Raw genomic sequence first — 133,347 nt, forward strand, 5'->3', positions numbered from 1 at the left:
CTCTTGAATTCAAAAGTCTCTGAGTGAGGTGTCAGATGACCAGAGAAGGTAATTTCCACTGCAAAACTGCTTCTGAAAGAAAAGTACCACCTCCAGGAAGACTCTGCACCAGAAGAACCAAAGAAAGTCTGAGCCTCAGTAAGGCCGATGAAGAGACCTGGACCTGGTGAACTAACACTGACTAGGACATCTGGATGGGGTGAGTTGATGCTGACCAGGAGACCTGGATCTGATGAGTTGACACTGGTGAGCTGACCCTGACCAGGACATCTGGACCTGGTGAGACACTCTGACCAGGAGATCTGGATCTGGTGAGCTGATTAGCAGATACACTGAGGTAAATAAAATACATCTGTTCCAGGGTGGGTGCAATGAACCAAAGAGAGAAAAGTTGACATCTTGTTAGAGTCAGCCCCCCACTAAAACTGAGCTTGGGTCATTTTGAATCCAATTCCAAAGATCCTTAGTAAAGGAGGAGGGTTTAGACACAGGGTCACATGTAAAATATGGATAAACATAACTCATCCTTCCAAACTCACAGGTTTTCCCCAATTGATAAATGGTCAAAGGATATGAATAGGCAATTTTCAGAGGAAGAAATTAAAGATATCTATAATCATAAAAAATGCTCTAAATCACTTTTGATTAGAGAGATGCGAATCAAAACAACTCTGAGGTACCACATCACACCTATAAAACTGGCAAACATGACAGAATAGGAAAATGACAAATGTTGGAGAGGAGGTGGGAGAGTTGGAACACTAATTCATTGTTGGTGGAGCTGTAAGCTCATTCAGCCATTCTGGAGAGCAGTTTGGAACTATGCCCAAAGGGCTGCAAAAATGTGCATACCCTTTGACCCAGCAATATCGCTACTAGGAATGTAACCCCAAGAGATCATAAAAATGGGAAAGGGTCCCACATGTACAAAACTATTTATAGGAGCACTCTTTGTAGTGGCCAAAAACTGGAAATCAAGGAGACGCCCATCAATTGGGGAATGGCTGAATAAGTTGTGGTATATGAATGTAATGGAGTACTATTGCGCCATAAGAAATGATGAACAAGAAGACTTCAGAGAGGCCTGGAAGGACTTATATGACCTGATGCTGAGTGAAAGGAGCAGAACCAGGAGAACTTTGTGCACAGCAACGACTACAGTGTGCGAGATTTTTTTCTGGTAGACTTGGAACTTCGTAATAATGCAAGAACTTAAAAAAAAAATAATTCCCAATGGTTTTCTAAGATAAAATGCCTTCCACACTCAGAGAAAGAACTATGGAATTCATCTGCAGAATGTAGCAGATCGTGTTTGTATATGTGTGTGTGTATTATGTTTTGATTTGTTATATGATTTCTTCCATTTATTCGTCTACACAGCATGACTACAGTGAAAACGTATTCAGTAGAAAAGTATATGTAGATCCTATATAGAATTGTATGGTGTCTAGGGGAGGGAGGGGGGTGGTGGGGGGTAGGTGGGAGGGTAAAAACCTAAGTTTTTGGGTAGTGATTGTAGAACATTAAAAAAATTAATTAATTAATTAATTAAAATAAAAAAATAAACAAACTCACAGGTTTGTTGTTAGGAAATAGTTTTGTAAACCTGCAAGAGCTATAAAAATTGCAAGATATCATATTTGTTATGTTTATTCTATGAATGGGTTCCTCCCTCTCCCTCCCAGTGAATTCAGAACCTAGCATGTAAGTGCTATAAACTTTCTCACTTCCTCTTATCTAAGAGGAGATAACCTCCCCTTGGTGCTGAAAGTGTAAAAATGTTTTGAAAAATAGACCTCAGTACAATTTACTGCAGATGCCCTTCAAGCCTCTTCCAGTGGAATCATTTATCAAATGTGCAAAAAAAAAGTGTCAGGGAGTGAGGGCTCCTGAGCCTGAGCCTAAATTGCATTTTATATATGAATTAATGAACAGCATGATAAATCAGGAAAAGACTGCCACTTGGCTTGGATTGCTCATCTGGGGCAAGTCCTTTTCCTGGGCAATCCTTCCAAGGCGGGTGGGGAGAGCCTGCAAAGGAAGAGGGGGTACATTTCAGGAGAAATTAACCAAGTCTCCAGGTATGCTTGCCCAGTCAGGGTAGGGAGGGGTTTCCAAAGCATCCACAGTCTCCTATAATGTGGAGACAATGCAAGGCCCTCCACCTCTCCACCTCATTTCCTGCTCTAACAACTGAGGACCTCAAAATTCAAAAAAGATAAAATGAACTCAACATAGAGAAAAGAATAGAGAGAGTAGTGAGAGTAAAAAGTTGAAAACCAGATTCTAGCATGTAGAGCTAATAATAATTGCTAGCATTTGTGTGGTGTTTTAATACTTAGAAAGCACTGTACATCTTCTCATTTGATCCTCACAACAAACCCAGGGAGGTAGGTGTCATTATTATACATATTTTATGGATGGGGAAATTGAGGCTGAAAACAGAGAATTTGCTCCTAGTCACACAGCTAAATAAGTCTGAAGTGAGATTTTAATCCAATTCCAACATTCTTACCCACTGCACCACCTAACTGCAATCTAGCATAGTGGGAGGTGGCAGGGGGAAAGGAATGATGCATTGAGATACATGAGGAATTTTGGGTAAGTTTCCTACCTCTAACAGTATCTCAGCTATGGTGACTATGAGCTGTCCCCCATATGTAGAATATACGCCTTCCTCTCCTGCCTCTTAGAACACCTAGCTAAAAAGGGAAAGGGCCTATTTGTAGCAAAATATTTATAGCAGCTCTTTTTGTGGTGATATAGAATTGGAAATGGAGGGGATACCCATTAATTGGAGAATGGCTGAACAAGTTGTGGTATATGATTGTAATGGAGTACTACTGTGCTATAAGAAATGATGAGCAGAATGGTTTTAGAAAAACCTGCAAAGTTCTATACAAACTGATGCAAAGTGAAATTAGAAGAATAAGGAGAACATTGTACAAACTAACCGCAATACTATACAATGATCAACTGCAAAAGACTTCGATCAAGACAACGATCCAAGACAATTCCAAAGAACTCTTGATGAAAAAATGCTGTTGACCTCTAGAGACAACTGATGAACTCTGAGTACAGACTGAAGCATAATTTTTTGACTTTATTTTTCTTGCTTCTCAGTGTTTTTTTCTTTTGCAACATGGCTAATACAGAAATATGTTTTGTATGACATCACATGTATAACTGATATCTTATTTGCCTTCTCAGTGGGTGGGGGAAGAGCAAGAGGGAGGGAGAGAACTTGAAACTCAATTTTTTTTTTAAATAATGTGAAAATTTTTGATGTAACTGGGAAATATTTAACAAAATATTTTTTTTTAATTTTTAAAAAGAACACCTAGTGCCCTTTCAAACACATTTTAAATAGTTCTTACATAAGGCCTTCCCTGATCTCACAGCTCTACTGACTATACTCCAAAATTATCATAAATATATATACATACACATACACACATATGTATGTATATGTACATTTGGTATATAGAGGGTATTCAAAAAGTCTTAGGATAACCTTAAGCTTTAATAGCTATTAAATTATAATATATTATATTAATAGTATATCATATTATTAACAATATGTTATAGCTTTTAAAGGTTAGACTGCGCTAAGACTTTTGGTACACCCCATATTTACATGTACACATTTTGATTCCCCTGACAGAATTTAAGATTCTTGATGGAAGCAACTATGTCATCTTTATCTTTGTATGAACAGCACCAGGTACCTAGTAGGCACTTAATAAGTGCTTTCTGATTTATTGCAATGAGAGGGTCTACAACTAACACAGTCATCCTTAAGGTGTTGCAAAAGGAACGTCCTTTGTAAGACTACTTGCTCCCACTTTCCAGTGAGAGAAGAGATGCCTAGATAAAGCCTTTAAGGTGCTTCCCAGCTCTAACATTCTTTGATTCCATGACAACAGGCTAATGTGATAAATGAATCCATGTTATCGTGTTAACTAGCCTATGCTCTATCATTAATACCTTTGGTTTAGGGCATCGTCTCTGGAAGAACTCTGCTCAAATATAAATGTTTTGCAAGGATGATAATATCTCAACCCAAAGGAGTGACTAACATAAGAATTTCAAGCATCAGGGCAACCTAATGAGAAAGATATCGAACCAGATGGCTTTTAGGGACCCTGAATCACACTCTAGGCCTTGTCTGCCTACCTACTGAGGTAGCTATCTTAACAAGGAATACAGTCAAATTGACAGGCAAGGAGGGGAAAAAACTCACAAGCTAGCTCTTTTGCCTAGACCTGTCTCTGCCTTCTGAAACCCCTTCCCCCAAAGCATTAAAGTGGGATCTGGCTCAGGTACAAAGCTTCTGACTGCCTATCTGTCTGTCTGTGACTAGGTTCAGATACCTTTCCAACAGCAATGGGGGAAAGAGGGAGACTCTCTAGTCTCCTCGAAGCATTGTTTACCTTCTACTTTACACTAACCAAACCCTTTCCAATTCAGATCAATATTTCTTAGATACCTACTAGGTGTGCGTTCGTCCTTCGTTGCCAAAGAAGACCATGCCATCAGAGAAATGATGACATGACCTGCACCTGACTTTGTTTTGAGTGAGGGAGCACTGTGCAGGTCACCAGGCTCACTTCTCCTCCAGAGCCATCTGAATCCTGTGACCAGATATTCATCAGGATGACTGGAGATGACCCAGGATGAGGCAGTTGGGGTTAAGTGACTTGCCCAAGGTCACACAGCTAGTGAGTGTCAAGTGTCTGAGGTGAGATTTGAACTCAGGTCCTCCTGACTCCTGCACCACCTAGCTGCCCCTACCTACTAGGTGAAGATTCAATTAATGAGGAAGAAAGTAAGACAGATCCCATGGGTTTATGGAGCTCACACATTACCTCTAGCATAAAAGATGGTCCTCTGAGAAAGACCACAAACAACTGAAGAAACGGAAGGTGCCACAGAAGAATGGAAATGATACTGACTTGTACATGGGTTCAAATTCTGGCTTTTCCACTGCCATATGAGTGACCCTGGGCAACTTATTGCCCTCCTCTGGACCTCATTGCTCCCTTTCCTAATGTGGCTATACCTAGAGGAGCAATGTGATGTAGATTGTGAGAGGTTCCAAACTCCAGCCTGAGAGTTCTCCTGTGAGGGGTTTGCTTCTCTAGCAATTCAAGTCTAAGTATTACAGAAGTCAGTCTTCTATAAAACAAGAGGAACTCCCTTAGTTAGCACCATTCTCATGACGAGAAAAAAATCAAGCACATGGCCCCCAAGCTGGAAATGCAGGAAGGAACTAATGTCACAGTTTGGAAGACTTAGCAATCTAATATTATCATGACCTCTTCAGATGGCATGAGTCTGAGTGAATGGAATGGAACAGCCTCTTTCGCAACCCCATATGAGTTTTGCTTCACAGAGTAGAACCATAAAACTGAATGGTTCCATGCATGAGTGTCTGGAATGAAGGTAGGACTCATTGGAGGGTTAGGAGGTTGTCTTTTAAAAGAAGAACAAACTCAGGGTGACATTATGAGTCTGGGGGACCTTAGGACCCTAGGGACAATGGGAATTAAGAGGAAAGAAAGTTTTCCTTTGATTGTTTTGGGCTATTATGAATCAATTATGTGTATTCTACATTTGTGAATGAAGCTCCTAGAATCCATTTTGATTTCTACATTTTTTCCACAGGAAGAAAAAATAAGGCTGCCCTTTACCTAGCATATGCCTTTCTTACCCTGAGTGCTTATACAGGATTTGAGAACCTTTGCCCACATCTGCAGAGATACCCAGACATATATTCAAGGATTTTCCTGCTGTAAACTTAGGTGGGGACATAACAAGCTAATAATGAAGTGATTTGGGGAGATCAAGACCCAAACTTGAACTCTATCCACAAAACCCCAGAGTCTGGGTCATCAGGTCACAGGTTACCCATGTATGTGGTAACCTGATCTCTTAATCTTTCAGAAATGGGAAGGAAAGAGAGCCCAGAGAATCTAGGCTATTTAATACCTCTTCATAATTAACTCCCAAACATGGTTGCTAGCTTGAATTCTCCAGGCATCTCCAAGATCACAGTGGTTTCAGTTTTCCTTCTCTGAGGGAAGAGAGGGCATTCATTGAAGTCTCAGTGGCAGAACACAGTGTGATGTTGTGATAGGGAAGCCTGCAGGACCATGACTCTTAATTGGCTATTAGAATCACTGCAGTGGAAGTGTTCTGTTATCTCCAACTCTCGCAGTGTGTCACACACACACACAGACACACACCAGCAGTTTGTTGTTTTGCTTTCTTTCTTTTTTTTTAAGTAAGTCTGCTGTTTCTGCTGCTCTCTATTTGACCTTTCTTAAGAATTCATTGTCAGATCTCTCAGGCAAAAATGGAACTGATCAGCAGAGCAGAGGAACCTGGATAAGACAAGCCATGTGGTACTCACATATGAGGCAGCCTCCTGGTTTCATCTTTATAGCACCTATGCAGTGATAGGTGCTGGGGGCAAAGGAGGAAGAAGAAATAGTTGCATCATTTAAGGGGAGGAGGAGGTAAACATTCTAGTCATTTAAATGAAGGAGGAAGACAGAAAAGAGATCTGCCTGGAATACCAAACAGAGCAGCTCAGCTCAGCTTCCCCACTCCTGTTATGAGAATGAGAATTACAGAATTTTGGTGCCAGAAAAGAACATAAGAAATGATCTAATTCAACCTCATCCTTCATGCAGGAATCTCCTCAACAGCACCTCCATTTGAACACCTCCAATTCTGGACAGTTTGCCATCCATTTTTTGGACAGCTCAATGACTCATGCTCCCACCTAAGGTTGTCCCTGGGAATGTCATTTCTCTCTCCACCACCACCACCACCACCAAAGATGAATTCTGGGGTCATCAGAATTAGGTTCATGTCTATAGAGACCAAGCAAGCACCCACGCTAACAAAACATTAGGTATGAGACAAGTTTTATTTAATCCACCAACAACAAACAGAAACGACTCATGCCTGAACCCCAAAATGGTAAGATAACTCTCTGTTCCTCTCTAGTGTGCCTGCACCTTCCCCAAGGACCTGTTTAACCCTTCAGACTGATGGCACTACAATGGCTGGGAACCCTGACAAATGGAGAAAAAAAATTTAGGGTTTCTAGGCAGTTCAACTCCTACCTTGGTGAGCTCCATCTTCTCCAGAATAATGGATGAGCTTAAATGTCTATTATGTGCTAGGCTCTGGGTTAAGTGCTTCAGATACAAATACAAGAAAGTAAGACAGTCCCTGCCTTCAAGGAATTTACATAGGGGAAAACCAAACATTATGGGGAAAACCAGAGTTGGAAAGAAGGGGAGGTGCAGTGATGATACAGTGATATGGTTTAGAGAGGGCAGAGAAGTAGTCTGGTGGACTGAGATGAGGGAAGGTGAAAACTCAGCCTTCAGAGCCCAGGGTTCCCCAGGCAGGAGCCTGAGCTCTAGTGGGAGGGCCAGAGTACAGGTGGCATGGTTTGAGGTGGTCAGAATATCACTCTGGTCCTCTGGATTTATAGTATTACCCTGGGTAAGTAAGCACTGAACCAGGTGAAACTAATTTGAGTAATCTAGTCTTAGCTCACTTAGGGCAAACTCCAATTCAACTACATGGAAGCAGGTGCTTTGAAACAATAGTTCCACCTTATTATCCCCATAGGAGATTTAATGGCAAGAGAAAAGGAACAATTAAGCTTTACTCAGGTCCCTGATCCAATTCAGGGGAAGAGAACACGCCTTTATTAAGTACTTACTACGTGCCCAGCACAATCATAAGTGATTTATAAATATAATTTCATTTGATCCTCTCAACAACCCTAGGAGGCAGGAGCTATTATTAGCCCCATTTTAAAGATGAGAAAGCTAAGAGAGTCTGGGAAACCTGTGATGGGTCACACAGCTAGTGAATATTGGAGGCAGAATTTGAGCTTGGGACTTCCCAACCCCCAGATCCAGCTCTCTATCCACTGCAACCCTCCACACATCTGTCTCTGAACAGGAGGCTGAAAATCAGGGATATGACTCAAATTCTAAATGCAGCTCTGCCACTTATTTGCTGGGTAATCTCAAATAAGTCCTTTCACCTTCCCTGGGCCTCAGTTTCCCCACCAGTATGATGAGGGGTTTGGATGGTTCTAGAGGACTTACAATAAAACATACTATCCACATCCAGATAGAGAGGATTTATTTTTTGGTGGGTATGGCTAATGAAAGAATTTATTTTGTTCCTGTTTTCATATGTGTTATGGTTTTATTTTTCCTGATTTCTCACTGATTGGGGAAAGGGCAAATAGGAAGGGATGTAAAAATAAAATAAAATGATTTTTTAATGAGGGAGATTACATAATGTCTAAGATCCCTTCTACCTCTCATATCCTGCGATCCTGATTTTTAAAAGTGATAAATTTAGATTTTTCACTTTTTTTTCCTCCCTTCAAAACACTTGAGCCCTCCCATGAAACTCCAGATTGGCTATCCTTTACCCTCATCCCACATCCAGGTTCTCTTGTCTAGATTTAAAATGACCCACTCAGAGTGACTCCTTAGAAATTTTCTGTAGCCCCTAGAAGAAGTATCAGGAAGGGGAAGAAGAGGGATCCAGTGTCTCCTCTCCACAGACTGTGACAGATGAATGGGTTGACTTCCCCAAAACAGTACCACTTCTTTCATAAAGAAAGGGCTTAGCCATGTGTACTTTCCAAAGGCCATTGCTGTCTATACAGAATCAGATGTTTCCTCAAACTGGATTTAAATGTCTTGAGAATAGGATCTGGTTTTCCTATGTTTTTGAATATCCAATGCCTAGTAACAAGCAGTGCCTTGTATACTATAGGCACTTAATAAACTGTCAATCAGCATTTATGAAGTGCCTACAATGTTCCAGGAACCTCTTATTGGGTTAAATGGAATTGGATCAAGTACAGAGAATGAAAGAAGGTGGAAGGTCTCCAGGACGAGACCAAAGCAAAATGGTGAAGGATATTTTGAAGTTGGCCTTCCTTCCTCCCCTTTGACCCAGGGCTCTCCATTCTATCTCCACCACTTGATTCCTGTAGCAAAATGAATTTATCTGATGCTTTCCTCTATCAGTAGTCTATCAAGGATTTGTGAGTATTTGTATTTTAAAAGAAAGACCGGCAGGGAAAGGAATTAATTTCTAATGGTTGAGTTTCAGGCATCTTAGAAAGTTATTAAGGAAGATATTTGGAGCAAGGGGACTGGCATCCACATGCCCCTTAAGTCAGGTAAAAGATCCAGGACCCTGAGAGCAAGTTAGTCACATACCCATCACACACACACACACACACACACACACACACACACACACACACACACACACACACACACAGATTTCCCTATAAATTCACATGGAGCTACTGCCAATAGGTTTGATGGTCCAGTGCAGACAGCCATACCAAACCAATCCCACAAGGTAGTTGTTAACTGAGAAGGCTTTGACAAAATGCAAGTAATGAATCAACCTGTGCCAAGGCTGGCCTTGGGCCTGTCAATGAACCTGCACCTTCTCTTAGTGTCAACTCCCTCTCCCCACCCTCACATTGCAATCATCACCACCTCCTCAGGTTGATTGTGTCTGAGGATTATGTACAGCTGTATATTATTACCTCCTACTGTCAATTCCCCTGGAGTTTAAAAGTCAAGGGCATCCTTGAGACATTTCCCTATCCCAATAGTCATTCCTCTCAGATACTTCTAACCACCAAGCTACAGGACTCTCCTGTAGAAGGATTAGAAAGGAAGGCAGCTGCACTGATGGAGAAATCGAACTAGTCATAGAATCATAAAGCTAGAAAGACCCTTAGTCACCATCTAATCCAAACCATTCATATAGATTTTTTTTATTAAAAAACTAGGGGTAAAGTAATTTGTCCAAAGTCAGTTGGCACAATATCAGCAGGGCCAAAATAGAAACGTAGGCCATTGCTCCTTCCATTGCATTAGTGGTGTCCAACTCAAATAGAAAAGAGACCACTCATCAATTTATAAGAATCCCTAGAGTCACATATTGACTTGATTTTGAAACATAATGTTGTCTATATTTTATTGTATTTTTATTGATTTTGTTAAATGTTTCCCAATTACATGTTAATCTGGTTCAGCCCACAGCAGGCAGGAGATAGACCCATAACACGCCACTCTACCATTTCTTCTTGCTTTTAGGGATACCAAACTCCATGGTCAAGCTCAAGACCTACTTTCCTTGACCATGCTAACCTCACTTTTTGAAACTCACTTTGAAAAGAGTTTATGAATCACTTAGAAAACAATACGACAGTATATAGTTAAGTGCTCAGTTATGTAGTCCAGAAAATGTATGTTAGTTTTGTCTTCCCCAATTATACCGTGAGATCCTTAAGTCAACAATGCCATCTTCTACTTTTTCCATGATCCAAAATACCTGGCATAGAGGAGCAAAGCAGAAGTCAATGAAGACTCATTTGGAGTATGTGATTTTTCCTAGAGGACCTTTGTTCCTCAAAATATTCCTCTCTAGCTCATATTAAAGTGGGTTTTAATTCTCTGAGTACATACTTGCTGACTAGAAGAGTGGGCCTGAGAACAGGGACTCCTACCAGCCCAAGGTTAAACATCAACCACAGAAGGTCTACATGCAGGTCATTGAGTGGGATGTCCTGGAAAGTGACCTCATCACAACAGCCTCTGCTGGAGAAATTCAGCTGGTCCAGAAATAGCCTGCACATGCAAAATACATTCAGGAAACAGATGTACTAGATTAGAGTAGAGATAGAGGATTCAAATAGGGGAAAAGCCGAAACAGAGATGTGTACAGCCTTGAATGCCATCCTAAGGAATTCACCACAAAGAATTTTGAAATAAGAAGTAATGCATTCAAGTCAATATAATTTGAGGATCATTTGCTAAGCACTTTGTGTGCACTATGGTGGGATGGGGGAGATACCAAAACCAAATGCAGAATAGCCTCTGCCCTTACATTCTACATCTAAAAATATGCATATAAATGAAAACTGAAGGAGCAAGAGGTAGAGAAAGAGGAGGAAGATGAGGAGTAGAAAAGAAAGGATTGGGAGGAGGAGAAAGGAGAAAGTAATAAGGGGATCAAGAAAGGCAATGGGGTGGCACAATGGTTAGAGGGCTCACTTGAAGTTAGGAAGACTTGAATTTGAATTCTGCTTCAGACACTTAATAAGCTGTGTGACTTAACCTCTCAGTCTCAGTTTCCTTATTTGTAAAATGGGGAATAACTCTACCTACCTGACAGGGTTGTGGTGAAGACACAGTGACATAACATAGGTAAAGTTCTCTACACATTAACTATAATTTTTATTCCTGAAGGAGATGGTCCAGGAGCTTGAAGGGAGTAAGGGATTCTGAGAAGTCAAAGGAAGGCAAGGACTGTGTCCCAGGCAGGTGAGAATCACTATGCCTGATCCACAGAGGCAGGAGCAAGGCTACCAGGTTAGGGAAAATACAAGCAGGCTAGTTTGGACAGAACAAAGAGGGAGATGAGGAGGAGCAATGGGAAATGAGCCTGGAAAGGTAGGCTGGAACCAGACCAGCAAAGGCTTTAAATGAGAAGTTGAGTTTACCTTTCAACCTTCTCAATGGCTTCTCATTTCACCCTTTCAAAGAGAAGCAATGACATCACCGGGGCCATCTTTTGGATCCTAGACGCAATAGAAATGACTAAAAATTGAAAGCATTTTTTTTCAGTTCCAAATTCTCACATCTCTCCACCCATTGAACAAGGTAGAAATACCCTCTATAGAGATGAAGTCATGCAAAACATATTTAGGAAAAGTATTTTGGCAGCTGTATGGAAAATTAATTGGGAAAGGAAGAGATCTGAAACTGAGAGATCAACGAGGAAGCTATTGTAGTGGTCTAATGAAAATAAAGACCCACTTCCTTATGAGTGGGAAGAGAGGAGAGATATGGAAAATGTGATGGAAAAAAAGATTTGGCAACTAATTTAATATGGGAACAGAGGAAAGAGCAGAGATGACTGAGGCTTTGAACTTCACTGCCTTGATGTCTGTGGTACCCTAAACAGAAAGAGAGAAGAAATAGGGATCAAAGCAAAAACAATGGTTTAAGATTATTCTGACCACAATAAAGATAATGGGTTGGTGAGTAAAGTGCCTAGTTAGCACCAAGGTATGTCAGAGAATTATAGAGCTGTAAAAGACTTTGGATCATCTAGTCTAATTTTCATTTTTTAGTTGGGAAATCTGAACTTGGAAGTAAAGTAGTAACCACCATCTTACAGATGGTGAGTGGTAGAGCTAGGACTGAGACTTGGATCCTCTGACTACAAATCTCATTCTCAACACTTCACCATGTTGCTTCCCATAGTGATAAGGCATGAACTAGGGCCACATTAAGGAAGGAAGAAATGTATGAGATTTTTGTGATGGAAGAATCAACAGGACTTAGTGACTATTCCCTCTTTCTGGTCACCATCTACACACATACACACATCCAATCAAAGATACTAAGATTTGGAGCCTGGGTGACTGGCAGAACGGCAGCACCATTGCCAGAAATGAAGACAACGGGAGGTGAACTTGGCTCAGGGAATCCTATAATGAATTCAATTGTAGTCTCAATGAAGAAGTCCAGGTGGAGCTGTCCAAAAGGCAGCTGGAAATGCAAAATAATAGGTTGGGAAGAGAAGGTGAGAATGAGAGATACAGCTGATCTAAGTGTATAGAGATAAGAAGTAAAGCTATAGGCATAAAGACAATCTCTATGGTGTGTGGGGGGAGGGGGGTATATTATAGGAGAGATAGTCAGGCTTTCCCACTGCCCTCAAAATCATCATCTAGGCAGTCATTTACTTTGACCCTGCATAAAGCTGACCTTGGGAGTGGACTCTTTCTCCGCTAGTGCAGGAATGATGAAATCTCTTCATCTCCCCTCACTACTTCCCAATAAGGTAGAACTTAAGTCAGTCTTAATTACCAAACAAAAAATAATCAGATGATCCTCTCACTGTATGTCTTTATTTATACTGTCATCTGCTCCAGCATTTTAATATCCAACTTTCAGTTAGAAGACAGATGCCTGGTTCTTAACACCCTGTTTTAATGGCTTAATACCCTAGGTACTGGAAGGGGGAGGGGAGCTGCAAGAAAGAAGGGGGAGGGAAGAAAGAGCCACATTGAACACAACTTTTGAGCAAATGGGTTTGAATATTCATTAAACAACATTTAATTTAAACACCAAAACTCTGAAAGCAGCAACATATGGCATGTTTTATTTTACATAAACTGAATAGGAGGTTGGGCCATTAGCTTCTCTAGACATAATGTTCATTACAAATGAAGTATGCTCTCCTTTAGGGACAGCCCACTGTCATCCCTGGTCCCTGCCGCCTGGCTGGTCTGTCCCCACAGGCTGGGCCATACTTCAAACCAAAAGTACTTTGGACCACATTCTCAGAAATGTAAACTGAATTCCCATCAATCACTGAGGGACAGGGAGAAGTGAATTAAGTCTTTATTAAAGGATAGACAAGGACACTGGAGCTCTTCTGTTGATGTTTGATTGGAGCAATTGGGATGGAATTCTATTTTCCTCTGTGTGTTTTCTCCTTTTTCACTTGGGTGCTTCCTAAGCACATAGGATACATATAGGACTTTATACTCCTCTGCTGGCTTGGTGGCTGCCTTGCAAAAACTGTGCCAGGCTTGACTGGCACTCCCTCAGCCTGCTAAGGGATTCCAGTGTGTGCCCAGGTTTGCACATCATTCCATGTATGGGTAACTATCCTGCAGAAGGATATAGGTATGTACGTATAGCTGTGTACATAGTCATAACTAGCCAGTGGTGAATGGGGTTTTGCCCTAGGGCACAGATATTAATCAACCAAAAAGTATTTATTGAGCACTTACTATGTGCTAGGCACTTTGTGAAATAATTGGGGGATGGGGGACAGGGTATGCTTCCTTCCCAGGGCTCACATCCAGGCCTCCTCCCTATAAAGAATGCTGACCCTACCTCACAAAGACAGAGTTCTCTCTAGCTATGCAATTACATTCAGGATGGGATGGTCTTTTTTATACCATGCTGCTGCCCCATACTACAAATGAATTATCTCCAGTTGCAGTTTATATTAGTTCAAGCACTGACTGCGTGTTTGAGGATGAAGGTATGTAGGTATGTTTTGAGGGTCAATGTAGCTCTGAATCAGGAGCAAAAAAAGTGCATATATACTACATTTCTGGAAAGAGTAGTCAAGCTTCATTCCCTGTACTTCTTCACCAACCATTCTCACCTCAATCTTTTGCATTCTTGCTTCTTTTCTTATCACTACTAAAATTACTCCCTCTAAGGTCACCAATGACTTTTTTTATAGACAAATGTAATGACCCCCTTTTCTCACTCCTCATTCTTCTTGGTCTCTCAGACCTATTTGACTGTTGCTCATGCCTTCCTTCAGGATACTCTCCTGGCTTCTGGGACCCCTGTTCCCTCTTGTTTCTCTTCCTACCAGAGTAGGAAAGAATCTGACCACTCCTGAAACACCTTCCCAGTTTCATCTTTCTCCTCTTACCCACTAAGTGTGTGTCCCCTAAAACTTTGGACTTTGGTCCTTTGCTTACCCCTTCTACACTCTGCTTAGAAATCTCATCCTTTTCCATGATTTCTATCATCATCTCTATGATCTTGAGACTTCCTAATCTTTCCTCTGTGCTTAATTCCCCTGGAGGGTAACTCATCCCACGAATGTCTCACAAGCACCATAAACTCAACATTTCCAAAAGTGCACTCATTATCCACCTCTCCCCATTCCAGCTAAATCTGATCCTCCGCCCAACTTCTCTCTTTTTGTTGGGTTATCATGTTCCCAGTCATGAAGGCTCAAAATATCAGTGATCTTTTTCTCTTCCATCCATCTCACCTTGCAAATGCAATTACATAGCATGCTCCATCAATTCTAGCTCCCTAGCATCTCTGGATACCATCCCCTTCTCTCCACAAATATCATCATCATCCTAACTCAGCCTCTTATCACATTCTTGCCTGGGTTGTCACATCTTGTATTAATTTGGCTCTCTCCTCTCTAATCCACACTTCACACAGCTGCCCCAAAAAAATCTTTCTAAGATAAAAAACTGAGCATATCACTCTTCTGCTTTAAAAAAGAAAGAAAAGAAAAAACTTTTAGTAGTTCCCTATTGTCTATAGAATAAAATATAAATTCCTTTGACTAGCATTTAAGGTCCTCCACAAGTCAATGCCAATCATAATTTCCAACTTTATTTCACACTACTTCTCACATTATACGTTCAGCAAAACTAGACTACTTTCCTATTTCCAGGCTCATCTTGGAATCTTCCATTTCCCTATATTCTTACTGGTTTGTAATCTACACCTTCTTCAGCTCTATCTGTTGAAAGCCTTCTCTTTCTTCAAAGTCCGACGCAAGATTCACTTCCACCATTTACTTCCACTGGGGGAAAAAATGATAATGCAGCTACTATGTGAAGAATATTATGCAAAACATTGCAAAAGATACATAGTTTTGATAAGTGACAGTCACTGTCTACAGGGAGTTTACACACACTCTCTGCTGCAGGGATGAGACAACACAAATAATTATCATTCTTAATACTGTGCAACCAAGAGTGCAGTTTTGCTTTGCTTATAGCATCTTGCTCCCAGCTAATGCCCTGTGTCACAGGTCAACTCTACACACAGAGCTTCTCAAGGTGAATAATGAATGCAGTACAGCAGGGAATGAATGGGAGACCTTTGGAATATTGAGAAGGGAGCCACAGGGACTACAGTCTCCACAGGGAGGAATTTTGTGATAGGGAAAGAGTTAAAGAACCTGGGGTGGTCAGAATGTGGGTTTGTTTAAGGAGAAGACAGAAAAATGACAAGCCATTTGAGGAATCTCTTCCCACACTAAAACTGCCCTGGAAGCTTGATCCACTGAATAGTACAAGAAGAGTGAGCAAGAATCAAACAGCAAATAGAGTCTCTATGACCCAGCCAGTAAGGCAGCTGGTTGAGGAAGCAGCCAGAGGGCAAAATCATATGCTCTTGCTTAGCCACAAAGGAGAAGAGGAGAAGGAGAAAGAGAGGAAGAGGGAGAAGGAGAAAGAGAGGAAGGAGGAAGAGGACAGGGAGAAGGAGAAAGAGAGGGAGAGGGAAAGGAGGAGAGAAGGAGGATAGGGGTAGGTTGAGATGTCTTCTCTTATCTCTTCATTTGAGTCCTGCTTTACCTTTTCAATTTTGTTAATTCACTTTTGTTTGGGGGGGGGGCGCCGTTTGGTGTGTAGTTGTTTTTTCCATATGCATTGTCATATGTACTGAATATATTGTTTTCTTGATTCTGCTTACTTCACTATGCATCAGTTCACCTAGATCTTTTCATGCTTCTCTGTATTTATCCCATACATCATTTCACACAGTACAGTAATATTCCATTACTTTCATACACCACAATTTATTTTAGCCATTCCCAAATCAATGGGCATCTACTTTATTTCCTATTCCTAGATATCACAAGTGATTTTGGAGTATATGGGTACTATTTTCTTATCAATGGCTTCCTTGGGGTATGAGCTCAGTGGAGTCTCTGGTTCAAAGGGTATGGGCATTTTAGTCACTTTATTTGCCTAATTTCAAATTGCTTTCCAAAATGGTTGTACTATTTCACAGCTCCACTAACAATGTATTAGTGTACCTATCTTTCCATAATCCCTCAAACGTTAACTGTTAACTGACATGTTTTGTCATTTTTGCCAATTTGCAGAGGATGAAGTAAAACTTCAGGGCTATTTTAATTTGCATTTCTCTTATTATTTGTGATTTGGAACATTTTTTTTGTGGTTCTGAGTACCTAGCAGTTCTTTTGTAAACTGTTCATATCTCTTGACACATGTATTGAGGAAAGCCTCTCTCTCTCTCTCTCTCTCTCTCTCTCTCTCTTTCACACACACACACACACACACACACACACACACACACACTTGTTTGTTTATTGTTTATATATCTTGAATACCAAGTTCTTATCGGAAAATTTGATATTTTTTCTTGTTTGACTTCCATCCTTGTTTTAAATGCATTGATGTTGTCTCTGCAGAAGGTTTTAAATTTCAAATTATCTCTTCTGCTGTGAACACAGTATTATATTCCTTTGGTTACTTTTCTTTAGTCTTTTTTTTAAAGTGGCCCTATTACTACTGGTTCTTTTCCACTCACACTTTATCATCTCTTTTAATTTATCATCTCTTTTTAATTTAATCATCTCCCCTTCTCTTCTTCAGTTAGTCCTGTTCCTTAGGGTTTTTTATTTCATATTTTGTGCCCCTTTCCAAAAATGATTTCTCTCCCCCTCTTTATTACCCATCTTCTCTCTCTGTTTACTCTACCTCATCATTCTCTGATTCATGATCCCTGTAATTTTGTGGTATCTCTCTTTTCTTTGTATTCTTCATGCAATCAAAGCTTCCAAGTGGTTCATTGACTCTCAGTGCTTTCTGCCACTGCCTTGTAGGGCTTGCCCCCACGGATCTCCCTTTTCCACTGTGCTTCATTTATGGAACAATGACAGTTATTGCAGGTGTCAGAAAGGATACTGCCCCACGGTAAGGTCCCTTCTCTACCTTTGATTATGTAGCACATCACTGATATATACCATCTCTTGTTGACCTTTTTCCCACTTCTCCAGGTGCCAGTTGCCACAGAGATTTCAACTCCCCTTCCCCAGGACAAGTAGGTTTTTTCAAGCACCAGATTCCCCCAGACTTCATCCAATGCAAGTCCCTCATCTGCCTTCACTGACCATCTCTCTTCACTCATTGGCATTCATCAATGGAACCTCCTCTTACCTCCCAAATAAAACCTCCTTCCTTTTCTCCTCTTTTCACTCTTTCTCCCTTGCCTCTTTACCCACTCCTCAGTAGATTCTTCTCTTTCTGAGTCAACAGAAGTCAACCTACCCTAATTACTAGCCTTTGATTTGATCCCAGTGCATCACTCACTCTTCTCTTTCCCCCTGCTCCCTTTTGCACCATTATGTACCCTCTCACATTGTAATGTAGTCCGAAAAAAGAAGACTCCACCTGTAGGCAGTGTCACCAGATTCTGTCCATAATGCCCCTTCCTACTTCTTCATTGTTACCTCCACCAGATTTTCATCATCACCTTCATCTCTTTGTGCACATTTAGAAGAAGTCTCCTATTGGCACTCTGTTGCTGTTGCTGTCCTTGTCTACTGCATTGATGCACTCCTCCTGCTTTTCTGTTGTTTGGAGTAGCAAATAATCTCTCCCATTCTGGTTTTTTTCCTTAAGATGTTTCAAACTCTTCTTTATCATTGAACATCTATCTTTGTGCTATACAATTAAGCTCACATTTGCAGAATGGATCACCCTGGGCTCCATCCTGAGTTCCAATATATCATTCCATTCCCACCTCCTTTTTCTAGTGGATGCAGAATATGGTTATGTTATTCTAATGTCTTTTCCTTTGTATTTGAATGTCTTTCTCCTTCCAATGGCTTACAACACTTGAATTGAATTGAAATGTTAAATGTAGGGCAAAGCCAAGATGGCAGAGTAGAAGGACAGACCTGCTGTAGCTCCCCTCCCCCCATAGCCCATAAAATACCTTAAAAAATGACTCTAAACAAATTCTAGAGTAGCCAGTCACAAAATGACAGAGTGAATGACTGGAGTGAAAGACGCCAGCCCAAGGTAGCCTAGAAGGCCTACCGGAAAAGTCTATCGCACTGGGCTCAGGGCAGAGTGCAGCCCAGTCTTGGTCACCTGTGGCAGGGACAGGTATGGAGCAGGCTTCAGGGTGTGGAATCACAGGCAGCAGCTCTGGTTCCCAGATTTCTCAACCCACCCATGCCAAAGACAGCTTCAAAAATCAGTGAGGAAGCTCTTTCACCTGCATGAGAAGAAAGCAGGGTCTGGCCCTAACCTTGGCCCCAGGGCAGCAGCAGTCACTACAGCAGCATACCCTTTTGGAGCCCTCAGCCTTAAGACCCTGGGGGAATCACACAGCTGATCTGGGTCACAGATCAGCTGTCCTGGGGTGAGGAAGAATACTGGTATGGTAGAGCTGGTGGAGGCTCTAGAGAGGGAACCCTACTCACAGATCCTGGGCAGAAAAGCTTGTGGTTGCTTCCAGACCAGAACACAGGCCAGGAAAGGGGTAAACCCCTCTCCCTTGATTGTGCGGCCTGGAGGAACTGAGAACTTACAGGTCCCAAGAGTATACCCCCCTCTTGACAAAGGACTCAAAAGTCAAATAATAGGCTGGGGAAAATGCCCAAAAAGAGGAAAAAAATAAGACTATAGAAGGTTAGTTTCTTGATGAACAGGTATTTTCTTCCATCCTTTTGGATGAGGATGAACAATGCTTACCATCAGAGGAAGACATAAAAGTCAAGGCTTCTGTATCCAAAACCTCCAAAATAAATATGCAATGGTCTCAGGCCATGAAAGAACTCAAAAAGGATTTTGAAAATCAAGTAAGAGAGGTGGAGGAAAAATTGGGAAGATAAATGAGAGCAATGCAAGAAAATTATGAAAAGCAAGTCAACAGCTTGCTAAAGGAGACCCCAAAAAATGCTGAAGAAAATAACACATTTAAAAATAGACTAACCCAAATGTCAAAAGAGGTTCAGAAAGCCAATGATGAGAAGAATGCTTTAAAAAACAGAATTAGCCAAATGCAAAAGGAGATTCAAAAGCTCACTGAAGAAAATTGCTCTTTAAAAATTAGAACTGAGCAGCTGGAAGTTAATGACTTTATGAGAAACGAAGAAATTACAAAACAAAGACAAAAGAATGAAAAAATAGAAGACAATGTGAAATATCTCATTGGAAAAACAAATGACCTAGAAAATAGATCCAGGAGAGACAATTTAAAAATTATGGGACCACCTGAAAGCCCTGATCAAAGAAAGAGCCTAGACATCATCTTTCATGAAATTATCAAGGAAAACTGCTCTGATATTCTAGAACCAAAGGGCAAAATAAATATTGAAAGAATCCACCAATCACCTCCTGAAAGAGATCCAGAAAGAAAAACTCCTAGGAATATTGTAGCCAAGTTCCAGAGTTCCTAGGTCAAAGAGAAAATACTGCAAGCAGCCAGAAAGAAACAATTTGAGTATTGTAGAAAAACAATCAGGATAACATAAGATCTAGCAGCCTCTACATTAAGGGATTGAAGGGCTTGGAATATGATATTCCAGATGTCAAAGGATCTAGGATTAAAACCAAGAATCAGCTATCCAGTAAAACTGAGTATTATTAAGGGGGAAAAAATAATTATTCAACGAAAAAGAGGACTTCCAAGCATTATTGATGAAAAGACCAGAGCTGAATAGAAAATCTGAGTATCAAACACAAGAATCAAGAGAAGTATGAAAAGGTAAACAGGAAAGAGAAATCACAAAGGGCTTACTAAAGTTGAACTGTTTATATTCCTACATGGAAAGATAATATTTGTAACTCTTGAAACTTTTTCTCAGTATTTGGGTAGTTGGAGAGATTATATACATGTATAGAGACAGAGGACACAGGGTGAGTTGAATAGGAAGGGATGATATCTAAATATATATATATAATTAAGGGGTTAGAGAAGAATATATTGGGAGGGAAAAGGGAGAAATGGAATGGGGCAAATTATCTCTCATAAAAGAGGCAAGAAAAAGCTTTTTCAATGGGGGGGAAAGGGGGGAAGTGAGAGGAAAAAAGTGAAGTTTACTCTCATCACATTTGGGTTAAGGAGGGAATAACACGCACATTCAATTTGGTATTAAAATCTATCTTACACTACAGGAAAATAGGGGAGAAGGGGATAAGTGGGGTATGGGGGGATGATAGAAGGGAGAGCAAATGGGAGGAGGGAGTAATTAGAAGTGAATATTTTTGGGGAGGGACAAGGTCAAAAGAAAGAATAGAATAAATGGGGGGCAGGATAGGATGGAGGGAAATATAGTTAGTCTTTCACAACATGACTATTATGGAAGTCTTTTGCATAACTACACATGTATAGCCTATATTGAATTGCTTGCCTTCTCAGTGGGGATGGGTGGGGAGGGAGGAAGGGAAAGAAGTTGGAACTCAAAGTTTTGGGAACGAACGTCGAAAATTGTTTTTGCATGTAACTGGGAAATAAGAAATACAGGTAATGGGGTATAGAAATCTATCTTGTCCTACAAGAAAAGAGAGAAGATAGGGATAAGGGAAGGGAGAGATGTGATAGAAGGGAGGGCAGATTGAGGGAAGGGATAATCAGAATGCAAGGTGTCTTGGAGTGGAGGGAGGAGAGAGATGAGGAGAAAATTTGGGACTCAAAGTTTTGTAGAAATGAATGTTGAAAACTAAAAATAAATAAATAAAATTTTTAAAAAAGAAAAGAAATGTTAAATGTAACTGCCTATTCAATGAATGAGTGTTACCTCACCTTAAGTGAGTACCTGAATAGACCTTGGCCCATTTAGGCCATTGCATCCTGGGCCATCTCCTGGTCACTGGATTCAGATGGCTCTGGAGGAGAAGTGAGAGTGGTGACCTTGCACAGCCCTCCCTCACTCAAAACAAAGTCAAGTGCAAGTCATGTCTTCATTTCTCTGATGGCCTGGTCTTCTTTGGCAACAAAGGATGAACACAACAACAACAGCAATAAATGTAACGATTATGTGTCTTAGAGTTTGATGCCTAGGGTTTGTTTCCAGAGGTGATCTATGAATTCTTTCTATTAGAATTTCATTTTCTAGAAGTTCTGGGCTGTTCTTTTCTATTATTTCCTTCATTATGGTCTTGAAGGTTTTTGTCCTTCTGTGTTCCTTTGGGAGACCTATGATTCTGAGGTTGTCTCATTTTCTTTTCGTGCTCTTTTTTTTTACTTCTCTTCTTCTAGGTTGTCCTTCACTTCTATGTACTTGCATCCCCATTCTATTGTTCTCTCTTTGGGTTCTTTAGTGACACTTGCCATTACATATTCGAGTTTTTTTATTCTGTTCATTATTTTTGCTGTGGGACAAAAATTCTGCTCTCATAATTCTTGTTTCTCTTTTAAATCACTCAGCAACAGCATATTGTGGTTCATTTTCTCAAATTCTAAGGACTTTCTGTCTCATAAGGTGTTAGGTCATTTTTCTTTATTTTGCAGTATTTATTCTTAGATGCCTGAACTCCTTTACTAGATCTGGAGATCACATTTCCTATGTTTTTCCTGTTGATTTGTCTGTTTATGTTCAAGGTCTTTGAGTTTTCTTCTTCCGGGCATATTCAGTCTTTTTCTCTTTATTTTCTTTATCATTCACTTCCTGATTGCCTCCCTTCTGGTTGTGGTTTTCTTCTGGGGCTGGATCTCAAAAGTTTCTCAGACTCCTCCCACCCTGAGCATTCACAATTCATTTTGTAGTGGACAGAATTGGGCCCAAATGGATACTGTGCTCTTTCTACCAAGCTTGGTAGAGTTCTACACAGTCATACACACACACACACACACACACACACACACACACACACACACACACACACACACACATACACATTGTCCTGTCTTGATGACCTGTCCCACTCCCTCTGTTCCTCAGTTGTCTGGCCCAACACTGCTAGTTCAGAACCTGTTTTCCCCAGCACCCACAGTTCATACCTTTGCAGTGCTGATGCTTCTGGGTTGCCACCCCGAAAGGCTTTTGCACCAGAAGGGCTATGACCAAAATGGCTGAGGCCAAAACAAACTTCTGCAGCCTGGATCCAAGCTCCAGGATAGCTCCATAGTACCGGAAAGAGGGAAGTGGGACCAGGGTGTAGGGGTGGGTTTTGTTGTTAGCTTGTGTCATGTCCTTGGGACTGCTGGTGTAGCTTCACTGACAGTAGTGGGAAATGTGGGGGAGGGGTATTGAGTCACCTCTCAGGGCCAATGACCTCCAGTTCCTGGGTTCTGTTTGTTTTCCTTTGACGTTTCTTTTGGATTCTGGGTATTCTAGACCATGGAGACCCCTGAGGTTGCTTTATCTTTGGTGCATAATTTCTGTTTTGGAGATGTTTGAGAGCTTATAGGGATAGGAGAAAATGTCTGGTCTGACCTCTTGTTGCTCATATGGCCTGGAAGACTGAACTATGTCTTTTAAACTTCAAGGTTTCTTTTGGACTTCTCTGCAAGTAGGGAGATTTGAATCTTAGCACTAAACTATATTTCTGACCTTTTGGATTGACTTGTCTGAAGCCCACAAAGGTTCTGGGCTGCCGGGGATGGGGATAAACCACGGCCATCTAGCCTGTGTGGTAACTTTCAATGCATTTGATTTATTCCTTGTGCTTCTATAGTTATAAGTTTTAAAACTGCAATTAAGCCACTTTGTAATTGTTTTAGCCCATATTTATATAGCTTGCAAAGTGCTTTTTATACATTACTTCCTTTGGTCTACAAACCAATCTTGTGAGATTGACTTCATTAAATCATGCTTAGGAGATTGAAATACATTGAAATGCAACCAGGAAGGGAAGAAGGCATTAGATTTCTTTGTTTTTTGTTTTACAAGGATTACCACCATTCCCTAGGGCAGTTAGGTGGTACAAGAGCAGTTAGGTAATACAATAGATAATAGAGTGGTGGGCCTGGAGTCAGGAAGATGCCCCTTCTTAAATTCAAATCCAGCCCCAGACCCTTACTGTGTGACCCTGGGAAAGTCACATAACCCTGTTTGCCTCAGTTTCCTCATCTGTAAAATATACTAGAAAAGAAAATGGCAAACCACTCCAGTATCCTTGACAAGAAAACCCCAAATGGGTCACAGGGAGTTGAACATGACTGAAAAATAACCAATCACCCACTGCCCTAGTATCAGCATGAACCACAAAAGTCAAATTGAATAAAATCTACACATACCCCACCCCATAAACTGATGAGACAAGCATGACTCCTCAAAAAAAGAAATAGCACTGACAAACGGGTCTCAGAAAGTGGTTCAGACAATTTACTGGTTAATTCTTGAGTTCCTTCTTGTATTGTATAGAACAAATAACTGTTGGAATGAATGTGGGATTGCCAACCCTTAACCCTCATTAACAAATAGGATCCAGAGTTTGGCCAATAATGCCTGCTGGTGGTTAAAAAATGCCATTCACATCCAGAGAAAGAACTATGAGTCAGAACAGAGAATGAAGCAGACTATTTTCTCTTTTGTTATGTTTTGTTTTGTTTTTCTCATGGTTTCTCCTATTTGTTTTAATTCTTCTATGCAACATGACTAATGTGAAAATCTATTTAATAGGAATGTAAGTGTAGAGCCCATATAAAATTACATGCCATATTGGGGGCGGAGAAAATTTGGAATTTATGGAAGTGATTGTTGAAAACTGAAAAAAAAATTAATAAATTTGGGGGGATTATATGTGTTCCTTAGAGAGATGCAAAACAAGAGCTATCTAAAAAGATGAAAATCATCACCAACTCAGAGGATCAAGGAAAGCACATTGGAACTGGACAGAAATTCAACAATGGAATGGGGAAGTGTGGACAATCAAAAATGGGCATCCTGAACAGAATCATAAAGGTATGAAAGTACAGAAACAGGGAGGCAGAATTTTAAATGTAAATAAAGGCAAAATGCTAGGAATTGTGAGTAGTCCAGTTTGGCTAGAGGACAGAGTACACAAAGGGATGGGATAATAGGAAAATGGTAGAAAGTTCAGATGATGTCAGATTGTGGAGAGCCTTGAGTTTTATTTTACTCTATACTCAGTAGAAGTCATTGAAGAATTTTAAGAAGAGTGATATGATCATTTATACTCAATTGAAAGACACCTCTGTCAATAATATAATGGGTGGATTGGAAGGTAAAGAGAGTAGAGTGGGGGGGGCAGAACTATTGAGCGTTTGTTATTGCAATGTAGCAGGTAGGTGGTTGACGCTCTTGATCATTCCCTTCTTCCTAGGCTTTTGGGACACTATTCTCTCCTGGTTTTCATTCTCCTCTACTGGATCCTCAACCAGATCATGCCCTGTAACTGTAAGGATGCCACAGGGTTCTGTCCTGTTCACTTCTCCCTTTATACTACTTCATTTGGTGATCACATCAGCTCCCATAGATTTGTTTACTATCTCTATGCTGATCTTTCTCAGATCTACCTTTCCTGCTCTCTCTTCTGACCTCCAATCTCATATCTCCAACTGCCTTTCAAATATCTCGAATTGGATGTCCAATATACACCTTAAACTCAGTATGTCAAAAACAGATCTCATTATCTTTCCCTCTAAACCCTTTTCTACCTACTAATTTCTATGTTACTATTAAGGGCAACACCATTTTCCCAATCCTTCAGGCTCCCAACCTAGGTATCATCCTCCACTCCTCATTATTTCTCTCTTCCCATTTTCAATCCATTACCAAAGGTCATTGCTATCATCTTTCCAATACTTCTTGTATATTCCCCCTTCTTTCTCCTCTAATAATGCCACCACTGTAAGCACACATCCTCATCACCTCATGCCTAATGATGGATCTACCTGCCTCAAAGCTCTCCACACTCCAATCCATCCTCCATTTGGCCACTAAAATGCAGATCTGATCATGTCAACTACTACCTCCATCACCATGCCTCACTCGGTAAACCCTGATGGTTCCCTATTGCCTCCAGGAGCAAATACAAAATGTTCTTTCAAAGTCTTTCATAATCTAACCTTCTGTGTTTCTGGTGTTCTTATATCTTATTCCCTTATTCTTACACGTCATTCTTTATTCCAGTGACACTGACCTCCTTACTGTTTCACAAACAAGACACTCCATCTCTTGGTTCTCAACATTTTCTCCACCCGTCCCCCATGCTTGGAAATACTCTCCCTCTTCATCTCTTCATCCTGGCTTCCCTGTCTTCTTTCAAGTCTCAACCAAAATTTCATCTTCTACAGGAAATCTTTCCCAACCCCTCTTCAATCTAATGCTATTTCTCTTTAAACTATTGCCTGTTTCACCCTTAACAATTAGTGAGGACTTCAAGAGAGCTTCTGTTTACATGAGTTGTGTCTATCAATAGTTACCATATCAGAATTTAAAACTGATACAATTTTTAAATAGTTGTTAATTCATTTTAAAATAACAATAATAAACCCATTACATCTTAACATAAATAACATATTTTTATAAATAATTACTATATTTTCCAAAACAAAAAAATTAGTAAAAAGAGTGACAATGTTTTACATATTTTGCTTATTTCTTTAATGTCTGACTTAATAGAAGACAGCTGGATTCTTAGATAGACTTCTGCATTCAGTCTGTTGCGATGTGCTGTTTTGGTTGAAATATGTAAAAAAAAAAAAACCCAGCCTCATGCAGATATGTAGTTGAAAAAGGGAAAAGTATTTTAACAGGCAAATAATATCTTAGCATTATGAAAATGAGAACTGCTACTCTAAGCAAGCAACTCTCTGAGACTTTAAGTTGCAGAGAAGATGCTCACCTGTACTGGTAGAGGAAGTTTCCTCACCTGGGATTCCCTGTATCCATGAATTCACAGGTTCAGTCCCCATCCTCTAGAGCAGAGATCTCTATTTGAATTTTAAGTCATTGGCCTAGAGCAGTTTATAGGGGACAAACACCTATGACAAAACAATCTTGTGAGGTAATTAGGCCAGATATTCTTGCTCCCACTTTATAGATAAGGAAATAGAAGATTAGAGACATAAGTAACTTGCATAAGGTCACACAGCTGGAAAGTGATCAAGTCAAGACCTAAATTCAAGTCTCCTAACTCCAAAACCAGTCCTCTTTCATCTACAACACACATAAAAAGAAAAAAGAAACAAAAAGAAATCCAGTTTTCTTTATCCAACTCTCAGCTTGTTCATGGCCCTGACCTCTCTTATCATTAGTGTCTCAGTAGTGCAGCTGGACCAATTTCTACAGGATAGAGTAGAACAAGGAACCAGGTGGGCTGGCCATGCATTAATGGATTTCCATCCTCCATGCAAAGCAGTAAAACTTGCTTCCAACTTATATCAAGGCCTTTAAATTAGCCATCTGTCTTCCTCCCAAATTTCCTATCCGGCAGTGATGCTGTGACCCATCATCAGCAGGGCATGAGCTTGAGATGTTTTCTCCAACAGTCGAGATGGATTTGCATTGACCCATCCATGCCCTCCTCCTCTGGCTCCCCTTTATGACCAAGAGCATGCCTTTACTGGACAGCTGGATAGGGTTAGAGGTATAGAGGATGACTGGGAATCCAGATAAGGTACGTATAAGCAGTAAACCCATGACTTCATTAATGTCAAGCTCTCAACCACTGAGATGACCCTGGAGAGTTAACCTTCTATCATTCAGGCTTCATGTAGAACACAAAGAGATCGACTGTAACTACAGCACATATGCATAGACGAGACATAGAGAACTTTGAGTCTTGGAGCTGGGAAACCTTTAGCATCTTCTCTTTTCCCATATAAATAAAGGTCCAAGGCTCCTAGTTCTGACCTCTAGTGCCAATCCGAGATGATGAGGGGTGATCAAAAGTCCTGGGTTGGAAATCAAAGGATCCGGATTCAAAGTCTGCTTCTGACATTTATTAGTCATGTAACACTGGGCAAATCATTTTTCTGGACCTTGATTTTCTCATCTGTCATATAGGAAGAATGGAATAGATGACTAAGGCATCTAGATGGTAGAGTATGTAGAGCAATGGATGAACCTATAATCAGGGACACCTGAGTTAAATTCCATCTCAGTCAGTTATTAGATGTATGACCCTGGAACGAGTCACTTAACATTTCTATGCATGTTTGCTCCTCTGTAAAATGAAGGGGTTAAGCATCATAGCTTCCAAGTTCCCTTCCAGGATCTAAAACTAGGATTGGCAAAAATTTTACTTACCACTTAATCTCAGAATTAGAAGTGACATCAAAGTCCAGCTAGAAAGATCATCTTATACTCCAGGAGGAATTTCCTCAATGGCATTCCTGACAAGAAGTCCTTCAGTTTTGGCACCTGTGTTAGGGCACCCTACTTCTTATCTCCCAAATCAATCCATTCTATTTTGGATCATCTCTAACCATTAGTAAGTGCTCACATACATCCAGCCTAATCCGCTTTTTTCCTACAATTTCCCTTCTAGTGCCAAGTAAAACAAGCCTAATCTTTCTTCTACAGGCCAGCCCCTCAAATCCTTGAAAACAACTATCATAACACCAAATCTAAATAAATATATTTCCTTCTTGAAACCTATAAATTTAAATAACAATATTATGTAAAATTTGTAAAATTTTGTAAAATTCACATTAAAAATATGCAAAATTATTATAATTTTTTTCCTCCTTAGATCCTGATTCTCCTACCCCAAGTCATTTCCACAGAAAGTTGTTGTGGTTTGTCCTTCATTCTCAAAGAGGACCATGACATCAGAAAGTTGATGCCATGACATGGGATTTAAGTGAGGGAAGACAGTGCAAATTCACCAGCCTCACTTTCTCCTCTGGAGCCATCTGGGCCATCAGTGGTGAGATAGAGATCAGAACAATTGGAGACATCAAATCTGAGTAAATATCTTTCCTTCTTAAAACCTATAAATTTACAAAAATGACCTTTTTTTCCTCCATAGATCCTGCTTCTAGTAGACCCTATTCACTTCCAAGGAAAACTGCTACTGAGAGTGGAGGGATTCTCAGGAGAAGACAAGAGAATGGACTAAAACTCTGAAACTGCCCATAAGCAACAGAGGAAAGCAGAGAAAGCCCAGGCTTGTGGGCTTATGTTGGTAGTCTGGCCCTCTTACTATAGTCAAGCTGTGTGTTTTGGAAGAAATGAGAACAAGAGAATCAGGCTGAGAACTCTTTCTGACAGAGCCAAGATGCTGCTAGTAACCTGGATATCTTCCAATTTCCCAGACTGAATAAATCCCTAAGGAAAGTCTTGTGCTCTGGGCTGTGATGTTGGTCTGAGCTTGTGGTCTTAGGTAGAAAATACACCAAACAACCAGTGAAGATGATTCTCTGTCACAACACCAGTGACACCCGCCTACCTCCATGATACCAACAGAATCCTTTGCTGTTCTCTCAGATACACTGTATCCAAGATCTCAGAAGCCTGATATTCTCATTTTTCGTGATTTTATTAAATATTACAGTTTTCTCAAGAAGAATCCTGTTTTTTCACAGTTGGACTTCTGAACATGTGATTGTTACACCAGCTTCAAGTGGAGGCTGATGGTAAATCAAATCCCAGTGAAATTGCACATCCCAACTTTCTTTCGTGGTCTTACTAATGACAAGACCAATAAGACACAGCATAAATCCTCTAGGACCAACTTTAAAAGAAGGTTCAGGGAGAATGAGAGGGAAAACCCAAAGGGAGGTAGCCAAGCATCACACAGATAAAAGATTAAAGAGGAGTGAGTGCTGGTGGGAATGAGGAAGCAGCTAGGAGCCTGCCTTAGCTTTACCATCGACCTGCTTTGCTGAAAGGGATTTCTCTAAGAAGCAGGTCAACTATCTATCTGTCCAATGATTTGGTGCAAAATGTAATTTTAAAGGGAACGAAACAGCCCCAACTTGCTATCCTGGTAACTCTGCCTAGGGGCCTGATCCTCCCAGTTTGCCCAGAAACGTACTTTCACCTTCAGGATGAAGAAACAGGTCCAAAGAGGTTCCTCCCTCCCTCCTTCTCCAGCCACACAGAGGCCATTGTGAGAATTAATGGGATAACAGATGAAATGCCTCAGAGAAAATGGGTTACATAAATCCAAAGTGTTGTTATTAAATTCCAAATTTAGCTCTTGGGATCAGTGAGACATGACAGATCTGGGCTTATAGGACTAGTTTCTATCATCACTGCTTTGAGCAGGGACCCTCTATTAGACAGAGGCTTCATAGCAGGACTCCATAACTACCATTTCAGAATCCAGGACATAGTCCCCAGTCCGGGCTTACCTTGTATGTGCATGACGACTCTATTAGGAGCATCTCTGTGTGAAACCTCAGGAAGGAAGGGTTCAGGGAATTCAGCTATACCTCCTCCCCATTCTAGGCTTTCACTTCTCAAGGATCACAAAATTTCTCTCCAGAAGGAACCTGAGAGCTCATCTTGTCTAACCCCTCATTTTACAGATATGATAGAAAGAACACAGGACTTGGAGTCACAAAACCTGGGTTTGACTGGCACCAGCTGTTTGACTACAGGCAAGTTCTAACCTCTCTGAGCCTCTGTTTGCTCACATATCAATCACAAATAGTGATACCTATCATACCTGCCTCACAAGGTTACTGTGAGGCTCAGATGAGATATTGTATGTGAGAGCTTTACCAACCTTAATGCCAACAAGCAGAAGTGTGCTGGGGCCAGTTCCTGTAGAGAACTGATTGTTCAATTTTTAGTATAAGCATTTATGCTTCAGAAACCAGCAAATGCTACCCATCAGGACTTGATTTATTGTTTGGTTGATTGTCTAGACTTCAGAAAGTGATGGAGAAAGTGTTCATAGTTCAGTGTGTTGGATCTACATTTTTTTTTCTGGAAAGCTGGTTGTTAAACATTTATCAACATACTCATATATGTGTTGGCAATGATGAAGGTGGTAATGATGGTGGTGATGATGTAAAATGCTTTATAAAAGTTCAAACAGCAGATAAATACCCACTTTTGCTAACTCCACAGTTGACACTGTCCATTACACTATCCTGCTTTCTATCCACCCAAGCTCTATCTGCTTTTTCTGGGACCTTGAGCCAAAAGAAGGAAAAATCCAAGTGAGCAAGAAAGCTGAATAGGTTTGATTCCTCCTTCTCAAGAGTTTTCATAAACAGTGAGCAGAAGTAAAGTCTAGTACCTCTCAGGAAAGCTACAAGTACAGGCATCCTATAACCAAAGGCTGAAAAGTAGGAGAACACAGCAGAGGTAAGAAATGTCGCCATCAACACTTCATTAGCCAAACCAGTCTGGGTTTCCTCTTTTTTGGGGGGGCGGGGGGGAGACAAGTAGGCTTTTGAAAATGCCTTTTGTTTTTACATCATAGTTATTTCTAGATATTTTTTCACACACCAGAACTGAACCCTCCCTTGTAACAAAGAAATATAGTTAAGCAGAAACAACTGGAAACAGATAGAGCAACCCCTTCTGGCAATGCATATAACATTCTGCATCTGTCCATTATCATCACCTCTATGCTAAAAGGAGAGATGTAAGACTCATTATCTCTTTTCTGGGACCAAAAATGGTTAATAATTGGAAATTTAGTTTCCTTTGGGTTTTCTTTTCATTTATATTAGCATAATCATAATTTATACTATCTATCTACCATCTCCTACACTCTTAAACAGTACATACAAGTACTCCCCATATCTCTCTGAACTCCTCATTTTCATCATTTTTTGCTGCACAATAATATTTCGTCACATTCTTGTACCACAATTTGTTGAGCCATAAGAACCTAGCCCACCCAGCCCAATCAAGGCACACCCACCCTTTTTCCAGTCCTTGGCTACTAGAGTCACTTGCAAACAATAATAAAAGTTGTGGGGGGGGTTTATATTGCTTAAAAGATTTACAAAGCACTTTACTTTCTTTGACTCATATGACCCTCACAATGACTTTGGGAGGTAGATGCTGTTGTTTGCCCCATGTTATAGGTGAGGAAAATGAAGCCCAGAGAATTTCAGTGACTTGCTCAGGGTCAAGTGTTTGAGGCAGGATTCAAATTCAGGTCTTCTGGAGGCCAAGTCTTGGTATTGGAGTCACTGAATCATGGAACTGTCTCTATGAGAATATAGATGAGTTTATAGGGCACAAATGGCTTATCCCATTTCCATTTCATTTTCTTTCCCTTTAAATGAGGTTGGAAGCTTTCACAAGGAACCATTTTCTCAAATGAATGAGAGATAGATAGACAGATAGACAGATAGACAGATAGATAGACAGATAGACAGACAGACAGACAGACAGACAGACAGACAGATAGATAGATAGATAGATAGATAGATAGATAGATAGATAGATAGACAGATAGATAGATATAGACAGATAGATAAGTAGATAAGGTAGCTAGGTAGGTAGACAGATGGATGGATAGATTAAGTGAACAAATCAGTGAATGAGCTTTTCAACATCTGAATCAGGAAAACTAGGGAGAGATGGTGTCCTCAAAGGACACATTCAGTGGTAGCAGCAACTGTCCCAGTTCAGGATACAAGGAAAAAATAAGCAGAAAGGGAGAAGGAATGAAGCTTGAGAGGAGTCAAGGACAGTGAACTACTCCTTCCCTTCCTGGGACATTTTCTTTTGGAACCCCAGGAAACATTGGACCAAAGCTAGATGACACCCTGGGAATTATGACGTAGTTTCATCACAACCTTCATGAGAAACTTGAGACTTAGTCATTTCTGATGTCAGCTCTTGGTTTGTTTCTCAGAATCCAGTGTCAGCCAGTGTGAATTGCTGGGTCAGCCATGAAGGGAGGTAGAGGAGCATTCTCCCTCATCTGCCTTGAGAGCACAAACAAATAACAACGTAATTCAATGCAGCAAAAGCTTATTAAGTGCCAGTCATGAGCAAGTCACTAGAGGAGACACAAAAATGAAAAGTGACACAATCTCTTCCCCCAAGGAACCTGTGATCTACCGGTGCTTGTATAAAGTAGAAGGCAATGGGGCCAAGAGAGCAATCCAGACAAGGCTCTCTAGGGACATTTGAGGAAGAAGAGGGGTTTTTGGGGTGGGGACTTCAAGATAAAAATTGTCAGAGAAGCTTAATGAGATGCCAGAATTGCACTATACTCTTATCAGTGAGTCAGTAAGGCAGGACCTGGGCTTAGAGCCAGAAAGACCAAAGATTCTTCAGTAGCTCCAACACCCCGGACAAGTCACCGAACCAGGCACAATACCTGACACATAGTAGTGCTTGATAAGTGTTGGTTAGGACTCATGATGAAAAATATTATGCCCCTTCCTTGAAAGAACTGATGAACTCTGAGTACAGATTGAAGACTATTTTTTCACTTTATTTTTCTTGCTTTTTTTGGCAACATGACTAATATGGAGATATGTTTTGTGTGACTTCACATGTATAATATAGTATTCCTTGTCTTCTCAATGTGTGGAGGAGGGGCTAAAGGGAAGGAGAAATTTTGGAACTCAAATTTTTTTTTAAATAACTGATGTTAAAAGTATCTCTGATACAGGCCTTATTTCTCAAATATATAGAGAACTGTCAAATTTATAAAAATATAAGTCATTCCCCAATTGATAAATGGTCAAAAGATATGAACAGGTAGTTTTCAAACAAAGTAATTAAACCTATCTATAGTCATATGAAAAATGCTCTAAATCACTATTGACCAGAGAAATGTAAATTAAAACAACTCTGAGGTACCACCTCACACCTATCAGATTGACTAATATGGCAAAAAAGAGAAATGTTAGATGGGGGTATGTGGGAAAACTGGGACACAAATGCATTATTGGTGGAGTAGTGAACTGATCCAGACTATTCAAAAAAGCAATGTGGAACTATGCCCAAAAGGCTATAAAACTGTGCATAGGCAATACCACTGCTAGATCTATATCTCAAAGACATCCAAAAAAGGGGGGAAAGACCTATTTGTCAAATACATGTAAATATGATATATATACATATTATATATATATATACATATAGATATAGATAAATTAGCAGCTCTTTTTGTGGTGGCTAAGAATTTGAAACCAAAGGGATGCCCATCAGTTGGGGAATGGCTAAACAAGCTATGATATATGATTAAAATGGAATATTATTGTGCTATAAGAAATGATGAGCAGGATGATTTTTGAAAAACCTGGAAAGACTTACATGAACTGATGTAAAGTGAAGTGTTCAGAACCAGGAGAACATTATATATAGTAACAGCAACACTGTGAGATGAAGAACTATGAATGACTTCACTGTTCTCAACAATACAAAGATCTAAGACAATCCCAAAGGACTAATGATAAAGCATTCTATCCACATCCAGAGAAAGAACTGATATTGATTAAACACAGAAGGAAGCATGCTATTTTTCACTTTCTTTCATTTTTTTCTTTTTTTCTGTGTCTTCTTATACAAAATGATCAATATGGAAATGTTTTACATAATTATATATGTATAACCTATATTTGATTGCTTACCATCTAAGGTTGGGAGGAGAAAAGGGAGGAATAGAATCTGGAACTTGAAATTTAAATAAAAATGTGGGAAAAAATTTTAAAAAACAAATGTTAAAAAAAATTTTAAATGTTCATTGACAACCTCTCTGTGCCCGTTTTCTCATCTATAAAATGGAGATAACAGCATCTACCTCACAGTTGTTTTGAAGCTCAAATAAGTTAACATATGTAGTGTTTTGCAAACTTAAAGCATCATAAAAATGTTAGCTAATATCATTATTAATTTTTAAATAAACCTTAAAGCAGTATATACATGAGTTGTTTAATGGGTTGCTAGCTAAAAAATTAACTACAAGTCAACTTAAATGTGACGTAGCACCAGCAGCACCAGCAGTAGCAGTAATAGTCACAACAAAATGTTGATACTGGAGACAATTATTTTTATTTCATGTAAAAAAAGTAACGGACCAGGTGGCAGGAAGTCAGGGTTCTCATTCTTTCTTCATCATTCACTACTTATGTGACCTTGGACAAGACACTCAACTTCTCAAGCTCTTTAGACCCAGTGACCTTTTTGTCAACAGGATTTCAGCCACCCATTGGCTTAGACCTTTATAACATTAGGTGAGCCACTTATCTCCTCTGGGCCTCAGTTTCCATATCTGTAAAATAAGGGTTTTAACTAACTGGTTTGGCGGTTCCTTCCAGCGATAGATCTATGACACTATGATTTCAAAGAATTGTATCTCCAAATTTCTGAATTTCAAAATCTATTCTCTCATCACAATCTCCTCTCCCTCTTTCTCTTTCAAACTCAACCTTCAAGTTCCCCTGAGTATAATCTCTAATCCCTTAACCTCCTTCTTATTCTTCCAATTTCCATCCCCCACTCTGGCATCACTTCCCCTAACACCCAACCCTGACCCCAAACTCAGCAACCTAAACTAATTGACTTTATAAGCCAATACTATAGTATCCCTATCAATACCTTACTCTCTGTTACTTTAATAATTGACTTCATAAGCCAATATCCTAGTAGCCGTTCTCTAAGCTGCTATTGAAGTTTAAAACTTACTAAGATCTTTGGGACTTCCTTTTATAACAAGTAACTCCAATCATCCTGTTCCCAGGCTATGGAACATTGATGGAATCACTGGGGATGGGGAGGAAGACCCAAATTAATCTGGTTTCCAATATCTTCCAATGGCTTCATGGTCTCAGTCTTGTGCTCCCTTCAATGATTCAAATCAAAACCCAACTAAGCCCATCCATTCTGCAGCTCTTCCTCCATAGCTTCCCATGGATCTGCCACAGGGGGTTCAGCCAATATCAAAGGGATATTGTGCTAGTTCTCTTGACATCATATAGATTCCGAAGGAACATGCAGCCTGTCCATCAGTTATCCCTCGTTTTCTCTGAATGACTAGCCCATATTTGTTTCCAGTTATACTTTTCCCTGATGATATGCTTTATATTTGTAGCACTCAGAATTGAACAAAGGGTACACTGAGGCAATTCTCCAGGCAAGATATTCTTTATTAGCAAGGACATGCAGCCTAGTAACAAAGGGATCTTATGGTTAGCCTCCATTTGTGCCAAAGATCCAGATTGTAGGCTGACAGCACCTTTTATACCTAGGTGTGTTTTCCTTCTGATGGGCCTGAAAGTACATCATTTGGACATGCCCTAGTAAATGCAAGGCAACCCTGATTGGTGGACATTTTCTTGAGAAGTTGGGTTAATAGTTCTGAGCTCCTCTCTGTTACTTTATCATTAGCGGGTAGAACTCATTCTCAGTATCAATCTCCAGGTAGGAAAGGGAGCTGGCTTTCAGATGTCGCTGATCACTCCCCTTTCTAATATCCAAGGAATGCCAGTTGCTCCATGAGAGAAGGCTGCCTCCTGCAGACTTGGTTAGAAAAACAAGCCATCTCAACCAGGTTTTTACTGGTTTGGTCTTCCTTTTTTTAGACCAAGTCACCTCAAATTTTGATGAGGAGAAAAGCAAGGACAAAGGAAGATGTCCTTGGGGGAGAATCTCAGGATGGTTTCTGTTTCTTTTTGTTATTTGTCTTTTGTTTTCAAAGAGGATCATGACATCACAAGGTAATGTCTTGACTCCTGGGTGAAGTGGAATTAAATGAGGCAGAGTAACACAAATTCATCAGCCTCACTCTCTCTTCCAGAGTCATTCAAGGCCAGTGGCAAAACAAAAGTCAGGACGATTGATGATGGCCAGGGATGCAGTGGATGACCCTGGATTCTTTGATATTTGACCAAGCTCTAAGCACTCCACTCTGCCTACTTCATGGCCATTGAAATAAATTGTTCTCATCTACCAATTCTACCAGAGGAAGTCTTCACATGCTTGGGCTGGACAATCCCTTAACTCACCAATGGGTTTGTGGCCCCTGGGTTACCTTTAACCTGATTTAGCCCTGCTGCCACTGCTCATGCTGCAGTTTCTTGGAGCCACATGGGTGACAGGTGAGTGCCAGGTAGACACAAAAAGTGAATGGGAACCCTGAAAAGGGTTCAACAAACCCTCACACTGGAAGTACCAATCCTCTTTGAACACCCATACACCCCCATTTCTGTTTACACGGTAAACAAAAGTGAGGGTTCCTGTCCAGGAAATAACAGTGCTTGGTACTAATTTTCTTACTCAGACACTGCCTGACCTCCAGAAATTAGGGGTGTGAAGAAATGGATGGATTCACATAGAAATATTGGTAATAAATAATACAGTCCAACATTAATTTTCCTCACATAACTCCTTCTGCAGCAATGGGAGCAAATACTTAAAAACAGTGAGCTGGATTCTGAACCCAACAGTAGGTAGAGAGTGGGTTGGACTGCCTTTGGGAGATTGCAGAGTGCTTTAATGACCTCCAAGTTTTTGCCTGAAGCAAAAGTTCAGCTTTTTAACACCATCATTCTTCCAGTGAAATTCTATGTCTTCAAGCTGAGGAACTCTGTAGAGTGGAAGCTGAGCGTAAACCAAAGGATAATGAAAAGTTTCATGGTGGATGTGAGCAGCCTGCAGCCCATTACAAATAAGAGTACTGATATGACTCATAGATTGATGGCACAAAAAAATAAAAAAATAAATTGATGGCACATGAGTACATCTAGGCACCCAATGCCCTCAACAATCCTACTCTCCTCTGTTTGGTTCTCTAATTCCTTCACAATAACTTAACTCTGTCGCATATAAATACACACACTGTAAGATGACTTAGTCTTTGCCTTCTCAGTAACATAGACCTATATGGCAAAAGTAAAGTAGACCTGCTGTATGATAGAAATCTCCTCAACTCACATTCCTCAAAGTTTTTCAGTATCATGAAAAAGACTCTCCTCTTTCCCTCCTGTCTTAAAGGACTAAGAGTATCTATTCCTCACTAGGGCTAATAATCCCTCTTCCCATATGCTTGGTCCAACTTCCTTTGTCTTCTTCCAAAGACCTTACTCCAACAATCTTTCCCTTTCTGCCTCTCTCCCTCTCTCTTGGCATCTTCCCAACTACCCACTCAAAGGACACCTTCCCTTCCCACCTATTTGCCAATGTACCCTTCCCTTTTTCTCCTCCCAGCCGAACACTGACCACCAACCCCACCTTCTCAGGAAGAAATCCAGAGCCTACATTGCACTCTGACTCAAGCCTACTCTTCTCCTGCCAAAGGCCATGGACCAGGCCCTTACTCTCCCTCTGCCCTTACTAGAGCTGCTTCCACATAGAGCTGTTTACATTGCTTTGCTTAGCAGCCAGTCATCAACTACAATCCTTCTGATAAAATGAGAGACCACCAAACCTTACCATATTCTCCACCACTACACCCTTCAGACCCCAAAGCATCACTGCTGATGGACCCTAAGGACAAGCAGGCCTTTCCATCTGCCCTACAGTGGAATCAGAGATCAAAGATCTAGAGTTGGAAGGGACTTCAGAATCCATTTGGTTCAATCTTTCATTTTCCAGACAAAAACTGAGGCCTAGGTAAATGAAAGCACTTGCCTGAAATCAGAGAGATAATAAGTGTCAAACTTGGAATTTGAACCAAGCTCCACTGACTCCAAAAACAGAACTCTTTCTACCATATGTGTTGTCTTCTATAATTAGAGCAAGATTCATGAGAGCAGGAACTCTCACTTTTCTATTTAGTAATATAGCTAGCATCTATATAATACTTCAGAGTTCACAGAGCTCTGTACAAATATTGTCATTCTATGCTCACAACCCTATGATGCAGGTGCTATCATTATGTCCATTTTGCAGTTGGGGAAATCAAGGCAAATAGAAGTTTAATGACTTCCCCAGGGTCATACTGCTAGTAAATATCTAAGGCCAGTTTGAATTCAGTTCTCCCTAACTCCAGGCCCAGCACCCTGGGTCACCTTGATGCCTCATATGTGCATCCCTTACACTTAGTTCAGTGCTTGGCACATAGTCAATGCCTAATAAATAAATGCTCCTTCATTCATCCATTCATTTGTGTCTTGAGATACATTCATCTAAACAAACCTAAAAAAAAATCCTTCCCTTGACCTTTCTACTCTATCCAGTTTTTGTCCCATGTCCTTTCTCCCAATCCCAAATTTCTTAAAAAGTTGTCTACCCCACCTGCCTCCATTTTCCCCCATCATCTGCTTTTACCTACACCCCTTTCAATCTGGCTTCCATCCCTGACAATCTAATGAATTTGCTACTTCAGAGGTCACCAGTGACCTCTTAATCTCTGAATCCAGTGATCCTTTTTGAGTCCTCATTTTAGAACCTCTCCTAGGTTCAGAAACACAGCTCTCCTCTGTTTCTCCTCCTACATCTCTAAAGGCTCCTTTTCTTCTTTACTTCTTCCTGGATCCTCATCTCAGTCTTCAGGTATTTGTCCAGATTGGCTCCTTGGACTTCTTGTCTCCTCATCCTACATAAACTGCCTTGAGGACCTCTTTCTTCATCAATTTTCACTCCAGTATAGAGGACTTCATGGCAAGGATGTCTCCAGCTCGATATCCTACCACCATCTCAAATTCACACCATCCTTTTGTCCTCCACCCAGTTTCCCATATCCAAAACTTAGAATCAGAGTCACAGAGCTGGAGAGTTGGAAAGGAACTCAACTAGAGAATTCAATGTGTACACAAAATGATTTTCCAGTAGAATATCCCTGACAGGTGATGTCTCTGCTTAAAGCCCTCCAAGAAAGGGGAACCTGCCAGTTCCCAAGGTAGCTCATTCCACTTTTCCACAGCTCAAATTAATTACTGGAAATTCTTGCTCAATATGTCTCTTTGCACCTTCCACCCACTGCTGCTGCTTGTGCCTTCTGGAGCCAAAGAGAACAAGTCTTATCTCTTTTCTACATAAGATTTCTAACATTCAAACACTTACACAGCCATTATGTTCCCCTTGAGTCTTCTTTTCTCTGAGGTAATTATGCCAACTCCTTCACCTAATCCTCATGTCATGAACTCAAGGCCTGTCACCATCCTGGCTGCCTTCCTCTAGACATTCTCTAGCTTACCAATGTCCTTCTTAAACCACTGTGCCTAGAGCTGAACATAGCACTCCAGCCAAGCTTTGGACAAGAGTAGAGGACAGTGGGATCATCATCTCCTTATTACTGGAAACCAGGCTTCTCCTAATGTAGCCAAGGTCACTCTAGTCCTTTTGGCTGTCCTATGACAAATGCTGACTCATTTTGAGTTTGCAGTTCACTAAAACTATCAAATCTTTAAAAATAAATAAATAAATAACCCATCTATCCAAGCCTCCTCCTTTTGGTATCGGAGTTGATTTTCTTCTACTTAAATGTAAGACATTACATTTATTGCTGTTGAATATCATCTTATTAGATTCAGACCAAAGCTTTAGCATGGAGAAAGGGGTCCTGGGGGAAGACAATAAATATCTGCTAAAGTGCCTTCTGTGTGCCAGGTACTGTTCTAATCATTTTACAAATATTATTTCACTCGCTCTTTACAACCCTGTGAGTGTTAGTATTATCCCCATTTTACAGTTGAGGAAAATGAGGCAAACAAAGGTTAAATGACTTACCCAGGGTCACACAGCTAGTAAGTTTCTAAGGCCAGATTTGAACTCAGGTCTTCCTGACTCCAGACTCAACTTTCTGCCCACTGTACTATGAGCTTCCTGTCACATACCTTTTGGGTTCTGACGTTGTTATCTTTTGTTTCTTCTTCCTCCCCCACAGTTATACCCAAGCAGAGACCATGTTCTGTCAATTCTACTTCTACAATAACATGTGTATCTTTTCCTCTTCCTCCCTGATCCCATCGCCACTACCCACAAACAAGTCGTCATTACCATCCACTTGAAGCTGAAATGATCAAGACTGATTCTACATCATTTTCTTATTGATCCTATTTAGAGTTGATTGATTTTTTTCCTGTAACTGCTTTTGTCCTGTAATTGTTTTAAGTCATGGTTCTCTCTGAACTTGGTGCACAATTCAGTTGGTATGTAATAAGTTAAGTTCAGAAATCCTGTTTTCTTGCTAATCACTGGTCCATTCTTGCCTGAAGGAATTTTGCTCACCTTGGGGGATGTGTGGATACCGAGTAGTCTGGTCTAATATCTTTATACACCAAGTAATCCCACATGGCTGTCTAATTTGCCATCCAAAAAATCTGGACCACTGCCTTACAGATAGATTCAAACAACACTACTTAGCCACAGGAGAAAGGAAAATATCTTACTAGCTGGTCATTACCAAACTTTCAACCAATGATATTGCTCCGCATGCCTCAGCTGTGTTACCAATCATGTTGTCTTCAAGACCATGATGTCACCTACCCTATTCTGTTCTTTGTTCTGTATTCCCTTAAACCTATAAAAAAAAAAATATTCCCCTCATTTGGGGACTGGGGAAGCTGACATCCCATTTATTGGTAGATTCACATTTTACCAATAAACTGATCATGCTCAAAAAATTTTTGCCTCATTTTACCTTATCTTTAACTGTAACAAAGCTCTGCAATAACATCAATCAATTAAGAAACATTTATTAAGCATCTACCATCTACATAGCACTATGCTAGGTCTTGTGGGTACGATGGCAGAGAGTAAAACCATTCCATCTCTCAAGAAACTTATAGCTGGGGGACAAGGTGGAGAGAGGGAGAGAGATGTGGACAGACATACATACATACACACACACAAGACAAAGTAAATGGAGATGGGAAAGAGCAGTTGAGAGACTTCAGGACAGGTAGTGCTCAAGTTATATATATATATGAGGAGGGAGTACATTCCAGTCATTTTGGGATGGCCAGTGAAAAAGCATGAAGACAAGAAGTGGATGCCACATGTGAGGAACAAGGGGAAGTCAAGTCAAGCTGGGTTATGGGAAGAGAAGTAATGTTGAATGTCATCACAGAGAAGATGGGGCCAGGTTTTGAAAGGCTTTCAGAACCAGAGGGGTTTCTATTTTATCCTAGAGACAATAAGGAGTTACTGGGTAGGGGAGTGACATGATAAGGTCTGCATGCAAGGGGAATCACCTTAGCAGCTGTGCGAAGGTTGGATCGCAGGAGGAGTGACTTCAGGTAATGAGAACAATTGGGAGGTTATTGCAATAGCCTGAGAGAGCTGATGATAGACACAAACCTTAATGGCTGTTCCTCTCTTTATTCTTTCCCTTCTCCAGACACCTTTGTGGTACTGCCAGGCTTAGTTTTCTTAATTCAAAAGTCAGGTCATGTCCTTTCTCTGCTCAAAAATCCAGTGGCTCCCTACTTTCCATCAAATGAAGTTCAGACTCTTCTGTCAGGTGTTTAAGGCATTCCAGAATCCAACCTCACACTTCCTTTCTAGCCTTCTCTCATACTACTCCCCTTCCTCTGCCTTAACTTGACGACTTGCTATTCCCCATGCAGAGTCTGCATTTTCCTCTCTCTGTTCACGATTTCCCTGTGTCTTAAAACCCTTTCTCTCAGCCTCCACCTGTGTAATTCCTGCCCATCCTTTCAGGCCCAACTCAAATTCTACCTCCCTCAGCATAAGTAGGCAGCTAAAAAAAAAAAAATGCTCAAATCCCACAAATCTCTGCCACTTACTGAGTTACCTTGGACAAGTCACTTAACCTGCTGGAGCCTGTTTTCTCACCTATATAATAAGGGAGCTAGACTAAGTGGCTTCTAAAATCACTTTTAACTTCTATATCATCAATGGTCATTTCTAATCCTTTCCCTTCCCTTCATACTCCATTACCCATATGCCTCTCTCCACCTATGTCCTTTCCCAATAGACACCTCATTTAGCATGATTTAAGCATTTATTTAGAATGTATCGCTGTCTTGTATTTATTTATATATGTATCATATTCCCCCTACTAAACTGGAAAGCATCATGAGATCAGATACCCTGCCTTGTCTAAACTGTACTTCATCCAGTGCCTAACACAGTGTTCTGAACAGATTATTTAATACTTATTGATTTGAACTGAATTAAATCTTTGAGAACTTGATTTCCACAGGGCAGTAGAATTAAAGACATATTACACATGCAGTGTGGTCCCAGGAGCTGGGGAGCAGTTGCAGAGAGGCTGGGGGCACCAATTCTCGGATGAATGAGCACATACCACCTTTCTCTAAGGCAGTCCCAGGAGGAGGAAAAAAAAATCCAGCAGCAAAGAGAAGACAAGGAGGATGTAAATCTTTCTCTCTTCTTGGCAATGCAGAGTACAAATCCATAGATGTAAATCCTGGGCAGCTAAATAGCTGGATGTCACGTTTAATGCTGTTGGAAAGGTTCCACCTTCCCTGCTGCCTTTGCACCGGGTCCCTTGGAAACGCCTCCTTAAAAGAATCTATGAGATTGATGTCATGCAGCACAGCTCAGGCTCCTCCTGCATCCTGAGTACTTTTCAAAAGAAACACAAAAGGCTCTTCTGCCGTCCTGTGGTTAGCTCATGTCAAAGGCTTTGCAAGAAGAGAAACACAGGTGGGATGCTTTTTTTGTGCTTCCTTCCAAGATAGATAAGCCAAAAAGAACAAGGCAGTGTGGTCGAGTGAAATTAATCCTAGACAGAGGCAAGGTTCTAGTCTTAGCTTCATCCCTGATTGGCTACAGGATGGTCTTTCCCATCTTATACAGCACTTTCCAGTCCCACCATGGTGGCCTTCTCATTGTTCTTCACATACACCATGCAATATCTCCCCCCTCTCTAGCTTTGCCTTGGCTGTCCCTCATGTCTTTAATGCTCACCCTCCTTATCTTTACCTCATGGAATCAATCTCATCTCCTTCAAAATTATACTCACTATCCTGAGCCCTCAATTAGAGTGCCTTCCCTCTCAAAATACCTTGTTATTTAACTTTGTACATATTTGTATTTATTTTACATTTATGCTGCGCATATTGATAAAAAATACATTATGCATAATATATTTCTTGTCTATATATGTAGAGAAATACATTGTATATATGCGTATACACATGTGTATACACACAATGTATTTCATATATATGTATAAATACACACTGTATTTCTTGTCTATAGAGACAAGAATCACATACGTGCGTAGTGTGTAGTATATACACGTATATACAATGTATTTGTCACGCACACACACACACACACTGTATTTCTTGTCTATAGAGACAAGAATCACGTACGTGTGTAGTGTGTAGTATATACATGTATGTATTTGTCACACACACACACATACTGTATTTCTTGTCTCCCACATTAGGAATGTTAGTTCTTTACAAGTAGGGATCATTTCATTCTTTGTACTTGCAACCTCACTGCCTGGCAAATAGCTGACAATTAAAAATCCTTGATAATCAACTGATTAAATAAATATACGTAAGTATAACACAAGGAAAACTGAGATGAGAGCAGTAACAGTTGAGGAAGGAGTTAGAAAGGGAGGAAGTCGGGGAAGGCTTCATGGAGGAGACTGAACCTCATTCAAGCCTTGAAGGACCCCAAGGATTATGATATGCAGGGATGAAACACTTTCCAGGCCTGGAGATGGTCTGTAAGAATGAAGGTCAGGAAGGATCACATTGGGAGAACAGCTTATAGCCCAGTTTTGCTAGAACACGGGGCTGGAAAAGGAGGTGTCAGACAAAAAACACCAGGCTAGAAAGAAGAAAGTCACTGAAGGCATCTGAGCAAGGGAGTTAAGGGGAGTATATTCAATCACTTGGGGGAGGTGCTACTCTGGGCATCAATAAAAGCAAAGGCAAAGGATAGGGGCCATGGGGCAAGTCCAAGAAGTATAAAGGGAATATAAAATAATCTAATGAGGTTGGAATTTAGAGTACATAAAGGGGAATAGTATGGATCAGGACTGAGAAGACATAGAGAAGGTACAGAAAAAATAATCTGCATGTGGTATGATCTACAGTGATTTCAAAAGGTACAGTTAGGCATGTTTACCCCTGCCCAAAATATTCCTGGAAGTGGTCCTTATAACCATGTACACAGATTTTCTTAGCGAGATGAGCCCTTGTAAACAAACCACCAGAACCTGGCTAAATCTTTAGAAGAAAGGACAGTCTACTCAAATGTTGGCATCAGCCTCCCTCACATATCCATGATGGCAGGGCCTGAACAATCCTGTAGCTTTCCTTCATTTCTTTGTTCATACTACCCCCTAGTGATAGCTCTAGTTTTTAATAAAAAAAAAAAAAAAACCTTTTGCATTTTCTTTTCCTGGTGAATCACAAATTTCCATTTGCAGACCAAGATGCTAAGGGGATGCAACATTATGCCTTTACCTATAGCCATACATGTCTATTCATTATTCTTAGGATATGAATTGTATTTTGCTACCTCCAGAGTGTGGATCAATAGACATTTATTAAGCACCTAATATGTTACAGAAAGGCATAAAATAGTCCACATTCATATCACTGCTCCATTGCAATGCCCTCCCTCTTGCCCAAAGTCTTCTCCCTGTCATTCAAGGACCAGATCAAGTCCCATATATCCACAAAGGTATTAACACCTCAGCCCTGTTAAGTCTATTGTGGAATAATCATTCCCTCCACCGAACACTTACAGCTTGTCCACTCATTGCGAACTTTGCTGTGATGATGCTTAAACCGTAATTCTTCCAGGGTCCCTGGTTTCTACAGAGTGAGAACTTCCTTCAATTGTAGATCACAATCTACAATTTAGTAGATAAAGCCAAAGCTTAGAGAGGGTAAATGAACTTGCCCTTTGCTACAGGGTTTAACTCAGAAGGAGAATTTTTCTTGACACCAAACCCCACCTGATAAACTAGCCATACCAACTATAATAACATTTCCTTATAATAACGTTTATTTTCTTTAATTTCTTATAGTAATAGTTCTTTTGTATCCCTCATAGGCTTGGTCATTATTTTTAAAAATGCATTCTCAAATCAAACCTTAAACTGCTATATAAAGGTGAATTATCAGGTGAACTCATGATTTGTGTTTTGAAAGTTCAAGGTGATAAGACTGGTCTGTGTACTTTTAAAGGCAATATGTCCTAATTAACAAAGTAGAAAGAAAGTTAGATTTTGAATCAAAGGACCAAAATGTGAACCACAGTTTTGCCACTTAATGCTGTATAACCTTGGACAAGTCACTTCCACTTCTCTGGGCCTCAGTTTCCACATCTGTAAAATGAGAGTTATTCTGTGATCCCATGTTGCTACCTGAAATATATAAATGAAATGAAATCTCTCTTCCCAGGAGTATATTTGCTAGAAGATGGGATGCCCAGGTATAAGTTATGGAGTGACTGGTATTTTGATGTGGTACACAGGTTGCTTTAAGAAGGGTCAGAATTATCACCTGCCTACATAACATGCCTTCTCCCCCTATAGCTCAAATAGATTTCCTATTCCAGATAACTGTGATATCTACTTCCATTCTAATCCCTTTGTTGGATCATACTATGCACGTTGTCACCTCCCAGCTTTCTTATACAGTTTTCCTTACCTGAAATGCCCCTTCCCCAATACCAATCCCACCTATCCAGTGTGTACTATGGACTAAGAGTAGCAGCCTGTCCTCAACAAGGTTCTAACCACTATTTTGACCAGCACTTTTAGACCATAAGGAAGCAATAAGATAAGGAAGCTAAGGAAACTAACAGAAGCCAGATGAAGTTCACCTCAGAGTTAAGATTAAAACAACACACTGTATCTAATGCTGATTCAAAATTTCTTTTAAACACCTCTGCATCCTTGATGAAGGTCTTGGGCCTTCCCCAATGCCACCAAAACTATTTCAGGGATTCTGAAAAAAAAATTCTAGAAAATATAGGTGATATACAAACAATAGATCTCATCCTCTCCCCCAAAAAAGTGTAACAATAAACTTTGTTGAATTATTCAATAAATACTCAATTAAGACTTGATGTCTTTAATGGATTTATAATTTTTTTCAATATTGTAAACATTCCAACCCACTGATAGTGGTTTCATTACCCTTCAGAAGATCTACTTTAATAGTCGTAAGTTCACAGGTAGAAGACACCTCCTACTGTCAACTACTTCAACCCCTTCATTTTATAGATGAGGAAACTGAGGCTGAGAGATAACAAAACTTGCCCAAGACTGCCCAACCATCAAGTGGCTGGAGAGTCAGGATTTAAAAGATTCCCCCTTCTTTTCACTGTACCCTATTCTCTCCATTCCACTTACCAGCTGGAGCACTCAACCCATCACCTTTTCTGATCAAACATATTCTCAATGTTATGCCATGGTACTATGCTGTTGGCTATAAATGCCTACCATAACAGATCAAACAGATACTTTTAATTAAAGTACAATTTTACAGATGAGGCCAGCTGCATTCTTCATGGCTTAATATACTGAGGCAGTGCCATGTTCTTAGTAGCTGCTTAATAAAGGTTCAAGTGTAATTGAAACGTTTATCTGAAAATCCATAATTTTGCAAGCCCAGCTTTCCATGTCTTCACCCAAAATCATCTCCAGTTTTGCTGTTTTTTTCAAAAGCAGATCAAATCTGGAGTAACATTCACCCTAGGCCTCAAAGTTCTCATTCACTTGTCATTTGTCAACTATCAAGGGTTTTGTCAGCACACTTTATTCCTTATTTCCCAGTTTATAATCACAATCCCTTTAGTGTTCATTATAGTAAGAGGTCAAGGTTTCTTACCTATGAAAAAGGTGCCAAGAGATTTCATTTCCCAAGGTTAACAATGGCTTTTTAAGGGCATGTTTTATTCTTAATTAGGAGGGAGCATGCATTACCTTGTGCATGGTTCAATGTTCTGATGACTCAAATTTATTGATAAACTTCCTAAAATGTGGTGACTGGGACTGAACACAAAACTATAGACTTTCAGTAACTTAGCTTATTAAAACTGTAAAATATGTAGATGCATACAACCTGTTACATTAGTAACTGGTTTTTGCCTGCTTTTCCTTCATATTCCAGATGAAAATCAGGTTTTTTGGTAGAAAAATAAAAACTAGGAGGTCTAACATTTTTTACACTTTTCTAATAGTTTGTGAATGCATGGATCTTTGAAAGGTAGTTTCCCCTGCCTAGAATGTCTTTTCCTCACTACGTATCCAACCTTTTCTATGACCAAGAGATGTCAGCCAACACAGGCAAGCGCTGTCTAATCACAACTGCTAACGCTTACACTAACTCCAGCCCATAAGAAACCTATGAAGCATCACTTGGCCAAGGGAAAACTATAATAACAAAAGCGGCTAACATACTCCAAGCTTAAATTAAAGTAATGCTTTTTTACCATGTCTAGTGTTGATTCAAAGTCCATGGTCCCAAACAAATACCTGACTGAAGGTTAGGAAATCCTAACTTTTGCTACAACGTTGCCTTGTACATTTCTGAATCTTTAAAAAGTCCCACAAAAAAACTGTGTATTGTGTATAATTGGTATTACAGGTGAGGAAAACTTGAAGTCATTACCTAACAGAGGAAGGGCGTAATGAAAATAACATTGGTCAAAGGATTCTGGGTTCTGCTACTCATACTTCCTGTAAATTGCCCGACCCTATTTTTCTTTCTTGTAATATTTATAAATTTGTATCCTCCAGTGAATTTTTTAAAGTTTCAGTCTCAACTCTGGCAAACTCATGGTAGTTTCTTGTTTTGTAAGCCAAAATTATCAAACGTCTTTATGTGCTTTTTTTTAAGTCAACATATTTACGAAGGACTAGGTATTAAACACTGTTGGAAAAACATAGAAGCATGATATCCCCTATCTTCCAGAATTTTACATTCTAATGGAGGAAGACAAGAGAGGAAGAAAGGGAAGAGTAACAGCATTTTAAAGAAATAGTCAAGAATACTTAAAGATCTGCTCCTCATCAACCTCAACAAACATCTCAATTAAACTGTGACAATAAAGAATGCTGGAATGCCACATGTGACTTTGGGCAACACTATTTCATTACCAGATGATACTAGAAGACCTTGAAATCGAATCTTACGATCTTGTAAGCATTTTTCTCACAGGATGGTAGTTTTATTAGATGGAGCCAGAACCCAAGATCCCAAAAGACCTTCCTTATTTTGTGCAAACTATTTTATCTCAAGTCATAGGGAAATCCAAGCTTAAAATAAGGATGCTGTGATTGATGAAGATAATTTTTAGAGGAGGAAAACTTGTTTCCATACAAGAAAATTTTCCATAAAGCTAAATCATTTTACAACACAAGATTCCTTATGTATTTTGAAAACAAAAAGCAGAATACTAAACACAATGTAACCTCTGAAATATGGCCCTCATAAAATATAAGCTTCTTAAGGGCAAGTACTATTTTTATCTTTTAATCAGTTTTATGTTATTTACACACAGCACACAGCAGCCACTTATATTTTCTGACCATCCACTGTTTACACTGCCCCCACCACAGGGTAGGGACCAAGTATTGTTAACTTCTTCCCTTTAAAGAATCTAAGCACATAACATATTCAGTGAGTATTACAAATGGCTAAACACTTCTTTATAATAAAAGATCTGTCCCAATTATACCTAACTTAGGCTAATATATTATAAATTTCTACCACACTGTAAAGGAAGCTAGGGAAAGACTATTATTTAGAAGACTTGAAAAGCCAACGGATGTTCAAATAAATTAGATGTTTTCCCAATTAAAAATTAGGCTAGAATAGAAATTCACAATTAAGTACCTATTTCAAAGGCAGGAAAACTAGGTTCTGAGAAAAAAAAATCAATGAGCAAACATGATGTTAACAATAGCACTAAAAAACAGTATTTTCTCCCCAGATCATGCTTAGCTCAAGTTAAAAGAAAATGTCCCTCCTGCTACTTACAGAGGTATTTGCAATTGCCAACCACCTGCAGCATACCTGCTTCCCTATCTGGGCCCCCTTCTAGACCATTTCAGGACACCCACACAATATGCAGTTTCCTACCTTCACTCCCTCCTCCTTCAGCCACCTGCTAAACCACCTTCCCTTTTCCTTACTCCTTCAGTTTTACAACTATCTTATCAACTGTCATGTTCTCGGAATGGGATATGATCCCATCTCTTCTCCTTAACAGTACCATTCATCATCCCTATAATTTTCTGGACCACAGTGATTCTCTCCCCTGATGATCAGTCATGTGTGTTTTGTCTCCATTAGAACGTAAGCTCTTTATTATGAGACTTTGTAGTTGAAACTCCTGGTAGCTAGGAGGCACTTAAAATGCTTAGTTTACATTTGTATCTCTGGTGCTTGGGACACGGTAAGTCCTTGATCAATAAAAATGCAATTAAACATTAGTATTGTACTACCATCTTGTGAGAACAAACTGAAAAAAATCACTGGTTTTAGTATTCTAATAGCTGATATCAATTGTTTTATCTCTAAAAATACACCATTCTAGACATAAACCAAAAGTAATGACTACTTTTATAGACATGTCACTTGCTGAATATGGAGAGGGTAGGGGAGCACCTTCTAAATCAATTCATGAGATATTCCAAAAGTCAATAGTTGAGTTGATATATATACACACACATATATTTGTTAGTATATCAAAATTTGTGTTCAATAGTTAACAGATTCTGCCTTGTTGCTGAGTCATTTCAATTGTGTCCAACTCTTCATCACCGCTTTGTGGGGGGGGGGGGTTTCTTGGCTAAGATACTGGAATGGGGTTTGCCATTTCCTTCTCCAGCTCATCTTACAGATGAGGAAACTGAGGCCAACAGAATTAAGTGGATTGCCCAGAGTCACATAGCTACTAAGTGTCTGAGGATGTTGGGGATGGAAGCTCAATTCCATGTGGACAGTCTCAGGCAGGTAAAGGTGGGAACTTCTAAATCTTAGAGTTCTCATGAAGCCCCCCATGAAACACAAGGGAATCGAGGAGTGAGACCGAGCTATCTCGTGTATTTCCGCCTCTTCCCGGGAGAAACGTGATGGGAGGAGCATCCCCGCCCTCGAGACTGTCCCGGATCTGGGCACACCTATTGTTATCTAACAGGCACGGTATTCAGGTGCAAACTACACGGCCGGAGAGCTTAATTAGGGTCAGGAAAGCCTGAAGGCGCTCTTAGCGCGGAGGGGCCCTGACAGGACAGAAGGCTCCATTTTTCCTCTCTTCGCTCTCCGCTCTCCCCTCCCCCTCTCTCCCCACTTCCACTTCTGCTTCCAATCTCTTACTGTAAGATCTTTGCCTCCTTGGGAGATTTCTCTCTCCCTCCTAAGGAAGAGCTCCCCCTGCACATGTAACCAGGACCCTGAATAAAGCCTAACCCTTGTTCGACTCCGGAAAGTCTCTTCTCTCATACGTTTATCCAGTTTGGCCAACCGAAGACCTGGGACAGGTAAGGTAAGACTCGGGTAGCCCTCAGGCCTCTAGGCCTGGCATGAGGACAGATATGAACTCAGGAAATTAAGTCCTGCTAATTCCAAGCCCAATGCTGTTCACTGCATCACCTAACTACCACCCCAGATTCTACTTAATTTCAAAGTTTTTTATATACAAAATCCACTGAAGACTTTTGAAGTTTTTACAGTTTATTTATGCTCTGATGAAAAATTATCTTCACAGATAAACAAGATCCATAGTGCCTTTTATTCCTTCTGTAAATAAAAAATAAAATATACTTAAGTCAGTTACTAAGATTCTAAGTTGGCAATTAACAAATCAAATATCCATGCAAAAACATGTATTATGCATATGTAGAGCCTATATCAGATTGCACACCATCTTGTGCAAGGGGAGGGGGAGAAAATTTAGAACTTAAAATCTTATGGAAGTGAAACTAAAAAATAAATTAAAAAAAAGGAAAGCATTATTAGTAAATCAAAAACCTGGTTATTTTGGTCAATGTACAATATAACAGTAAAACAAGAGTTAAATGAATGTTAATTTTAGTAAGTTCCGACTACTATTAAAGGTTTAGTTTTGGATATTAAGATGCTATCAGGGCTCTTTATAGAACATTTCTACATCTACTTCCTAATGTACATGCTTCTCTAAACTGGTATATCAGTAACTAAAAAGACTACTCATCTAAACAAAAATCTTGAATTACACTACCTGTTATGAAATCTCCAGCTCACTGAATCAGTGGCAGCAGGAGGGAGAAAGATAAAGGAAAGAAAAGTGTCATTAATAGTTACTTTCAAACTTCAAAGGTAAAATGCATGTAAGTGCATGCAATCAAATACCTCACAGTTTTCTTTAGCTTTTCACAGAGTAGCACTCAAGTCAGTTAAGTACTTATTTCTAGACAGTGATTTTAATCTTACCACTTGTGGGAAGATAGTCCCAATCACTACTGGATTCAAAGAAAACAGGGTGACTAGTGACTGGTAATCTCAAAATTAAAAGCTCATTCATTATACCTAGGTACTGTGACAAACCAGACTACTAAATCCACTCGTGGTGTAGATAAACCAAGTCCAAGTACTCAAAACAACCTTCTATGATCAACTATATAAACTGACTCAAGGACCAGCATGATAAATTATGGAACTGCACTTGGAGTTAAGTTTAAATTTTCATGCAATCAATTTTCTTTCAAAGGATTTTAACTGACATACTTAAAGGAAGAAAACAGAAAAACAGAATTTAGCTGAAGCTAAAACTTGCAACTACTTTTGACAATTGGCTGAAAAGAACAATTGATATAGGTGCTTCCAACAGTCTTTTATGCTAAGTTCCCATAGAACTGTTAACATTACTAATTGTACCTGATCTTAGAATTGATCATTATGACTTTTCAGACAAATGGACAATATGACACTGACAGCACACATAGAGGCTATCACTTAACATTATGTACTCTCTGACAAAATATCAGCAATTAAGACTCGAAAGCTAGAAATCTGAATGGGAAAAAGAAATCAATGTGTTAAATATCTTTCAATCTCATCTCAAAGATAAATTGTGACAATCTTTTTTCATTCCTGGACCCTGCTGGGCCAACTTTTGAAAGTTTTGAAGAAGCAAATGACACACTGAGAACCAATCATTCAAAATGCTTATTCTTAGTGGTGTCACTAAGAAAATAATCACAGGATTTTTAATTTTATCAATGCCCAAGGCTGCAAAAAATATTGGTTAAACTCCAATTTATATTGGAGTCAGAACATTTCTGATCAACTAAAAAAAACTTATCTACTATAGTTCTTTTCACAAGACACTAGAAATTAACTAAAAAAAGATGAGAGACTGGTGTTAATGCAAAAAAACAAGTTTCCGTTTGGAAAGCAACTAGCACAAAATGGTCACTGTACATTTCCTTTGTGGTGGATCACTTAAAACTTTTACAAATAATTAAATGGCCATTTTTTTCCTGGACACATTTTCCCAACTGCAAGGTAAACAACTTTCTTATTCTGAGACACCACCCCTATGGGTAATCCACAACATAACATGCATTTCAGAAACGAAGCTAATCAGTTTCCACTTCTTTGGTCTTTAACTGTCCTTGTTCTAAAGCATGATATTCTGTACTACAGAATACCATACCAAAGTCCAAAGCAGACATGCAAAGCAGAAACAAAATGTGAGTGTGATGCAGTCTCTACAATCATCACGCTGTGTTCAAACTCAGTACCTGCTAGACACTTCATTTCTGATGAACAAGAAATCCAAGAAAGTATGGAAGAAAGGCAAAAGAAAAGGTTACGACTAAATGTGGCAGAAGAACTTGTTTAACCATTTAACAACCCACCATCTTAATGTCATTCAGACTCTAAACTGCTTAGCACAACATTTTATAAAGCTATCAGCAAGAGACATGATTCATGGGGAGCTGGAAAGTAACACAGCAAACTTAATACAAGAACTACTTCTCCAGCCCACTAGGGAGGTATGCATCACGCTGATTCAAATATATTGTTCCTTGGGTAGGCAGCAGTTTTAAAGACCTGATTAAGTCCTAGAGAACATGTGCTGCCTGCCCATGATGATGAATGAACAGAACCTAAACGAAAGGAGGCTTTTCCATTCCAATTTCCAGAAGCTAGGATCAGTATAAATGAACCAACGCAGAACCCAAACTACCAAGTTATAAAGTGGCAAAGCTAAACTACCAAAAAGCATTCTACTGTATAGCTTCTTAAAAATATTACCTTCTGTTATCCAGAAAAAGTAGGGGAAAAACATTAAGAAAGGTTATTCAATGAAAAGCCCTTCCCTTCTATAAAATCAATTTTATACTGCATTTATTTACATTGAGGTTCTTCCCTCAATACTCTACCTTTTTGCCAGCACCAACATTTGCCTTTGCAGTACCCCTGACTTTCTTCATTCTGTTCTTGCGTTCCTTTCGCTGCTTTCTTGATGTCTTTTTCTTCTCATACAAGCCATGCTAAATGGGGGAAAGATTAAATACTCAAATGAACATGCTGTCCAATAATGCCAATACTCCTCCCTATCTACTAGTGGACACCAAGCTCCTTAAAGGTGCTCTGATCCCATCCCACCCACAGCTAGGGTCCAGCCCCAGGCCCACTGGGCCTTGAACACTCTAGTGCATTGATTCCATTCTTTGTGGAAGGAATGTACGAACATCCTGTAAGTCAGTCATTCCATTAAAACCAGAAAGGAGCTGACAACCCTGGAAGCAAAAGGGAAACATAATCCCAGCATTCTATGCAAAGGCATGAAATTTTGCTTGAAAACCTCATCATCTACCTTGAGAGACTAAACCTATTCTCATTTCACCATCTACCATTTCATTCAACTCAAGAGTATCTTCATAATATCTACTGACTGGCAAAATTCTGAGAGGATCGGACTCAAGTCAAAAAGCAGTAATCCAGGTACTGTGAAAAGGCAGGCCTTGCCTCTGCAACCCAGCAGAGGGGAAAGACAACATGAAAACTATATGCACACAAAACATGCAGAGGGTAAAGAGGCAACCTTAGACATTGGCATTAAGGGGCTTCTTGCAGAAGGCAGGATTTTAATTGAGTGAGACATCAAGACCAGAAGACACAAATGAGGAATTCCAGGCACAGGAGATGAGTGAAAATGCAGCTGGGAGAAAAGAACTTTGAACAGAACAGTTTCAGTTGAAAAGCTGTGGAGAGCCAGCCTATAGGACTGAAAGTGAGAGGAAAGGAAGAAGCGCTGATTATAACTGTGGACAGCCTTCTCAAGTTCAGCCACAAGAAGGGAAAGTATAGGAAGATAGTAAGATGGGTCAAAGGTGGGTGGGGGGGTTGTGAGGGTAGGGGAGAAATAGGCATATTTGTGGGCATAAAAGAAGCAGCCAATAGACAGGGAGAAATAGAAGATTTGCAAGTAGTAATCAGAGATGACAGAAGGGACAATCTACTGCAGAAGACAAGATAGAATGGGATTGCCTTTACCAGAAAGGCCCTTTCTTTATGTACTTCAAATTTTTATGTGCTGCTCCATTACATTAATAATCAATTACAAGGTACCTACCCTTGCAAGTCTGTGCTTTGGTTCATTTTTCTTTGCATAGTCAAGAGAATCATAAATCATGCCAAAGCCTGTTGTTTTGCCACCACCAAAATGGGTTCTGAATCCAAAGACAAAAATGACGTCTGGAGTTGTCTTGTACATCTTTGCTAGTTTTTCTCGAATTTCAGTCTTGGGCACTGTGGCCTTTCCAGGATGAAGAACATCTATAACCTAAAAAAAGTGCAGTGCATTTATTATTTTGTATTCCTTTAATAAAGCACAGCATAAGAAATTAAGGTTTAAAAAGTAAACCTGACTGATCTTACCATCTGTTTACGCTGAAGAAGTCTGTTTGTCATGAACTTCCTGGTTCTGATGGTTACTGTGTCATTCTGCAAATGTAAAAGAAATGAAGAAAAATTAAGGAAGGCAGTCTAGTGTAATAAAGATGGTTTCAAAGTCAAGAAGACCTGAGTTCAAATGCAGCCTGACACACATACACACTAGCTATGTAATGCAGATTAAGTCAGCTAGCCTCTCAGGGTTTCAGACAACTCCCTAGGACTAACTATAAGGTAAGATCTACATGGACATAGTCAGATTCCCCACTGCTCGTTTCCAAACAGCAAAATCACAGACCAAACTAAAATAACTCAATCAGATTTTGGTCATGGGGCCCAGCCCACAGCATTTTCCATTCATACTACAGTTTAAGTTCTTATTCTAAATGGAAACTGTCTTAAAAGTATCGTTACAAAGGCATCATCAGGAAAGCTACTTCTGTGTGGTCCATCTCAAGAGTTTAATTCAAGCTGCCATATCATCTTGGGTCCTACTTTCCACACAGGGCCTTTGCAATAGTGCTTCATGATGACATTTAAGATTCTGGGGAAATCTATCAAATTCAGTATCATCCTAAGTCATTAATCTGTCAGGTTTTTTTCATTCTTTTACAAGGGCCAGCTGTCTAGGAAGGAGAGAAAGAGGGATATGCAGAAGAAAATGTAACATTAAAAAAAAAGATAGTAAAAATTGACAAAAAGGAGAAAAATCCCCTAAAATCAGTACAGTAGCAGAACCAAATCAAAGTAGTCTGGTTTAGTCAGATTTCTAGACATTGACTCCCAAATGCTATTCTAAACAGCAGCACAATTTAAAATAAGTGCAAAATGTCTAGCCACCAGAATACGTGGCTTAGGGTAACTTACCTCCGTGGCTCTATGCTAGGCACTAGGGATACAAAAGTGAAAAATGTTTACAGTCTAAGAAGAGTTATAATAAACAGCATAACGAAATAAGAATTTATTTCACTTCAAGTCGGTTTGAGCTCCTGTGTCTCCTGGGGTGCCTTCCAACTTTTAAATTCTGTGATTCTGGTAAATCCCTAACTTGGGACAAACCTCCCTCATCCTGCATTTCCTCATTTGGGGTAAAAAAATTTTAAAAAAAACCAAAAAACCCTACCTGGGATTGTACACCAAACCTTTTAACAGCCTCGGGCTGGGGACCACCACCTCCCGTGGCTGAGGAAGATTCTCTACGTTTTCCCTACAACTTAATCCCTTTCTACAACCACAGGAAGCAGAGGGAAACGAGGCCCTGCACGTTATCTCGCAATTTAGAAAAAGAGGGGAAATCTAATGACGGAACAGTCAGTGCCCAGAACACCTGGACACGACACGCGTCAATCCACTGCGGGCTTCCCATTAAAGCGTTTAGGGTCAAAGCAGCTCGGAATTAGGGCCACGCCAGGCCCCGGCACCCGCGGGGGGACGGGGGGGTCCCTCTCTCATTAGAACCGACTCGTTTCTATTTGGTAGTTTAGACAACGAAGGATCAGCAAGGCGGCAGGGAACCGTCCACAGACTAGGCCGCAGCCCCAGCCTCCCTTGCCCGCCCATCCCTCCCCCTCCCGCTCCCGAGGCCCCAAACCAGCCCAGCCCGGCCCCGTGCCCCTTCTGCCCACAACTCGCCGCTCGTGGAGCGCGGTTCCCGGCTAGTTTCAACATCGGAGCGGACAAGAGGCCTCCAGGAGACGGGCTGAGAGAAGAGTCGAGATCCGAGCCGAAGGATGGCGCAGATGCGAGACGGATGGCGTCTAGAACCCAGGAAGACTCACCATGGTGGCGACCGGCTCCTCTTGCAGCAGGAGAGGAAAAGGGCCGCGACAGGCAAGAGCCAATCATATCAGAGCTTGCCCAAGGACCCCAGCGGAAGGGGAGGGCCTTAGACTTTGGGAGCTACCGTGAAGATTGCCTGATTGAAAAAGACCAAAGGTCTCCCTCCATCTCCTTTCTTGAACCCCAGTAAGGGCACCTTCCTTTCTGGTTCTGTGGCCAAGCTAAGGAAACACTTCCTACCTTTATGGAGTCACAGGAAGGCGACGGTCCCAGGTGCCGAAGCTGCCCAGGACATAGCCTGACTGAAAATGCCAAAGCTACGCCTCCTTTATCTCCATGAGCCCAGGTTTCTTTGTACCTAACCACGTGACCTTCTCCAGCTCATGCATATTTGTATTATTTGTGGGTCCTTTACATGATGAATAGGGACTGAACTGGGGATTGATGTGCATAAGATAGGGCACTCCCAGATGAAGAAATCCCTCCAGCAATGCACAAAGTCCAGTTTAAATAAAACTACAGGTAGAGAGGGACTAATGTACAATGAGTCTGAAAAGGTAGGAGGGAGTCTATGCCAGTCATTCAAAAGTCAAAAAGCATTTATTGAGTTTATTATTTTAAGAAAAAGGTTGCTACGTGCCAGACACTGTGCTATATATATATATGTACATATATACATATATGTATATATGTGTGTATGTGTGTGATATATATGTATATGTATATATCCCAGGAATTCAAAGAAAGGAAAATAACTGGCTACATCCAATATTTATTTATATAAGAGATGATAGGTAATTTCAGAAAGCAGCTGGGGGGGCCAGGGCAAGACTTCAACAGAGGGGGAATTCAAGATGGTTCTTGGCTCAGGAAGACTAAGACACAGAGTGAAAGGGAGAGAGCATTCCAGGCATGGCATTTATTTTGAGTGAGGGAGGGCCGTGCAGGTCACCAGTCTCACTTCTCCTCCAGAGCCATCTGAATCCAGTGGCCTGATATTCATCAGGATGACTGGAGATGACCCAGGATGAGGCAATTGGGGTTAAGTGACTTGCCCAAGGTCTCACAGCTAGTGAGTGTCAAGTGTCTGAGGTGAGATTTGAGCTCAGGTCCTCCTGACTCCTTCACTGGTGCTCTAGCCACTGCACCACCTAGCTGCCCCAGGCATGGGATACAGCCAATGCAAAGACACAGAGATGGGAAATGAAGTGTTCAAGTAAGCTACTGTAGCTGTATTTTAAAGGGTGTGGAAGGGAGCAAAGCATGAGAATGTCAGAGAAATTCTCATTTGATCCTGGAAGTAATAGGAAGCCATTTGTTTACTGAGCAGAGAAATGGCATGTTCAGAACTGGGCTTTGGGAATATCACTTTGGCAGCTTTGTGTGGAGGATGGATTGGAAAGGAGAGAAACTTGAGAGAGAAAGGCCAATTAGGAGTCTATTTCAATAGGTGAAGAGGTCCTGAACTGAAATGGAGACCATCAGAGTGAATAGAGGGGTATGGATGCTAAAGGTGACATGAAGGTGGAAGGAATGTCTTGGCCACTCATTGGATAGGTAGGATACAGGAGAGAGAAGAGTCAAGAATGAATGAGATAGAAGACTTCAGTAACTAGAAGAATGGTAGTGCATTCAACAGAAAAAGTTGGTTTCAACAGAAAAAGAACAGAAGGTTCAGTTCTGTTTTTAGAGGAAGATAATTAGTTCTGTTTTAGATGTGTAAATCAAATTTTAAAACAGCAGGAGCCTTACATAGATATAGACAATATGGGAATTTGTTTTGCTTAACTGTACATATTTGTTATAAGGATTTTTCTCTTTTTTCTTTTAAATTAAAAGGAGAAAATAAATTCTTGTTCATTAAAAAACAAAGTAAAATGAAACATAGAAGGCAACATGAATATGGAGGAATGAGGGTGGAGTTGGAATTGATGAAATTGGTACCTAAAGAAAAGGGGACCAAAAAAGGTTTGAAACAGACACTGTAGAAAAAGGAAAAGGATGCACAAAAATACTTATAGCAACTCTTTTTGTAGTAGCAAAGAACTGAAATTGAGGGGATGCCCATCAACAGAGGAATAGTTGAACAAGTTGTGGTATGTGATTTTGATGGAATACTACTGTGCAGCAAGAAAAGATGAACAGGATGGTTTCAGATAAACCTGGGAAGACTTATATGAACTGATACAAAGTAAAATGAGCAGAACCAGGAGAACACTGGTCACAGTAACAGAAATATTGTAACAATAATCAATTGTGAAAGAAGTAGCTACTCTGATCAGTATGATGATCCCAGACAGTTCCAAAGGAGCCATGATGAAAAATGTTATCCACCTCCAGAGAAAGAACTAATGATGAACTCTGAGTACAGATTGAAACATACTTTTTTCACTTTATTTTTCTTGCTTTTTTATATGGCATTTTGAGGTTTACAATGCACTTTCCTCCAAATAGTCCTAAGAAGTGGGAGTTGCTGGTAACATGGGTGAATGGAGTTGTGAGATACAGGACCCAGAGAGGTAACTTAATTTGCCTAAGGTAGTAAGTAGCAGACTTGAAACTTGAACTCTAGTCTTCTGACTCTAATCCAGTAGTAGTCCATTAGAGCCATTAGGATTGCAAGATTTAGAGCAGTTTAGGAATTACTTAGACCAACATTTGTGCTTTGTTTTGCCCCCATGAATATCAACGTGATTAGAGATGGTGTGAGATGATGTGCTGGATATGATGAGGGTTGGAAAGGGGGAGGGGGGTAAGACACACCCCCCCCCCTCCAAATGCCAGAGTACAGGAGCAGGTCTCCTGGAATGAATTCTCTGACTTGAGCATTCTTGAAGTCAAGGTGATAAAGATTTATTACACTTTTCAGAGAGCAAGAGTTCTTAGGGAACCTGCAACCTTAGAGGGGTACAGCTGAAGTTTATATAGCATATTCTATAGTAAGACATGTGCCAAATATATTAAGTAGATGATTCAGGGTGGGATTAGGGAGTGGTTGAGAAGTGGTTAGTTCTTAAAGGAATGTGCACTTTTAGTATCCACTAAACAGGTATTTTACCCAGAGTTCATTGGGAAATAGCCCAAGGGCTGGTGGAGGTGTGGTTTTACGCCTGAATGGTCACTAAATCAATTAATGGTCAGACCAATCAGGCTGCTCTCATCAATGTCTTGTTAGACAAGATAAATGTAAGGTAGTATACATATATCTAAGTCTAGGACACATATGATTGGTAAGTGAGTAGTAAATATCTTTATGACCCAGTACACAGCCAGTTCAGCCAGTTCACAGCTGAGTCAAACTAATAAATTCTATAGGTTCAGCTGGCTCCTGTATCAGGAAGAGAGACCTAGGGCAGGCTGTCTTTCGGCTAGGGAGACACTGCCAGGGATAGTGTTTTGAAGCTAGGGAGAAATGTGATTTTGGAGAGACATGATTTTAAAATTGGGGTCCAAGCACATGTACCCAAGCACCCCCTCAGATAGAGCACTTCAATGGCTGTGGGCAAGTCACTTAACTTCTGTCTGTCTCAATTTCCTCATCTGTAAAATGGGAATAACAGCATCTACCTCAGGGATCAAATGAGATCATTTGTAATGTACTTTGCAAACCTTAAAGCACTTATATAAATGCTAATTACTCTTATTATTATTATGCACCCCCCCCTTTTACTTTTACTGATTAGGAAATCAAGGCCTAGGAAAAATAAAATAACAAGCATAATTAGAATGTTTACTGAGGACATTTATTAAGACAGTCGATGCCCTCAAGGATCCTCATCCTAGTGGGACAACACACACAGGGGAAACATGGACCTCTCTGACCTTCAGTTTCCTCATCTGTAAAATAGAAATCATATTTCCTCTGAATTGATGTGAGACTCAAATGATATAATGTAAGGTGATTTTTAAATACAAAAACACTATATAAATGTTATTATTATTGATTCTTCATCATAGGTCACATTTCATAGTTCTTTTACTTAAAAAAAACTTGTGAGGATTATTTTCCCCATTTTACAGATAAGGAAACTGAGGCTTAGAAAGATTGAAGAACTCTGGGACCACTCTCTTAAAATTACTTTGTATTTACTGATAATCATTTAATATAAATTTTTGGACTTTAATAAGAACCAGAGCTTGAATTAAGAAAAGCCTGGACCTAACAGTCTCATTGTTCTCTGAAGTAAACTCAGAGAATACCTCTTCCTATGTCAACAAAGCCAGATGGGGCTGACTTAGCATTCCTTAGGAGACCACACTATCTTAAATAATGGGATGTTTTCCATTTCCTATGGCATGTTAATGGCAAAAAACCACAGATATCCTGGGTCACAATTTCACTGAAGCTTTGTCAACTCTGTTAAAAATACCTTTTCCTATATCAGCAAATTCAAAGACCTGCTTATGATAGGATGCCTACAACCAGAGTGGTGGGATTTTTCTCCTTATCTTGTGTCACAGAGATATATGCTATTTACACATCCTGGGATCATAAATTCCAACTGACACTGCTTTGTTAATTGTCTTGTCTCACTAAATTTAGAATCTGTTCAGCTAAGAGTTCCTTTCTCATGGTAAAATGTATTTAAGCCTGACCATTCTTGTACTGAGCAGTCAGAAATTTTCATTTCTGGCTCCATGATCATGTATGGTTAGCTTAAAGGAATAAAAAAAGCATGCATTTAGTCTGTTGCCTTTTCTTTAACCAAACTTTCAGGTCCACATTACTTATCTATGTTCCCATTACAACTCAGTGTAGTTAGAAACACATTACACTCCTTGAGAACAAGGACTGTCCTTTGCCTCTTTTTGTATTCACAGTGCTTAGTACAGTACCTGGCACAGAGCAGCCCTTAATAAATTTTGATTGGATTGGATTGGGTTGTGTTAACTCTTTGAGGGTAGAAACTGTTTCATTTTTTGATCTTACATCTCCAGACCTATCTTTATTGAATAAATTGAACTGAATTCAATTATATGTAACAGCTCCCAGTTCTGACCTCTCTCCTCTTGGTTACCTTGCTCCCTCCGTTCAGCACAGGTGGGTGACCATCACTCTAGCCATGATTCTGTCCTCAAAACTAACATAGACCTGGGGTGAGAAGGGATAGTTTAAGAAACAATAACAAGCTAACCAAAAAGAGGGTCTTTAAAATCCTTTAAAATTCACTTTGTAAATCTTTCCTAGTTGGTTGTACATGAACCATCACACATTCCCTCATGAACCTCTCTGGGACTCAGACAATCAAGACATTAGTTGAAAAGCTATCCAGAAACCCTTCATTTGCACGATGTAGATGCTAATGAAGGTTTTTCCTTCTAATTCAGATTCTAGCCTCCCTGAATCCTGATTTATCCTAATGGAGTTTGGTCTTCATGTTTTTTGTCTTCTTAAAAACATATTCCAGACAATAATATGCCACAGGAAGACAAAGATATGGTGGAAAGAGGGTTGGGACTTGGCATTTGGAAAATCTAGGTCTGAATCCCACCTCAGCCTTTTCCTGGGTTGCTACAGGCTACCAACAAATCTCCTCTCTAATCTGTTTTATCAACATGATCAATCAGTTAGTAAATTGTTTGGTCCACAACCATCAAAGAGATAAGGTGCAAAATGTTTAATCAGCCTTGTTGAGCCTGTTATCTGGGAAATGGCATAATATCTATTACTACCACAGCAAAGATAAAGTACTTTGTAAAATTAATATACAGATTAGATTAGTTGAAAGCATTTATTTAGCCTTGTGGAGGGCCAGGCATTATCAGTGGCCATCAAATACACAAACGAATATTTGAAAGGGCAAACTTCTGTTATTTACAGTTTGTTAAACAAACAAACAAACAAACAAGATCAGGAGGACTTGATTCCAAATCCAGTTACCTCCAAGGAGGGGGAAGTTATTGACTTTGGAAAGATGTAATACCTAATATTTATATATGGTACGTTAAGATTTACAAAGCATTTTACATATGTTATCTTATATTTACATATATACAACATATTTACATAAATAAAATATATTATATATTGTATATATGTATCATTGCCATACACACAAATCATGTTTGCTTTTTGTATTTTCTTCTGAATTATTTTTATATTTTCCCAGATTTTTGTTTATTTTTATTATTCCCTAGCAGGTCGAGATTCTGTTATTCTACAGTTTCTGTTCCTTCACTTCAAGAGTCTTCCCCAGGGACTTTTCGATCTTTCCCATTTTCCCTTTCTTAGGATGAATTAAGCGGGAGACGAGTTCAAATCCTCCCTGCGAAAGCAGCCGCACGAGCGTGGGTCTGGACCACTGACCCTCCGAAGTGACATCTAACCAAGGGCCACCCGCAGGCACAGGAGCCCTCCGCACCGTCGGTCCTGCTCCCGGACCAGCCCTCGGAGACATCCTGGGGGGAGGAAACTCTCGGGGAAGGGGTCCTCCATTCATTCCCTCCCCCTCTCCCCGCCCCTCCCCGTCCCCTCCCCCCGCCCCTCCCCTCCCCCGCCCCCGCCCCTCCCCGCCCCCGCCCCTCCCCCTCTCCCCGCCCCCTCCCCTTCCCCTCCCCCCGCCCCTCCCCGCCCCCTCCCCTCCCCCTCTCCCCGCCCCTCCCCTCCCCCTCCCCCCGCCCCTCCCCTCCCCCTCTCCCCGCCCCTCCCCGCCCCCTCCCCTCCCCCTCTCCCCGCCCATTCCCCGCCCTCTCCCCCTCCAAGAGCAGGGACTGGAATCTCCCCGGTCTGGGGTCGCCCAGGGCTTTGCATACAGGTGGTGCTTAATAACGACCCATTTCTGTATTCATTGATTCGTTCCTGGCACACGTGGCGGTCTCCCGTGACCTCCCGGGGTCACATGTGCCCATCCTGCCCCTGATGTCTGCGTGTCCGAGCTCGCACCAGCGATGGCCGGGCTTCGGTTCCCCGCCAGAGGCCCCTCCAGGTCCGCCTGCGCTCCCCTGCTCCATCACACGTGTAAGCTCCCCGCGGGCAGTGGCTTCCATCTTTATCAGTTGTGTCCTCAGCCTGAGCACAGGGCCCGGCACACGGCAGGCGTTTGATCAGCGTCTCCTGGCCTGGGTTGGCCTGGCTGGCCTCCACTTCCAGGCTCTGGCCCCTCTTAGCGCGGTCTCCCTCTTCCACCTGCTGCCGCAGGAGGAGCCGGCGGAGAGGTTTTCCAGCGCTGTGACTGCACTTCCCGGGAGCGCACCCAGGGGGCGGTGGAGAGCGACTGCGGTGCGCCCCGCTCCAGCGCCTCTCCTCTTGTCCGGAAGCCGGAACAGGAAGTGGCCGTCGGGCTATCGCTACGGAAGCCGAGTTGGGTCTGCGGCGGCTGCGGCGGCGAGAGGGAGGCCGAGCCCGTCCCCGCGTGTACCCGACCCGCCTTCTCTCAGCGTCCCGGGCCGCGGCCCCAGGAGCCTCCAGAAGCAGCCGCCACCATGGTGAAGGAACAGTTCCGCGAGACCGATGTGGCCAAGAAAATGTGAGGAGACGGGGGATCAGAGGTCACGGGAGGGGGGGCGGGGGCGCCCCGTTTGCTGTGGCGCTTTCGGGGCTGTGAATCGCTTTCCTCCCGCATCCCCAGCGAGCCAGACGGCCGGGGGGGTAGCTTCGTGCCCATTGGACAGACTGGGAAAACTGAGGCCCGGAGGAAGCGCTCCCTGGCGGGGGCGTGTTATCACTCGGCCCTCCCCCTTGGCCCTGGAACTGTGGTCCGGTCCGCTGAGGGGGGGTAATGGTGACGAGATGGAAAACCTGAGTTCGAATCCGGCCCCAGACCCGCCCTGGCTGCAGAGACTCACTGCCCTGTGCCTCAGTTTCCTCGACTGTCAAATGGGCTCGCGGGTAATACGGGCGCGATCTGCATTTATCAGGCGCCTGCCGTGGTGGGCGGATCCTGGGACGCGTACTTGTGAAGCGCCCCGGGAAAGGCCGGTGGTGTTTCCGCGTCCGCACTGCTGAGCCTGGCTTCAGGTGCCTGGAATACCCAGGACAGAACACGGGGGAGCCGGGGGCCCAGAGTTGGGGTGAGAAACAGGCAAGTCAGCGAGCATTTATTAAGCGCCAAGTGTGTCCGGGGTGCATCGGGAGACAAAAGAGGGGCCCTGGAAAATAACGAGCGGGTGAGGTCCCGGTGAGGGGGGAGGGTAAGGGAGGCCGGGCCGGCCCAGAGCCTCAGACCCAGCGGACGCTTCCTACATGCTTGTGAGTGACTTCGTTGTCGGAGGCTGAGCCCCGGGGACGGAGGGGCATCTCTTGAGCGCCTGATGTATTTAAGGCCCCGCGCTGGGCACCGGGGTAGGAGGGTGAAAAGCCGGGGGGAGCCAGGGCTGGGGCTGTGAAATGAGGGGCAGTTGGATGCTTTCCCAGGCTGCCTCCAGATCTTCTGACCCTTTGATCCCAGGACAGGTTCCGGCTCCCGGAACCTTACGGTTTAGGAGCAGGTGGTCCGTGTCTACACCGCTAAGCCACATAGGGGTTAGCATGTAAGAGCTCAGGAGAGATGCCGTGGAGATAGCCAAGACTGGGGAGCAGGGGGAGCGCCTTAGCTCCTCCATCCTGGAGGAACTGAAGGTGGGGAGGCGTGAAGGCAGGGCCGGCAAGGCACTAGAAGGTCCTGCCGTGACTACTGGAACCCAGAACCGGGAGGCAGGGAATGAATGGTAAATGCTGGGGCCTCGGACCTGCATCAGAGGAAAGATCCGCTCATTAGCCCATCTCACAGCTTGAGCGCAGCTCTTGGCACCTGGCCCTCAGGGCTAAATGTTTGTGGGAATCTGCTTTCATGATCAAGATGATTAACATGATCTAAGGTATTAGGAAACGTTGTTTGTTTGTTCAGTAAGACAGCTGCCAGCATCATGAACTGTTGTAGATTGTAGTATTGAACTAAGGTTTTCATAAAGTCTCATCATCTTGCTGTTTATAGACAAACATATCCGTTTCCAAGGATTCACTGGGGCTTGCTTTAACAACATTGAAGTCAGTTGCCTTGATCAAGGAGCATTTTTGAGTAACATTTGTCTCTTGTGAGAGAATTATGTAGGAATGTGTTTTTACTAGTGTCTATCACATTGAAAATATAATTGTCATTTCACTTTTTAAAAAAAATCTTCTGAACCCAAGGGAATTTGAATGTTCAATCCCAACAAAACATGGTTAGGTTTTTTTGGCAACTAATAGAATTTCTCACCTCCTTTCTACTTTAGAAGCCACATCTGTTTTGGAATGAAGTCACCTGAAGAAATGCGCCAGCAGGCTCACATCCAGGTTGTTAGTAAGAACTTGTACAGTCAGGACAATCACCACTCTCCCTTGCTTTATGGAGTTCTGGATCATAGGATGGTAAGATACTCTCACCCCCTTCTCCTCAGCACTCTCAAACGCAAGTGCTGCTGTGAGCGCACATGCAAACACATGCATATACACACATGTACCCTTGCTTGTCCTCTGAGACTGAATTTGCTTGTGAAAAATGGTCAGTGTTCAGTGTCCCTTCTGAGAGTGACAGTTGTGATGTGAACTTCTGTCCTTTCAGTTTGTGGTTGAGAACTCCACTGTCAGACCATCCTCTGGGAATTTCCCATCACCTTGCTTCACAGTTGGAGTGTTGGTCCCACCGGTTCATTAATAAGACCTTATTGGTTTGTCTCAGCTAACTGCTCTCCTTCAACCTTTGATGGATTCCCTTTTTGAAATTGTGCTATATTATGTCCCTACCACCTGTTCCTATCAGCGTAAACTTCCCCTCATCATATTTTAAATTTGAGCTCATTTTGGAGCTGTTCTTGTTGACTGATGATCTCTAAGTCCTAAATGAACCTCCGTCTGAGATTCAGTGACCACCATTGCTGATTTTCCTGAGCATGCTTCCTTCCTTTTCCTCTCTGAGATAAAAATCAGACTTTCTCAAACAGCAGTTCTCCCTCCTTTTCTTCATCTCCAAATCCCACATACACCAATTTTACTTAATATGCAGGAGGACCCTCAAGATCCCCATGGGGCCATCACAGTGCAAAAATGTAGAAATTGTACGTAAACTTATGCTCATACAGACTGAGGTGAAGATATCACCATGTGACTGACTACCATCATCTCCATAACTCCCGTTAAATAGAGCTAGAGCAGACATCAAAGACCTTGGGCTGTGAATGATTAGAAATCATGTTTCCTTTAGGCTTTGCACAGTTCCAAGCACTAAGTAAATGTGAATAATATTTTGATATTCTGTGCTTGTTCTTGCTGGTGCGTACTGTGTCTCTCATAACACCTAGCATAGCACTGAATACATGAATTGAGTGAATGAAAAAGTATTTATTAAATCCTGTATCCTGTATTCCAAGCACTTTCTCTGCATGCATAGAAAGAAGTCAATCTCTGTTCTTAAAGAGTTCACATTCTAATAAGAAAAGACAACTCAAAAAGAAAAGTTTGGAAGGTAATGGTATGACAAAAGGCAAATGGCAGGGCCCAGGAGTCCTTAAGGTCAAGGGGGTATCTGCCTCATGGGCTGTGGAGCCTGAGGGAACCAGCCTGCCTCACTGAAGAGGGAGGAGTAGGTCTAAGGGGCAGAGCAGAGATTCTGGGTTCCCTTGGGCAAGGGAGGATGGAGTGTGGGAATATCCAGCCAGGATTGGAAAAGGAAAATGGGTGTGTTTGATTAAAACATCAACTGACGTGAGATCTGTACCATATTTATTTTTTACTCGTCACCATTGGTTCATGTGTATCTGCTTTTATTCAAAGGGTACAAGTGAGAAGGATCGTCCTTGTGAAACCTGTGGGAAGAATTTAGCAGAATGTTTGGGACATTATGGATACATTGACTTGGAGTTGCCATGTTTTCATGTGGGATATTTCAAAGCTGTCATAGGTGTTCTGCAGGTGAATTGATGAACATTATTTTCTGTGGCAAAGGTCTCTGGGATCTAAATTCTAGAAGTATTCTAGAATGAAAAAGTATTTCCTCAAGAGGATGATTAGATAAGTTTTGAACTATGTATTACATATTTTTGTTTTATACTAATATGATTTGATAGAAATTATTATATAAAGATAATATTATCTTTGTTGAAAATACATTTTTCTTTAAATAAATGTTAATTTTTAATTTATTTTAATTTTTAATAATTTAATTAATATTCCTAAAACAATAAATTTAATAATTTAATATTTAATTTTTTGAAGATGATCTGTAAAACTTGCTGCCACATTATGCTGTCCCAGGAGGAAAGGAAACAATTTTTAGATTACCTAAAAAGGCCTGGTCTCACTTATCTACAGAAAAGAGGTCTCAAAAAGAAAATCTCTGACAAATGCAAGAAAAAAAACACTTGTCATCATTGTGGAGCTTTTAATGGTAAGTGCTCTGTATTAGTTACCATTTACACCCCCTCTTACTTAGAATCATAACATTTTATATTTAAGGATTGCTTGTTTTAGATAAAAACCAAGCCTTCATTTCAAGAAACCAAATCCTGATTGAGACCTTCATTGGAACATAGAGGAGATAGCAGAATTTTCCACCATTTTCCTGAGGAAGACCCACTTTTAACTTTCTCCAAGTCTCATGATTACTCCCAGAGAATGGTGGGGTGCTGAAAGTGCAGGTTGCTGACTGAGTTGGCAGGTGGGGAAGAGAAGGGGTGCTGCCATCAAATTATCCCTTCTGTCAGGTATTCCTAAGGTCTATAGGGAGGGGAACATGGCCCTAGCAGCTGAGTTAGAGATGGAACGGGGAAAGTTTCAGTATCAGCTGATAAAATAGCACAAGAGAATATCACAAACAGTGTCCTAGGATCTCAGAGTTTGCAGATCTTCATCCGCATTTGGTCCAGGCCAGATCTACAAGAGTCCTCACTGCAGTATGTTGGAGAAATGGTCATTCTGTCCTTTAAAGGCCTCTGACGAAGGGAATTCCCTCACACTTTGAATGCCTCTGACTCGTCACCATTCTGGTTGGCCTCTAGGACAGCCTACACTTTGTCTTAGTCTTTCTTTGGCTGGGACCCAGAACTGATCCTCATACTCCCAGTGTTCTTTGACCAGGCCAGCATAGAGAGGAGATGTTACCTTCTTATTCTGGGAAGCTGCACTTCTCTTAATGTACCCCAGAATCACAGGAAGGTTTTAGACTGCTGTAGCACACTGTTCATTGACCATGAGCTTGCAGTTCACCAAACAAACTTCTTTCTAATATGCCTCCTTCAGCTTTCTCCCTTAATTTGTGAAGTAGAGTTTTTGAACCCAAGTTTGAGACTTAGCATTTATCCTTATTTCATTTCCTGTTGCTACCTTCAGCCCTGGGCTCTAGCCTATGAAGATCTTTTCTTAACAGGCAGCTATACTTTTATGATTTCTAGATTGGTACAGATATGTGGGTGCTGTTCTTCCATTCCTTTCCTTTTTTTCAGTTAACTAAAACTTTTCCTCCTACTTCCTCAATTAAAAAAGAAAAAGAAAATTTTGTAACAAGTATGATAGTTAAGCAGAACAAATTTTCACATTGGCCAAGTCCAAAAAATATGACTTTATCCATGCCCTTAGTCTGTCACCTCTGTGTAAGGAAGTGGATAGTATCTTTCATCCTCTAGAATTGTGGTTGTGTTGCATCGATCAGAGTTCTTCAGTCTTTCAGAGTTGTTAGTCTTTTACAGTATTACTGTTTTTGTATATACATTGTTCTTCTGGTTTCCTCACCTCACTGCATCAATTCATCTGAGTCTTCTCAATTTTCTCTGAAACTGGCCCCTTCTTCATTTCTTAAAAGACAATAGTATTTCATGAACAAATGCCATGTCGTCATTCTGCAACTTGTTCAGCCATTCCCTAATTGATGGGTACCTTCTCAGTTTCCAGTTCTTTGCTATCACAAAAAAAAAAAATGCTATAAATTTTGTTGCACTTATAGGTCCTTTTCTTTCTTTGATCTCTTGGAGACAGACCTAGTAGTAGTATTGCCAAGTCAAAGGCTAAGCACAGTGTGATAGATTTGGGGCATCGTTCCAGAATCCTCTCTACAATGGCTGGCCCAGGTCACAGCTCCACGGGCAGGCCCCTCCACTATCTGTCATTTTCCTTGTTTGTCATGTTTGCCTATCTGATGAGTGCCAACTGGATCCCTTGGTTGCTGTAATTTGCATTTCTCTAAGTATTAGTGATTTGAAGCTTTGTTTTATTCATTTGGCTGTAGAGAACTTGGGCATCTTTAGAAAAACATCTGTTCATATCCTCTGACCATTTATCAATTGACGAATGATTTTTTAGAAATTTGTATCAACTACTTACATATCTTAGAATGAGAACTTCATTGGACAGACTTGCTGTACTTATCTCCCAAGTTAATTTTCCCATGTAACTTTAGCTGCTTTGGTTGAAATTTTGTCAGGATTTTTAAATTTTATGTAATTAAAATTGTTGATTGTATCTTTTATGATCCTCTCTGTCCCTTTTTTAGTCATGAACTTTTCCTGTCCAAAAATCTAAAAGGCCTTCCCTTTCTTGTGCCTCTAACTAGTTTAAAATCTACTACCATCACCACCATCCCCTCCCCACCCCAAATCATTTCTCCAATTGGATCCATTTTTTTGGTAGAAGGTATGACATGTTGGTCTATACCTTGTTTCTGTTGAACTGATTTCAAATTCTCCCCAGAGTTTTTGGTCAAATAGTGATTTCTTACACTAGTAGTTTGTCTTTTTATCAAATAGTAATCTATTGTGTTCATTTATTTCCATATGTTGCATACCGAATCTTTTCCCCTGGTCAACCATATTTCTTAATCAGTACCAAATTTTTTTTCATTATTACTGCTTTGTAGTTTGGTTTGAGATCTGGAACTGCAGGCCCCCATCCTCCCATTTTTTTTTCATTATTTCCCTTGAGATTCTTGACCTTTTGTTCCTTCAGATGAATTTTATATTTTTTTCTAGCTCTATAATGTACTCCTTTGGTAGTTTGATTGGTTTGGCTCTGAACAAGTAAATTACTTTAGGTTGTATTATCATTTTTGTTATATTGGCTCAGCCAATATAATAATTAATATTGAATTATTTTGGTCTGTCTTCCTATAAAGAATGTTCTGTTGTTGTATTTTTTTAGTTTCTGTGTGTCCTGGCAGATAGAATCTCAAGTATTTTATACATTCTGTAATTATTTTAAGTGGAGTTTCTCTTTCTATCTCTTCCTGGGTTTTGTTGGTAACATACAAAAAAAGGACAAATTTTATATCTCCAACTTTCCTGAAAATAGTCATTGTTTCAATTAATTCCTCTTTCCTTCATGACCCTGGCCAATATGTCTTTACCAGTCCTTGTTATGTCCCTGGCTCAAGAGTTTGTTATTACTCTTTTAAGTTGTTACCCTGAAATCAGGCTTCTGCTCTTAAGGGGCCGTCTTCACCAAATGTTTGCTTCCTGGATCTGCTTTTCTCCTGTTTATCCCTTGCCTTCATGAAACCACCACCAATGCCTCTTTTGGCCCAAGCCTCATCTTTGACTGTGCCCTCTAGATTTCTTTCAGCAGTATCAGAAGGGAAGCAATAGTTGCCCAAGTGGACGGACCTCGGGCAGTCCTCTACTCTTCCCTGGAGAGACAATCAGCAGTTGCCTCAGTGCCCCTCAACAGAGGTGACCTCTCCTGAGCGATCTCTCAGCTGCCTGACCCTTCTGTTCAGGGGATCCCGCTTCCTCTCTATATCTGAAGGGCCTTCCTCTTCAGGAATAAACTGAGGTATATTTGGAGTTTCAGGTATGCTGATGACCTTCCATTCTTCTCTTGGTGACCCTGAGTGATGTTTCCACACTGCCTTTAAAGGTGCCTCTTCTGTCTCTCCCTCCCCTTCCCTCCCAAAGCATGGCCTCTCCTTGTGCTCGTGGCCTCAGATGGGGAGAGATGCTCTTCACATCCCTTTAGCTTCTCTTCAGGAAGGGCAGTTGTCAGAGAGTCCTGGCAGAAATGTCAGTGCTGCACACTCATGCCTCATCATTTCAGGATCCTTCCTAGGCTGTTTTGTCACTGTCAGAGAATCCCAGACTACTCAGGAGTGATGCCCATGGGTGCCTTCACCATGAGAGAAGCATCTTCTTGTCTCACCTACCTTGGTCTGCCATCAATGACTTTCTTCTGGAGTCCCCCCTCTCCTTTGGGGCTAGCCCTCCTGATCCTTTCCCCTTAACTCCAGTCATTTCCTTCCCTCCCTATACAAGCTCTGAGCCCTCTAGATCACCTGAAGAATTTCCTCACTGTCATTTCAGCCCATGTCCTGTTTTCTGGCCCCATCAGACATGTAGCCTTCTTCAGAAATAGAACATTGATGATGATGGTGGTGATGGTGGTGAAGTCATTAATGGCTAGCTAGTATTTATGTAGCACTTAAAGGTTTGCCAGGCTTTTTACATGTGTTAGCTCATCTGATCCTCACAATAGCCTTGGGAGGTAGGTACTGTTATTATCCCCTTTTTCAGATGAGAAAACTGAGGCACAAAGCAGTTAAGTGACTTGCCCAAGGTCATCCAGCTAGGAAGTGTCTGAGGTGGGATTTGAACCCAGCTCTTCCTGCCTCCAGGCCTGGTCCTCTGCTTCCTGGGCGCAGTGGACTGGGCTGCTTGCTGAGAAAGTAGAACTTTTAGCTTAGATCCTAAAAAATTTACCACTGAGGAGGGGGTTATCACTAATAGGCAGCTATAGTACTCTGTTACATTGTGAGTACTTTCATTATGAAGGAGGTACTGGGTAAAGTTTCAAGAACCAGCATCTTTCTCCACCTGGGGGGAACACTTTGCCAGGTTGGATTTTTTTTAATAACATAGATGGGCAGGAGGAGGAGGGAGAACATTCCAGGCTTGGGGGTCAGACAGGAAACAAAGGCAGGAGACTGTGATTCCTACTTGGGTGGGCAGAGGAGTATCCAGTGTGGCAGAACATTGCCCCTTCTTCCTCTAGACCCCCAGTGACTGGAATCAGCCATGTATGCTCTCAGGCATGGAGATAATTTTTCTTTTGGTGAAGACTGGGTTTCAAACAACTCTGAAAGACTTTAAAACTGACCAGTTGTGTCGCCAGAGAATTCATTATGAAGCATGTAATGCTCCCGACAGAGAAGAAATAAACGACTAACAGTGGAAAAAGAGACATAGATTTTTGGACACAACCATTGGGTGGATTAGTTTTGCTTGAGAATGCTTATTTGTCAGGCTTTTTAATTGGGGGGTTGTGGGAGGGGGAAAGATTAGTAGTAATGATGCCAAAAAAAAGGGGCCGTTGAAATAACCTCTGAAAATGCCGAGGGGAGAGGCAGAGGGAGTTCAGAGGGAAGCACAGACAAGCTGGAATTTGGAAAGCAGTGTGTGGAATTTTACATTTATCTACACATACTGACATATACACATATCTTTCTTAATAAAGCAAGTGATAGGAAATCATGCCTTTATATACAATCATTTTGTGTTCTGTGTATGTGGAAATGCTCCTTTTTGGTTCAAGTTCAAAATAAAAAAATCATCTTAAAAGACTTCATTTCAGTCATATATTTGACAAAAATTTCTCATGATGTTGAGAAATTTGGGTTGTTAATAGTGCAGTTGGATGGGTTTGAGCCAGTTGAATTACCATATCAAGGATGTTAATAAATGGATCCAAAAGTATAATGTCCCATGGCGGGGGGGGGTAGTGCTAAGAGTCCCACTGTTCTTTGTCTTGTCAGGACATGAGTCCTGAGTTGAATTTTAAAATGCCCAGGATGATGTCATATGAATAACATTAGAACTGAATAGGGATGTTTGTTTAACCTGAAGGTTGATATTGGAGTGGGGGGAGGAGGGGAGGTACATGTCCTCAAATATTTGAAAGGGGTATTATCCACAAGAGGGATTAGACTTATTCTGTGGGGATCTGGTAAGACCCACAAGTAAAAGTTGCCAGAAAGTAGATTTTGGCTGAATGAAAGGAAGAACTTTTCCTGATTAGAGCTGTCTGAAAGTGGAATAGACTTAGCCTTGATGGTGACAGCTTCAATATAGGTGTTTCCAAGCTGAGGCTGGCTGCCCACTGAGAGGGGCAGAGGCAGAAGAGACCAGCAGGGTTCAGGGATGGTCTCCGAGTTACTTGAGAACTCCAGGATCCTATTATGTCCACACTGGCTATCTTTGCAGTTGCTAGCTTTAGAGTTGGGAGTTTTTAAGCTTCCCAAGCTTTCTGGTTACCTGGTTTTCTATTAATGACTAATTTGGATGAAGAATGAGAGAACAGAAAGCAAACCTGTACATGAATACAGGTGCTAAATGTGTTTTCCTGAAGGTTCCCTTTTAATTAGTTTACTTTTTGCCACCTGTGGTGAAATTGTGTTGTCTGAATTAGTATGTCATTCAGTTGTTTCAGTTGTGTCAACTCTTTATGATCCCATTTAGGGTTTTCTTGGCAAAGACACTAGAGTGGTTTGCCGTTTTCTTCTCCAGCTCATTTTACAGATGAGGAGCTGAGGCAAACAGGGTAAACTGACTCACTGAGGGTCACACAGCTATTAAGTGTCTACGGTCAGGTTTGAATTCCAGAAGATGAGTCTTCCTGACTCCAGGCCTAGTGCTCTATCTTGCACTGCACCACCTTGCTGCCCCTGAGTCCGTATGATAACCACTCAGATTCATAACTTATCATTGAAGGTTTCTCTATTTTAAAGTATAGCCTTTAGTATAATTGGATCTTTGATATTTTTATATTTTCACTTTTATTATTTATGTTGTCAGCCAGAAAAGCATGACTGAATTGAGTTTTAAAAACCAAAATTCATCTTGTAGGCACTGTGAAGAAATGTGGCTTGTTGAAGATAATTCACGAGAAGTACAAGACCAATAAAAAAGTAGTGGATCCTGTTGTGTCTAATTTCCTTCAGTCATTTGAAACTGCCATTGAATATAACAAAGAAGTAGAGCCCCTCCTAGGGAGAGCCCAGGTGAGCCTGAGAATGCATGTGGCACCATCCTTTTGGTTGTGATCATGTAGAACTTGTATGTGGTCCCAGAGTCCTACTTGCTGACACCCAGGCGGTGAGTAAGGACTCCAGAATGAGTTTGTTCTATAACCCATGTAGTATAATTCAGTAGAGGATGGGGTGCTGTGGAGGATAGAAACTAGACCTTGGAATCAGGAGGCCTTCAGTCCTGCCTGAGATTCAGTCTCTGTGACCCTTGGAGAGTCCCATCACCTCTCAGTGCCCAGGGCAGAGTTTTTGAAGACTCTGAGTTGCTGATCATATCACAGGAGGAACTTCCTACATGGGGAATTCCCAAACAGTTGTAATCCCATCTGGACCTTCTTTTGAACTATTCTTTCATGTGCTTCTGCTTTCCATTATTTCCTATTCCTTTTTGGTGTGAATGCTGAATAAGATGGCTGTAACTCACCAATGTTGGGTCACATAATTTGCTAGTTTTGACAGTAAAAAATAAGGTTCCCTCATATATAGAGATCTTTACTCTAGAGCAGGAAAGTGCTTTGTTGTTGCTTCATACTGGCCCTGAGAGGGAGGGTGTAAGTATTACCTTCATCCCTATGTAAAGATTTGGACTGTGGGCTAAATTTTTTATTACAAGCCTTTAGAGCTGGAAGGGGCATTAGAGAACATCTAGCCCATTCTTCTCATTTTTCGTATGAAGATGTTATGACCCAGAGAAACAGAGGAACTTTTCCTAAATTACCTCATGTCTGCCAGGTCCCAGAAAGGGTAAACAGCAGGCCTAGGAGCCGAACCCACATTCCATTGTCGCTTCCAAGAGCATCTCAGGGCTCACTTCTTTGCTGGTCCAATTAATTTTCCAAAAACAAACTGCTGATTTTGTGACTCCTGTACTTAAGCAGGAACAGTGGTTTCTATTGCCTAATGTAGCAAGTCGGAACCCCTGCCCTCTCAAGATCCTCCATAAGCTAGCCCTCCCCTCATTCCCTTATGTCCTTTTACTCTGAACACAGACCCTCCTTTCCAGTCAAACTAGCCTCCTCACAGTCTCTTTCACTTGCCATACCAATTCTCCTTTTTTCTGTTCTTGCTTGAACAAAGACTCATGCCTTCCATCCTGGAATGCCTGCTTTCCATCCTGGAATGCCTGCTTTCCTTCCCTTTGACAGGCAGATTCCCACCTGTCCTGTAATCATGCCTTTTTGATCAGATCGAAAGTTCTTGGAAGTCATAGAGTGTCTTCCCTTCTTCCTTCCAGCAGCTGGCACAACCCCAGTTATGTACCAGGGACTGCATAAACATAGATAGATTTGAGCACTCCTTGATTTGTCTTGCCCCTCACTTCAAGAATTCAGTGGGAGCGGGATTGTTTCACCACAGGTTTGTGATTGGTATGATTGTAGATAATTTTGAGCAATAGTACTTCTCAAGTTCATTAACTTCTCTGTGAAAGGACAAATAACTTTTCTTCATAATGAAAGATTGAGGAGATTAAACCTGATAGAAAACTTTGAACTATTTGAAGAAATGTACCATGGAAAGTTATCACTATTACTCTAATGCCGATTAAATTAATCCAATAAACACTTTGATATGACTTGAAACCTACTAAAAAAAACTCCCCTAATTTTTATTAGTCCTGATTATTCATTTTTCTAAACTTTATGTTCAAATCTTAAATGTTCAAGTATGTGGTCTGTTTCACTGGATTGTTCACTTGAGTGGGACAAAAACCATTTCTACTTCTTTTGATTCTTTCTCCCTGTTCTAGTTCTAGTAAACACTCAGTAAATATTTCCACATCATTAGGCCAAGACCCTGAAGTCCACTTATAGCAAATACTTTCTCCCTCACAGTCACATATTTACAGAAAATCAGGTAAGAGTGGAATACTTTTCATAGTCTGAGATACATTTTCTCAAAAGCTGACTGAGCCTGGGCTTCTAAGACTACAGGCCACATGATGATTTATGTAGGTGTTGGACTCTTAAAGTAAGGTATTGCTGCTTTACTGGAAAATTGATTTTAACTTGTAACTTAGTACTTTCTGAGCATGAAAACTCACATCTAGCTTCTTGCTTTTTTTTCTAAAAAAGTGATAGGAGAGATGGATGGAGAAGAAGTAGGAGTCAAGACAAAGCTGTGGTGTATTGATGTAGGTGCTTCTGATCTACCCTTGAGCATTTTTCTTTTGCAGGAAAATTTGAATCCCTTAGTGGTCCTGAACTTATTTAAAAGAATCCCTGCTGAAGATATACCTCTCCTTCTAATGAATCCAGAAGCAGGGAAGCCCTCCGACTTGATTCTTACACGCCTTTTGGTACCTCCTTTGTGTATCAGGCCCTCCGTTGTGAGTGATCTGAAGTCTGGCACAAATGAAGATGACTTGACTATGAAACTGACAGAAATCATCTTCCTTAATGATGTTATCAAAAAGGTTAGTGCTGCAGAGCAGTCTGGGAGGATTACAACATATTTGCGTAAAACTAGAAACCAATGTACTTTTACTTTTGGTCTTCTGATTTTCAGCATCGGATATCGGGCGCCAAAACACAGATGATCATGGAAGATTGGGACTTCCTGCAGCTCCAGTGTGCTCTCTACATCAACAGTGAACTCTCAGGTATACCCCTCAACATGGCGCCTAAGAAATGGACCAGAGGTTTTGTTCAGCGGTTGAAAGGAAAACAAGGTAGATCTGATTTTTTTCTCCTTTTTTTCTCAGTTCAGTAATGTGTATATTGTCAGCAGGCAGTCACAATAACATGAGATTTTATGTGAAAGCAAGGTTTATTATAAGAGAAATGAACATGCTTGTGGAACCCAGAGTTCAGTTATCACAGAAGTTTCACATATCTATGACAGTACAGCAAAAGAGGAGGGGAAAACAGGAAGGGGTGTGGCATGGGAGGAAAAAGGTACAATAATCCTTCCCTAGGGAGGAGCAAGGCAGACTGTAGCCACAGCATTCTTTTCCTTTGGGATCCTCTAGACTCTGAAGATAGGAGGGTCTACTTACCTGCAAAGGACCCCGGCTGCACAAGCATTTTTTCCAGCCTGGCCAACACCTATCTTGCCTCTCTAGAACTCAGAGAATCCATCTTGGGGTGCAAATGACAGATTATATTGGTTGGAGGAGGCTTTGTCCTGGACAGTCCTGGGTCCAGTGTTTCTGGAAAATATGGCAACTCAAAAAAACCAGTTCAGGGGACCCATTAACATCCCTTAAGAATATTAAGAGCTCACTATGTGCCAGGCACCAGGCTGAGGGCAGGGCATCTGAACCCAAACAAAAAAACCAGCCCCTCCCCTCAAGGAGCTTCACATTCAAATGGGGGAAGGCACCTCCTCAAACAGAACTGGAAAGTGGAGAGGGCAGCATGATGGATGCCTGGGCAGGGCCCCAGTGGCTGGGGAGAGTCCAGAGAGTGGAGAGTAAAGCTAGGAGAAAAGTGACCGTGTTTGAACAAAGTCCAGGCTGAGGCCTCTGCCAGAGAGCAGTGTCTCCCGGAAGAGAATACTGCTGGAAAAGTTCTGGGGGCCAAGAGGGCATTCTTAGGTCTTCCTTGAATTGCGTCTGCCATTTTAAGATCCAGGTTGGACATGTAAACAAACACCAAGTAATCAGTAGAGTTAGTTGGCAAAAAGAGCCCACCACACAGACTTAAGCCATTCCTTTATTTTTACTTCATAAGGTCGCTTTAGAGGAAACCTCTCTGGAAAAAGGGTAGACTTTTCTGGCAGAACAGTCATCTCACCTGACCCCAATCTTCGAATAGACGAAGTAGCCGTGCCAGTTCACGTGGCCAAAATATTAACCTTTCCTGAGAAGGTGAGCACTGGAAAACTACTTGCTTTACTTGTTTTACTTTTAAAAAGTCATCTGTTGTGTTTGATTCAAGGGAAGTGTATTTTGTTGTTGTTCAGTTGTTTCAGTCATGTCTGACTCTCTTCAACCCCATTTGGGGTTTTCTCGGCAAAGATACTGGTTTGTGGTTTGACATTTCTTTCTCCAGCTCATTTTACAGACAAGAACAGTGAGGTAAGCAAGGTTCAGTGATTTGCCCAGGGTCACACAGCTAGTAAATGTCTGAGGCCATATCTGAACTCAGAAAGATGAGTCTTCTTGACTTTAGACCTAGAATTCTATCCACTGCACCACCTAACTGCCCCAGGGAAATGTATATTCTGCATTTTATGGTTGTAAGGGGCACTTTAACTAGTGATCTAGACACAACTCTAGAATAATAATAGGAAAATAATCCATTTCCTTCCTGGTGATTCATAATTAACGCTAGGTTAGAGATATAGCTACATCATTTAGTTTCTCCGTTAAAATTGCTGTGGTTTTTTTTAATTCTACTCTTACATATGTAAAAAAAAAAAAAAAACTTGTGATGCTGGAATCATGCATATAGCACATTTTAATAACAAATACACAAAAACTGTTTCACTAGACATGTTGGCCCACTTTTCAAGGAGTTTGGATAGTAGACTACATGGGGTGTTCCTTTTCTAATTATTGTTTAGTATAAAGAACATAAAAATTAGTCATGGAATCAACAGAAACATGAAAATCAGACCATAAAAAAGGACTTCTCATTTTTTTCATTTTGCTCCTACAGGTAAATAAAGCAAACATCAATTTTATGAGGAAACTCGTTAGAAATGGTCCTGAAATTCACCCAGGAGCCAATTTCATTCAGCAACGGCACATGCAAATGAAAAGGTACTATCTTGACTAGATTTATCTGCCTCCTAATGGCTAAAGTTTATAACTGTAGTATTATAATATAGTTCAGCCACAGAACTTAATTTCAGAATTTGGAATTTTCCATTTTCTTATTTGACCTCAAGAGATTTGTGCTGTATTTGAGCTTAAGAATTTTTAGATATTGGAATGTGATATTGTTGGTACTATATTTGCCCTGTAACAAAAGATATATTGTTTACCATCTTTGACCTTTAAATACATATTGGTAGATCAGTTATTCAATAGTAAACTTTTTCTTTTAATTCACACAGTGAAAATGTAATAGTGTATTAACTATTATAGAAAAGCTAAGCCTTCTGAACTCTTACACAATCAGAGCATGTTTCAGTTGCTTATATTTTCCAAAGAGGATGAACTCCAGGTTAATTGTTCTTTCCCTCTTGGGAGATACCATATGCAAAAAAAGTCATGAATGAAATAGGCCACTATTAATAGTTCTTAAGCTTTGATTTTGGGAGGAAATGTTCTTTGAACTTCTTAATCAGAAATCATGATTTTTGTCATAATTATGACAAAATTATGACTTTTGTCATAAGGTTTCTGAAGTATGGAAATCGGGAGAAGATGGCGCAAGAGCTCAAGTATGGTGACATCGTAGAGAGACATCTCATAGATGGTGATGTGGTGTTGTTCAATCGACAGCCATCCCTACACAAATTGAGCATCATGGCTCACTTAGTGAGTATAGAATGACTGTTTTCTGTTCACTGGAAGCCCTGTTGTAAATATACTGCAGCACAGAATTTCAGATTCTTGACTCCGGCAGTTACATGATAATCTCAGTACATTTTCTAAACTTTTCCCTTACCCTGTCTTTTGGTTTTCTAAAACTTCAGTTTGTCTTTAGTGCTGTGAATCTTGATGACACTGTTATCTTGAGACACTAAATACAGAGTGACAGTCTGAAGAAAAGTCATTGGAATAACCTCATGGACCAAAGGGCATGAAACTTTCTATGTAATGAAATAGCAGAAGATTCATTTTACTTAAAATTTTTTATTTTAATAAGCTAAGAAGCCACAGTTCTTGAAATGATTTATCTTTTCAGTGCTTCCTTAACTAAGACATTGGCTTCTTTATTTTATAATTGGATTCACAATGACATTGGTAATTTTTTTTAGTATTTAAAGTATAAGAGAACTGCAACTTTTATTCATAAAATATTCACAAACTCTTCTGTCTTTGAAGAAGTTAAATTTATGAGCTCACTATAATGTACACATGACTTGTAAAGGGTTGTGTTAACAGCCTTGAATGAAGGTCTTCAAAGGTGGGTACATTAATTGGGGCTAAATAACAAAACAAACGTTTTAAGATATATGTAGGATTGAAGTTTGGTTGGGGGGAGGGGTTGGAGGTTTTTACACATTTTTTAAAAGTGAGTATTTCACATCTCATACCAAATAGTGACAAATTCACATTATAATTGAATCTAATAGCTTTCCTTGACAGTTGCTCCTGGGACTTGTGATTTAGTGGAAGAACGCAATTTGGAGTAGGAGGACCTGAGTCTGTGCTGCTCACTCCACATGTGAGCAGTTCACTTCAGGCCCTTTGAGTGACTCTTTGTCTTCTTCTCTGTGAAATAATGGAGTTGGACTTTGTAGTCTTCAGGGACCCTTCCAGCTCTGAACTCTTAACCTGTGAAGAAAAATGTGATGTAAATAACATCTGTGACTTACTAGAATAACTAGAAATCCATTTCTAAGAGCCACAGCCTCTCATTTTTGAGGGAACCATTTTCAAATGAATTGGCTAAATTCAAAAGAAAAATTCCATTTGCACAAAACCTGCTTTCCTTTTTGTAGGCAAGAGTAAAACCCCACCGGACTTTCAGATTTAATGAATGTGTCTGTACACCCTACAATGCTGATTTTGATGGAGATGAAATGAACCTTCATCTTCCTCAAACTGAAGAAGCTAAAGCAGAGGCTCTTGTTCTGATGGGGGTAAGTGAGATGTCAGTGTTTGTCTAGGAGCATTATGTCTTACCTAGAAGACCATGGCTTTTGTGCATGGACTCCTTTAAAGGTTTTCTTAGGAACAGACATGAGGCCAGCAAGCCATATGGTTTCTCTTCCTAGTTTAGCTGTTAATTGGTATTTATGCTTCCCATGTAGAATTGGTTGGTGACTTTAATTGTAAAACAGGTTTGGCTGTCAGAAATAGCATTCCTCCCTCGTCCCCCATCATTGCAGATGATTCCTTAGAGAAAATACAGCAAAACCGCAGTAATAGTTACAAAAGCCAGATTGTTCTTTGATGCTGCTTAGCTGCTTAGATCTTTGATTTCATTGAAATGAGGAATTCCCAATGAGAAAACTCCCTCTCCCCATGAAGTCATCTGCTTACAGTCTTAAGAAAGTTGCCTGGGACTCAAAAAAGTTAAGTTCTTTGCCCAGGGTCACAGAGAGGATATATGTCAAATAGAATTGGAACCCACATCCTCCGACCTGACACTATCTCTGTCTGCCAGGCCATGCTTGCTGTCTCTGATCACTGTATGTCCTCATATATTTAGTATCATCAGAAAGTTAAGAGGTTCCGTAAAAATGAACTTTCCATATAACTTAAATATGTCCTTTCAAACTCTGGCATTGTTTTATTTGAATGGTTAGACCTAATTCTACAGTATCTTATACCCTTCTCTGCTTTCTAAAAGAGCCTCTTCTGACTACAATAAAACCTTTTCTTGATGGTATTGTAATCTTTTTGTCACTGAGCTTTATTTGTTATCCAGTGAGCTATTTATTATGCAGAAGCTATTAATGTATGTAGGCATTTTCACCCCTTCACAAAATGACTCCAGAGTGTTAGGGTATTTAGTTCTGCCTGTGGTTTATAGTGTTGCCTGTTTTCTCCTCTCTTATCTGCCCCTTGTTACTCTATGTACTTGCCTTTAACAGCAATGCCTCCTTATCCTCTGTCATGTTCTGAGGCTTCACCTGCCCTTCCCCACCCACAGACATAGCATGCTTCTAATTGGCCACTTCTCATTCACTGTGATTTGGGAAACCTGATAATCAAGCTTGTTAGACTTGTGTATGAAACGAAGGTAAATGGACTCTCAAGTAAAGGCCTTAGGGGCTTTTCCATAATTAAAAGCACATCATATCTTTGTATTATTCCCTTTTGGAGTTCTTACCCCAACCCTAATGAATGTTATGAGCAAAGGGATCTTGAGACAAGTGAGCTAGATATGTGTTAAATCTTTGGAAAACTGGCCATTGACTGTATTTTTCCAATAGAGAGTGTAATATGGATTCTAAACAGTTCCAGTAACTAATAGATTTCCTGCCTTTGTAACAGGAATATTCCTTGCTAAGAGTTCTGTAGATATTTTTTTTTTCTTTTTGATGAAATGCCCCTGTTTCTTTCCTGAAACCTTGATAAGTGACTTAGGAACTGATGAGCCGTTAGTTGGGGTTAGAGGTCCAAGGACATTTTCTTCCTCCCACCACACTGAAGTGACATTGAACTTGGGTGCTTCCTGCTGATAACTGTTTTAAGATGCCCATGATCCCTAGGGAAGCACCCTCTTTCTTTCTTCTTGATAGCCATTAGTCAAGATCAGTCAGGTAGAGTTTCATGTATAGAAATTGGAGAGGCTGAGTATGGTGGTATAGTCTTGTAATCCCTGTTACTGGGGAGGCTGACAGATCAGTGAAACTTGGCAGTCCCAAGCTACAATAGGGCTACAAACTAATCAGATATCCGCAGTAAGTCCAGCAGAAATATGGGGAGCCCCTAAGAGCAAGGGAGGGCTGCTAGACTTCCTATGGAGAGCTGTCCCAGGAAAAACAGAGCAGGTCAAAGCTTCTGTCCTGATCAGCAGTGAGATCTTGCCTATGAGCAGCTACTGTAGTGCCAGTCTAGGCAAGATGAGGAGTCCCACTCTCAAAAAAGTAGAGACTAGACAGAAAAAAACAATTGTTATATGTTCTTTCACTTCAAAAGTAAGGGCTGAGAGTATCCATCTGAAACAACTAAATGTTTTATTAGTTAGAAGAGGAGTGACCTATTAGCCAAAGAGAAATTCAGCCGATATGTCTGAGTAATGCTTTAAAATAAAAAAATGGCATTGTTTGTTTTTAAAACACTTTTTTCATCATTCAAAGAATCTATTTTTTGGAATGGTTAGTGAGGAATAGGTAACAAAAAGTAATTATGCAATATGAAAAAAAAGGAAGCATTATTTTTGTAAACCTTTTGAGGAATTGTTGCAAATGATTCTAACATTAGGTGAATTATGGTGCATTTGATCTTTTTCTCTTTTAGACAAAAGCAAACCTAGTAACGCCAAGAAATGGGGAACCACTAATTGCTGCTATTCAGGATTTCTTGACAGGTGTGTCACATGCACATTGCGGGGGGGGGAGCAGAAGATGGTGGATATAGTGAGGTATTCAAGTGATTTGTTTTTGTGAAAAGTACTTTCAAAATAATCACCACAATGTATTTTGAACATAGGTTCATTGAACTGTCAAATGTTAGAGCTAAAATAAGTCATACAGGTTATCTATTCCCACACCCTCATTTTACAGACAAGGAAACTGATCAGTAGAAGGAAAGTGATTTGCCCAGTGTCACAAAGCTAGATAATGGGTGAACTGGCAATGGAACCCAAGTCTTGTGACTCCTGGTGGGCTGAGTGTCTTAGTGATTGTTATAGTTTTTAAGTGTATCCATAAAAAACCTTTGCTAAAGGTTTTGAATTTTCTTCCCTTATTAATAAAATACTTTGTAAAATGTAAAGTATTCCATAAATATTTGCTGTTTTAATTAGTTGGTTTATCAGCACAAATGCCTACAATATTTTTAGTGACTTCTAAAATTTATCCTGAAATGTGACCAGTGTGTATTTTCCATTAACTACTATTCTTTGTATTTTACAACTTCAGGTGCCTATCTTCTTACTCTTAAAGATACTTTCTTTGATCGAGCTAAAGCGTGTCAGATCATTGCTTCCATTCTAGTTGGCAAGGATGAGAAAATTAAAGTTCGCCTTCCACCCCCAACAATCTTAAAGGTTGGTTTTTAATAACAGTTAAATCTTATGTGTTTATTGTCAAACCGTCTATAGCCTAACTAAGCCTTTAAATGACATCTGTAGCCAGGCACACAGAGCCTTGAGCTCAAAGCCAACTTGGCTGGTATAATAGAGTCATGACCTTTTTGCTTGACAAAATGTAGTGAAGGTACTCTTAGCTGGCCAGTGCTTTATCCTAATGTTCTCCACTTTCAGCCTGTTACCCTGTGGACTGGAAAACAAGTCTTCAGCCTCATCCTTCAGCCCAGTGATGAGAATCCCGTGAGAGCCAATCTTCGAACAAAGGGCAAGCAGTACTGTGGCCGAGGGGAGGACCTCTGTGTGAATGACTCCTGTGAGTCAGGCCCACTCTTACTCTTCAGTGTGCTCATACTAGGGAGGGGAAAGGGTCAATGGTCCTCAAAAATGAGGTTGAAAAGGAGATATTTGAAAGTTTCCCTGAACCTTTAGATAAAGTATATGGTTTCTTTTTCATTCCTGCTGTTAAGACTACAGTACTGCAATATTTTATCTTGGAGAAGACTACAGAATTACAGCTCACAGTTAATGTGTTTTTCACTAATTGTGTGTGTGTGTATTTTCATAGCTTTCCTAGGCTTCAATTAAAATGAAAGTGAGTTGCGAAAGCTCCAAACATATTATTAGCACACATTACTAATTAAAAAACAGGAGTAGAAGGAACTCTGGTTTTAAAGTCTACTTCTTGCATGTATGAACTGTGTCTCTGGAAGCAGTTTCCTCTATCTGTAAGATGAAGGGTTAGATGAGATCTCTCACTCTAAATCCCATCATTCTATGTAGCCTTATCCAGGAAAGCATTCACCTTCGAGCCTGACATCTGTGGCCAAGGGTTTGAATTTCAAGTCCTTGAAAGATTACCTCAGAGTCAGATACCTCCTGTCCCCTAGCTCTAAAGTAACAGTTAATGTTATGAAGGCTTCTGGCCTTTTTCTCTGTTGTGTCTCTCCTTGACTGTGTGGTTTTGGTAATGTTTGGCTCTTTCCTTCTCTGTTTGTTGGTTCTGCTTTCTGGGTATTGAGGTGGAACAGCTTTTAGTTTGCAATTTAAGTAAATTGGGTAGAGCACTGAAGTCCTTTTCTTCCCTATCTCCCAGAAAAAGACAACCTTTGAGGAGAACCCTCTTCACTCACTACTTTAGCCTTAGACATCTTGATATGCTACCTTTGTCATGGTGGTGCACTCCTGACCACGTACAGGGAGCCTTCACTGCTAACCTTTGTGCTTGTAGATGTGACCATCCAGAATAGCGAATTAATGAGTGGCAGCATGGACAAAGGAACTTTAGGGTCCGGATCCAAGAACAACATCTTTTACATTTTGCTGAGAGATTGGGGGCAGATTGAAGCTGCTGATGCAATGTCACGGCTCGCCAGGCTGGCACCCGTTTATCTGTGTGAGTACTTCAGGGTCCCTTGTAGGTAAATCAACGTAAATAACAAGCAGTTCACACATTATACCTTCACACTGGAAGACTAAAATGGCAAATGGAAAATTGCTGTTCTCACTATTTTAGCAGTGTTGCTTTCTTCAAAAGTGAACTTATACTTGGATAAATTATTCATATCTGTTGCTAGAATTAGCTATTTCTCTGTAAATTTGTATTTACTTTTTTAATAAATGAAAAGACATTCTGCACATTGACATCTGCGTTGTATTTCACAAAATAAGATCCATCATTTCTTTACCTTCTTTTCTGCCCTGCAGCTAACCGAGGCTTCTCCATTGGGATCGGCGATGTTACACCAGGCCAGGGACTGCTCAAGGCCAAGTACGAATTACTGAACGCTGGCTACAAAAAATGTGATGAATATATTGAAGCCTTGAACACAGGCAAACTGCAGCAGCAGCCTGGCTGCACCGCGGAGGAGACATTAGAGGTAAGGGCTTGTGATTTTTCTCTGCTTTTGTCTGTTGCAGTGTAGACTTCAGTTGCTAAAAAGGAATTCTGTTGGATTAATGATTGTGAGGAGACATTCTGGTGCAGCTGAAGAAGCCCTGCATGGGTGGTCACTAGACCTGGATTCTAGTCCAGACCACTGCGACCTGTTGTAACCTTGGGCCATTCACCTCAGCAGTTAGAGAGCTTAGCTTCCTGATGCGGACAACTAAAACTAAATTCTTTCCAAGTTATGACTATTTCCCTTCTGGTTCTGACATTCAAGATCCAGAAACCCTCGATGTTTGTTCATTTGGCCACTTGGGGTTGCTCTTGTTTTATCCGAGTATTTTGGGCCCATTCTACAGTTGTTCTTAGCATTTGTGTTCACCTTCAGCATGGACACATCAACACATCATCACTGTTAGTGCAGAAGCTGACACTACTGCTTTTGAAAGAGCTGGCTGTGTAAAAGAGCCTATTTTTCATAATCATATTACCTGCTATTCCCTAGATTTGGTGCAGCTGTTATTGCCAGCTGTTAACATTCTGATGAGTTGGTCTCTAAGTAGCCTAGATCAGCAGCCTAACTTGAAGAATAGTTCCTGCTCTCCCCCCCTTCTCTTTTCTTCCTTCCCTCCTCTTTCTCTCCCTCACCCCCTTTGTCTTTATCTCTTTGTCTCTCTCCCTCCTTCCCCTCTCTCCTTCCCTTCCCCTCTCTCTCCCTCCACTTTTTTGGACAGTATCCTATACTACAAAAGCATTTGATAGCATCCATTGTGGGGAGATTTCTCAGAATCAAAACCTGACTGACTCATTTCTGAGGCAGATTGATGTACAGGTAACCTTCAGGTCTTTTTTTTAAAATTATTTTATTTGTTCACAGTGTTCTACAGTCACTTCCATATATCTTAGATTTTTTTCCCCCTCCCTCCCCCTTCTTCCCTCCTTCCTCCCCACTCCCTCCCTTAGATGGTATACAATTTTATATAGGTTCTGCACATACATTCCTGTTTCTTCAGGTCTTTTTTAAGGTTGTCTGGGACTTCTTTGAAAAGCTAGATTAAAAAAAACAAAAGATAATTTAGTATTACAATTTAGTTTTTGTAAAGGTCAGTTTTAGAATTAATCATACTCGTAGCTGATATTCTACTCAGACTCCTATTTCTTGTCTTTCTGTGGGAATCATAGGCATTGATCCTTAAGGAACTCTCAGTGATCCGAGACCATGCTGGCAGTGCTTGCCTCCGAGAGCTGGACAAGAGCAACAGCCCCCTTATCATGGCCCTTTGTGGCTCTAAAGGTAAGTCTGCCAGGAAAAGAGCTTCTTCAAGTGATTCTTAGCTTTCCGATGAAGAGATTTGGTGCAGTACTAACAAGAAGTCATTAGTTTTTTAAGAATGGCATGGTGTCTAGGAAAAAATCTCCAGGGCCAGATGGATTCACAAGTGAATTCTATCAAACATTTAAAGAACAGTTAATTCCAATTCTACATACACTATTTTTGAAAATTGGGGAAGAAGGAGTCCTCCCAAATTCTTTCTATGATACAAATATGGTTTTGATACCCAAACCAGGAAGAGACAAAACAGAGAAAGAAAATTATAGACCAATTTCCCTAATGAATATAGATGCAGAAATTTTAAATAAGATTTTAGCAAAATGAATACAGCATCTTATCACGAGATTAATACATTATGATCAGGTAGGATTCATACCAGGACTACAGGGCTGGTTCAATATTAGGAAAACTATTAGCATTATCGATCACATCAGCAACAAAGCTAACAAAAACCACATGATTATCTCAATAGATGCAGAAAAAGCTTTTGACAAAATACAACACCCATTCCTACTAAAAACACTGGAGAACGTAGGAATAAAGGGAACTTTCCATAAAATAATAAGCAGTATCTATCTAAAACCTTCAGCAGGCATTATATGCAATGGGGATAAGCTAGATGCATTCCCAATAAGATCAGGGGTGAAACAAGGTTGTCCATTATCACCACTATTATTCAATATGGTACTAGAAATGTTAGCTGTAGCAATTAGACAAGATAAAGATATTCAAGGAATAAGAATAGCCAAAGAAGAAACTAAGTTATCACTCTTTGCAGATGATATGATGATTTACCTAGAGAATCCCAGAGATTCAAGTAAAAAATTACTTGAATTAATAAACAACTTTGGCAAAGTTGCAGGTTACAAAATAAACCCACACAAATCTTCTGCGTTCCTATATATTAGCAACAAAGTCCAACAGCAAGAGATAGAAAGAGAAATCCCATTTAAAGCTAGGGTTGACAGTATAAAATACTTAGGAGTCTACCTGCCAAAACAAACCCAGGGATTATATGAACACAATTACAAGACACTTTTTGCACAAATAAAGTCAGATTTAAGTAAGTGGAAAAACATTAGTTGCTCATGGGTAGGCCGTGCTAATATAATAAAAATGACAATTCTACCTAAATTAATATACTTATTTAGTGCCATACCAATTAAACTATCAGACAATTACTTTCTAGAGCTGGATAAAATAATATCAAAATTCATTTGGAAAAACAAAAGGTCCAGAATATCAAAGGGACTAATGAAAAGAAATGCTTGGGAAGGTGCCCTAGTGCTACCAGACCTCAAACTGTACTATAAAGCAGCAGTTATCAAAACCACTTGGTATTGGCTAAGAAACAGAGAGGTAGACAAGTGGAATAGACTTGGCACTCAAGATGCAGTAGGCAAGGAATATAGCAACCTTCTGTTTGATAAACCCAAGGACCCCAGCTTCTGGGATAAGAACTCATTGTTTGACAAAAATTTCTGGGAAAACTGGATAACAGTGTGGCGGAAATTAGGCATAGACCCATACCTGACACCGTACACAAGAATAAAGTCCAAATGGGTACATGATTTAGGTATAAAGATTGATACCATGAATAAACTGGAGAAGCAAGGAATAGTGTATTTATCAGATCTATGGAGAAGGGAAGAATTCTTTACTAAAGGAGAGATAGAAAGCATTATGAAATGCAAAATGGATAACTTTGAGTACATTAAACTGAGAAGTTTTTGCACAACCAAACCCAATGCAACCAAAATCCAGAGGGATGTAGTAAATTGGGAAAGAATTTTTACAGCTAAGCTCGGGGATAAAGGCCTCATTTCTAGAATATATAGAGAACTGACCCAAATGTATAATCATACAAGTCATTCCCCAATTGATAAATGGTCAAAGGATATGAACAGGCAATTTTCAGAGGAAGAAATTAAAGCTATCTATAATCATATGAAAAAATGCTCTAAATCACTATTGATTAGAGAGATGCAAATCAAAACAACTCTGAGGTACCACATCACACCTATAAGATTGGCAAACATGACAGAACAAGAAAATGATAAATGCTGGAGAGGATGTGGGAGAGTTGGAACACTAATTCATTGTTGGTGGAGCTGCGAGCGCATCCAACCATTCTGGAGAGCAATTTGGAACTATGCCCAAAGGGCTACAAAAATGTGCATACCCTTTGACCCAGCAATATTGCTACTAGGACCCAAGAGATCATAAAAATGGGAAAGGGTCCCACATGTACAAAAATATTTATAGCAGCACTATATGTAGTTGCCAAAAACTGGAAGTCAAGGGGATGTCCATCAATTGGGGAATGGCTGAATAAATTATGGTATATGAATGTAATGGAGTACTATTGTGCCATAAGAAATGATGAACAAGAAGACTTCAGAGAGGCCTGGAAGGACTTATATGACCTGATGCTGAGTGACAGGAGCAGAACCAGGAGAACTTTGTGCACAGCAACGACCACAGTGTGTGAGAGTTTTTTCTGGTAGACTTGGATTTTTGTAATAATGCAAAAACTTCTTATTAAAAAAAAAAAAATCCCAAAGGTGGTTCTCAAGGCAAAATGCCTTCCACACTCAGAGAAAGAAATATGGAAGTCACTCACAAAATGTAGCAGATCATGTTTATGTATGTGTATGTGTTGGTGTATCATGTTCTGATTTGTTATACGATTTCTTTCATTTATTTTAGTCTGACTACATAGTATGACTATAGTGAAAATATACTCAATAGGAAAGTATATGTAGAATCTATACAGAATTGTATGCAGTCGTGGGGAGGGAGGGGGGTAGTGGGGGGTAGGTGGGGGGGGATAAAATCTCAATTGTATGGCAATGATTGTTAAACATTAAAAAATAAAAAATTAAAAAAAAAAAGAATGGCATGGTGAAAGATTAGCTACTTTACTTTCAAGGAATTTATAATAATATATTACTGTAGTTCTAAGTGTTAGAGAAGTCTCTTTGAACAAAATTTTTCTCACAAACCTACAGCTGTATCTTTTTTAAAAAATTAAATTTTATTTTCCATTTTGAATTATCCCTCCTCCTTCCCCTCCCCAACCTGTTGAGAAGGCAAGAAAAACAAAGCCCAATGTAATTGTGTGGCTGTGTAAAGCAAATTCCTGCATTAGCTATGTCCAGATAAAAGAAAGAGAAGAAATCATGCTTCAGTCTGCCCTCTGAGTCCAGAGGTGGATAGCATGTTTCATCATGAGTCCTTTGGAATTTATGGTTGATCTTTGTGCTGGTTAGAGTTGCTAAGTCTTGAAGAGTTTATTATGCTTTCACTGTTACTGTTACTGTATAAATTGTTCTCCTGGTTCTGCTCCCTTTCCTTTGCATCAGCTCATACAGTTCTTCCCAGGGGATGCTTTCAGAAAAAGCATCCCCTTCACCATTTTTGTAGCAGGATAGGATTCCATCATAATTGTATACCTTAATTTGTTCAGCCATTCCTCAATTAGTTGTCACCCTCTCTCTTTCCAATTTTTTATAACTACAAAAAGAGCTGCTGTAAATATTTTTCTACAGAGTCCTTTTTTCCCTTTCTTTGATTTCTTTTTTTTTTTTTTTAAGTATAAGATCAATTAGCGGTATCTCTAGGTTAAGGTCTCTGCATCATTTGATAGCTTTTTGGACATAGTTCCAAATCTGCACTGACTGTAGTGTTTTTAAAAATACATAGTTAAAATATCTTTTGTTGTCAGAGACAATCTGGTTTTCATATTGAATTCCTGATCTGTTTCTCTAGGTTCTTTTATTAATATATCTCAGATGATTGCTTGTGTGGGGCAGCAAGCTATCAGTGGCTCTCGAGTGCCAGACGGTTTTGAGAACAGATCCTTACCTCACTTTGAGAAGCACTCAAAGGTAAGCATGACAAGATTGGGTGAGATTCAAGAAAACCCACCAGGAGCCTAGATTGAGGTTTGTGTCATTTAATGGGACAGTAAGATGTTAGTGAGTAGTATTTATAGGGTGTTCACTGTTGGGCCCATCACTCAACATGTAGGTAAGGATTTGTTAGAGTTGGTCACACAGATCTGAGCTGCATTTCCCTGGGTATCACCACTTTTCTACAGAAAGATAAATGACCCAGCTCAAATCTAAGTAACGAAACGGAAGCTGCTTTAGGTCTAGTGAAATGTACATATTATAAATACCACCTGTGTTTGTGCTTGGGTATTTTTCAAGTGCTCAGATATAAGTGTTAGGACCAAAGTATCACCCAAGAAAGTGGAGCTGCTGAGCTCCTCAGTGTTCTTTAGCTCAATGTTGAACAGTTCCTTTAATGCTTTCAAGATGCTTAGGTGACCATTGATCTAGTGGCCATCACAGTTGTATGCTTACCACTATGTGACATGTAGCTTAGCCTAACTCATTCTAACCTGACTCAGGCAAAATTATTTCATTTTTAAGGAAGAAGGATAAACAAAAACCTGTGGCTTAGGGATCAGTGGGTAATTTATATGTTGTCTTCAATCCTTATTACATTGGAGGTGGAGGGAAGGAGATATGCATTTTGGATATAGTTTACAATTATGAGCCTTGAAAAGAGAGGTTGAAATATTGGTGACTGAGTATGACTGAGAATGAGGAATTCTAGTCTTGAATATGCCACTAACTGGGATATTGGGTAAGTCAATGTACTTAGGACAGTTCCCTCATCTATAAAATGAGGGGATTCCTAGAAGTTGGAGCTGGATTGGACCTTACAGACCAGATGTTCCATCACCCTTAACCAGAGAAGGAAGGACTAGCAGAGGCACTTAGAATCCAGGACTCTGACCATAGATCAAGCTCTTTCCCTATCACTTGGATGGGAAGAGACCTATTGAAAGTCTCTTCCAACTCTAAAGTTCTGTATTTTTCTTTATTTTTCTCTTCTTTATAGCTTCCAGCTGCCAAAGGTTTTGTTGCCAATAGCTTTTATTCTGGCTTGACACCAACAGAGTTTTTCTTCCATACAATGGCTGGCAGGGAAGGGCTGGTTGACACGGCTGTCAAGACGGCTGAGACAGGGTATATGCAGGTAACTGGAGAAGTACAAGTCCCTCATGCATTTGCATGTTTTATATGTGTGCTCTAATTGACCTAGTCTTGGCTTAAAAAGAAAATCTTTTAGCAAGGTAGGTGCTCTAATTCTTACTCTTTCATCCAGACTGATCTGATGAGGTGTGATGCAGACATTCCAGGCAGAGCAGCAACCTGACAGTAGATCTAGCACGTGGCCAGCTGCAGGCAGATCCTTCCCCTCTCAGGCCACTAAATGAGTAGCTTGGGCTGTAGGCTGTGTGGGCCCCCTCTAGAATGTGGACCATTCCAGAGTGATGGACTTCTCCTGGAAGAACTGGACAGCTGTGCAGGCCATGTTGTATGTCCTAACAAACCAGCTGACTAGAAGACCTGGAACATTAAGGCCGAACCTGAGCTTCATGTATTTAGTGATAGAACCATAACCTTAAATCCTGTTGACTTGAATTTATGCATTCACATGGATATCTTTTGCTGACATTTCAGAGAATCCCTACACCCTGACCTCCTCCCCTTTCTAACAAAAAATTAAAGGAGGGAAGGGTTAGAGGTGGAGGCAAAAAAGTAATTCTGAAAAACTGACTTACCTAGAAAGGGTCTGATGTGATCTGTGTTCCACCTCTGCAAAGAAGCCCAGAAGCAGGTCCTTATTGTGGGTTCTCCGAGGGACAGAGCTTGGTCCTTGTCATTGCCATCGCTCTGTTCCAGTGCTTTTTTGTGCTTCCTGTTACGATTGTTTCCCATACGTCAGTCGCATTCCTTGTTTCTTACAGCGTAGTTGTATTCCATTGCATGGCCATGCCACCAAAAATCATTTTCTAACAAGAAATTGTTTCTTGTTTTTGTGCAAGTCAAATTTGACAGAACTCTAAGGAGCTGTGAAGTGTTTGTCACTGTTACTTTAATATGTTTTTGGATTTTTATCTTTGCCTTTTTGATGTGGGAAAGTTAAAATTCCCAGAGCAATGTGTCGTTGTACAACAAATGAGTTCTGCTGTGAGATGTTCATTTTTAATCTGAAGTTTCCTGGAAAGAGTTGCTTTGTACTGGTTCAAATACGAGGCTATCCCTGCTCTCCTTTTCTCTCTGTCCCTAATAAGGGACATGAATCCCAGTCCTCAGTAGTGCTCATAAGAACCTACAGGAAGTCTGATCCAAATTTCTTTTTTTAAATGCAAAGCCATCGTATTAATGTAAACCTTAGGAAAATGAAGACAAAGTTAGAGCAGACTCAGAACACTGGATTTAAATAGTGTGCGTTCTGAAGTATGTCATCTCTGCACACCTTTGCAAATACAGAGAGTACTATAGGTTGTGGTATATCTGAAATCCCAGCACATCTGTCATGAGAACTTCTTTTTTTGCTCTAATTTGGTGGGGTTGGGGAATGGATTTGATTAGGACAGCCTGTTTATCCTGAGTGGTTATGTTATTGGAGCATTGTTAAAATTTGAATAAATTTACTTTATGAACATATTCCTTTCACAGCAGCCTTGATTTTGTTTCTTCTTCATCCTTTCCTTAGAGAAGGCTTGTGAAATCTCTTGAAGATCTCTGCTCACAGTATGACCTTACTGTCCGAAGCTCGACTGGTGATATTATCCAGTTTATTTATGGTGGTGACGGCTTGGATCCTGCAGCCATGGAGGGAAAAGATGAGCCCTTGGAGTTCAAAAGAGTGCTTGATAACATCAAAGTAAGATTTAACCTTTCTTCTGGATTGGGAGCTAGGGTTAAAGTAAGAGTGCAGCTTTAATGTATAGGTGCCTACTTAGAGCAAACAGCAGCTAGGCAAAGACCCCAGCCTTCTACTTCATCCTTTGACAGCGTTCTGTTGCCCTCTCCTGGGCCATGAGTTTAGATTTTGTGAAAACCAGAAATTTTATCTATGTTCGATACTACTGTGTTCAGTTCAACTGCAGAACCATGGGCGATTTATAGAAAGATAGTAACCAAAAAAGTCCCATTTTCTTTTTGTGTGTTTAGGATTGAGGAACTAGATGGTTTTTAAAAAATAATGTGCTGCTAAACTTTTAGATCTGTATGTGTTGGTTGGCTAATTGTCTTGTTTCTTTATTAAATTTTCTTTCATTTAATACTATTTCTATCTTCTTCCATTTTAATATTGAGGCAGTCTTCCCATGTCAGAGTGAGCCAGCCCTCAGTAAAAATGAATTGGTGCTAACGACTGAATCAATCATGAAGAGAAATGAGTTCCTCTGCTGTCAGGACAGCTTTCTTCAGGTAAATGCAATGCTAAGGTTTCCCCAAAGATGATTGTCATTCAGAAAATATTTTGGTTGAGAACTAACTAATCTGTAGATTTTTCAGTGGGTTTTTTTTTTTTTTTGTTGCTTTGTCAAGTATTCATGAGTGTGTTTTTTATCTGGGCAGTTTTTTTACCCAACATGAATTATTTCTTGCCATTTTTGTATTATGCCTTTTGCTTGAGCTATAGGTACCCTTGCATTATTTCATTTACTGAATGGAGAAAAATGCTGCAAGTAAAATAAGTAATTTTTAAAGCCTCTTGAATCTTCCCTCCTGCTTTTCTTATTATTCTACTTTTAGTGATTCTACATCCAAAAGAACGTGTAGGCACCTCCTTAAGGGATAACTGTCTTTATGACAATGTAACAGATTCATAACATTGGGTAGGCTCATTTTTCTAGGTCTCACCTATACATAGGGAGATGTTACTTTGAGGTTCTCTCTGAGCTGTCCAAAGTAAGGAAGACTGAATTTCATTGACCTGCCTGTGTCACCTCCTTCTCTTATCACATTGATAATATGCTCCAGGGCATGAAGTAGCAAGGATCTTCTTGTAAAGAGCTTTTCTTACCTCATATGCAGCTCAAATAACGACATGGAACTAGCAGGCAAAAAAATCATACCCCTCTATAAATTAAGAATGCACACAGAGTATCAAATCTTAATGGACATTGTTTTCGTTAAGACCACACTGTCCTTTTGATTTCATTGACAAGTTGTAGGGTAGAGGGAGAGAGGATGCTCGAGTGAACTTTTAAGGCATGTAAAACCAAGAGCACATTCTAGCCTTTTTCTAGTGGATCTAGTTCAGACTTGCAAACTATAGTTACACCATCACATGTGTTTCTCTCATCTTTCCATTTACTTTTTTCTGTTTGTCCTTGAAGACATTAACCACAGGTTATTATGCACAAGTGAGGTAATGCCATTAGCATGCTTTGTAGCTTGTGCACATAACTATATTCACTTGGAAGCTACACTTATTTACAGGTATTTGAGATTTACTTGATTTCTCTGTTTTTTATGCTTTGGATTCTGGGAAATTTGACTTCCTGTCTTGCCTTTTCATCTTGGTTGCCTTCTCATTTTTGGAAAGGGGAGGTGAGATTATCTGTTAAAAGATAATGTTGAGTTCATTGTTTCCAAGGCTTCCTAGTCAAGCCATTTCTTCCCCACTTGATGAGAAGTCTTCCAGTCCTGTACTGGTACTCCTGTGGTGGTACAGTCAGCAACCTTGAGCAAGGCAGAATTTTTTATGTGAACCTAGAGACAATGGTGCCAGGCTGGTCTCCTCTGATAACCTCCAAGTCGTGAAGCTGATGTAGCTACCCCAACTAGCCTATTTCTGGTTCCATTGCACAGATCCCAAACTTCTTTCTCTAGAGGAATTTGCTCCTGGTAACTTGTCCACTCAGGAAGCCACTAAAAGACTATTTCTGTTGTCAAAGCCCTTCATGTTGAAAGTGCAGCAGCTGTGCTTTGGTTCTTTATGGGTGAAATAAAACATGCTCCATTTTACCTTACCTCTTGTTTCCAGCCCTCCCCTAACCTCCAACAGGTAGAATCATCATGGGCACACAGCTACCATTTGGAACATAGAGAGACTTTCAGGAAACTGACTGGGGAAAAGGCTCCTCCTATCCTATAAGGGGACTTGGTGCAAAGACCACCCCAGGGGAAGGTCACCCATATCAGAGCTTCCTGATGACATCACTGGGGGAAAAACCTGTTGAATTCGAAGAAAAGCCAGATGTTTGCCTTGTTCCAGTTTGTAGTTCAATTAGAATAATTAAGCCTAGTTCAGGAATAAAGGCTTAGCTTTTTTTTGTTCTTCTGAAATTTTACTCTGATTAGCAAGTGAACTAATGTTAAAGCTGTTTGCTTTAATAGTGGTTAATAGAAGCCTTTCTACAGTTCTGAGCTGTTTGTGGAGATGAGTGATATATGGGATTCAAGAAAAATGGTGCCTTTCTGAAAGGTAGGGCCCCTCCTTATGCGTTACAGCTCTGCTGAGGAAGTCGGCATCAGGCGAACTTTGGGTTTGTGATATTTAAATTGACTTTTAATAAAGCTAATGACTGATGAAGGAGGTAGTGACCATTAGATATCCAGGTGAAATTACTTTTGTTTTTCACCTTAAAAGATACATTCGAATGTTAAACAACGTTAACAGGACAGATATCTTAGTTTGCTCTTCTGCATGGCTAAATTTCTGCTCAGAACATTGCTGCTAATGAGCCTGGCCTACAGACACTTCTAGGAAAGCAGAAAGGATGGTGACTATTGTCAAGCTTTGACTCTCTTTGTCTTAGGGCAAATTTCCAAACCTTCTGAAAAATTAAATTTCTTATGTTTTGCCTGACTTCACTTATATGATCAGTATCATACTTCTCAAGGGGTAGAAGAAGGGCAGAAGGCAGGGAAAGAATTTGGAACTCAACATTTTTAAAAATAAATGATTAAAAAAATTTAATGTCATTGGAAAATATTTAACAAAATTTATATATGTATGTGTATATAATGTATACATGTATATAATTTTTTAGAAGAAAAATGATATTTCTAGCAGCACAGCCAGATTGGTTTCTGCTGTCATGACATGGAAGAAGGTGTTGATGGTAGTTCTTAGAAGATAGATGTTTAAAGCAACACGGCAGTCATTTCAACAAGCACTTATTAATAAGCTCCTACTCTGTGCGAGACATTATGCTCATAAAACAGGACAGTATGGTTTTCGGTTGATAGATTTTCTTTTTGAAAAAAAAAAGAAATTTTTTTGATTAACATGACCTATCTAAGTCAGTACTTGAAGAATCTGTGGTTTTTAAGTTATTTGTGGTTACTCCTGCTACCAAAGCAAATCCCAGCTCCTCAATCACCTTGTGGTTTACACACTGAGGAGGCTTTCCTCACTCATCGAATCTGTCTATGTAGATTTTCTGCCTCGATGGCACTACCAGATCTCCTGCTTCTCTGACATAGTATAGCCTCTAAAACCCCAGAATCTCCTCTGTGTGACGGAAAATTCTGGGAGAAGAACTAAAGGAGGGGTGGCCCCTCGTACTGAGGTGTCTCCCTGCAAAGGTGGTTTTGGAAACCACTTTGTAGTAAAAATGGTGTCTCAAATCTTGTCTTTTATTAAATATGTAACTACATAGTATATATCAGAATGAAACTGAAATAAAAGTTTCCCAAAGTGGTGGAAAACATGTTATTGGTACATGTTATTCACACTACTTATTCTGATTTTTCAGGAAATAAAAAAATTTATCAAAGTTGTTTCTGAGAAGATCAAGAAGACTAGAGATAAATATGGCATCAATGATAATGGAACGACAGAGGTAACATCCTGTCAAGACAGTTCAGTGAATTATTTTTAAGTGTGCTGCTCCTGTTTCAAATTCTCCTTTGAATTTGTACTCTTTTAGCCACGTGTGTTGTACCAGTTGGATCGAATCACTCCAACCCAGATAGAAAAGTTTCTTGAGACCTGCAGGGACAAGTACATGAGGTAGGCTGATGGGTGCTGTCATGAGATTGGATAAAATAAATTTAGATAAGTTTTTCTTGTCAATATGAAATTCTTTGTCACTGCTGAACCACACAGTCTCAGAGTTGGAAGAAAGGCTGTACCTTGGAGGCCATTTAGTCTAACCTTGTACTTGACTGAGATTATCTCCAGTAAGATTTTAATGTGTTGATGTATTAATAAAAAAAAAAGAAACATATAAACATATATATATAGTGAAATGTATATGATATATAAACACATGCACACACATACACACATCTCTACAGGCCATAGGGGTCCCTAGGATCAGGGTGGCAGCCCCTGTTTCTAGCTGAGCTTGATATCCCTGGCCTAGATGATGATCCAGGCAAAGGTATGAGGGCAACCAGAAGAGAGGAGTGTCCTGGAAACCCAGAGAAGAAAGAGTATGTAGGGTGAGAGGGTGGTCAGTAGTGTAACAGAGAGCATGAGAAGAATGAGGACTGAGAAAAGACCTTTGGCAATTAAGGCATGACTGGTAACTCAGGGCAGCAACACATGAAAATTGTTGAAGCCTTGGTTAAAGGCAGACTTCTCCCCCAGGAAGGCCATTCCCCTGCCATGCAGCTGGAACCCTGGAGAAACTTTTCCTTAGGCAAAACCAAGTAGGCCCCCAGGACACCCCATGATTAGTCAGAGTTCTGCCCCTTGGAGCAAAGAGCAAGTGGTCTGAGCCTTCCACGTTACAGCCTTTTGAAGTACTTGAACACAGGTCTTGTGTACAAACCCCATCACCACCTGTCACACACACACACACACACACACTCTCCTCTCTCTCTCTCTCTCTCTCTCTTTCTCTCTCTCTCTCTCTCTCTCTCTCTCTCTCTCTCTTCCTTTCTTTCTTTCTTTCTTTCACCAGTTAAGTTCCTCACAACCTGGTCCTTGCTGTATGGCAGTATGGCCTTTGGGCCTTCTGGCTTCAGTACCATCTCCTGGCATCCTGAAGTCTGAATGCTCGCCCTTCCAGTCTCCAACTCTGAATCTCTGCCTTCCTTTCAGACTCATCCACTTCTCTTCTCCTTTCTTCCCTCCCCAACTCCCCCCGACCCTTTTTTCTCTTGAATCATCTGATTTGTATATGCTGTCTTCCTCATTAATACAAATGTCATCTTCTCAACAGTAGCAATTGTTTTTGCTTTCTTTTTTTTATATCCCCAGCACTCCACATAGTGCCTGGCACCTATAATAATCAACACTTTGCTGATTGATCATTTGCCAGATATGGGACATTCCTTTCCCCAGCTTGATGAGCTTCTTTGGATGCCCTTCAGCTTAGCATTCTCATTTCTCAAAGCTGGCCAGAAGAACTGAACATGATGCCCCAGATGGGGTGTGGCATGAGCCCTCTCTGAGTTACCAGTCAGTCCTCATCCTTCTCATGCTGTCTGTTGCACTGGACACTGCTGACCCCCCTCACCCTATACACTCTTTCTTCTCTGGGTTTCCATGACACTCCTCTCTTCTGGTTCCCCTCCTGTCTTTGGCTGGATCACCGTCTAGGTCAGGGATATCGAGCTCAGCTAGAAACAGGGGTTGCTACCCTGTACCTAGGAACCCATGTGGGCCACAGAGGGACTTGAAAAACTATGCATGTTGATATGTTTCTTTTAAAAAAAAATAGATCAGCACATTCAAATGAGAAGAAACTATATTTAAATCTGGTTCAGGCTGCATATTTGATACCTCTGATCTATACCATACCACCTAACTGCAGCTATTCTCCCCCCCACTCCATTTTTCTGTTTACATTTTAAATTCCTGTACAACATGACCCATATCTATATTTCCAGCCTCATTAACTATTTTCTCTCTCTCCTGCATTCTTCATTCCAGCCAAACTGGCCATCTCTCTTTTCCTCATGCGCGAGACTATGTGTATTGACTCCACACCCCTGACCTGGCTGTCCCCTCCATATGGCCCTCATCCTCTTCTTCTCTCTGTCTCTCTTCCTGTGAGATGCAGCTCAGACAGCCTCCCATACTATTTGATACTTAGTCACTTTTCATGTATTTGTAGTTTGTGTTTATGTAGTATATTTTTATATGTACTCATCTCTATTAGGATGTAAAAATAGGGATATTTTTCATTCTTTATGTTCATATGACCAGGCCCTAACACAGTGCCCGGCATAGTAAGTGTTTGCTAAATGCATATGGATTGATTGATTAACTAAGCAGGGTAAGAGTATAATGAAACAGTCACCTCACTCGTTCTGGACACTTGTATCCTGACTGTTAGCTTAAGTCACGCCAACTTTTTTGACTGCTGTAAAATGCTGTTGATTTACATCTAGTTCTAGGCCAACAAAACCCACAAGATCTTTTTTATTTCCAGTTGAGCTACCGAATCGTTGCCTAAACCATTTTGTACTTATAAAATTATTTTAACCTAAGCGTAGTACTTAAAATTTTTCCTATTAAATTTCATATTATTATATTGAGCCCTTCAGCTTTACTTACCAGGGTCTTTTTAAATTCTGCTCCTGTTACCCAATATCTTAATCATAATCTGAGGGCTTCATTCGGCTTCTCCACAGGTTGGATATTTAGAGATGAAAGATCTATAATTCGTATTTTTTTTGAAATAGTTGATTTAGTCGTAGTACACAGGCAATATGTATGACAGTGAAACAAAACATATTAATATAAATTATTTAAAAATCAAGGATATTTTATATACATGAAAATATTTATTTCACAACTTTTGTAATCTCTGAAACTAAGGGGTTGCACATCAACTGGGAAATAGCGGAATACATTATGATCTATGAATGTAATGGAATACTGTTGTGATGTAAAAAATTAAGAAAGAGATGATTTTGGAGAAACCTTGGAAGCTTTCTATGAACTGATGCAGAGTAAAATGAGAAGAGCCAGAAGAATAATTTGTACATTAAAAATAATATTGTAAAGGCAAACAACCTTGTAAGACTTAACTCTGATTCTTAGAACTAACCACAATTTCAGAGGATCATTGACAAGACATGATACTTGCCTCCTAACAAAAAGGAGATGAATTCAAGGTGGAGAAAAGAGAAACATTTTTGGACCTGACTAGTGTGAGAATTTGTCTTATTGCCTATGCATATTTGTTTTAAGGGTTTTGTTCTCCTTTTTTTTCTGCGGTGGTGAGAGAGAAAGAAAATATTATAAATTGAAGTTTTAAGAAATGAACATCAGGTTATCATGAAAATTAGTGTCATTTGATTTGGTCTCCTTAAAATGTTTAATGATGCCTATTTTAAACATCACAATCATTTTCTAACATGCTACTCCCTCTCCATGTCAGATTATCTTCACACCCTCCCCCCCAAAAAAAGTTAAGCAGAGCTGACGAAGAAAGTTAACATGTCTAATAATATATGTATCATTCTGTATTAGTACCTCTACTGAAAGGATAGAAATATATTTCATTGTCTGTTCTCTGCAACCAAGATTAAGTCCTTTATCTCCTTCAAGTTGAGCTGCATTTTATGGTTGTTTTCATTTATATCATTATATTGGTGGTATATATAATTTTCCTGGTTCTTATTTTTTCACCTTATATCTGTTCATACATATCTTCCCTTTTTTCCCCCCAGAATTCCTCATGTCTGCCATTTTTTATAGTGTAAGAGTATTTCATGATTTCCTTCAATTCTTTTACCACAGTTTATTCAGCCATTCCCTAGGAATTAGGTAGATAGGTAGATGCCTACCTGCCTTTTTTGTGGTTTTGTGTTTCTTTTCTACACTGAGGAGACAGAGATATATCTCACTCATGCTCTACTCACCAGAAACTTTCCCAAAATGATTTGTCATTAGTGGATGTTTTTACACTGAAAGCTATTTCCACAGAGCCTCATGGCCAGGCTCATGTGTGAACCTCTCTTTTAGTTGCTACAGATTATGATGTGCAGCTGATTTAGTTTCAGGAGCAGTGTAAGAAGTGTTCCCCCCATTGTTCCAGTGTTCCTCACACATCTGCATATATCCAGCCTCCTGCTTTGCAGGTGTTCCTGGCCTAGTGCCGTCTTCTTCCTGACTCTTAGATACAGATCTCAGCCTCTCTCCCAGGAGGCCTTGGAACTGCTTGTTCTTTTCTTGAATGTCATTTCATTTTTTGAATTTCCTCTTTTCCTCAGAGCACAGATGGAACCCGGTTCTGCAGTGGGAGCACTCTGTGCTCAGAGCATTGGAGAGCCTGGCACCCAGATGACACTGAAGACTTTCCACTTTGCAGGTGTTGCCTCCATGAACATCACTCTGGGTGTGCCCCGCATCAAAGAAATCATCAATGCCTCCAAGGCCATCAGGTGCCACTCTTGCTTTTATTCTTCATATTTACACAGTCTTATTTGACTGGAGGTTAAGAATTTATGTGCCCTCATCCCCAGTTTTCATGACACCACACATAAGAAACCAAGAGAATGTGAATAAATAACATCTGGAGGGGAACATCATTACCTTTTCTGGTCTGTCAGAGAAATGCTAAACCCTGAAGGTCCTGTCTTACACTAGAAGTGACACCAGGGAGTGACCACACCTCCCATGGGCCTTGCAGACCCACAGAGCCTCCTAGTATGTGTCTTCTGGCTTGGCCACAGCAGGGTCCAGGCTGTCACCCTCACTTATAGCTCTCACACTTTCTTGTTCTGGGAGTAGACCAGGCTTCTAATCCTTCCTTAGATGCCTGCCAGCTGTGTGACCTTGGTTAGATCACTGAACCTCATGGGCCTCAGTTATTTCATCTGTAAAATGAACAGGTTGCACTCCACCATCCCCAAATCCCCTTTAAATCTGTGATCCTGTGATCATCTGCCAGTTGCCAGAGGTATCAAAATACAGTAGGAAAAAAACATGGTAGCCACCCAAGGAGTGCTCCTCAAAGGAGCTCTGTTTCCAGAAGGAGTCTTTCAGTTTCCCTTCTTCTAACGCCCACTGGGTGAAAAGCAGATTCTGCAGAAGAGAGCACAGCATGCTGGCCCTTGTGCCTCAGAGCAGGGATTCTCCAAGGCCCCCGGCCATGTGAGAGGTAGGGAAGGATCACAGAGCCAGACAGCCTGTGTTGTGTGTCTTCACCCCCAGCCTGATGCAGCTCCTGATGGAGTCCTGCCTGAGCACTAGGCGCCTGTGTGGTGAAGGAGGGCTCACAGCTTTCCACTTGTCCTTACGTAGTCTGACTTCTGGAGGCTGAGCACACTCTGCGCTTTAAAATAGCAGGTATAGAAAGCAAGGCCGGCTTGCTCTTAATCATTAAATGATATTTCTCTGCACTTCTTTAGCACTCCAATTATCACAGCCCAGTTAGACAAGGATGATGACGCCGACTATGCCCGTCTTGTGAAAGGACGGATTGAGAAGACTCTCTTGGGAGAGGTAAGAAGAAATTCTCTGTCGTAGTGATGCATTTCTGCTATTACCAAGGAGCCTGGGAGCCTCTGCAGTTAATGCTCTCACCCTTATGTGCTACCTTAAAAAGCAACAAGAACGTCTTATAAATTACCTTTTGTAGGCTGTGCTAATATTGTGCTCTTTTGATGTTGCAGATTTCTGAGTACATCGAAGAAGTCTTTCTCCCTGATGATTGTTTTATTCTTGTCAAGCTCTCATTGGAACGCATTAGACTTCTGAGATTAGAGGTAAGCCTTTCCTCACAGAGCTCAGAATGAGTTAAATGGTTCTCTTCCAAGGTTCCAGAGCAAAGACAAGGACCAGGTAGTCCCCTGGGAGGTTCCGTTCACAGCCTGTGCTCAAGAGCTCAAGAATGTACATACATGTCAAGAAGGAGAGAGCACCAATATTGGTGTGGCGGGGTGGTGTGGGAGAGGAGGGTGGCCAGCTTGGTGAAGCAGGTGGCCCTGGTCTGAGCCCTGAAAGAAGCAAAGCTCTGTGAGTCAAGGTGGAGGAGGGTGTGTGCTGCAGGCCTGAATAGGCCACCTTGTCCAGAATTGAGGTTGGGTAAAGGGGGAAAACAGATAGCGCCCTGGACTTGGAATCAAGACACTTAAGTTGAAACCCTATCCAAGAGACAGCTAGGTGGTCCAGTGAATGACGCTGGGTCTGGACTCAGGAAGAAGATCTAAGTTCAGGTCTAGCGTCAAGGCTAGTGTCTGAACACCCAATACCTGTGTGATCCTGGGCAAGTCACTAAAATCTCAGTTTGCCTCAGTTTCCTAAACTGTAAAAGGGGATAATAACAGCATGGCCTCCCAGTGTTGTTGCAAGGGTCAAATTAGATAATATCTGTAAAACACTGAGCATAGTACCTGGCACATAGTAGGCCCCTAATAAATCCTTGTTTCCTCCCTTCCTCTTCTTTCTCTCTCTCTCTATTCCCTCCCTCAGACTTTCTGGTCACGTTTCCCAGGGCAGGTCAGAGCCTTAGCTTCCTCAACTGTAAAATAGACATGATAAGTTTAGACTGCCTGCCTCACACGACATACCTGTGAGCTTTTTATTTTCTTAGGACAACATCATCTGTTCATGATAAATCAGAAGAAAAACTCATTTGGTCTGGATAATTTAGAAGGCAGGTTCCATCAATAGGATATCCTCTAAAACTTACAGACATCTTGTTTTTGCTTCTGATGAAATAGATTTTATACCTTCCCATTCTCTTATTCTAAAAATATGTAATAGTCCTGAAAGTGGTGAGTTGATATTGCTGGTGGTGGTAATAGGGAAATTATCAGTGATTCCTTGCTGTAGACCTCTCTCTGCCAGTAGGATTCAGACCTAAGTCTTCTTGGAGGTGCCTTCCATGGCTCACTCTCATCTGGTCCCAGTCCTTCTCATTTTGATCCATTGGCCTTTGGGTCACTCTCCCTCCTTTCTTAAGGAGTTCTTTCATGGTTCATAATCTTTTTACTCTGCTCAGTACTTAGGCCATGGACCTACATGTTGTTATTCCTCCAAATACCCTGCGCCACTCATGGCCTGCACTTCCCTCTGACTCATTCACCTACAGGAGTGGTCATAGCTTCTGTCTTGCCTTCACCACTGATTTTTGTTCTGCCATAATTTTGAGCTCTGAAATTCCTTTCTGTGATTTATCTCATAGAATCAGAGCTAGAAGAGGGACCTTAAAGGTTTCCTACTCCAACACAAAATGGAGATTTTACAGTGAAGAAACTTAAAGGTTGTGCCTACGCTAAGGTCACACAGGTTGTGCCAATCAAGGGAGGAATTCAAACCCAGCTGCTTTGACCTAATGCCAGGGTTCTTCTCACTTTGCCATCCCATTTGGGGAGAACATTTGATATTTTAATGTTAACAGTATTTTTTTCTCAATATTAAATTATGTATGAAAGTATTTACTTAAAAACAATTCTTAATCAGGATATTATATCCTTTATTATCTCCTCTGCCTCATTCCTTAAACCTGATTCTTGCTGCAACCTCAGTTTCTCCGTCTCTGCCTGTTCTCCTGTTATTTCACTTCTGCTCTGCTCAAGCCTGTTTTCTTTTTTCACTGTTTTGACTCCAGAGTTTTCCAGATCAGCTGTGTATAGTTCTCTCTTGAACTTTTTGTCTGCTTGTCCTATCATTCTTCACACCTCTTTGCCAGTGCCCAATGCAGGGAGTCACATCTCCACAGTGACGTTCCAGATTCATCTCATCCAGTCTCAGATGAGCCGGCACTGCCTGATAAACTTGTAGTTTTCATTGATTAACCCTGTCCCCTCCCCCAGCATCTGTCCCTCCCCTTTCCTCCTCTGAACCTCCCAGTGCCTCCCTTACCCTTTCTCTCTCAGCAGATCTCCTACTTCACTGAGAAGAGTCTTGTTCCATAAGATCCCTCGTCTCTGCAGAACCTTCCGTAGCTTTACTTCTGACTCTGAAGAGGAAGAAATGCTCCTCTTCCTTTCCTTGCACTGCTTACAACTCTGCCCTCATCTTCACTCTCACCCTCCCCCCTCCCCGCATTGTCCCCACTGCCTGTGCACAGTCAAGTCTTCTCCATCCTTAAATCTTCACTTGGCCTTGCCCACCCCTTCAGGCTTTCATCCATTGTTTTCCTTTTCACTGACAAACCACCAGAAAGGAGGACTGCCCCTGCTGCCTTCCCTTCCTCTCCTCCCACCCTTGCCCTTGATGTTCCTCTCCTGCCGAGGGTGACCAACAGTCTCTTAATAGCCCATCCTAGTGGCCTCTTTTCAATCCTCTTCTTCCTTGAGCTCTCTGCTTTCTGATTCTGTTGGCCACACTTCCTAAACATTCTTTTCCCTGGGCTTTCATTACACCATCTTCTCCTACTTCTCTTCCTCTCTTTCTAATGTAGCCTCTCAGTCTCCATTGTTGAATCATCATCTAGCCATTTACTTTCCTTTGTATGGGCATGACTCTGGACTCCTGTCTGGGTCATTTTGTCTTCTCTCTTTATACTACCTCTTGAAGATCTCCTCAACTCCTTTGGATTCACTCAAGTGTGATATCTGTGCAAATGACTTCTGGCCTTAATCTCTCCAGAATTCTGTTCATACACCAGCTGCTTGCTCAGTGTTGCATCCTTTCATGTCCCATAGCCATTTAGACTCAGTTTGTCTAAAATCAGTCCACAGGCTTTGATTCATAACAGTACCAGGCATTGTGCTGATACAAAGACAATAAATGAGACTGTCTCTGTCCTTAGGAAATATACATCCTAATGTGAGAGACAGCAAAGAAAGATCTAAGTGTATATAGATTAAACACCAGAGAGGAAGGGTGCTAGCATATAGGGAGTTGAGGAAGAAGGGTGGTGCCTGAGCTCCATCTGGAAGGAAGAGAGGCCAAGGCAAGGAATAGATCCATTCTGAGCAGAAGGCTTAGTCAGGAAGCAAGTGCGGGTGTGAGGAGCAGGGAGAAGACTGACTGGGCCACATGGGACAATGTAGTGTCTGTTGAGGCTGGAAAGGCCTGATAGAGTAGTAGAGTTCGTCCCAGAGGCCATAGGGAGCTGCTGGCCTCTGTCGAGTAGGAGAATGTTAGGGTCCTGTCTGCACCAAAGGCCAGTGTAGAGGATGACTTAGAGGAGAGAGCACTGGGGTGCTTACCTTCTCCCATAAACCATCTCCTATAGTACTAAGAGAGAAATCCTCCTGTTACTGCAAGATAGCACCTCCTCCCCAGAGAGTGCAAAGAAGGTGGCCCAAGGTCACAGCCCTCGTGTCTGAGGTGGAACCTGAAGCTTCCCAGACTTCTTAGCTTAGGGGCCATCCCTCAGTCTGCCATACTTCATTAGGCAGCATATGTTCAATAAATGATTGTTGAATGTTACAGGAGCCAGTTATCAAATCTGTGAATTATCCAGGCTCTTGGCTTCTTTATTTCTCTTTCTGCTTGCCTTATGGTTCTTTTACCAGACAGGGTAGGGAGAGGAAGTAAAAGTCAGTTTGACAATATGACTCTTAGCAGCTCAGATATGCCACATGAAAGGGAAGAGGTTGCCCTCTTAGGTCATATGGGGTTTGGGGATTTCTCAAGTAGCCAGCAATTAGTACTGATAGTTTTATTGACTCTAACAGGATGAATGAACTGGAGCCATAGAGCCTATTTGCCAAAGCTACAGCTGCTCCTCTTGGTGTGAAGGATGCTGTTAGGACTTTATTGTTATTCAATACTTATGTTCTGTGTCCTAGGTGAATGCTGAAACTGTGCGTTACTCTATTTGCACGTCAAAGCTCCGAGTGAAGCCTGGAGATGTGGCTGTTCATGGGGAGGCCGTGCTCTGTGTTACCCCACGAGAGAATAGCAAGAGCTCCATGTACTATGTGCTGCAGTTTCTGAAAGAAGATCTGCCAAAGGTGAGACTCCTCCCCCCCAGCACCAAGGCCTTTCCTTGCCCTGCAGCTCCTCAGTTGTTGAAGGAGCACACGGAAAGGGCAGAAGAGCTCCCTGGGTGAGGGCCCAGATTGTTCTCTCTGCTAGGCACGTTTTTGAGCTAGCAGCCTGAAAAGCGTCTCAGCCCCTCTCTTCTTTCTTCGTTCAGGTTGTGGTACAAGGTATCCCAGAGGTGGCAAGAGCCGTGATACATATTGATGAGCAGAGTGGAAAGGAGAAGTACAAGCTGCTGGTGGAAGGCGACAACCTCAGGGCTGTCATGGCAACTCACGGTGTCCAAGGCACCAAGACAACTTCCAATAACACATACGAGGTACATGCAGCTTCTCGTTGCTCAGCATGTCGTAGCTGTCCCACTCCATCAGAGGGTGCCTCACACCTGCCATTCACAGGGACTCACCAGTATTCATCTCGGCCTTCTTGGCTTGGCCATGTGTGTGCACCTTTTGTGCTTGGCAGCATCTGTGAGCTCAGCCACGTAGGTGCTGTCTCCATCATCGCCCTTGTCTGCGTCATCCTGTAATCTTCCACATACTGGTGTCTGCTCTGTCTGCACTGGTGATTAATACTTACTGGAATTAGTTCAACAGAGGACAAAGTGCTTATTTTTAAGTTAGGCCACAATTTGGCCAGACCACCTGTGGACTGGTGCCACATAGAATCTTAAGATTTGGAGCTCATGTTTGGGAAGGGACATTGACAAGCTGGAATGTGTTCATGGAGGACAAACAGTGGTGCAGGGAATTAGCAGCTCAGTCACATGAAGATCAATTTAATAAATTGAGACTAGTTGGCTGTAGGACATATGGAAGCCTTAGCTGCAGGCATTAGAAGACACCTTCGAGTATTTGAATGGCTGTCTTGTGAAAGAGGTGTTAGAATTCTGCTGGGTCTCAGAAGGTTGAGCTGAACCCAGAATGAGCAGAAATGACAGACATGCAGGCCTTTGCTCAGTGTTTTCTAATAGTCAAAGCCGTGTTAAAATGGACCGTGCAAGACTATGTGAGGGTGTGAGTTTCTATCACAATGAATATTTAGATAGAGCCTCTTCCTGAGCTTGTCATCCCATTGTCAAGGTGAAGCATACTTTTTAGATGGAGTTGGACTAAGCTTGCTGCCAACTCCTCTATTCTGTTTCAGAAGTACAGTCATTGTACAGAAATGGGCTCACGACTTTCTTCATCTTTGACCTTCCTTAGGTAGAGAAAACCCTGGGCATTGAAGCTGCTCGGTCAACTATTATTAATGAGATCCAGTACACCATGGTTAACCACGGCATGAGCATTGACAGGAGACATGTCATGCTGCTTTCAGATCTCATGACATACAAGGTTTGTAAGAAAGTCCTTTTGGCCTGCTATTTTCTCCAATTGACAGAGGCTTTGTAGGGGTTTCACAGATCACCTTGTGGACCACTACTGAGAATGTGGTATCACATCAACCTGGAAACCAAAGATCACCTTCATTGTATCGATACAGTTTTACTGTTCCAGAGGAAGAGTGAGCTGTGAAAATAGTAGGAAACAACATGCTTTTTCAGATAGTCTGTTATAGTCTGGAGGACAGGAACTGAGTTGATTTTCACCTTTGTATCCTGAACTTCTAGCAAAGGCCTTGTGTGTATCATGCACTTGTATTGAACCTAATTGATTTAAATGATGCTAGAATGCTGGATCCCCCTGCATTTTATGAATGGTGTAGAGGTAACAGGGGTTACTGACAGTCACACTTTTCCCTTTACCTTTAAAACAAGATGCCCTGTGGCTGCTCCACAGGGAGGCACAGGCCTGGTCTGTAACATGGTCTTTGCAGAAGATTCTGCTTTGAAAGCTTGATTGTGACTCTGCCCTGTGCAGAACGCGGCCCTTGTTTCATTTCGGCTAGGCAATTGAACTCTCTCAATCCTTGTTCTCTGTCAGTAAAGAACTTTTCTGTTCAAGTGAGAAACTTTAGACTGACATCTAGCAGAAAAACACATCTTAGGCTGAACTGTAAATTTGTTTCCACGTTGCTTCTGACTGTTTTGTCTTGTTTTATTGGAGCAAGTAATGAAGAGATGGTTTGTCATGAAGTGTTTGTATAGGGATTGAAAATCCTGGAACTCTGATTCCCCTCTCCTGCCCTATAGGGTGAAGTTCTGGGTATTACTAGGTTTGGCCTAGCCAAAATGAAAGAAAGTGTGCTGATGCTGGCTTCCTTTGAAAAGACTGCTGACCATCTCTTTGATGCGGCCTACTTTGGACAGAAGGATTCGGTTTGTGGTAAGTATTTTAAAAAGTGCTGTCAGGTGCTTTCTTTTCTAATGCTCTCCACATCAAGCAGTACTTTTCAGTTGCCTCATTAACCTTGGGGAGAAATTATTAAAATTATTAAAATAGTAAAAAAAAAAAAAAAAAAAGCACCAACCTTAAAATTGGAATTGGTTAGTCTTTTGGGCCCCCAAAGCCTGATTGGTTCCCCACTTCCACCCTTTTGTCTTTGAAGGTAAATAGAGCTATTAAAGCAGGTGGATAGGTGGCATAGCAGATAGAGCACTGGAACCTGCAGTAAGAAAGACCTGAGTTCAAATCCACCCTCATATACTTAGTAGCTGTGTGACACTGAACAGAGCTCTCAACCTCTGTTTACTTTATTCCGCTGGAGAATGAAATGGCTACCCACACCAGTATCTTTGCCAAGAAAACCCCATGGGTAGTATTGGTGGGCTGTGGTCCATAGGGTCATAAAGAGTCATCCACATCTGAAAAACAAGAAGAGCTAATTAAAAATTATTTATTGATAAGTGCTTAGAGTCTGTACTTCAAAAGAATTGAGGCCAGACTGAGAAAAAGTCAGGCAGTAGATTTATAGACACTTTTGTAACTCTTAAAATTATGACCCAGAGGAGTCATATTGGACTACCAGTGTGACTCCAGAGACATCAATTTGGGGGGAAATTGTGAGGAAAAGAAAAGCGAGAGAGACTAAGACAGGACCCTTTGGCACATCTGTCTAGTGAGGTTTTTGTGGATTGGTTTTTTGTTTGTTTTGTTTTTTAAATAAACCAAAAATCATTAAGTCAGAGTAATATTATGTTCTCTCCTCTGTAATAGCTGTTTATCTAAATATTAGTGCTGACACTAAAATAGCCAAGTAACAATGAGGTTAGCATTTTAAAATGACAAAACTGAGACAGAAGGGTCAAACATTTTCCGCAAGTAGAGGGTTTGGAATTAGAAATGATGACATGTAAACAAACTCTTCATTTCTTTGTGGACCAGACTTGTCATTTCTTTGGTGTGTGCGGAACCCCTCTATCAGTGCTTATCAGCCTGCTTTATAATTTACAGTCTTAGAGAAACTAACTGATTTGCCAAGGGTCTTGTGGCCCCCAGGTACCAGAGCCTGTTCCTGTGCACAGCTTTAATTAGGAAAATGCCCATTGGGCTTGTCTAAGGTATTGTTCTCATTGGCTCCAGAATCCGTCTGCTTCAAGATCCCTGGGTATTTATTTCCATCAAAGGGTCCTGGTTAAAACAACAATGTACTACAAGCAAATTTTCTCCTGAAAACATTTTAAGATATTTTTTCTGACTGAATTTAATTATCTCAAAGGCAAGAGCCCTGCTGATTGCCATTGGTCCGGCAGCCCCTCAAGGTGCCATCTAATTTGGACACAGATGGAAGAGCAGAACTTTCTGGTCTTTCTCAATTGCCAGCAAATAGCCAAGTCTGTGGGGCAGAACCAGACTGACCCCAAAGGCTCCCACTGTCACCTGAGCCCAGGCACATCTTGAAGTGAGAATATAATATGTGGAAGCTTCCTAGGCCAGATCAGGACAGAGTGTGGATGCATTACAAGTGACTGAAGTACTTCTTGGTGCTCTCCCTTGGTTTTCAACCCCATTAAAGTATCCTAGTGACTGCTCCCTGTGTCACAGATGGAATTGGTCCTTGCTTCCATTTCATTTTTAAGAGCACTGGACAGAGAACAAAAGATGTGGGTTCTAGTCCCAGCTCTGTCAGTGGCATACTGGGTGACCTTGGCCAATTCACTGACACTGTGGGCTTCAGCTTTCTAAAGGGGATGAAGGTGGTGATTTCTGAGGCCCCTTCAGGATCTAACATCCTCTTGTAACTAGAATCTTGTTTTCATAGAGCTTGGTTTACTTACGAATGCCTTCTAGAGTATGCCCTAAAATCTAATGGGTCAGATCCATTATTTTAACCTCTACCCTTGCTTGTTTCAGGTGTTTCTGAGTGCATTATCATGGGAATCCCAATGAACATTGGAACCGGTCTCTTCAAGCTGCTACATAAAGCTGACAGGGACCCAAACCCTCCCAGAAGGCCCCTCATCTTCGATACAAATGAATTTCACATTCCTCTTGTCACATAGCACATGTTAGAGAGTGGAACATAAACAGTCCTGCTCTGGCGCTCCCTTTCTGTGCCAGTGTGTCTAGAAAGGAGGGGACTTCGGGGGCTGTTGCTGTGTTAAGACAGTGACATCCTCCCCAGAGCCAAGCAAAGAGCTGCCTGATGCCTGCATTCACAGGATGCATGATCCAAGGAGCAGCACTTGACACACTGGATTTTGGAAGACCATTTGGGGGACTTGAAACATGCCGACATTTTTCAGGACTAACAACCTGGAAATTTGCTGCTCTGAAGAACTTCCTATTTTGAGGCCTCTTTATGTGGACATCTCAACACCTAGTTCCTTCCCATCCTGATTCTAGTAGGCACTTGTCATAAAGTCTGTAAAGTGTTGTTTGTTAGGCATGCCACTTGGGTCTCTTCATGGCAACCCCCTGTTCTAATGATGTCTGTAGTTTTTTCTTATCCACTTTGGTGGCTTGAAGTATCTTCCTGCTGATGCCCCAGGTTTCAGGTAGCCAATTCAGACCCTGCAGGAAGGACCCATCTCCAACCTTTTGTTTGTCTTTGGATGCAGGGATTTCCTGATGCGATATACCTGAGTAAAAATGAGTACTGTTATTTATTTATCTGGTTTAGAGTTTGATATTTTTGTTTGGTTTAGAGCACAAAGAACTGCACAACCAGCATTGAAGTAGCATGGGAAAAACTGGTTAAAGAGAATGGCAGTGGAGACTTTGTAACAGAGCTTGAGTTCTGTGGAAGCCTGTGGTCCCTCTTGGGGAACAGGACCTAGTCCACGCTTCTCTCTTCTCTCATTTTCCCCTGCCCTTGATCACAAGGCATTTTAAGTGGTAGCCTTTGTGTCCTGCTTGAAGCCTAATGACCTTTCCAAATTTAAGTGAGGTCCTTCCAGAATTCAAGGCCTAGGAAGGCAGAGACTAGACTCTTTATTGAGACCTTTTGTGAATCAAGGACAGGAAGGCAGAGCACAATTGGCAGGCTGGCATGCTGCTGGCTTTCCTTCCCTCTGAGCCAAAAAGGCAGGAGGGAGGACCAGGATCCAACCAAGATGAGCCATTATAAAGACAAGACCCGTAGCTGGCAGTTGGGAACTTGTGTGGAGGGAAACTCAAGAGAGGAGACACCAGCTTTGTCTTTTATTATAAAGAAAATGTCATTTCTTCATATAAAAATGGCTAGTTTTAGTAAGTTTACAAATTAAATTCTAGATTAAATGTTTAAATAGTGCAAACATATTTCTCGCTATGGAAATAGATGTGTGCATGTATGTATGCATAGGCCCATGGATGTATTAACAGTGTTGCTTAGTGGGAACAGGGCAACTTTGGTGTCAGAAAGATCCAGGTCTAAGTCTTGCCTTGGACATGTAATGATGTATGACAAAAGACATCATTTAGCTCCCAACACCCCCACACTACTGGCTGTGATTATAAAATGTGAAAGAATTGCCAGATCTCCATTGGGAGAAGGAGCTGCCATGTGGGTAGTTCCTCACACTGATAAAATCATTAGAATGCGTGACCAAAAAGAAGTGAATAGATGGGGGATGGACATGTTTACATAGACGTGTGCCTTGCTTTGGAGTCAAGATCTGGCTTCAGATTCCGGTTTTGCCTATGTAACCTTGAGTGAATCTCATCATTCTTCTTGACCTTTTCTTTTCTCATTTCTAAAAGGAAAGGACTAAACTAGATATTTATTGAAGGTCTCCTAGCTGAGTCCTGTGATCCTTTGTGAGAGAACTCATCTTGTCTTTGAAAGGTCAGGGGAGCCACACCAAGAGAGGGGAGGGAAGGGGGTGGTGACATGCCACACTTGGCAGCATCACGCTTCTCCTGGAGAGGATGGGGGCGTGTGTAAATGTACTGTTACAAGAAGTACACGTCAGGTCTTTGTGCAAGTGAAGCAGCGGGGTACCCGAGGAGAACCCATTCTTAATCATCTGCTCCGATTGCTGCACAATTACGGCATAATTGCTAGTGGAGTTTTCAAGGCTTTTGAAGGGGTTTTGTGCAGTGTATGAAAGAAGGATAAGTAGCCTGCCATCAAGAGAGGAGACTGGATTTTGCTGCAGGAGACAATGTGTTCTTTGTACAGAATTTGCTCATTAAGACTGGCCAAGAGCCAGAGAGAAGAAATGAAAAGTAGAGACAGCAGCAGCACAACCCCTCCCTCCCTAGAACCTTCCATATGGGGCTCCTCCTTTGTTCATCCTTGAAGGGCTATTACCCATACCCCACAAATAGGCCCCAAGCCTCCAGGCCTTTCCAGTGAGTGGGCCTCAGGACCTTCCTGGAAGCCACATCCAAAGCCAGAGTTTTGGCCTTGCTGGAGGGTGAGGAGTCTTTCCCATGTGTGAGGGAGAAGGGGCTGAGACCTGCTTCTGGAATGATTTGGTTTGAACTGTTCTGTGCCTTCGTTTAGATGTTAAGTGAGGTGTTATGGACTTAAAGGTCATGTGCGTTGTGGCTAGATTAGAAAAATGAGAGACAGAAGGTTGAGAAAATCTGGGGAAGGCCCAAAGAATTTTAAGATTCAATGACCAAACTTTAGTGTTTTATGTGGGGGTGTTGTGGGAGGCATAAAGGAATGCTTAGTAGGAATTATAGAACTATAGATTTAATAGGTGGAAGGCCCAGCCTTATTTTGCAAGTGAGGCAGCTGAGGCCTATGGAGACTGAATAAGAGATACAACCAAGATCACACTAAGTGATTGATCACACCAGGATCAAAAGTCGGACCTTTTAATCTCAAATGTGTTCTTTTCACTATACCATACTGCTTCTTGGGACTCCTATAATTATTTTAAAATTGAATGTACTTAGCTCTTCCCAACATGCAGCTGAAAAAAAGTTGGATTATAAATTCCTGGCAGGAGTTGAAATGACTTCTTGTCAATGTGATGATCAGATTAAAATTTATACTACAAAATACGGCTTTCCCAAACCTGCCATTTGATCTTTTGAACTTTCTAAGAAATACAAAAGATGGCAGTCCAATGGGAATTCTTTTTACATTCAGCTCAGCTGTTCTTGTGTTAGTTTACTCAAAGACCAATCAGTGGAGGCTGGAAGTGATCCATATCTATTAAGTAACCCTGTTCTCAGGAAAGTAAAGGATAACCATTAGTTGTATCTCAGTGGCTTAGAACTTGAAAGTGGAGGGAAGGTTATTTTGTTGCTCTTGATGGTAAAAACTAGCCATAAAGATCCACATCATCTGGTTTGCTGACTACGGTCTAGGTCAAGCAGTCAGGGCAGAAAATGCTTCTAGTTTTTTTATTTTAAATGTAGAGCTCCCTAGAATATGACTTTTCTATGAAAATTAATGATGGAAAAGAAAGTGACACCCTCAGAATGAACTACCCCCATTACTCTTCTTTGGTGGGAGACTTAAGGTCTGGGTACTGCAATTACCCCCAGAAGGGGCAAAAGGTACACATAAAAACTGGGACTGAAAATCAACCCCTTCTGTTCCTGTTTCTGCTATAGAATGAGATATTTCCAGTGATGTGTTGGGCTGTGAATCATCAAGTGACTATAGTGTAAATCAAAGCAGGTATTTTACATTCTGTACTCAGGGCTGAGAGCTGTAAGATCACTGGATCTGTGATCAACGAATATAGTTTAGAGTGATAAAAACCAATATACAATGTAGAACTCTCTTAATTCAAAAAATTATTCTTATTTGCATGCTTGAACAAAAACCACTAGAAAGTAGGGACAGAATAGCACATAGTTTCTAATCAGCTCTGATCAGAAGACTGGGAAGTGGGTCATATGATGGGACCTGACCCCACACAAGTGGCCACCGCAGTGTTGCTAACCTTTCCTTTCTCTCTGTTTCTTGCCCTAAAGCACCATCTTGAATTTAATAGTTGAAACCCCTGGTTTGAAAAGGGGTGAAAGTCACTGCCCACATAGCCAAATGACTTGGGAAAGTCATTTAACGTCTCCAATCCTCAGTTTTCCTCATCTGTCAAGTGAGGCTCAAAAATTCTGAGTCTAACTAATGGACATAGGCTCAGAAATTACAGGCAGATACTTGAATTCCTTTATCTAAAATTGTCCTCAACTATTGGCTAAAAAAACAAAAAAACAAAAAACAAAACCTTAGAACACTCTATGTCTACCTATTCTGAAGTCAAAGTAAGGTGGATCAAACTGCAGTGCCACAAGGGAGCTTTATGTGTAAGTAGTTTTTTGGTTGGTTTGTTTTCTCCCAGATGTGACTATGATGGAAACTGACTGGAACATTTGCTTTTGTGCAGCCTTAGTTCAAAATTAAATATGTGTGTTATATTTCGTATATTCCAAACTGGAGGCCAAATGGTGAGTTTAAAGTTTCTGGAATGATTTGAAGGGGAAAAAATGCTCCTAAATTCCATCTCACCCATTAAAGTATATTTATCCTTGAGAAGTATTCTTTAGTCAATCTCTTGCCCTTTTAATATCCTTTTGTATGACTGAAATTAAAAGTAATTATTTGTTTTCAGTTATTCTCTACTGCTTAATAAAGCTCTTAGGGGTTGGAAGCGGGAGGGATCATGCAGAATCTTTGAATATAAATTGTCAGAGTTAAAATTATTATGCTTTGTTTCTATTTCAGGATTTGTTTCTGTGTTTCCATTTATTCATTTCTGATTGAACTTGTCATTTCTTGACGATCATTTTTATTTACAAGTATCTCCCATTTTTGGTCACTCTTTAGTACTACTAAAAATCAAAGGAAATAATCATGCCTCCCCCCCCCCCCCCCCTTTTTTCAGTTAACAAAAGTAGATTTTCTCCTCCTCCAACCTACACACTGAGGGAAAAGAGTCCTTATAACAAATATGTATAGCTAAGCAAAAATAAAGTCCTGCATTGTCCATGTCTCATTCCTTGATAGGAACCAGATTGCCCTGGGCTTTAGAACAGGAGGAAGGGGATGTAAAGTAGGGTAATCCAGAGATTCTGAAATAAGGAACGTCCCCTCGTGTGTGCCCACAAAGTCTGTTACTTAAGGTAAAATCTTTGAATCACAGTAAGCACTTGGTGGCGCCTAAATGAAAGCAGACCCCATGAAACAATGTATTTACTTAGTATTAGTATTAGTAAACAAAGTATTTACTTAGAGAATTTGATAAGAGCCCAAACACTAGGTTTCACAGAGATGAATTGGGTGGATAGGATTTGAATGGGTAACAAACAGGGGCTAAGGCATTGGAGAGAAGGAAGGTAGGAAAAGGAAGACTGGTAAGAAGAGAGGATAGAATGAATGAATGGGTTGGAACCATTTGAGTTAGAGAAGGAAATAGAGGTTGAGAGAATGGTAATTGGGGCCAGATTGTAGAGGGTCTTGAATGGCAAGGTGGTTTGATGGAAGGTTTTCAGTGGGACCCAACTGTGCTTTTGCGCCTGTCTACTGAATGCACGTTTTCGTGTACTGGGGGAAGGGCAAGTAGAATCCCTTAGTTAACATGTTTAACAAATTATCTAAAGATCAGTAACGATATTTAGAGATTGAAATATGCCTTTCCTATTACTGGTCTCCCTTCTCTGAGAATTTCCTGAATTATCTGCACAAATGAAAGGGGCCAGTATTCTGGATAATCCACAGATTTTTTTGTTTGTTTATTAGAATTTTGCAGACTTAGCTTCTCAATCTGTTTTGCAGCTAGTGGTGCAATAGATAAGAGTACCAGACCTGGAATAGGAAGACCTGCCCCAGACATTTACTAGCTCTGTGATCTAGGGCAAGTCATTTAATCTCTGTGCCTCAGTTTCCTCAGCTGTAAAATGGGGATGATAATATCACCTACTTCCCAGCGTTGTTGTAATGATCAGATGAGATATTTTTAATGTACTCAATACAGTGCCTGGCACATGGTAGGTTCTATATACGTGCTACTTATCATTACTTATGCTGATATTCAAGTCCATTTGTCTTCCCTGAAGTAGGACCCTAGATGAAAGAAAACCACCTAGTTTTAAAAGTCCATATTTCAGAAGATGAAAGCCCAGGGGTGCTTTTGTGACCACAGCCTAAATGCATAGACATCCCCAGGGTCCCAAGTGAATGGTTCTTAACAGACCTCATTCCACAATGCACCTCTCAGTGCCATGAGACTAAAGAGAAAGCATTGGATAAATGCGTTGACTCTAGGGTACCCATGGCTAGTGATAGTCGAATGGCATTTTGCTCCCTGGGAGGATGAATTTTAAGAGAGGAATAATAAGGAACATTCTAAGTTCCATAATGGGTTTTCATACCCAGTACAGTGTACCTTTGGCTTCATAGAGCTATGCTAGTATTTAATAATGTAGTGGAAAGGGCTACACTTGCCTGGGACTTGTACATCCGGCTTCTAGTCCCAATCCTGCCCCTAACTCATTCTGTGACCTGTTTGACCTATTGTGGGAGAGACTGTATCCCTCTGAGCCCCAGCGTTCTCATATGTGAAGTGAGAGAGTTGAGTTATGTGGCATGCCAAGCTCCTGCCATCTCTGGTAAAACGACAGGTGGATTAAGACAATGACTCACAATCACATTGTTAGAGTCCACATTTTACAGAGAAGGTTAAGGCCCATATGGATGTGATGATTTGTTCAAATTAGTAAGTGGCAGAACAGCTTGAACCCAGGTCTTCAGGGTTCAGATTCAGGACTATGTTGCCCCAGATTTCTTCCAGTTAGTTCCTCTTTGTTAGCCAATACCCAGTTGCACCCCTTCCCCTTCATAAAAAAGGAAAGTGGTTTGGTGGTTAGAGGGCTAGCCTTGGAGTCAGGAACCCAGGAAGACGAGCTCAAGTCATCCCTCTGACTCATACTGGCTATATGACCCTGGGCAAATCACAAAGCCACCAGTTCCAAGCACCAAAAGCTTCAAAACAGCTGCTGATCTGCATTGATAGAAGAGGTTTCATCAAAGGGAGTTCCCTATACCAAAGAAATCTCAAGTTGAGACAGTAAAAAAAAATTCTGACTGCTCAAAACAAGGCCTCACCGAACAGAAATTACTACTCGGTCTACCTCTCCGAACTAGTTCTTCCTCCCAGAGGGAGAGCAGGACCACGGGCTCCATTCCAGCCTCCTGAATATGAGACCTTGGAAACCCAGTGTCTATAGGATGCATTATCACAGGGTAATTTATTTATTTAAGGGTCCCTGAAAAAAAATCACAGGTCTCCATGGAGACCCAAAGTGTTGCCATGGAGACCACAGGATAAAGCATCACCATGGAGATCACTTAGAGACCTTGTCTAGGAAATCATTTCCAGGTGGGCTGGGATTTTGGGAAGGGGCAGGAAGAGAGGTCCCTGTAGCCTCTGTGGCTGAACTTCCTGCATGTGGGAGGGAAAAGAACTAGGGAAACAGGGAGGGTGGAAGAGTGGATAGAGGAGAATCAAGATCAACTTATGAGTTGGGGGCTTCAGAAGTCTGGAACTCTGAGGTTGACGGGATCTCAAGCAAGGCAGTTTGCTTTTATTGGCCTCAGGTTACCCATAAAAGGATGTGTTTGGCCTTTTTTTAGGCATTATCTCACATGAAAGTTTTGTGAGTTACAAGTATCTTCCCATGTAGGAACACAGTGTAACCTTATTAAATTAAAATTACCGGTACAAAATATTAAAGATCAAGTAAAATTCAAAAGGAAACATGAGAAGACACCACCACCTACCTCGTCCAGGAGGTGAGAGGTCCACAGGTGTTACCTATTGCACACCTTTACCCAAATTTATCAATCAGCTGTGATCACTTTTTTTTTCCCTCCTAAAACAAAAGATATTATATGTCACATGGGCTGGTTCCCAAAGATGGGGAGAAGAAGGTAAGCATGGGATACTCTGTCGATGTAAGAAAGAGAAAACATCAATAAAATTTTTTTTAAAAAAAGAGTTATCACACATACACACAATCTCCCCTGTATATTTGTCCCTCTCTAAGGTTCTGTAAGTTTTATTGAACATCCCTCTGAGGACATTCTCTTGAAGGAGTCTGGAAGCTTCTCTACAGGGGTAAGCTCAGGGGAGAAACCGAATTATCCAAGCTAGGGGAATTAGGGAATTAGCCTCAGTCACCTTTCTGAACCTCTTCCCAGTCAGCTCTCTTTTCTGAGCTGGGTCATGGTCCATGGACCTCAGTAAGGTTGTTTGCTTATTAGCCCAGGAGAAAGGGAAATGGCGCTCTGTCTTGGATCACTGTCAGTTCTGAGCTCTGCTCAGCCGTGACCTCATGGCTCCCAGTTTGCTTCTAAAACTCCAGTGTTGCAAGAAGACTCTTTCCTAGGACACTCGTGGCATTTGGGCCCCTGGGTTCCTGAAGATAAGGGACTGAAGCCACTAGAACCCAAAGCTGTCCTTCCTGATCTTGCTCTCTTGCCTGGGATTGGACCGTGGGGAGTTATGGGTGATAACCTCTGGGTTGCAGAGGCTGTAAGGCCATCAGGTGAAGGAGCGCTCTGATAGGATCTTGACAGTACTTTTGATTTAGGTGTCCAAATGGCACAGTAGAGTGCTGTGCCTGGAGTCAGGAAGACGTAAGTTTAAATTCGGCTTCACATACTTAACTAGCTGTGTGATCATGAGCAAATCACTTAATCTCTAGCTGCCTCAGTTTCCTCATCTGTAAAATGGGGAATAATATCTCAAAGTTTATTGTGAGAATAAAATAAGATAGTTGTGAAGTCCTTCATAAACCTTAAAGTGCTATAAACACTAGCTATTATTAGAGAGCTGAAAGCACTTATGCAGAGACATGTCTGGTGTTTGTCATCTCATTTCTTTCTTTATAAAATTGTATTATTTATTTATTTTTAACATATGTTTTTTTTAAGTTTTGGGTTCCAAAGCCTCTCCCTCACACCAACTCCTTCCCCCATCCATTGAGAAGGCAAGAAATGTGATATCAATTATACATGTGAAATCATGTCGTCTCATTTCTGCACCCACCACTGGGTTTCATTTTCCCAGCACCGTTCTCTGGTTTACTTCATTCACCCCATCCCTCTGTCCCTTTAATCCCCAGCTTTCAAAACCCTTGCTTTCTCTTTGATCTGACTCTTGCTGCCCTCTGCTCAGATCCATGCTAAGGAGGCAGAGCATGGGGAAGGAAATTGCCTCTGTACAAATTTGTTTTTCCTTTTGTAGCAGAGGGCATCATGGAAATCCCTGCTTTTCCAGACTGAGACACTTTCCATGAAATGGGCTGTACACACAAGAACAAAAGAATACATCTCAGCTTCCAGTCATGTTTGCTGAAACCCCACACCCTACCCCAGTCACTGGAGACCAATGAGGAGTTTCTGTGCCGTTCCAGAAATGTTGCTCAGTAAGCATCCCAAATACAAATCCAGGACGGTAGGAAGTTTCTCAGTCCGGCAAATCAGGGGTTATCTGATTACCACAGCTACACTAGAGAAGGGTAACAGAATGTCTAAGAACCCTGAGGTCATGTAACATGGGCTGCCACACCTGCGCACAATCCTTTGGTAAATGCTCCTGGTTACCTGTGTTGCCCCGTATCCAAACGCTCTGGATCACTAACAGTGGGGCATGAGCTTTAAAGGAGATGCTGTGGAACTGAGCCATTCGTATCTTCAATTAATGCTTTCACTGACTCTCCTCTCCTAATCCTACAATCGTAGTCTATTGGTCGCATTTCTTTCTGGAGTTACCAGTCATGTTGTGGCCGAAGTTTAAGGGGATTAACTTTAGTATGTTTCCTGGTCAGAGACTGACCTCTTAATTCTATATGCGGCAAAAGTTTTCTCTTATAGTGATTGTAGCAGCAAAGATGAAGGGCTGCTGAAAACAAGATAGATTCATTCATGAGCTTGTCTCGTTTTGGCATGGCCACTGTATGGATGGAGTCAACCAATATCAGTCACACATTTGAACTTTAAGATGGGTATTAGCCCTGACCCTTCACACTAATAATCATAAAAGCACATATAAGCAGAAGGTGACATCTGCCTTTGACCTCTGTGTTGGCCTAATTTGGTAAACCCTTGTTACTCTTCTGTTCTGTGAGTGAGTCCAATTGAATTATATGAGGACAGGGGAACAGGTAGGTCTTCAGTTAGCGTCTGTATCAAACTACCATTTGTAATCAGTCAGTAAGCATTTATTAGACACCTACTATGTTCCAGGCACTATGGTAAGTTCTAGGGATACAAAGGAAGAAAAAAGACAATCCTTCCCTCAAGGGGCAAGTGGATACATACATACACACACACACATTTATATACATATATACATGTGTGTGTATACATGCATACATGTACACACATACATACATGTGTGTGTGTGTGTACACACACATATAGGTGAATAGTTATTGGGTAGAGTGCTGGGCCCCATCTTTGTGAGTTCAAATCCAGTCTCTGACACTAGCAGTGTGACCCTGGACAAGTCATTTAACCCTCTTTACCTCAGTTTCCTCATCTGTAAAATAAGCTGGAGAAGGAAATGGCAAACCCTTCCAGTATCTTTGCCAAGAAAACCTCAACAGAGTGGACATGACTGAAGAGACTGAACAACTTCTCATGCCTCTCCCCCTACCCCACCCTTATCTTGCTAACACTGTCAGCTGCCTAAGATTTGCTCCTCTAAATCAATGGAAGGAATTTCTAATCTGGGAGTTCCCTCACACTGATGAAATCATAAAACAAAACACCTACACTATTGACTCATCCAATCTGCAATCCATTAAAACTCTTAGATTATGATTTTTTTCCCAGATGAACTATTGTCTAGCTACCACAGTGCCTACCCTCTTAGTTCGTGGGAAGTGGATTTTTTTTTAACCTAAGTGTAAGAATTTACATTAATTTCTATCAAATTTTGGCTTAATGCATTTGACCTCCAGTTAGTAGTCTGTTGGAATCTCCTTGGGTACTGAATCTGTCAGGTGTTTCAGTAATTAGAGCATGGGGGCCCAGAGTCGGGAAGACCTGAGCTCAAATGCAGCCTTAGACAATTTCTAGCCCTATGACTCTGGCAGGTCACTTAAACCTCTGTTTGCCTCAGTCATCTGTAAAATGAAACTAATTTCCTACCTCCCCAGGTTGTTGTAAGGATCAAATGAGAAGATATTTCTAAAGTCCTCTTGTCCCCTGTATCAAGAGGCAGGTCAGCTCTGAAAAGTCAGGCTAGTCCAGGTGGTCAGAAGACTCCAACAGGGGAATTCAATCAACATTTATAACGCACCTACTAGGAGTAATGTAAATCAACATGTGCAAAGGCACTGTTTATTTCTTAAAAGAAAAAGTCTCTTGAGCTTTCCATGATAGAAGTGGGGAAGAAGAAGGAAAGCTGAAGTTTGGGTCCTACCCTCGAGGTAAAGGTTGGGCTTCATAACCCTCACCCATTTTCCAAAGGAGGAAACTGAAGCCCAGAGAGGTTTAAATGACCTTTCCAAAGTCACACTGGCAGTTAGTTGCACAGCCAGATTTAAAACCCAATTCTTTTTAACTCAGTTCAGTGTTTTTCAATAAAGAAATGTAAATACAGGTAAAAATCTGTGATTTCCACTCTGCTTCTCCTAGTCAACAAATGCTTGTTAAGCACCTATTCCAGCATGCTGGAACACAGTAGGTGCTTAAAAATGCTTATTGACCTACTCCTTGAGCAACAGTCTGGTAAGTTCAAACAATGTTATGTGAACAAAGAAATACAGAATAAATTGTTGATCCAGGTGGACGTATTTCTAGAATTGGAAGGTTCATAAAATTCAGGATCAAATAATGAGCAGGATGGTTTCAGAAAAACCTAGAAAGACTTAAATGAATTGATGCAAAGTGAAGTGAGCAGAACCAGGAGAACACTGTACATGGTAACAGCAATGATGATCAGATGTGAACGACTTAGCTACTCTGATCAAGACTATGAACCAAAACAATTCCAAAGGACCTATCATGAAAAATACCATCTATCTCCTGAGAGAGAACTGATGAATTCTAAATCCAGATTGAAACATACTTTTTTAAACTTTATTTTTCTTGTTTTATTTTTGTCTGTTTCTTTTTTTAATTAATTAATTTATTTATTTATTTAACTTAACATTCATTTTTCACAAAATTTTAGGTTCCAAATTTTCTCCCCTTTTGTCCCCTCCCCCCACCTCAAAACACCAAGCATTCTAATTGCCCCTATCACCAGTCTGCTTTCTCTTTTATCATCCCTCTCTGCCCTTGTCTCCATCTTCTCTTTTGTCCTGTAGGGCCAAATAACTTTCTATATCCCTTTACCTGTATTTCTTATTTCCTAGTGGCAAGAACAGTGCTCGACAGTTGTTCCTAAAACTTTGAGTTCCAACTTCTTTTCCTCCCTCCCTCCCCACCCCTTCCCTTTGGAAGGCAAGCAATTCAATATAGGCCAAATCTGTGTAGTTTTGCAAATGACTTCGGTAATAATCGTGTTGTATAAGACTAACTACATTTCCCTCCATCCTATCCTGCCCCCCATTACTTCTATTCTCTCTTTTGATCCTGTCCCTCCCCATGAGTGTCGACCTCAAATTGCTCCCTCCTCCCCATGCCCTCCCTTCCATCCTCCCCCCCACCCTGCTTATCCCCTTTTCCCCCACTTTCCTATATTGTAAGACAGGTTTTCATACCAAAATGAGTGTGCATTTTATTCCTTCCTTTAGTGGAATGTGATGAGAGTAAACTTCATGTTTTTCTCTCACCTCCCCTCTTCATCCTTCCACTAATAAGTCTTTTGCTTGCCTCTTTTATGAGAGATAATTTGCCCCATTCCATTTCTCCCTTTCTCCTCCCAATATATTTCTATCTCACTGCTTGATTTCATTTTTTAAGATATGATCCCATCCTCTTCAATTCACTCTGTGCACTCTGTCTCTATGTGTGTGTGCGTGTGCATGTGCATGTGTGTGTGTGTAATCTCACTCAGTACCCAGATACTGAATAGTTTCAAGAGTTACAAATATTGTCTTTCCATGTAGGAATGTAAACAGTTCAACTTTAGTAAGTCCCTTATGACTTCTCTTTGCTGTTTACCTTTTCATGCTTCTCTTCATTCTTGTGTTTGAAAGTCAAATTTTCTTTTTAGCTCTGGTCTTTTCATCAAGAATGCTTGAAAGTCCTCAATTTCATTGAAAGACCAACTTTTCCTCTGAAGTATTATACTCAGTTTTGCTGGGTAGGTGATTCTTGGTTTTAGTCCTAGTTCCTTTGACTTCTGGAATATCCTATTCCATGCCCTTCGATCCCTTAATGTAGAAGCTGCTAGATCTTGTGTTATCCTGATTGTATTTCCACAATACTTGAATTGTTTCTTTCTAGCTGCTTGCAATATTTTCTCCTTGACCTGGGAACTCTGGAATTTGGCCACAATGTTCCTAGGAGTTTCTTTTTTTGGATCTCTTTCAGGCGGTGTTCTGTGGATTCCTTGAATATTTATTTTGCCCTCTGGTTCTAGAATCTCAGGGCAGTTTTCCTTGATAATTTCATGAAAGATGATGTCTAGGCACTTTTTCTCATCATGGCTTTCAGGGAGTCCCATAATTTTTAAATTGTCTCTCCTGGATCTATTTTCCAGGTCAGTTGTTTTTCCAATGAGATATTTCACATTATCTTCCATTTTTTCATTCTTTTGGTTTTGTTTTGTGATTTCTTGGTTTCTCATCAAGTCATTAGCCTCCATCTGTTCCATTCTAATTTTGAAAGAACTATTTTCTTCAGTGAGCTTTTGAACCTCCTTTTCCATTTGGCTAATTCTGGTTTTGAAAGCATTCTTCTCCTCATTGACTTTTTGAACCTCTTTTGCCAATTGAGTTAGCCTATTTTTCAAGGTGTTATTTTCTTCAGCATTTTTGGGGGTCTGCTTTAGCAAGGTGTTGACCTGCTTTTCTTGCTTTTCTTGCATCTCTCTCATTTCTCTTCCCAGTTTTTCCTCCACCTCTCTTACTTGATTTTCAAAATCCTTTTTGAGCTCTTCCATGGCCTGAGCCCATGGTATGTTTATTTTGGATGTGTGGGATACAGAAGCCTTGACTTCTGTGTCTTTCCCTGATGGTAAGCATTGTTCTTCCTCATCAGAAAGGAAGGGAGGAAATGCCTGTTCACCAAGAAAGTAACCTTCTATAGTCTTATTTTTTTTCCCTTTTCTGGGCATTTTCCCAGCCAGTGACTTGACTTCTGAATATTCTCTTCACACCCACTTTGCCTCCAGATCCACCCAGCCAGCACTTGGGGTCTGAGATTCAAATGCTGCTTCCCAGCCTCAGGGCTTTGGGTGGGGGCAGGGCTGCTATTCAGTGTGAGATTAGGTTCAGCTGCTGGGGTGGGGGCAGGGCTGCCCCACGGGCTCAGTTCCCTCAGGGGGTTTATGCAGAGACCTTCAACAATGGATCCAGGCTCCTGCCTGCTTGAGGAGCCCCTGTCTGCTCCCGCCTCCACTGCTGCCTCCCGAAGGGGCCTGAGTTATGGGGGCACCCCACTCCCCTCTCGACCTGCCAAAGAGACCCTCTCACCAACCCTTGTCACCTGTGGGTGGAGGGACCCGTGTGGCTGCTGGAGATTCTGTCCCTGAAGCCCGCTTGGATCTGCTCCTCTCGCTGCAGTGTGGCCAAGGCAGGGCTGGGCTCAGCTCAGAGTGTGTAGCACAAAGGACCTTTTGCGAGAGGTTTTCAGGCTCTCTGGAACAGAAATCTCGTCTGCTCCATTGTTCTGTGGCTTCTGCTGCTCCAGAGTTTGTTGGGAGTTCTTCTTTACAGATATTTTATGGGCTGTGGGTTTGGAGCTGGCGTATGTGTGTCCTTCTACTCCGCCGTCTTGGCTCCGCCCCCCTTTGTCTGTGTTTCTTTTGCAACATGGCTAATATGGAAATACATCTTGCTTTATTTGCTAATTTGACTTACTGCAGTCAAATACATTGACTTTACCTGTATGACGGATATCAAATTGCATGCCTTCTCAAGGAGAGGGGACAAAGGAAGGGAGGAAGGGAGAGAATTTGGAATTCAAAATTTTTAAAAACTTATTTTTTAGAAATTTAAATGTAATTGGGAAATATTTAACAAAATAAAAATATATTTTTTTAAAAAAAAGAAATTCAGGATCAGATCATTGCTACCAGAAACTATGGAAAGCACATTTTAACAAGTTCAGACTTGTTAACCAAGGAACACTTTTTAGGAAATCAGTGAATAAATGAATGGAAAAGCATTTATGAAGCACTTCATTATATGCCAAGTATTGTGATAAATCACAGAGAAGCAAATAGAAAAACAGATATAGTCCCTACTCTGAAGAATTTTATATTTAAATGAGAGAGGTAACTTATACAGATTTTAACTATGATGAATAAAATTAAAGCACCTAAGATGAAAAGGGAAGCAGTGGACTGGGAAAAAAATCTTTGTATCAAATATATCTCATAAGACTTTGATATGTGAAATATATGCATGTATATATACACATATGTAAATATACTTTTACACACATATTCATGTGTATATGTGTGTACGCACTTGCACACACACACATTCACACACAAATGAGTGTGCTGGAATCAGTTTTACCAAGAGCCAATTGTTATAGTTTCAGTATGAGCATTTATACTTCAGAAATCAGTAATGCGTTACAAATCAGGGAGAGATGTATTACCTTATTGATTGTCCAAACTTAAGAAAGTGTTAATAATGCAGATTGTGCTTAAAAGTGTATATGCATCCATTTATTTTTCAAGAGAGGTGGTTGTTAAACCTTTAGCAACACATCCCCGCATTGCTGTATAAACATGGCTTGAGCTTAGGGGGATTGTAGGAGGGGGCTCAGAGAATGAAACCATCACCAGACTGGAGAACTGGGGACAGTAAGCTAATATGAATAACTGTATTCTGTATTTTTATAGCACTTCAAGGTTCTCATTCAAGCCTTGCAACACTCCTGCATATAGACTACTCACATAAATACATCAGAACAAAGCCATTCTCCAATAAATAGGTAGCCAAAGGATACAATTTTCCAAGTGAATGGAGGTGAAGTGAGGAGTCCTCTCCCCCAGCAGAGGCTAGGTAATTGATTGTTAGAGATGTAATAGGAGACTTTTGTATACAGGGTAGAATTAGACTAGATGACTTCAAAAGCCATTTTCAATTCTAGGACTGTGATATTATGAGAGGAGGGGAAGAGGTACAAACATTAAGCACTGGAATCACAGGTCAGGAATCTTGGAGTGTGGAGGTTCTAGGACAAGATTTAACGAAAAATGCATTTCCTACACACATTTTTCTCTATTTTGAAATTCCCGACATAGAAGAGATGTTATAGACAGGGTGGTGTCTTTCCCATCATAACTAGGCACCTCCATAGGTGAGGAAAGTGATGACTGGTTAACCATTGGTTATATAGATACGCATACATACGCAGAATGTGTATATATTATAATATATGTAACATAATGTAATACACACATTTCTCCCACACAAACCTGAAGAAAGGCAGAATAGGTGTCTTTAGTCTCTTCCTCCCCTCCCCTTCTCCAAAGGAGAGTTTATTTCCTTTTAGGAAAGAAGCAGAATGTTGGGGCCAGAAGCTTAGCCATTCTGTTTTTCCTGAGAAAGAGGGACAACAGGGGTAGAATTATGGCTATCTGTTCCCTTATTAGTCCAGAGGATATGGTTTGCAGGTTCAATCTAAATTCTGATTGTATTTCGTTAATCAAGGGGAGCAAGATCTTAAGCTTTATATCCAAGGCTTGACCACCCCACCCCCACCAAATACCAGGTCCATAATAAACTAATGTAGAGAAAAGCAAAGAAAACTCATTTATCCCCATCCTAGTGAAACAAAAATCAGAGAAGATACCCACAGGAGAATATAGACGAGATAATACACAGTTTTGGAGTTCTCATGTGGGAGTGAGGTAACTAACTTAACCAACAGAGGATCCCAGATCTCATTCAAGGAAAAGAGTCCCAAAGTCTCTAGAGTAGCGAGGAGGACAGAGACGCAATGGAGACTGCCAGCTGCTCTCATGTCAGCTTCTTCCTGGAGTCTTTTCCTTTAGCAACCTGAAGTGAGAACGGAATTGTCCATCTTAGAAGTCAGAAGCACCTAAAGCCCAAAGAGACCTAAAGAGACTCCAGAGCATGAAGAGACAGGACAATTCTCCTCTCTTTCCCTCTCCTCTATTCTGCCCCACCCCTCATGTAAGTGGAGGGCATTGATCTTAACCAATGAGGAGAGAGTCCAATACCAATAGTCTTTGGGATCAGGATTATATACATGTCATCTACACATGTATCCCTAACACTCTGGAGCCCTCCCTCCAGCCTTCCTGCAAACTTGCAAATCTGATGTTTGATACTGAAGCCCAGTACTCAGTAAGTTTGTGACACAGAAGAATATGGAGGGGTGGCTGGGTGGTGCAGTGGATAGAGCGCCAGCCCTGGAGTCAAAAGGACCTGAATTCAAATCCGACCTCAGATACTTATTAGTTGTGTAATCCTGGGCATGTGGCAACCCAATTCCCCCCCTCCAAAATAAGAAGAATATGGAGCTTTGGGGGGGAAATAATAATAATAAATGACATTTATATAACAGCTTTAAGATTTGCAACGTTTTCCATGAATTCTTATTTGTCTCTCACAACAGTCCTGTGAGGGAGGTACTATTATTATCCCTATTTTGCAAATGAGGAAATGAAGATTTAGAGAAATTAAATGATTTCCCCAGGGTCACACGACTTGAGTCTGGGGCAGGATTCAAACCCAGATTTTCCTCATTCCAAATCCAACTATCCATTAGCCCATGTTTCCTCTGACAACAGATTGTGGTTAATTGGTGAGTAATCAATCAATCAATAATTGATCCACTAAAAATATGAGGGCTGTTAGGTTGTTGTCCTTTGTTTTTGAGGAGGACCATGATAAAGTGAAGTTTCAGTGTGTCCAGCTGTGGCTGATTGGACCAATATGAGCTGGGAATGCTCTACCACAGGTTGGGCACAGCTAGTCCATGTGAATATTTGGGATGGATACTCCAAAACTGCACATCCTATGTTTACTTTGTGCTGTCTCAATTCTGCTTTGCTCATAGAGCACAGTGACCTTTCTGATGCAGGCACACCATGCTGAGTGGTCCTGTGCCAGTGTATCCCATGTTGCAAATCCAAAGTTCTTGAGAGAGACCTTGAGAGTGTCCTTGTATCACTTCTTCTAACCACCATGTGATTGCCTGCCCCATGTGAGTTCTCCATAAAATAATCTTTTTGGCAAGCATATATTTTGCAAATGAGGGCTGTTACAAATAAAAGAATGCTCTAAAACACTAATAAAAAGAGAAATGAAAATTGAAGCAATCTTGAGATTTCACCTCATTCCCAGCAAATTGGAAATGTTGACAAAAGATGGAAATAATCAATGTGAGAGGGGTTGGGAGAAGACAGGCACACTGGTGCATTGTTGGTTGAGCTGTGAGTTCCTTTTGCCATTTTGGAAAGCAATTTGGAATTATGCAAATGAAGTGATTAAAATGTCCCTTTGACCCAGAGATTCTATTAGTAGGTACACACCACATGGAGGTCATTGATAAGAAGCCAGGCTCCATTTTCACCAAAATTTGTGTAGCAGCACTTTTTGTAGTAGCAAAGAATTGGAAACAAAGTAGATGCCCATATATTGGGGAATGGCCAAATAAATTGCAGAATGTGAATTGAAAGAACATTACTATGCTGTGAGAGAGGCTGAATATGATGAATACAAAGAAGACTTCCATGAATGGATGAGCCCGAAACACCTGATATATACAATGACTACAGCATGTTAATGAAAGGAACACACACAAAACAATCGAAAGTGAATGTTGCCAAATTGCAAAGAACAAGCATGACACCAGAAGAGAGATAGGAGATGATGTTTCCCCTGCCTACTTTGAAGAGGTGAGAGGTTCATGCGTGTAGAACATTGCATATATTTTCAGATTTTTTTTCCAAGTTTTGATAGGTCTTGCTGATTTTTTTCTTTTTTCTACTCTTTAAAAAAATATTCTTCGTTATATAGCTCTCTATTGTAGGTAAGGAAAAGGAGGGAATTTAGGTGATAAAAAGCCAAAATATAGAAATAAAACATATTTAAATACACACGACAATTAATATAATTAGTCAGCAATTTTAAAAAGAAGATAAAATCAGATTTTGTTATAGAATCAAGCAGGAATGGAAACTGGAATGTAGAATTTTAAGTAAAAGGGCCTTTATGGAAGTTTACAAAGATGTTTCACAGCTTTTCTGTCCCTTTCAAAGTGTCATTGAAGTTACCCAGCTACCAATGGAGAAATAAAAGCTGCTCAAGAGAATTACCATCTCCCTGGTCGTTCTATTAGCCACCAAGGACACCTAACCTAGGCATAGACTGCTCTGGGCACTGTGCTAAGAAGTAACGATGGATTAGGGAGAGGTCAGATGAAAAAGCCCAGGTCCCTCCCTCCCTCTCTCCTCCCTCCCTCCCTCCCTCCCTTCCTTCCTTCTTTCCTTCCTTTCTTTCTTTCTTCCTTCCTTCCCTCCTTCCTTCCTACCATCCTGGCTTCCTTCCCTTCCTACCCCCTTCAAATTAAAGTCAGTTCATGACGTTTTTAACAAGTCATTACTTTCCATACCACCACCATTCTCACTTAATATCTTCCTCATAACTTAAAAAAAAATCAGCACAAAGACCGAAGATTGCACCTGCTACTACATGCCATTTTCTTTACCTATCATCCCCAGCTTTTCCCAGGAAAGAACAGAGGGGTGTTAGGGATCCTTTCTGTGGCGAGGGGAACCTTCTCAGTCTCCCTAACATCCCACCGCTTGGGCAGCTGTCCAAGCCCCTTAGATCAAGTATTAGTGTGTTGTGCTGTCTTGGGCCTGATCTGAGGTTTTAAGAGAGATTCAGGTGATTGTTTTCTCTGTTCTCCTCAATCTTCTCCTACAAATGAAATGTTGTCCTCCAGAGGTCATTGAATAAAATGCTGGAATAAATACAATGAGGCCAGGGAGATGAAGGCATAAATCAGAGTAGGGCAGCAAAGCCCACAGGAGCTTAATGCCTTTTTGCTGCCTTTAAGCATTGCTCTGCCTTCCTCTCTGCTCCACCTTGTCTTTTGGATACGTGACCAGTCAGCTCAGGCAAGCGATCTGCACAGACCACATGCTTTATGCTGAGATGCCAGGGAGAAAGCTGGGGAGAAAGGGAGGCATTAAGAAGGGATTTAAAGAGAGGAAATGACTCACAGC

General features: G+C 40.9%; 2 protein-coding genes across 8 annotated transcripts; one reads left to right on the forward strand and one right to left on the reverse strand.

Moving 5' to 3' along the window:
- Positions 1–51,056: 51,056 nt before the first annotated feature.
- Positions 51,057–57,431, reverse strand: RPS24 (ribosomal protein S24). 6 transcript variants are annotated; one of them, XM_072628062.1, is made up of 7 exons: positions 56,919–57,283; positions 55,272–55,337; positions 54,967–55,176; positions 53,771–53,881; positions 53,126–53,143; positions 51,601–51,622; positions 51,057–51,140 (listed from the first exon to the last, which is right to left on the reverse strand). In XM_072628062.1, exons 1-5 carry the CDS (start codon positions 57,129–57,131, stop codon positions 53,138–53,140), a joined length of 606 nt encoding a protein of 201 aa, XP_072484163.1. In that variant the 5' UTR covers positions 57,132–57,283; the 3' UTR covers positions 51,057–51,140; positions 51,601–51,622; positions 53,126–53,137. The 6 variants fall into 6 exon arrangements, with proteins under 6 accessions (XP_072484163.1, XP_072484164.1, XP_072484166.1 ...); XM_072628063.1 differs by lacking the exon at positions 53,126–53,143 and having other exon boundaries at positions 56,919–57,431; XM_072628065.1 differs by lacking the exon at positions 53,126–53,143 and having other exon boundaries at positions 57,065–57,280.
- A 6,783-nt stretch (positions 57,432–64,214) lies between these two features.
- Positions 64,215–113,724, forward strand: POLR3A (RNA polymerase III subunit A). 2 transcript variants are annotated; one of them, XM_072628066.1, is made up of 31 exons: positions 64,215–64,531; positions 66,258–66,393; positions 67,795–67,932; positions 68,236–68,407; positions 74,841–74,995; positions 77,196–77,435; positions 77,528–77,690; positions 78,694–78,830; positions 79,624–79,727; positions 80,309–80,450; positions 81,581–81,721; positions 84,051–84,120; positions 84,674–84,801; positions 85,018–85,156; positions 86,072–86,236; positions 86,548–86,720; positions 87,911–88,022; positions 91,833–91,951; positions 92,976–93,113; positions 94,641–94,811; positions 95,246–95,359; positions 98,641–98,727; positions 98,815–98,897; positions 103,061–103,231; positions 104,201–104,294; positions 104,465–104,557; positions 108,539–108,703; positions 108,889–109,053; positions 109,940–110,071; positions 110,869–111,001; positions 112,970–113,724. In XM_072628066.1, exons 1-31 carry the CDS (start codon positions 64,488–64,490, stop codon positions 113,116–113,118), a joined length of 4,173 nt encoding a protein of 1,390 aa, XP_072484167.1. In that variant the 5' UTR covers positions 64,215–64,487; the 3' UTR covers positions 113,119–113,724. The 2 variants fall into 2 exon arrangements, with proteins under 2 accessions (XP_072484167.1, XP_072484168.1); XM_072628067.1 differs by lacking the exon at positions 74,841–74,995 and having other exon boundaries at positions 64,369–64,531.
- The last annotated feature ends 19,623 nt before the right edge of the window (positions 113,725–133,347 follow it).

Source organism: Notamacropus eugenii, chromosome 1, assembly GCF_028372415.1.
Source record: "Notamacropus eugenii isolate mMacEug1 chromosome 1, mMacEug1.pri_v2, whole genome shotgun sequence".
Lineage (NCBI taxonomy): Eukaryota > Metazoa > Chordata > Mammalia > Diprotodontia > Macropodidae > Notamacropus > Notamacropus eugenii.

What these genes read in the sequence shown, in the direction of transcription:
- RPS24 (XM_072628060.1), bottom strand. Translation starts at nt 57,131, where the DNA reads ATGATTGGCTCTTGCCTGTCGCGGCCCTTTTCCTCTCCTGCTGCAAGA. An exon ending in GGAACCGCGCTCCACGAGCG is followed by an intron (nt 55,338 to 56,918) that starts GCGAGTTGTGGG and finishes TTACATTTGCAG; the next exon opens with AATGACACAGTAACCATCAG. An exon ending in CAAAGCACAGACTTGCAAGG is followed by an intron (nt 53,882 to 54,966) that starts GTAGGTACCTTG and finishes TCCCCCATTTAG; the next exon opens with CATGGCTTGTATGAGAAGAA.
- POLR3A (XM_072628066.1), top strand. Translation starts at nt 64,488, where the DNA reads ATGGTGAAGGAACAGTTCCGCGAGACCGATGTGGCCAAGAAAAT. An exon ending in TTAATGATGTTATCAAAAAG is followed by an intron (nt 77,436 to 77,527) that starts GTTAGTGCTGCA and finishes TCTGATTTTCAG; the next exon opens with CATCGGATATCGGGCGCCAA. An exon ending in CCGCGGAGGAGACATTAGAG is followed by an intron (nt 86,721 to 87,910) that starts GTAAGGGCTTGT and finishes TGGGAATCATAG; the next exon opens with GCATTGATCCTTAAGGAACT.